This window comes from Taudactylus pleione, unplaced genomic scaffold (assembly GCF_031769625.1).
Source record: "Taudactylus pleione unplaced genomic scaffold, aTauple2 ptg000587l, whole genome shotgun sequence".
Classification (NCBI taxonomy): Eukaryota; Metazoa; Chordata; class Amphibia; order Anura; family Myobatrachidae; genus Taudactylus; species Taudactylus pleione.
In genome coordinates, this window is record NW_028284989.1 from 635832 (window position 1) to 745576 (window position 109745).

The following is a 109745-nucleotide window of genomic DNA, read 5'->3' on the forward strand; positions in this document are numbered from 1 at the left end:
ACAGAATCCATAGACTTCCAAAATCCAAATAAGCTCCAGCGCAAGCACCTAAAGACACCCTCCTTAGAGTTCATTTCTTCCATATTAAGGAGCGTATACTTAAGGCTACTCTCCCTTCCTCCCCCACAGTTGAATGTCTGGACAATCTCCAACTTTTCCCTGACATTTCCCCAGCGACTCTGGCAAAACGGCGTCTTTTCCTCCCAATTACACTGGCCTTGCGTAAAGAAAATATTCAGTACAGATGGGGATTCCCGACTAAACTGATTGTAACAAGAAATGGCTCGTATACAGTCATACAGTCTCCAGAAGATGGGCCGGCTATTCTTCAAAAATGGGGTGTTGCTCTTACTAACCCTACCAATATGCCTCCTAAACCTATACCCCAAGAATGGTCCACAGTGCCGAGGTGATCCCTTGGGGTGAAGTATCTTTACAGTTACTGGCTGTAGTTCTACCATTCCAAGCTATATTTAGTATTTTGTTATTCAATATGCTCTTTCTGTTTTTATTTTTTTTTTACCTGTACTTTCTATGTGTAACAGGTCTACGGCTTTATGATGTACTTTATCTAAGATTTTTCATTCAGTCCTTTCACAGCTAAGGGCATATATTATATTTGCGTGGTTATTTAGTGGATTGGGTTGATGAAGAATATACTCAATGTTATTGGTGGACCGATAGATAGCTTAATGGATAACTGGTAGTATATGAGTCTTCCATATAATTTGGGAACTGCTTTCTACAGTCTTTCTGTCTTTTGTAGTGGTTACATTGCATTTAATTTCTCCTTTTTTTTTTTTTTTCTCCTTTCTTTATATACATAAATGATATTTGATAGGTTGTATCAAATATGGCTGTGTTTGAATGCTAACTATGTTGTTAATATTACAATTGAAGGAATTATTTGAAACGAGGGGTATTAGGTGGTCTTCTCTTTGAGCCTCCCCCCCATACTTTCAATTTTTCTGTCATGTTCTGTTTCAATGACAGAAACTCTAGCTCCTTTATGGATGCTATTTCGGTTTGTTCTGTTTTTTTGTTTTATATGTTTGTTATTTTATTTATTAATTTTTTATGCATACAATCTCTGTATTTGTCATTTTTGTGCAGGTCTATTTGTAAAAAATCCACACCACATTTATCTGATTCCTCCCCATGGTCAATTTTTTAAGCATAAATGTTAAGGGCCTTAATTCACCTCATAAGCGACGTCTTGCATTAAAATACTTCTTAGATCAAAGAGCTGACATAGTAGCAATCCAAGAATCGCATTTCCCATTACATTCTACTCCTCAGTTTATTAATAAAGCCTATCCGACTTGCTATACCTCCTGTGGCCCATTTAAGAGGAATGGAGTAGCCATACTTTTGAGCAGATCATGCCCATTTAAAATAGAAAGTAAATGGGTGGATTGCAATGGTAGATATATTATCTTGGGGAAGATAGGTACTAAATACATCACTCTAGTGTCAATATATGTCCCTAATACAAGACAACCTAGTTTTCTTAAAAAGTTTTAACTTAAATTACAGGAGACTAGAAAGGGTGCTTTATTCATTATGGGCGACTTTAATCTTGCACCAGATCCTAAATTGGACAAATCTTCTTCTCTCAATAAACAATCATTGAATGTGGCTTCCTCCCTAGCTCGTTCCTTCTCGCACTTGTTGGCTGAACATGACCTCTATGATGTTTGGAGAATCAAACACTCAAGAACACGTGATTATACCTTCTATTCAGCAGTTCACAAATCATACTCTAGAATAGATCTTCTCTTGACTGATAAATGGTCTCTCCAGTCCATTCCCCGGATTGATATTTTACCAATTACTTGGTCTGACCATGCTCCCTTACTATGGTCTTGGACCCCCTTTCCCACATCTCCCACCTGTAGACCTTGGCGTTTACAAGAATATATTCTATTAGATGATGTTGGCTCACGTGTCATGACTGACACATTGACTGCATATGTAGAACTAAATTCTCCCAAAGACACTTCAGCCACGAATCATTGGTGTGCACTCAAGGCGGTAATGAGGGGGGCTGCTATACAAGCCGCAGTTAAGATTCGGAAATCGAATCAAGAAATATATCTCGCATATCAAGCTGATCTTTTAAAATTAGAAACACAACATAAACAAAATCCAAAGGATTCTATTGTCCTCTCTGCCCTATTAGAAGCCAGGAAGAAGTTAAATAATCTACACCTCTCCCAAATTCAACGTGCTATCACTAAATTAAATCAGAAGTTTTACTCTCTTGGAAATAGAGCCAATAAACTGCTAGCCCACAAGCTTAGAGGAAAAAATGCTATCAATAGAATTAAAAGTCTCTCTAACCCCAATGGATCCTCAATATCAAATCCTAAAGATATTGCTCAACAATTCGCCTTATACTATGAAAAACTTTATAACCTTTCTCAAGATACCCATATACCTCAGCCCTCTGAATCTGTGATAAATTCATTCTTAGATTCTATTAATCTTCCATGTCTTTCCCCTTTAGAAGCAGAAGCTCTATGTGTCCCTTGGAGTGATAGCGAAGTATTAAGAGCGGTTAAATCTCTTAAAAAAGATAAAGCACCTGGCCCAGACGGATTCATTAACAGTTTCTATACGCATTTTCAAACCATTTTGACCCCTATTTTAGTAAATTTATTCAACGATGTCTCTACTCAATCATTTCCTAAAGAAATGTTAGAAGCCCAAATCATCACTATTTTGAAGCCTGGCAAGGACCCGACATTTTGCCCAAACTATAGGCCAATAGCTCTATTAAATTCAGATATCAAATTATATGCAAAAATAATCGCTAATAGATTGAATCCTATTCTCCCTAATTTAGTTTCTTTTGATCAGGTGGGCTTTATCTTAGGGAGACAAGCGCCAGACAATACCAGAAGAGTTTTTTCCCTTCTGGAAGCCCAAGCAGCTTGTTCCGTGCCTATGGTTTTATTGTCCTTAGACGCGGAAAAAGCCTTTGATAGGCTACACTGGCTTTTCATGTCCCGGGTCCTGGTTAAGTTTGGCTTTTCTGGCTTGTTTTTGAAGGCTATCTTGAATCTCTACACTGTCCCTTCGGCTAGAGTATACAGTAATGGGTTTTTGTCCAACGGTTTTAATATCTCTAACGGGACTAGACAGGGGTGCCCCCTTTCACCTTTAATTTTTGCACTAGCTATGGAACCCCTCGCAGAAAAAATTAGATCCTCCTCCTCCTTTGTGGGCTTCAATATTGGCCATAAGCAGCATAGGATATGTCTTTTTGCTGATGACGTCCTGCTATTCGTCACGAAACCAGACATTTCCTTACCTGCTCTTCACAATATACTTCAAGAATATACTGCATCTATAAACTAAATACCTCAAAATCAGAAGCACTAGCATTCAATATTGATCAGGCTTCCCTAGATAGTCTCCAGAATCAATACCCTTATGCCTGGCAGACATCATCTCTTAAATATCTGGGGATCAATATCCCTTTAAATCCTCAAAATATTATTAAATATAATTATCAGCCTTTGTTAGAACAATTCTCAGCACTTACCAAAGCATGGGTTAATTATGAAATCTCCTGGATGGGCCGTCTCTCTTCTGCAAAAATGATGCTTCTTCCAAAAATTCTGTACTTATTTAGAGCCATTCCATATTTAGTTCCATTGACCCTGCTAAACAAATTCTATGCAGTTCTATCTACGTATATTTGGAAGGGTAAACGTCCTCGTATAGCTAGGACTCGACTATTTCGGTCCAAATCTAGAGGGGGACTAGCGGCTCCTAATCTCGAATTCTACCAACACGCTTGTCTTTTGGATCAGATGAAAGACTGGTTAGCCCCTCTACCGATTAAGCCATGGGTATCTATTGAAATCTCTGTATCTCAAACTCTCCCCTTACAGGACATCTTGTGGACTAAAACTGCTGATAGACCCCATAAATCCCTTATTCCAAAGAGCGTCTCTGATACCCTTATAGCTTGGGACAAATTGATTTCCACACATGGAGAATTTTCTCTTCCCTCGTCACACATTTCTATATTAGCCCTTTCTCGACTGATCCAGGATCTAGTATTAACACCCTGGCATGAGAAAGGTATTATAACAGTTAGAGATCTTTATACTAACCATCAATTTAAATCCTTTCAACAATTACAGGATCAATATGGTATTCCCAAAACTGAATTTTTTTAATTTTTGCAGGTGAGACACTGGGTATTTTCTAACTCTGGCCCAAATCATCTCCTTCCCACCCCACCTCCCTATATACTTTCTAAACTGTCTACTACTGGCCATAAGAGTGGTATTTCTATGTGGTATAATACGCTTATGACTCCGATAGAGGAGTCTAAACTTTCTATACAATTCAATTGGGAGTCGGATCTTAATATATCTCTAACTGAAGAAGATTGGTCTATTCTATTTATGAACATTTTCAAAATGTCCAAATGTTTGAACCATTCTGAAATGCTTTATAAACTAATTCACGGCTTATATTACACCCCGGTCAAGTTGCATAGAATCTGGCCAGACTCCTCTAAATTATGTTGGAGGAATTGCGGGTTAGACGGTACTCTGATACATATCTTTTGGTCTTGTCCTAATATATTTTCCTTATGGTCAGAGGTATTTCAATTAATAGCTCAGGTCACTATGGAGCCTCTTCCCCAGTCTCCAGAAATCGCACTCCTACATTATTTTCCTCCTACAATACAATCACATAATAAGTATGTTGTTGGACACATTTTGATAGCTACAAGGACAGTTCTAGCACAATATTGGAAGAGACCTGACCCCCCATCTCTCTCGATAATAATATCCAAAATTCAGAGAAGTTTTGAAATGGAAACCTCTGGATTTAAATATTCTTCATCATCCTCGTCCCCACTGCTAAAATGGCGACCCTGGTCAGCCTTTATTGAATCATCTTCTCACACGACATCCATAATTGGCTAGCTTTAACACTGCCCCAACTCGATATGGAAAAGGTTAATATGACAGACCACACATGTTTTCCCACAATTAATGGTTGTATGTATTGTACTGTTCTGTTTTGTCTATTATAATTTATAGTAATGTTTTGTATTACTTGGTTTTTCTATGTAATACTTGCTATATTTTTATTTTCTTTTTTTTAGATTATATAATTTGTCTAGTTTATATGTTTTTCTGTATTATATATTTTTTTTTTTTTATTTTATTTTATTTGTATAAAATTTCAAAAATATAAAGTTTATATTATGATGATTGTAAATTACTGTTTACTATTGTCTTATCTGATGTATATTGGATTTTTTTGTTCTACTAATAAAAATTATTTGAGTAAAAAAAGTAATTACTGTTTGCATGTATATTTATTTAAATAACAGATTATCTTAATTATTGGACATATGGGACATAGAACATATGGGGATGCAGTAGGGTAGCCGAAAGAGGGAATCCCAAACGCCGCCTTCCCGACCATCTAATCCCGGCAAGGCAGTATTCTCCTTGGGTTGTTTTCTGCGGATGCCTCGCCTGGCAGAAACAGCCTACCACCTGCCACTTTCCCCCGCCGACCACCGCTGTAGAAGTTTGGGCTCTGAAGTGACCAGAGGCTAAAGAAGCCTCCTATCGTTTCAGAGGCAAGCGTTCCCAGTGATGCACTGCACGGGGGACGTCACCCGTGACATCAGGAGCCTGCCCCTCTCGCTTGCTGGACCTAGTTAGATCCAGTCAGCGCGAGGCAGTGGCAGTGGGAGCGTGAGCGTCGAGCAAGTAAAGGTAAGTCGTGGGCTGGGGCCAGGACCAGTCTGGGGGCACTGTCTAAGGGACACTAATTCAGCCAGGGGGCACTATATAAAGGGCACACATACAGGGGGCACTGCATAATGGGAATTTTTGACATGAGAGCCAGTGGGGGATCAGCCTGAGACCTGTGAGGCTGGATTGGTTCTTGGCGCACGCATAATTGGTAAAGACCCCACTCCATAACTTTCGTTCAGCTGATTGACAACCATGTATATATGATATTTTCTTTAAATTTTATATGCAGGTTAATTATAATCATTTACTACAGTGAAATTATCTTAATAGGAGTTAAATTAGGGTTTATGAGGTTTGAAATCAATGTAAAAAGTTTGACATGTTTACAAATAAAAAATTAAACTAAAATACAATTAGTATACAATTGGCCAAGAAATTATTGTTAAAAAAACTTTCCTGGTATAAAAGATTTCTATTTAAACACATTGTTGAAAAAAAAAAATAATGTTCTTATATTGGTTTTGTTTTAGTTTTTTGAAAAACATTTTTATTGTTAGGAAAGCGACATATTGTAATACAAATATATCTTAAATAATCCTCAGCATGATAAACACATTGCCGAGAATCATCCAACAAAATAATTATAATATTTGCAGTAAATAAATCCAAATATAAATTGCAGTTGTGCACACAAGAAGTAGTTATAGACACTGTTACACATTTAGTTACAGTCATAATTACCATTATCATTACCATTAACATTAACGGGCCATCTTATAGTTGTAGTATGAGTCAAAATCATAATCAGGATCAAAATCAAAAGGGAGGACCATTATCAAGTACTTCCAAATTAAACCATGACGTTAGTTGGAAACATCTCCATAAAGAATCCTTAAGTGATGGGGATAATGTATGAATATAAGGTAACCATGTACCAAAAAACTTTTCAGTAAGGTTTTCTTTATTGGTGGACATCTCTGTCCAGTCCATTGTAAACAGAAATATTATTCTAGGATGTAATAATGTAAGAGTAGGTGGGTTAGGTTCAATCCATTGTGAGAGAATGGTCTTTTTGGCATCTGCAGTCAATTTGGTCAGAGGTAACTTATTTCCTTTTGTCCTGTGAATATGTGTTTGTGATTATAATCCAGAAAGCCCAATCTTTAGAGATCACTAAAGCAATTTTTAGAATCTCTTTTATATAGCTATTAAGTTCATCCCAGAAAACCTGGACACGGGGACAATCCCACAGGCAATGTACTACATCGGCGTCAGGTGCTGAACATTTATAACAATTGGCATTAGGTGCATCTCCAATAATATATTTCAATTTGGGGGTGTAATATGCTCTGTGTAAAATTCTGAGATGCATTTCATTATAAGAGACTGTTCCCAATCGTTTATTCATTTTAAGACATGAAAGAGCAATAGTGTCTATGGGGATTTGTGGGAAGACCTCCTTCCATTTTGCAAGTCCTGTGGTGCTTAACTCTAAACTAATAAGAGGTCGGGCACAGGAATATATAAAGGAAGTAGAAAAAGGTCCCTGTGGTTTGCGACGTAACGCATCATCCAGACGCCAGTTTAAATCAGCTGCCAAAAATCCACGCAACACGGTCCAAATATAACTCATTGCCTGCAAATAAGGAAATAAAAGAAAGATAATGGAGGGGAATTTCTCCTGCATTTGGGAGCGAGTGAGAGGTTGGAGTGTTTGGTCGTGTAAAAATTGATAAACATATCTAATGCCACTGGTAAGCCAGCGTTGAAATTGGGTTGAATTGCCAGGTGGAAAAGATGGGTTACCCCATAATGGCAAAAATAGTGAGGACTGTTTGGATAAGTGAAATTGTGATCTAATAACTCGCCATGCTATGCATGTCATATTTATTAACATGTTTTCTTTAGCTGCGGGAGGTAAACTAAGAGGATGGGTATGTAAAAGAGACACAAAATTATGGCGTAAATGCCTGCTCCATAGAGTACGTGGTATAAATGTTATGACCTCCAATCCAGTCCATTGCTATTCGATAATTAGCAGCCAGGGCATATTGTCTGAGACATGGTAGATTTACCCCTCCCATATGTGCCTGTTGTTGCAACGTAAACAGTGAAATCCTGGGGCGTTTCCCAGCCCATATGAAATTTTGTAAAGCCTGGTTAAAAAGTCTAAGGTCTCTCTTATCTGGGATAAGTGGTAGCATTTGGAGAATGTAAAGAAATTTAGGAAAACTAATCATTTTATAAAGATGACATCTACCCATATAGGACAATGGAAGATGGGCCCATTTATTAAAATCTTTGTATGTTTTTAACAACAGTGGGGTGTAGTTAACAGCATACAATTGAGAAGGATGTGAAGGAACATTGACACCTAAATAAGTGATGTATTTATCTGCCCATTTAAAGGGAAAGGAGTCTCCCCATCTTGCCCTAGTCTCCCCAAAAAAGGCCAAGGCCTCAGTTTTAGCATAATTAATTTTAAAACCCGCTATCTCCTCAAATACTTGCAGGATCTGCAGGAGGAGCGGTATAGCCTCCCTGGGGTTAGCAAAATACAATAAAAGATCATCGGCAAAGACCGAAAATGTAATCTCATGTCCTGCCAAGAAAATGCCTCGCCAGCCCCCTGCCTTTTCAAAATGGCGTAGTAGGGGATCTAGGGCCAAATCAAAAAGTAGTGGTGAGAGCGGGCAGCCTTGTCTCGTACCTCGAGTCAGACAAAATGGTCGGGTATTTAAAGAGTTTATTGTCAGAAAGGCTTTCGGATCCTGATATAGTGTTTTGAATATATGAATGAAATCAGGCCCAAACCCTTGGTAATTAAATATACGTATTAAATGAGACCAAGACACTCTATCGAATGCCTTGTCAGCGTCACAACTCACCACAATTTGTCTTTTTCTTTTCTCCACATGTGACTGGTACATTGCCGCTAAAACAGTGCGGATATTGTGAGTAGAGTGACCTCCTTTAATAAAGCCTGTTTGAGCCGGATGTAGTAATTTTGGGAGCAGTAACTGTAGATGCTGGGCCCTAATTTTGGAAAGCAATTTCAGGTCCTGATTGAGTAGAGAAATTGGGCGATATGAGGAGACCAGGGTAGGATCTTTATTAGGTTTCGGAAGAACTATAATACGTGCAGTGTTGAATGTAGGTGGTGCCGGATTCCCCTTAAGTATTGAATTATATAAAACTGAAAGTTGGGGAGTGACTTGTGATATGAGTATTTTAGAATACGCTGCTGACAGCCCATCAGGGCCCGGGGTTTTACCAGTGGGTAACGATTTTATAATAGAGGCAATCTCTTGCTCTGTTATAGGTAATAAAAGACTCTCCCTATCTAATAATGTGAGTTTAGTTAATCCTGCCTGATTTAAGAATTCCATTCCCTTATCTGAGTCGTCCATAGGTGCCCGATACAATGTTTCATAGTACTGTAAGGATGCTTCTACTATTTTATCAGGTATTCTAGTGGACTCCGAGGGGTTTAATTTAATTAAAGAAATAGGTTTAGATGATGTATAAGATTTTACCATTCTTGCTAAGAGCTTCCCAGGATGGTTCCCCCAACAAAAGTATTTGTTCTTTTGAAAGTTAAGGTTAGTTTGGACTTGTTCCAAACACAACAGGTCATATAAAGCCTTAGCTTCTCGATATCTCTCGGAATGGGAGTCAGAGGGATCCTGCACCAGTTTAGCATAAGCTGTGGCTACCGTGGCACTAGCCTGTTGGAACCTTTGCTTGAGAGATTTCCTTTTATATGAGACATAGGCTATCACATGGCCCCTCATGACTGGTTTAGAGGCTTGCCAGAGAAGATTGATATCTTGTTTATGAATTATATTGTCATCCATGTAATTTTGAAAATTACCTATTAATTGCTGTTTAAAGTCCTCCGAGGAGGAAAGATAGTCTGGAAAACGCCAATTATGTGAAAAGAGAGTAGGGGATTGTAAACTGAGAGAAAACCACACTGGAGTGTGGTCAGAAATCAGGATATCCGCTATCTCAGAGTCTAACACTCTGTGTAGCAGGGGCTCAGAGATCAACCAATAGTCCAACCTAGAAAACGAGTTGTGCAGATGGGAAAAGAAAGTATATTCTCTGGACACAGGATGTAAGTGACGCCAGGGGTCTATCAACTGGAATGTGTCTATAAGTAACGATAGAGTGGGTGAGCTACCTGAAGAATCTACAGCGGGTTCCATAGTCACATTAAGATCGCCCCCTAATATTAGAGTTCCTTCTGCCCAAACTTGTAAATTAGAGTATATGTCAGAAAAGAAGGATGTATTAGGACCAGGGGGAGCATAGATACATGCAAAAGTAAATATGTCACCCTCTATCCGTATTTTCAGAAATAAAAATCTACCATTTGGGTCAGCCTTTTCATCTAATATATTTCATCTAATATCGTAATACATTTGCTAAATAAAATAATCACCCCTTTGGTTTTAGTAGTGAAAGATGCGCTTTTAAATTCCTTTACCCAATTGTCCCTAAGAGTATTTGAATCTCCTTGCTTCCAATGGGAGTCCTGCAAAAATACCACGTCTGGTGAGAAACGTTTTAAATGACGTAATATTTTCTTCCTTTTTATAGGGGTATTCAGCCCTTCAACATTCCATGTAAGGAATTTCAAGGTATTTTTAGTTAATGGCCTTTGTGAATCTGATGTATACATCAACCAATGCCGGCCCTAGGTGGAAAGTGTACATATTTATACCTATCAGTTCCTCTCGTCTAGTCCCAGCAAGCTGGACAAGGGAGGAAAATCTTGTAACACAATATATATTCCATGGTGCGCAACTTATAAACAAGAACTGCATTTAGATAACAATTATTAGCAATTATCCAAAAAATCCTAACATAATTTTTAATTTTAAGAACCCAGGCAAGCAACCACAAAAGTTGCCTATAATTGCATTTATATAAATGTGAATTACGGTTCCAATAAAACAATCCTAAAGATTGTAGTATGTAATACATATAATAAAACTGAAAAATTAAATCAGAACTAAAAGGAGTAATACTCCTTGAAACATTTGAGGCAGTGCACAGCATAAATTGCCCGTAGGACAATAGAAAATACACTATCCACAACATATTGATAACAACAATATACTTATCAAGAAATGTATCATTTTCATAGATCAGTCATCGTCGTTCCGGGTGGGACGAGGCGAAGCAGAACTAGTGTCCAGAGATTTCAGGAAATTCTGAGCAGGTTTAGGTGAATCAAAATAAACAGGCTTGCCCTCATACATAGTACGCAATTTCGCTGGATACATTAATGCAAAGCGTATTCCTTTGTTAAAGAGTTCCTTGCAGATGGGAGAAAACTCTCGTCGTTGTGATGAAACCTGGAATGAGAAGTCCTGGAATAGGAGCAACTTGTGGCCCTCGAAGGACAACGAGTTAGTTTTGCGATACGCCTCCATAATGCACACCTTATCGGCATAATTCAGAATCTTGAAGATTACAGGTCTTGTGGTTTTTGTCGGAGTGGGCCGATTCTGTGTGCCCTCTCCACCAGGATAGATTTTGTCGGCATCTCAATACCTAGAGCAGTAGGCAGCCATGAGGAGACAAGCGGCAGTAATTCTCTTGGTTTGATCGACTCGGGGAGTCCTATCAATCTGAGGTTATTTCGTCTGCTTCGGTTCTCTAGGTCCTCTATTTTATCATGTAGTGCCGTTATAGTAGATTCATGGGTATGCACTAGTGTTTTGGTTTCATGCAGCTCGTCCTCCAGCACCGACACCCTCTCCTCTACTTTCATCAACCGTTGGGAGTGTTGCGATAGTTGAGTGACAGCTGAGTTGATGGCTTCTGTCAGTGGGGCTAATTTTTGGTCTAGTAAAGGTGAAATTATGTCAGCAATTTCCTTAGCTTTTTGAACAGATACCGTGCTGTATTTGTTTGAGTCAAACAGGTTATCAAAAGGATCTTCAGGAGACGGAGAGGTCGGAGAGGAAGAGGCTCCCGAGACTGTCGTTTTATGCTTGTTTTTTGCTGCTTGAGAGCCTCTGGGACCTCTCTGGGATTTTACAAACTTCTCCATGACAAATTGAGATTGATAGCACTATCTGTGACTCAGTAAAACAACTGCCCCTGTGAGAAATGTAGAGGTTGAGGGAAGAGCTTGGACCTTTCCCTGAGAACTTGAAAGCCGCTTAGAGCGCGGGGGAGATATAAAGGTGTATGCTCAGCCGCAATTCCTAGATTGCGGCCATGAGCAGCGCTGCTTCTGTGTGCAGCTAGATTCCGGCGGTATGATGCACAGGGAGCCGGGGCAATAGCCACACTTTCATGGCGGTATCATGAGACCTTCTGTCAATATTGGGGATAGAAGTATCGGCACTCACAGCAGGTGAAAACCACATCTTATATGTCGAGTAGGGAGCTCTAAATAAAAGCGGCCAAGTTGTCTGACCGTCCACCGGAAGTCTTCTTGAACTTCTTGTTTAAGAAATGTTCAGAACTATTTCAAGTATCTATGCGGCAGTTGAGATATGTCCAGGGTTATATAGTTGGAGTTTGTTATTTGTTACTTCACTAGTGGCCACAAGGGGGAGCTCCAAGCCAATTTTGCAATGATGTAAGAGTTTAGTACCAGTAGTGTGTGATTTCAATTGCCTTAGATTTCCATGTAAATTATCTTTATAGGTTATATAATAGTAGTAGATCTTTCATCAACTGCACGGATATAGGAGAGTGTAACTAGAGTCTTCCCAATTAGTACAGTAGGTATATATACCCAGAAAGTTCTGACAGAACTGAGACACACTTTTGTTTATCACTCAAATCTGCACATAATATATCTGCTGGTTCAGCATAGGGAAAATGGTATCAGGGACACTGGCATAGGGATGGACTGCACGTTAAGGGAAGTCCTCTTCTGTTTACCACCCAATTGTCCCAGCCATTCAGCGGGAGTGCAGAGACCCCTTCATATGTGGGGGCAGTACAGAGATGAAAGGAAGCCTTTGCAAGCAGCGGTCCCAGTGGCCAGGGATGAGTGTGTTGGTTGCGGGCGGTGGGGGTTGGAAGGTGAAGGATCGGCGCTGTACTGTGCTGTGACAGTGCTCCCGCCGGCAGACACCGCCGGACCCGCTGACAGGTTATGATGAGTAGCGGTGGGCTCCCTGGGTCTCTTATGGGCTGCGGGTTTAGCGGGAGGTATTACCTTTGGCTTCCAACTGGCGTCCGCAACGATGCAGAGGTGAAGGTAAGTGATGCCAGAAATCAAGGCCGCGGCTTCTGGCGTGAAAAAGGCCTCTAGTCGCTAGGAGCCAAATGCAGTCCTCCGGAGTCTACGTCAACCCTGCAGGTGAATCCGTGGGGGACAATGAGCTGGCGGCTATTATTCAAAAGTCACCAGTGTCTCTTTTGGGTGACAAAAGTGGGTCTAGGTTTGTTGTCTTGCTGGAGCTCTCGGGAAGCACGTCTATCCAGCTCTGTAGTCAGGCCACGCCCCCCATTTGTTTTATTTTAAATCATTTCAAAATTGATTACTTACAATTAACTTACATGGTTTTTTGGGGATGGCTAGCTCATCGCCCCGCTGCTCAGCTGTCCATTGGAGATCCAGGAGGATGGGGCTGATCTGCATCTTGGGTGTCCAAAAAAGGTCCGGTCCACTTCCCTATGAGGGAGAGAAGAAGAAAGGTGATTAGCATGTGCAGGTTTTCAAGCTGTCAGCTCTGCTCCAGGGAAAAGTTTATACTCAGGAGGGGAGGGAAAGACACAGGTTACATTACACCAGCAATGAGGTTTGTTGATACTTACATGGTTTTTGGGGGATGACTAGCACATCGCCCCACTGTCCATTGGAGATCCAGGAGGTTAAGGGATTTGATTATGCAGGAACAACTACTAATGTTTACACTGAAAAATAAAAACTAGACAACTAATACTATAAAAAACAAACATATAACAATGAAAAAGTGATCCAACTTGACCAAAACACTTGCAACACATGTAACACTTATCTAAAACGGTGTTTAAACTTTAGGAATACTTAAACTGTTCCAGTAGAGGCCAAAACTTCAAGGATTGGTGATTCAAGGTTGATGTTCTATTGAAAGGAAAATAAAAAAAACATGAAAAACAAATCTGAGAAATGGGTTTAACATCAATCAATAATTGTTCTAAAAACTTACATTGAAAAAATGATGCTATCAGATCACGGCGAGTGCTTTGCCCAAGGCCAGCATCATCAACCACTGCAGGAGACAGGTCAGAATCAAGACTGATCAATGGATCAATCTCGGCCTCCAAATGGTTTGCAATACAAATATTATGTAAAATTGTACAAGCAATAATTACATTGCAAACCTTTGTTGGCGAATACAGCAACATACCCCCTGACCTGTCAAGACAACGAAAGCGGGTTTTAAGCAGACCAAAGGAGTGTTCTATCACTCCCCTAGTCCTAATGTGAACTGCCTGAAACCTGTGTTCTGCGGGGGCATCAGGACTAGCCAGTGGAGTTAGCAGCCAGGGAAAACTTCCATATCGCCTAAAATAAAAAATATATATATTTTAAACATTGAAAAGAAAATTTAAAAATATTAAAAGATAAATTAATTATTTACTTACCAATCAGCCATCCATGAGGCATCTGTTGTTGTTGAAACATCTCAAAGAGGCTAGATTGCTGCAAAATAAAGGAATCATGAGAAGCCCCCTGGCATGCCTGCAAACACCTGCATGAAACGCATTTTTGAATCACAAATCATTTGTACATTTAGAGAATGGAAAGATTTTCGATTCCGAAAAATCTCTTCCATTTGGCAGGGGGCCATGAGAGCAATATGGGTGCAATCTATTGCACCCAAAACATTGGGGATTCGTCCCACGGCAAAAAAACCCACCTTCACAGCATTCCATTCATGTTCTGTCTGAGGAAAATGTACAAACTCAGAAACATGTTTCCGCATTGCCAGAAGGACCTGTGACAAACAGCGAGAAAAAGTGTGAAAAGCCAGCAATTATCGCCAGGGTCGGTTGGAATGTTCCCGACGCCAAAAAATGGAGTGTGGCTAGTAGTTTTGCCAAGCCTGGAACTGCTCCTTCTCCAGCAGATCATACAGCTGGTATATGGCAGCAGAGGAGAGGCGATAACATTTTATCACCTCATCCTCACGAATCCCATCCAACAACCATCTTTGTCTATATAGACGTGGCCTTGGGATTATCGCAACACCCGAGGAAGATGGAGTACTTTCAGGTACACCTGCAGAAATACCCACATTCACAGCTGATTCATCAGGAGTGGCTGCAAAACTCATCTGCGCCCTAAACTGCAGCCTACTCGCTTGAACACATGCTGCAAACATGAACTCCCACACCTGAGCCGGAAAGCGCTCCATTTTAAAAAACGGAAATTTCTATATGATAATAATCAATCAAATTATAAGGATACTATTATGTGTCAAATGTCTTCTTCCTTTCTCTTCAGATTCAGGTGCGTAGTTCCTTGACAGGTAATAATATTCTCTCTCCTGCTCCTCCACCTGCTGCTGCGATGCTGATGCTGGAAAGAGTGATTACAAAATACAACCTGGTCTATTTCTAACTTTGGAATGAACCAACTGTAATGGACTGAACCATTATTGTAACAAGCCAGTAGATCATTTTAAAAATATATAATCAACACCATTTAAAACAAATAATGCTTGGGAAAGCATATTTGCTGTAACACACTTATTTTACCTGAAAAATATGTAATTTTAAACCATTTCAATTAAAACTCTCACCCCCAAGAGGTGCGGACAGTTTTTTGCGAATTCACGGCACAATTCCCTTTTATTTTGGCGAATGATATACGCATATTTGTAATTGAATAGCAACGTTCGACTTTCACAATTCAAAAGTGGATAGATTAGTATTTTAGGCGAATTGTAGATAAAATTACATTCGACAGTCATTCGCACCTAATTGAATACCCCTCTTTGTCTGTCTGTTAATGCCAATCTTGTCTTTTTACTGTTTATTTTTGTCCCCAATTGTAAATGGATGTGAAGTGTGCTGCCACTATATATATTAATAAATTATAAAATACTGTTGCCAAGGAGAGAGACCCTACATGTGTTGTAGGGTCTTTATTTTACTATGTTGTTGACAACCAATAGACCAGAAATGTATGAGCCAATGAAGAAAATGATTAGACAAATGATATTAGCAAAAAGGATTTAAGAATAATGTCCTTATACTGTGGTACTCATTAAGAAAAAGACATTCAGAAGAACCGATTCTATGTTTGAGATATAGATTTGCATGGACCCAGGGTCGGACTGGCCAACAAGGGCACAGGGGAAATCCCCGGGGGGGGCAAAGTTTGAGGGCCCCACCACCTCTTCTAATGTCAGGTTCCAGACCATGCACTTGAATTATACCTTATTACTCTATTAGAGGGTCAGTTACCAGGTAGAACAGGAACATGGAAGAACATGGGTGTCATGGTGTACTGGCTGGCCAAGCCTCTTTGGCGGTTGGCAACACCCTCTGCGGTGACTAGCCACACCACTTAAGCATGGGCCTCTACCACTGCATTTCCCCTGGTAGTCCTTTCATGCCCCAGTCTGACACTGCATGGACCTCTGTTTTTGATTTTAGTTTTGGCAAAACCATCAAGTGTTTTTGTTCGGATTTGGTTTTGGTTTTGGATAGCTTTTAAATTGTTAAAAAAAAACTTGTCATTTGGATCTGTTTACTTGTAATCCAAAACTGAGATTCTGCTTTAAAAATCCAAGTTCTGAGTTTATAGCAGACCCAAGTCAGGAACCCAAAAGTGGTCCGAGCTGGTGCTCAATTCGAATGAGAACCCCTAAGTTCGGGTGTGTTCGTTTTACAGGAAAAGCTCACTCATGGAGGGCCTATTATCAAATAATATTTGCGGATGTTTTTGGGGGATACCTGCAAATATTAAGTATCACCATGGGGGTACCGCAGCAGATATTTCCATATCTAGCACGGCCCCTCCATTCTCCATAGGCCGCTGAAATGTTTTTGGCTTCTGTGGATGATAAAGCAACCAACAAATTTGCTTTTTACTGGTCCATAAGGTTGGACTGTTCCCAAGTGTGTACACGTAGCCACTTGTTGGCATGTAACCTCCTGCCCAATCTGCATCTACTACATATCCTTATATCAGGTACAAGTCCTGGGTGTGTTTACGGTATTTCATCACTCTCTTAATTGCATTCCAACCTATTGACGATGTTTACTAGCACGTCTAGAAAGATGAGACATGGCTACTGAAATATCAGGCCCTGTAGTAAATGCTACATATAAAAGTGCCCCCACTGCTTGTGTGTACTGTTCATTATTTTGTAAGAGATTATCTTCCTCTGATTTCAGATATGATGCATCCATTGGTGTTGTTATACCTTTTGGTCCTGATATTCCAAACTGAGGGATCTTGGAGAGAGATAAAGTGGATGAAGATAAAGTATCAACCAACCAGCTCCTAACTGTAATTTTTCAAAAACAGGGAGAGATGTACTAAGCTCTGAAAAGTGATAAAGTGCAGAGTGATAAACCAGCAGCCACTCAGCTCCCAACTGCCATGTTGCAGGCTGTGTTTGAAAAATGACAGTTGGGAGCTGAGTGGCTGCTGGTTTATCACTCTCCAGTTTATCACTTTTCAGAGCTTAGTACATCTGGCCCACAGTCTGTAAAGTGACAGTTAGGAGCTGATTGGTTGGTTCTTTATCGCCATCCACTTTTGCTCTCCTCAAGGCTTAGTACATAGAACCCCGAATGTGAATTGTACCAATTTTAGCAGACTGAATGAGTGGAAAACGTCTTTCTTCTTCTCACTGTATATGGATTCCTAGGTAGGAAAACCTGTCACCGCTCCCAGGTTTTTACTGTCCAGGTGTCTAGAACTTCATTTAGTTTTGTGATCTCTTCTTCTTCATGGGCAATAATTAAATGATCCACATATAAGAGCAGGTACATCCATTTCCCTGCTTCAAACTTTGGGCCTGATTCACCACCGATCGCAACTGCGAATACAATAGCGATTATGTGCGCAGTCTTACTGCGATAGTATGCTAATACATTGTGATCGCTATGCCGTTGCAGCACAACATAAGAACACCCACTTTACCTTACACACATCCCTGATGTTTAGCTAGACTGCGAAACCAACGGCCTTCAAACGCCCTGACACCTCTGCGTTTGACACCCACCCCCTTGTCACCACCCACAAACAGCATTTCCTGTCAATCACTCGGCGATGGGTCTGCGTAGTCTCTGCGATCGCAGTCGGCATCGCAGTGGCCGATTCGGTAATGTATCAGGCCCTTTGAGTATAGGCATGGATCAGCTTTACTTCCTGCGAACTCTTGTTCTAATAACACTTTGTTAATTTTACAATGCTATGCTCTTGCTGATTGCTTAGGGACCATGGAGCCATTGTTTAGAATTTGCAAACAAGTTGTTCTTGGCCCTCTTTGTCCTCCTAACCTTTCGGCCGTGTCCTGTACAATTATTCTTCTATATTACCAATAAGAAAAGCAGTTTGGATGTCATAATGTCTCATCTTCATATTTCCTAAGGCAGCCATGACAATCAAGGTTCTGCAATTGGTGTAAAAGTGGCATCATAATAATCCTCATATTTTTGAGAATAGCCCTTATTATACTTTTAGAGCTATTACACACATAATGGTTTTGTCCGGACGGAAAAAAAAACTTAATTTTTTTTTTTTTTTCGTAGAGTGTTTGTAGTCAAACACAGAAATACATGCATGCTTTCAGACGACTCAAATACGGCACGGTCGCCGTGTTACAGCCGTGAATAACCACTGACAAGGGCGGCTGCCGTCCACAGTCTTCAGTTTTAAAGATTGAAAAGAGATTGAAAACACGCGGCATTAACATTACACACGGCACAAAACCGTTGCTTGTGAATGTGTCTGATCCACGGAAAAAAAGAAAACCAGACAGTTTTTTTCTGGACGGACAAAACCATTGTGTGTTTAATAACCCTCAAAGTCACATTTGGCCTTAAAAACTCATTTACATACAATTGCACGTCTTCCTGGAGGTAACCCTGTAAGATCCATGTCTGGAGCTAAGATTAGAAGATAATGGCTATGGTGGTTGTCAGGGGCGTATCTACCCGTTGGGCAGGATGGCACTCGCCAGAGGTGCCGACCAAAGGGGGGGGCGCCATCTGGCAGTGCCACCAGCAGCTAATGGGTGGACTAGTCTCCCGGCCCACAAGTGTAGGGATGACCGCAGTGAGAGCGGTCTGCCCTACACAGTTTACAAACACACAGCCGCCATAACACTGTATGCTCTCTCCTGTGCCCAGATGGTTGTCTAGAGCCAGTCTAGCAGGCTTAGCACATAGGTTTTTAGACTAACCACATAGGCGTGCACAGTAGTCGGCACAGGGGGTGCCGCAACAGGACCTCCCCCCACCGCCGGGTCATGGACTAGCCCATCCTCCCCTCCCTCAGGGATATAGACTGCTCACCTGAGCATCAAGGTGGGTAGTCTATGCCCTGAAGGAAGGGGGGGACGGAGTAGTCCAAACCCAGTTGAGGGGTGGGCACCGTTGCAGCACCCACTGTCTTGGCTTCTGCGCACACGCCTATGACTACCCTAATCTATCCAATACTTATTTAGTTTGTACCTAAGTTCATTAGAAAGCCCCTAACCCAGGAACTAGGGATGGGCGCCAACCCCCGTGTTTTGTTTTTGCTTTTGGGTCTGTATCTCCTTCGTGTTTTAGATCTGGATTTGGTTTTGCCATAACCGCCCCTTGTGTGTTTTGGTTTAGGATCTGTATTTTTTTTTTTCATTTATAAAAACTGCTAAAATCACATACTATATTTTGGGCTTTTTTTTTGTTCCTCGTTTCCAGTCAATATTGACCACCTCACAGCTCACAATATTGTTTTCATCCTGTTTAGGCCCAAATTTTGCACCAAGCTAGCTGGCTGACTAATGACGTTGTTCACAGACATATCGTCTGTACACACTGACCGACGGGCAGCAGATACATCGGTTGATCAATTGATTGGCCAATATATCGGTCAGTGTGTACCCAGCTTAAGATTTTACTACATCCATACAGGCCTCTTGTGAATCACTCATGGTTCTTATTTTTTGGAAACCTGCTCTCAGAAGTTTTTGAATATTATCAGTATTATGTATTGTTTGGTACCTTAGCAATTATTCTGCCATTGTTATATTAATATGAATTTGATATTTTTTTATTATTAAGGCAATAAGCAATTACATCCTTTGTTTGTCTTTGTAGATTTGGACATTTGAAAAGGAATATTTCAAAAGTTGACTTGAACAATCTTTATAAATGTTATTATAATATGCCTTACTGCACGCTCCAGATAATATTACATAAGAAATATATTTACTGATATATTTAAAGCAATGGAAAAGTTGCAGATATATAAAATGCACCGATCTACATATTATGAAAGGATTACAGTTCTGCAGACATTTAACAAACTGCAGATTTTTTTTTAAACTTTCGTGTTATATGCAAACTTCAATTGCTGACTTATGAAATGTTATGTGTTATGTGTATCACTGTCATAGCACTGTGCATAGGAGATGTAGCTCTTATCCCAAAGCTTGCACTGCAATTGGGGCAGAATAGCAACTCTCCCTTTAGTCTCGTACCGCAGGGCTCTCCATCCGATGACGGTCCCACTGACACCCCTATCAAACACAGCCTTCCGCATGTTTTCTTCGGACAGAACAAAGTCCCACATATTGACGTTACCTATTTCCCCTACAAATGATTGCGTGTCCTGAAATCCTCCACCAAATGCGTCTTGGTCCTGCCCCAATATTATACTTGTTTCTGGCTTGAAGATAAATCCTTTGTTGGACAACCTTCTAGGATACAATTTGCTGTTGACCCAAAGCTGAATCTCCCCAGTACCGGAGTCCCAGCTCACACAGATGTGCGTCCAGTCTAGAGCTTGTTCATCTATAGTAAATTTGATTTCTTCCTGGTTTACGTAAACATATAATAGGTTTGGTGGAGTTGGGAAAATGAGAAAGGCGTTGTCAGCATCACGCGTAGCCAGTGATAAAAGAGCGTAGTTTCGCGCTAGAGATGTGTAATATTGTAGGCAAACGGTGAGTTTGTTTAATGTATTTTTCAGCTCTGGCTTCAGGATGACATATGAGCTGGTACTTTCTTCGGGATGAAGGAAAACTTTTCCGGTGAGATCTAGGAAAAAGTGGCATATAAAAAAAACCATTAGTTAGTAGATAATAAAGGCTACGGATGCACTTGTGTTAAAACTCTGCTTTTATGATGCACATTGCGGGTTGCCATGACAACACCCGCGCACTGCATCACTGGGAATGCTGGCCTCTGCACCGATAAGAGACTTCTTTTAGCCTCTGATGACTTTGGAGGCCAGCGTTCACAGTTGTAGTGGCATACAGGGGCGCCGAGAGGGGGGAGGAGCGGGTACTGTTTACCCGGGCCCGGGCTTCCTGAGGGGACCGGTGGGGGCCCGGGTCTGGTTTCACCCCCCTCCCTTCTCTCTCTCACACAGCAGCCCAGCACACAACATGTTCTGAGCTGCAGTTGGAGACTGCTCGTGACTGCTGAGCAGTAGCCACAGCAGTCTCCTATGCCTGTGGGGGGGGAGCGATCATACTGATCGTGCCCCCCCTGGCTTTGCACCGGGCTGAGGGGCTCACAGCACCCCCCTCCCCGGCGGGCAGTGCCGCAAAAAAGTGTTTGTTTTTATTTTTTTGTTCAAGGGGCGTGGCCACACCTCCCGCGATTAGGCCACGCCCCCCTCTGTACCTGGGCCCGGCAGAGCTCTCTACGGCCCTGGTGGCGTAGCAACAGCCCCCAAAGCCACCGCAGGGTCTGCGGGGGCCATTGTTACGAGCCGCAGCACAACAAAGAAAGAGCCGCATGTGGCTGGAGAGCCGCGGGTTGGCCACCCCTGCCGTTTGCATTGACAATGGCTCCAACGTCTCAGTACCCGCCGCTGTTCTGGCCAATCATAGGGTTAATCAGAAGTCCAATAATCGACTGATCTGTGACCGACCTGCGTCTTTTAATGCAGTCACTTGGATTTGCAAAGCCGTTGGTGGGTCATTGGTGAGACCCCCTTTTCAGGTCTCACTTTATGCCCACACCCTATTTCTGCAAAACCATGCCAAGCCATGCAGTAGCTATACATACCTCCTAACATATGGATGTTTAAAGCCGGACCCCCTTGCAGTGCAACAAGACTTCTCCATGTGCAAAGTTAATTTATTTTTTTTGCTTTCATAGAAACTCTCAGTCAACCCCATTATGTGTATAGTGGTTCATTTAAATGTCGACATGCAAGAAGTTCGACCGGTACAAATGGTCGACATGATCAAAGGGGCGACACAAAAATGGTCAGCACATGGTTTTTGTTTTTCTAGCTCTAAACTTCACCCTAACCCTCCCTACTGGTGCCTGACCCATACTTCCCTTCTAGTGCCTAACCTAACCCTCCCTACTGGTGCCTGACCCTAAGCATCCCTTCTAGTGCCTAACCTAACCCTCCCTACTGGTGCCTGACCCTAAGCATCCCTTCTAGTGCCTAACCTAACCCTCCGATCAGTGCCTAACCCTAAATATTTTTTTAAATGTGTCGACCATTTTTGTGTCAACCTTTTAATCATGTTGACCATTTGTACCTATCAATCTTCTTACATGTCGACATTTAGTGTGTCGACCTTTTGTCCCTGTCGACCTATTGACTGTCTAACATCTGCTGTCGACCTTTTTACTGTCCATCTATAGTCCAGAACCCATGCAGAATGATCCATCTGCACTAATTATTCCACCGTGTGCACTACAAGGTGTCTGCGCACTTTCTGCTTTGATAAGTGGCGCTGTGCAAATGCCGTATGAAGCCATTGTGATCCCAGATGGGAGGAGCTTACTATATATGATATGAACATTTACATACTGTACTATACATTACCCCTTACCTTCTTGTGCCAGAGATACGGAGAGAAATACACAGCATAGGGCAAAACCGCCCATCTCTTTCACAGACATGATGGCCTTTGTTAATAAACCTTAGGATCAGCCGCTGTAAGTACACAATACATGGGCAATCAGTCTAGTACGCAATACGTTCTCAATGCTGCATCACAATATATAACTTACTTTTACGTTATTATATATTGTTAATATAACATACATAAAATCATACAGAAATGTATTTAGAGTATCTCACTATTAGAACAGATACGTGCATCATTATCATTATCACAAAGTCTGGGCGGGATACATCAATGTCAGAAATGTGGTCAAACTCCCGAAAATGCAGTTTTCGGGGATTTGACTGCAACCGCATTTCTTATATGCACCAAGCCCCAGAATACGATATATTCCGGGGCTTGGATGTGGTGGGCAACGCCATCTTTAGATGGCATTGCCCAATAGAAGCCTATTGGCTTCTCTTTGTGACGCCCAACTGGGAAGGATCCAACCGGATCCCTCCCAGCACCCCCCGAGGTGCGCGTCCTTTTGCGCATGTGCAGAAGGATGACAGAGGGACTTCTGGGTCATAGATCCGGAAGTCAATCATTTGCAAAGAACAGCCCTTACCGAGAGATCTAGCCTTTGCATTTTTCTTCATGCATCCCGCCCTTTCTGTGTTTAGACCAGTGGTTTCCAAACTGGGTGCCGTGGTACCCTGGCGAGCCTTGGGGTACTTGCAAGGGAGTCTCAGGTTGGTGGTCCAGAATCAAATCAAAATATTTATGGTAAATGTGATAGGAAAAACCTGTGTTGGTGGCGCCAATCATAAGATATGTGGACAACTAGAGCACAGCCCTGTCCACCACCACATAACTAAGCCTAAAGGTGCGTACACACTGTACGATATTTATGAATGATATGAACGATAACGATATCGTTTATGTAGTAAACGACCAAGGAACGACCAACGATGCTCGTTCCCGCATGGACGATAACGATATCTATGGTCATCCGTACATGCAGGCCAACTTGGACGATTTCATCATGATTTGCATGTTCAGAGATGTGGCAGGATGACTTCACTGAATGATATCTATATCTCTCAGTGTGTACACCCAATATCGTTTGTCCTGCACTTCAGAAAAGTTCAAGGGAAATCGTTCAGCGATATGGTTGGTTGTGCAGATCGTACCATGTGTACCCAGCTTTAGAATAATACACACAATTGACTTAATTGAATCATTTTTTCTAAATTTCTCAATAAGAAACTTCTGGCCTAGGGGTGCCATGGAAAAAATGCTGATACTCACTGGCGCCATGATTCAAAAAAGTTTGGGAACCACTGGTTTAGACCATTTCTATACCTTAACAGAACTTGGGGATTGCTATGTATCATTCTGTGGGCTACTGCTCTCTGTTATCCACACATTTGGAACTGATATAACCAATTATCTGCAACAATCGATAGACAGAAAGCTTTCTGCACACAGGACAAAAACCATTCCTCTACATATTAATGATTGTTATGTAGTAGCTTTTCTATATAAAGTGATTTAATAAAGCAAACAGGTAAAACTCCAAAAGTATACAAAGAGATTGTAGTATTCCGATTGCTGGTTTTCATGAAAGATTTACAGAATAAAAGCTCCTTATATAAGACATTTATGGACTACAAGCCGAGATAAGAGTCTTTAATAATGACACATCAGTATTGTAATATATTTGTTTGGAGTGTATTTTTAGTTTATGTCAGTGATGTTAGCTCAGTATATACAAGGATCCACTGCTTATTGGTAATATTTCCTTATATTGTATACCATGGCAGTGGTTATCCAATCTCTTGTGTAATATTTTTTGATCACTCACTCTATTCAAATACATGTACAAAAAAACAAAGAAAGCAAGTACAGTACAGTGTTACATGTAGTGCACTACTAAGATCATAGGTCACACTTGTAATTCTTACAAATAATGTAACTAGAAGACTACTAGGTTATTAAATAAAAAAGGCCTAACAGAAGTGTATTGCCTGATGCAATTGCTACACTTGCCGTAAATACTGTATATACTTGTCAGAAAAGAAAAACTCTCTTGAAAGGGTAACTATTATACTTCTCTTTACAACTTATGCGCTATACCTGCGACTAGGCAGCCTAATTATTGCTGAACATGATTGCTGGAAATCACAGTTTTGGTCATCATTTTGAGATAACAAATAAGATGTAGAGTGTTATACTGAAAGGACCAAATAAACGATCAGACACCGAACGGTTAAGCGGGAATCTGTGTACACACACATACTAGACCAGCGGCAAAAGGAACAATTTTAATGCAAATTCTATCATTTCTCTTGCACATCTATTATACTAATCTATCCTATATTTTGACATATTTTGCCTTAAATCTACGAGACCCTGAACATATGATTTCAAAGAAATAAGATTTATGTAATTTTAACCTACATTATTTGTAATAATTACAAGTATGGTGGTATGATCTTAATAGTGCACCACATTTAACACTCTACTTGCAACAGGGGCAGGGTATGGGAGCCCTAACCCTCTCCCTAAACCCCCTCCCCCGCAGCTTAACCCTTACCCTCCCACCAGGCAGCCAACCCTAACATCTCCTGCAGCCTAACCCTAATCCTCCCCTAGAGTCTAACCCTAAACCTAACCCTCCCCCTAACCCTAATACTTAGCGTTGGGATTCCAGCACCGAGCCAACCGCTGGGATGGTAACTACATACCACCACCAGCACATTTAGAGGCGTAGAGCAGGGTATGCATACGAACAACACAGAACATACAGGAATGGGGGAATATAGGGACTGATTCAGAGCCGGACGCTATTTGCGCTCGCTCGTCCAGAAAAAGGGGTGGCTATTTAAATTAACCGTTCGCTCTATGCGGTCTGTTCACGCCTCTATGTCTGAACGAGCGAACAAAACATGCGAACGTAATTTTGAAAAAAACGCCCCCTGGACGCTCGCATCATACGTCATGTCCGCTATATATTAGATTAATCGAGTGCATCGGACGGCGTATGAAATGCTCGCTATTCTTGTGGTTGGTTTTTCCTACCGCAATCATGAGAGCAGTTCTGACTATAAAACAACCAAGTGACGTGGTCGATGACGCTGCTTTAGTAATTATGCACACCCTTAAAACACCCGTTTTGACCTTTAGGCACGCCTGCGTTCTGATCTCCACTCCCCGTTTTCAAGCACCTTCCACTGTTACCACCCACAAACGCCTAATTCTGTCACTCAAAATAGCAGGCATTCGCTATTTAGCGAGCACACGATTTTCGGCCCCACTGACTGGTTCGCGCATGCGTATTAAAATCCGTACGCATGCGCAGTTGTGCGAACATCGGTCGGAACGAACGAGCGGCTGCTTACGAGCGGCTCTGAATCAGGCCCATACATTTTAGTTATATTGACTTAGGTCTTACTAAGCTTTAAACATTTGCAAAGAAAAATACATACAGTACTGTACGAATATAGGTACAAAGTGGTCTCCAGTACGGGTAATGCGTCCTGTACTAGGACCATCTCTACATATTAGATTTCTAAATACGTCACTTGTACACATCCAGGTGTTCTCCTTACTGTCTCTGTCACTACCATTCTGTGTATCATTGTGTAGGACTAGGGTCTATTTACTAAGCCTTGGATGGAGATAAAGTACCAGCCTATCGGCTCCCAACTGCCATGTCACAGGCTGTGTATGAAAAATGACAGTCAGGAGCTGGTTGGCTTGTACTTTATCTCCATCCAGGGCTTAGTAAATAGACCCCTTATTAGTGAGCGAAGTGAGTGCAGATTATGTTCTATAGGAATTATTTCATTAAGGGGAGAATCGTTACCTCTGATATATTGTCTTCAGCCGTCTTTTCTGTCCCCTCCTGTACACACTCCCTTGTATCTGTTCATGTATAGTCTTACATAATGCGTATATAGACACAGTGACAGCCCATTTCCTGAACGCCAGAAGAGATGTTGGCCAGTGCACATTCCTGCCCTATCACTGCAGATTACAATGCAATTTTGATACTTGAGATGGAACCGAACGTGACAGCCTACTGTGAGACATTCTTCACAGATCTTCCTGTTTGGCAGGAGGGGACTTTTTTGGAATTCAAATAAGCAATCTCTTTGTTTTCCTTCATCCTGTCCCATGCTTCTGGTTTATAGGTGCAAATTATATAGAGAAACACAAACTGGCTGTAAAAAGCATCTGGTTCTGAAATTAAAAGAATAATATCCCCTGGACCCGGGAGAGGGTTAGAAGCAGATACAATATACCCTTAACCTTGGCAGCCTGGCTGAGAACCCAGCTTGCCCCTGATATTCAAGACCATGCCCCATTCAGCAAATGGTACAGCGGGTAAGGAGGGCCATGGTATTCCCCACAGGGTATGCCCACATCTCCAAACATTTGGCCATGCCCCCTATTCCAGTGATTCCCAAACTGGGTGCCGTGGCACCCTGGGGTGCATCAGGACACTTGCAGGGATGCCTCAGGTTGGTGGTTTAGTATCATATAAAATTATATTTAGTCAGTGTGATAGACAAAACCAGTGCTAATAGCTGCAAATCAAACAATATGTGGACAATAAGAAACGCAGCCCTGTCATCCACCATATAACTGAACCTCCTTAATTAATTAATTAATCCTTAATACCAAAATAGCATATGTTTAACTAGGTAAACACTCTAATACCTCTTTTCCACCAAAAACCCGGGTCCGACCCGGGTTTTCAGACATAGGACCTGATTCAGACCCGCTCGCGAGCTCGCATCGCTCGCAAGCGGGCTGATTTTCCCCCACTGCGCATGTGCCGCCTCCGGCCTGCACATGCGTGAGACCTGCGAGCGACGGCAGCTCCGTCGCTCCGGGGGCTCACTACAAGATGGGGCGGCTGTCGATGTTGATTGACAGTTCGCCCCGTTTTGTAGGCGGGGAGGGGGGGTGGCTGCACAAACGCAGGCGTTCCCTTAGGAACGCCTGCCGTTTGTGGGCGGCCCTACTGACATCACTCGTGATGTCAGTAGTGGACTTCCTGCTCTATTAGAGCAGGAAGTCCACTCGGGCTTGCGGGAGCCGAGACCCTCCCGCAGGGTCTTGACGCAAGCCCGATGGTCGCGATAATCGTGACCATCGCCAGGCCGCTTGCACTAGCTGTGGATGGTCAGCCACAGCTTTGCGAGCGGCCTGGAGGCCGAAACTAAAAAAAAACAAAAACGTCCTGATTCAGAGCAAGCGCTCGCAAACAGCGAGCACCTCTGAATCAGGCCCATTGTTCCAACCCAGGTCAGACCCAGGTCAGACATCGTTTACACAGCACCAACCATCTGGGTTATTCTCAGGTCAGCCCCGTTCACACTGAACCTGGGTCAGCCCTGCTAAACTTGTGAGGTCATAAAAAGTGGGATGTGACTGCTCCACAACCACCAATCAGCTCATTTTAGGCATGACCCAGGTCGGATAACCCGGGTTGCGCCTTTTACACTGCACCATTACCCAGTACCATCCTGGGTCCGACCCTGGTAGCTACCTGGGTTGGATTGCCGGGTCACTTGACCCGGGTTATTTTTCAGGGACTCTTTTACACTGAGCTGCGACCCGGGTAGACCCAACAATAACCCAGGTTTTTGCTCTGGTGTAAAAGGGGTATAAGAAACATTATGAATGGTTACTGTGTTCACTTATCTCATTGATACAATGATTCATGCAGGGCCGTAGCTAGGGTAGTGCGGCCGGTGCCATCGCACAGGGCACCACAGGTCAGGGGGCGCTGTTTGGGCCTGTCAAATTTCTGTTTATTATTCTTGTTTGTAGCTTCCTCTTATTTCATCCCCAGCATCTCTTGGCCTCTCCTATCTCTTCCCTGGCCCTTCCCCATGAAGCCATGGCCCTTTTTTGGGTGCATTATGTCCCTTTGAAAAATGAGGGGGGCGCCAATGCTCTTTCTGGCACAGGGCACCAAAAAGTCTAGTTACGGCTCTGGACTCATGCATATGCTATTTTGGGATGTTAGAGGCTGGATTGCATTATTAAGATGATTTAAAGCCATTACTATTTTTATATTAGTAGGGACAGCTGTTGGTTTTCTCCTTTTATTTTTTATAGATGTGATAAGTATTTTTCTCTGCATGCAGATTATGCCTTATATGGTACTTTTATGATTAACATATTGATTGTAATATTAGAACAATTCTTGTGATATTATAATAAATACATTGTTATTTTTCAACATTTGTGTGTCTCACTGGTCCATTACAGGCAATTGGCGCTTTCATTGTTTATTGTCATTCATCATTACTGTAATGCAGGAGATATCACTTGTATCTCCCAATTATAATTCACTCCCGATAATTTCCACAGTCCCCATACTAAAGTATGAGGAGGTAGAAATTATGAAATTCATCAAGTTCCAGAAAAGCATTTTTTTCAGAACTTATGAGTAATACTGTACGCCATCCTGAGATGGCGTGCATTATCCGATACCCATCAGAAGATGCCTTTTACACTGCAACTCGGGAATGGGGGTGGAGACACAGGAGCAGTGAAGCTGGCAGCTGAAGATCGGGGGGACACCAGTGAAGACAAGCGAGGGGCAGGGGGAGACAGAGGAGCCAGCAGTGGGGTAGAAGGGATGGGGGACGGGGCTTGGGAGCAGAGGAGCCGGCAGCGGGGAAGGTGGCATCGTCACAGAGTAGCCAGCGGGCGGGACTGACAGACAGGACCTAGCAGCATGGATGGAAGGATGCAGGACTTGTGCACCACAGAAGAATAGCTGGAGACAGCAGATGCAGCAGCAGGAGGTGAGGGGGCCTGGGATACCGGAGCAGAGGAGCCAGCAGCTAGGACAAAGAGCAGTGGAGCCGGCAACCGAAGGTCGGGGGGCAGCGTTGAAGAAGGGGGCAGGGCGGAGACAGAGGAGCCAGCAGCGGGGGGCACAGAAGCAGAGCAGCCGGCAGCGGTGAAGGAGGGGGTAGGTGGTAGCTGGGATCTGGCACCAGCGGAAAGTAGCCAGCGGGAAGAGGGGGGATTGACAGACCGGACCAGGCAGCACGGAAGAGAGGACGCGGGCACCACAGAAGAATACCTGGAGAGAGGGGACGCTGGACAACGGATGCAGCAGGAGGTAGGTAAGGGGGCCTTGGACCCTGGAGCAGAGGAGGCGGTAGCAGGGGGGAGACACAGGAGCAGGGGAGCCGGCAGCCTAATGGGGACGACGACACACTAGTTAAGATGAGCCATGGGCAGGGTGGAGACAGAGGAGCCAGCAGCGGGGTATGGGGGGTGGGGATTGTGGGGCACAGGAGCATCGGAGCTGGCAGTGGGGAAGGAGGGGGAGACACCAGAGCAGAGGAACCGGCTGCAGGGAGGGGGTAATTGGATGTGTGACACCGGAGGAGGATTGAGAGACAGGAGCCAGCTGCAGGAGTGGGCAGATTGGACAGAGGTTGCTGGCAGGGAGCGGGCACACTGGGGAGAGAATGTGCGGGTGGAGAGCAATGGACATTGGGGAGAGAGTGCTGGCAGGGAGTGCAGAGAGCAGGGACAATCGCCCAGCTGAGTGGGAAAAGTATCACATTTTCAAAAAACTTTCTACGCAGAAATAGCAGTTATTCGGAAGTGATACTTTAGTAATCAAGGAATGATGAGTAGGTCTTGATTACTAATTTCACAATTAACTCATAGCGAGTTCAAAACTAAAGTATCACCACTTACATTTTTATCATGATGAATATGGCCCTAAATCACACATTTACTAACAGATGATCAATCTAAATCTAGATCAGCTTTGTGCCCTACCTGCCACATTTATATAGCATCAGTACATGTTTGTGTGACCCCATCAGTAGCTCCACAGATAGGACATTCACTGAGGATAAAGCTGCTGGCCTGTAATAACACACTGTCACCTCCATCTGCTACAACTGTCATTGTTAGAAATAAGTGTCAATAATACTATTTCCCTTCTTTATGTATCAGGTGTTTCCCAAAACTCTAAGACTGTAAGCTCAATGGGGCAGGGCCAGCTTTACCTTTTGTTTCATGTCACTGTATGTGTGGTAACCTTGGCTTTACTTGGTAAGTAAAGAGTTTACCTTGTGTGTTGTGGTTCAATCTTCACTCGACTTACGGAGAGGTGAGAGTAATGGAAGCACATGAAGGGGTGACGAGGCAGCTTGTGGTTTTTATTTTGTGAACACAGGTTTATGAGAGAGTCGGCAGGGCACTTGCATAAATAACACACCTCACTCAATGAGGCAGCCTTTGTATTGCATCAGTGGGAAAAAACATCAATAATGAGATTACACATAAAAACAATGGCATTTGCACGGCACCATACGGATTGGTGTAATAATACTTCGGCAGTATGACCATACAATGTAAGGCAACTTTTACGTTACTATTCACAGTTGAATTCAGTATTGAGCATACATTCTTATCTCAAACGGTTGCACACTACAAGAAAACAATTCAGCAATGATGACAGTACTAAACTAACTAACAGTTTCAATGTCCAGATGACCTTAAACACAAAACACTGTATTCCTACCCATCTTCGCTGCTGCAGCTGGTGGAGCTCTTATAGATCAGTTTAAGTTGACCACGGTACTAGTCCCACTTAGTGTAGCATTTGTTAGTATTAAATCTGGGAGGGAGGAATCGCCAATGTGTATATGGAAGTCCTGTACACAGTATAGCAATTCAGTCACTGAATGTTAATTCCACTTTTCTCTCTATAAGCACATTCAATTCTCAGGCAATCAGGTTATTCAATATTCCTAAACAACTGTTACTGTAAAGTGTCCCGCAGTTCTAGCCCAGGTTGAAGGGCTATATTATCTCCTTTCAGTAGTGTATTCCAGCTTTCAATTATCAAAGAATCACTGTGCAGTGAAATAGGACAGTCTTGGTGTGATCCGGAAAACATGCAGGGTAAATATTGGTGAGCTTGGTCAGTGAAGCAGATAACTCCTATATACTGAAAGTGAAAGTAACACTGAGGTTCTGCTATTTGCAACAAGGTATGAGAAAGTCCACTAATACTGAGTGTCAGTGCAGCTCTGCCTGTGGTGCAATCAGTCTTCCACTCACCACTCCTGTAGCTACCTCTGGTGCAAGGCTATGTAACTTTTCCACTACTGGAGCTGTATGTCTATACTGCAGTTAATCGGTGGCCATCTTGTGGTTGGCAGCATGGCAACTCAAAGCAATTGTTGCTGTTGGCCTGCGGCCATCTTGTGGTTGGCAGAAAAAGTTATAAATCACAATAGGACAGCGACTTCTCTTATAAGTAGTATAACTGAAATGAGGGTGCTTTGAAGTTACCCTATGATGGCTGCTGCTGTGGTATGGGGCAGGGGGGATGATTACCCTGTACTGCGTGTTGCCACTGTGGCTGTGTACATCCACGAGCGGCTCTTGCTGCTGCGCTGGACGCCTTAATGGTGTGCTGCTCTTCGTTGCTGTGGCTCACCTGACCCGGTCTATCTTCCGCGGGTCGCCGGCGTCCACGCTCCCGGCTCGGCTGCTCCACATTCCACTAGAGCTTTGCAGCTTGGCGGTCTCTGCCCGCTGTCCTCGTGCTGCACGCCACACTTCTCCTCAGCTCCTGGCACGCCCTCTATATTTCACCCTCTTCTTCGCGGGCACCTGACCACACCCCCCGCTTGAGAGACAGGACAGGCTCATCCAATCAGCACCAGCTGTCCCCAGGGCCGGATTAAGGGGGGGCATTGGGGGCATGTACCCCCGGGCCCCCCTCTCGGAGAGGGCCCCCTGCCACCAGGCCCGGCGACGGGGGGACTAGGGGCACATCTGTGCTGGGCCCCGAAGTTCAGAGGGGCCCCGAGTGCTCAGGGCACCAAGCACCTTTCTGCCGCGTTTCCGCGGCAGAAAGCCAGGCTCCAAGTGGAGACTCTGCATCGCCTCCACCGCCGGCCCTGGCCCCCGTCTTTCTTACTTGAATGGGCTGTGGGCGCCACCGGCAGAGGTCAGATGCTTGCACTGCGCATACTCTCTATTGGCAATGTGATGCGCGGCGCCGCGTCAGCGTCATGAACTCAATCCCATCTCATGACGCTGCGCGACTGCCTGCGCCGGTCCTCCACTCTGGCCTCCTTTCTTATTCACCACTGAGGAGCGGGCACTGGGCTCAACAACGACAGCAGGGAGCCTGGTCTGTGCACTGTCTGTCCCAGTGTTCGGGTAAGTCAGTGACATACCTTATTCGTTTAGGCAGCTCAATTTTTGTTATATAGATTTATATATATATCTATCTATGTATATATATATCTATGTGTATATATATATATATATATATATATACACACACACACATAGATATATATATATATATATATAGATCTATATCATATACATATAAATCTATATATAAATCTCTCTCTCCATATATATATATATATATATATCTAAATATTATACATATATATCTATATATAGAGCTATAGAGAGAGATAGATAGGTGTGTGTGTGTGTGTGTATATATATATATATATATATATCTGGTATAGCTAGAAGTGATATGCTTGTACTTTAACACAATAATTGGAGATTGGTTTGTGTGTCCCTATGGCCAAGTCCCTATATTATTTTACTCCCTGGACAAGATAGTCTGCCTGGATTATACAGGTTTTTTTTTGAGTGCTTATCCCTGCTTCTTTATACCGAGATTGTGTATTTATCATGTTGCATAGCAACTCTCTTTTGAAGCGCCCATTGGCTAACACACACTGGTCACGTGCGCAGGGGTTTGCGTGCCGCGGGTGGAACGCATCGCTGTTCAGCACGCAGCAAACGCGCTGTGTTATACAATGCCTATGATGCCACAAAAGTGACATGGCTTCAGTTGGCTAAATGAGTTGGAGATGTAGGTTATCGGTAAGTCACTTTTTTTTAAATGTGAAGTTTGGCACTCTAGAAAAGAAACAGTATGCCGGAGTGCACTCCTACTTTAGTAGACGCAAATAGGTACAGTATCCTGTAGAAAGAAAGAAGCATCACTCCACATACTTTTAAATTAGTGTAAATATGTACCCTGAGGAAAAGATTCATAGAGGTCTTGAAATATCGGTAACTATTTAAACAAATTTGAACTATTTTAAAAGTCTGTGGAGTGCAGCTTTTTCCTTTCTACAGGATACCTATATGCTATATATAATATTAATATTTACCACCGAATTGTACCGTAATTCTCTCTCTAGTGATTGATGATGAATGATTTTAATTTTAGACTTTAGGGCCCCCCTGTCTTAAGTGCCCCGGGCCCCCCAAAGCCTTAATCCAGCTCTGGCTGTCCCCTTGCTTCACACGTGCTGGGGAGACATGTATTAACTCCTTCCTTGCCCAAAGTGGTATTAACCCCTCACAGTCCTAGGGGTGTCCGTTTCATGGGTGTCACATATGTCATTTGTTTATGTCATGATCCCATAAATGTACAGTGCTGTGTAGGACGTTAGCACATTATATATAAGAGATAATAATAATATCTTATTTATCGGATGAATGGACATATAAATGTAAGGACTCTTATGTAGTATAAGGGACTCTGTAACCTGATAGCAGAACCTTTGCAGCACACCCAGAAACTGACCCCTCCTGAGAACTGCTAGTACTACTGAGCTTCCCCAGGCACCTAAGTGCGGGCGTTACTGCGCTGCACATACACAACTTGAAAAGGTGCATGCACAGTACCATAAAGGGGCCCATAGGTAGAAGTAAAATAATCACGGATCCAATCACAGCCCATCCAGGAGACCTAAATGAATGCGTATGCCACCAATAAGGATTCTTAATATTCGCATTTTATAACAAATATGCCCAAAGACACAAACAAAGAAGAAAGGGGGGACTGAGTACATGAGTAACATGGAATCTATATGAAATATATATATGTTTGCAAGAAAGCGCCTCTCCAAACGTCAGGTCCTACCAGAGTGTTTTCAGCATACAGTAATATAAAGCAGCAGCGTCAGGGCAGTAATGGCCCTTTCTCATACTGGATCGAGCTTGAGAAAACATTGTAATTTGCCCTAACTATATATTTATATAAAAGATAGAGTTAGGGGGTGCACAATGGTGACTTATCTCTGGGGCTTGGTGTAGTCTCGCCGCATCGGTCACAGCGACAAACTTGCATCACAGAAAGCAGCGATATCGCCAATGTCTCCTGCCTTACTCTGTGGTACATATAAGGTAGACTTAATTCTGCCCTTACATATGCGGTAAAGCAGTTATCACATATTTTAAGTGCAGGATTCATTAAGAAATATGCCCTTTAGTATTAATGAGTATAAACGTTATATAATTAGTTATTAATTATGATAAGTATAACCTGCTGATGACACGACCGGAATAAGGGCCATATGACCCTGAGGCGCAAAATATTTAAGGGCCTATATTGAGAAGGGGAGGAGCTGCAGCCAGTACTGTGCAGGTGTGGCCAATGCCATGTGGGTGGGACCAGTGCTGAATGGGCGTGGCCAGAGCCATGTGGGCGTGTACACCTCCTACACTTTCAGCCCCAATGTCTCCCTACATACAATAAATAGAAACAAATTGGATAATGTTATTACCTATGAGTTATGTCTGACTACCTGGTCATCTAGGCAGCTGGTCATTATCATGCTGATATAACGTTGGGCCTATTTTTATGTAGAGGCCTTAGAGATACATTATAAGCTCCCAATCTCTACGTATATGGTAAACTGTATTAGTGCCCTTTTGTTGTTAGATCAGCAGCAGCATTGTTTGTTTCATCAATATTTTTCTTTTTGTTTGTTCTTTTATATCTAGATAATCAAAGCAGCTCATATCCCATCAGGAAGATAGAGAAGAGATAATGGGGATATGCAGTGCTTATAGTGGTCCTAGAGATGTGATGGAACTCACCGCCCCTCCCAGTCCTCGTCGCTTTTTTTATAAAGCTGTAAAAAGGAGGTGTGGTCTAAAAAGGGGCGTGGTCACACAGTAGCATCCTCAATTCAAATTACACGACATGGTAGCACAATCTTATTCACATTACACCACACATAGGGCCTGAGTCATTATGGATCGCAGCTGCAACAGCGCACGCAGTTGGCCGATGATTGCGTACTGCGCATGAGTATGCATCGCAATGCGCATTCATGATGGCTACACTGCGATCACGCAGAGCACGCTAAGCCATCGCAGAGTGATTGACAGCTAGTCAGCATTTGGGGGTGGTGGCGGGGTAGTAGTCGGAGAAAGGCGGGCGTGCCTGTCCTTTTGAACGCTGTTGCGTGGGTGTGCATAAATTAGCCACTGCGACGGCATACGCAGCTTGTCGCGCTGAGGTTAGCAATTTCTGAAGGTCAGATCTGCTGTGATTGTGTGTGAGGGGCCGATGTTACTAAATATTACTGATGTATATGCAGAACTGCAAGGTGTTACAAATGTGCAAAAGTGGTAATGGGCATCTCTGTGCTAGCTTTGGGCGTGCCGCCATTAGTAGGGCCCCCAGTGGTAATGCCCGATCCGCTGGATCAGGCGACATATCATCTAGTGTGTACTCGGCATTAGAGTGCCGCACTTCTGCTCCGTAGATTATTCTGACTGTGAGGACACTGGCTGTAGGCTCTTTAACTGTTGGGAGTGACAGACCATGGAATTTTATATATATATATATATATATATATATACACACATACATAAATGCCTGGCATTACACCGTCCTGTGGGTTTCTTTCCCCTCACGGCTTTTCCTCCTGTGCAAGGCAGCTCACACTCCGCACTCCACCTCATAATTCCTATGCCAGCTGTCGACTCAATCAAGGGAGGTGGGTAGGATGAAAGGACCGGGCATAAGATGACAGGGGACATAACTGCAGGCAGGACCCCTAGCAAAATCCAGGCGGCGGAGCTTCGGCCAGTATGGGGACAGAGCTACGGGCGGCATGGGGGCGGAACTTAGGAGTGCAAGGATAAAAATACTCAGATAGCCCAAGGGCGGAGCTTCAGCCGGTCTGGGGGCGGGGCTTCAGTTTCCCGATATGGGGAGGATAGAGGGGGTGAATGGTCGGGGCTTTGGATCCTTCCACTGCAGTGCAGACAGACAGCTTTGACAATTTTCCCCCAGACTTCATGATAACGATGATAATAGTCTCCACATGTGCCTGGTTGTGTGGTGGCTCAGCTGAATGGCTGCCGGGATTGCTGCTGAACATGACCAGGGAGCTACTGCTTTGAATCCCAGGACCAGTGTTATTTATAATACATTTAATTTCCCCCCAGACTCCATGATAACATTAGTAAAAGTCTCCTCATATACTTGGTCATGAGGTGGCTCAGCTGAATGGCTGCCAGGATTACTGCGGGTGATGATGGAGATCCTGCTTCGAATCTCGGGCAGTCTGGTTGAATTCCACATGACACAGAGCACCCTGGGCTAGTGGATGATGGTCGGTGTCCTCAGTCAGGTGTCCTAAGTTGGATGTTGCACCGTGTGTTTGTTATTTATTTAAGGTGCAACATCAACAGTAAAGGACAGCCTTCTGCAGGATCATCTACCACAATCTACTATCTCTCACAGGTGATCTCGATGCTGACTGGGGCATTTTGTCAGAGTCATCTATCTTCCATATAAGACAGTAATAATTAAGTCACCATGCCTGGAAATAAGCTGTATGGGGAAATGTGCTGGGCGCTCCTGGCGGTGACTGGGAGGTGGCCATTCAGATGCACCAAGCTGATCCATCTTGTGGCCATTTTAGGGGAGTGTTGCGGGCTTGTTGCTGAAGTGTGTGCGGACACAGGGCCAGATTTAGACATGGACGCAAATGCCGTAAAAAGACGCAGAATCGGTCGCAGATCAGACGAGTTCTGAGTAACCCTGTGGTCGTGCTCCTATTGGCGGTTCCAAATTAAATCATCTTCTCCATTAATTAGTGTTTATAGTAAATTTTCAATACATGTTACTTAGTTAGGAGTAACTAATTTACTAATTTATTACAATTCAATGCTATTCTAATTTCTGCCATAGTGTATTTATCTTTTAGTGTTGTCGCATGGACTTGGCTCACTTTAGCTCTGAACCCTCCAATTATAACAACAGTGTAGTAGATCTATAAATAGGCTGCTATGCTCATGAAAACTATATATAACTTATAGTGCATGGTTACCATGTTTACATTTTATCCTGCACATTTTGTGGTCTATAGGAAGATGTGACAAAATACATTGATACACAGCATTTCTGATTCATATTTTGTATAAAGGAACACTGTCTTTTTGGAGTTAACTTTTTTCTCTATAGCCTGCTGCAAAACTTCCTTTTAATCAATTAATTAATTGATTAAACAGGGGTAATTATTGTTGTTGGCTATTAATAAATAACATTGACTGGTTTGTACGTTACTAGTCTGGGAGGGAATCGATATGTAATGCCGGCAGCTGTTTAGCCGCCGGATCAAATACCGACAGCGGCAGCCCGATGGGTCAGAATCCGGTCAGCATCAGGCAAGTAGTCTAACCCTCCCCTCTCCCCCCCTCTCCTTAACGCTCCCTTAGGGGAGCCTAACCCTAACCTCCTCCTTAGTGCCTAACCCTAACCTCCCCCCGTTACTGCCTTGGAATAAGGAAGTAACCCACCATCTGATCTGTCTCAGCGCAGTGGAAAGACCGCTCATTTATTTGTCAGACCATCACAAAGAGTGGGGCAGTAAGACTCCCATATGGATCATTTTTTGGAGGGGCGGACTGGATGGGGGAGTCAGTGCTCGCTCTTGCTCAGGGTGGCAACATTTCTACCTATGATATTTTCTGTATTTCCTAATGCTATTCTCTATGTCATTCTTATTGGATACTAGTAAATTGGTCCGCCCTCCTCCACCTTCTGGTACGCCCCTTCCCACCTTCTGGTATGCCCCTCCCCACCTTCTCCCATCTTGTTATACTACAGTCTGTTCCCTGTCCTTTTCTTTGGGTTGTTTGTCCAGTCTCTGCAGCTGGAGCTATGATGACATCATCCTTATCAGCAGTCAATTTTATTATATACATGACTCACCACCTGCCGCCACCTATATACACTTAGATTGGCTATATTTTTCCCTCTGGATTTTACCAGCATACAAGCGCTTTGCCCTGGAGATTTATGCTCTATGATGGACCCAGTCTAGAAACATTATGTAATCCTATTAATAACATCTCAAACTCTGGAACCACTTTGCTTCATAAGCTTGTAATAGAATGGTTAAATGTTTTACAGCTGCTTAATCCATTGATTGTTGTATGCTTCTATTGTATACCAGCCGACAACCCCTGACCGAATACAAATAACATTTCCAAGACCAGTTTTTCAAATAATACTACCCCTTCCTCCCCCAAAAATGCCTTCTATGTAACAACCATGTAATGGAAAGACTCATGACTATAGTAAAAGGATTAAAGTAATGATTACAAGTCCTGTACACTTGTAGGCATTACAGTGCAACTTTTAAAAGCAAGAAGAAGATTCAGTCTGTAACCAGGAGGCACTGCCAGTTTCACAGGAAAAGGAAGACTTGGGGTCTTCACTATTCATGGACTTGCCCTATGTTAGGTCTGAGAATAGAAACTATGAATAAACGATGTATATTGAATGTGCCAGGACAAAACAACAATAATATATAAGTTAATATGTAACAGAGGATGTAGAAAGCAAACAATATGCTAGGAAATGTGTAAAACATAAAAGATCAACTGCCACAAGTTCAGTATACACAAGGAGTACAGTAGTGACGTGTGCTGAGGTAAATGGTGGGGAGGCACTGGCTAGTACTCAAGCCAGATTTACAAATACATATATGAACCCGAGTATTCATGAGGGCATTATTCAAAGGTGCAGCAATATATAGTGTTGGAAATTTGGTGTGTTTTGATCAATGATGTGCGGAAAAGGCAGACAGAGGAGGCAGTGCCTCACCTGCCATACACTTTTTACTCCAGATGGTTAGAATAATACAAAGAAGATATTTATAATATTTTCTTTTTTATTATTTTTATAGTAAAATCTGTGGAGTATACCTAAGTATGACAGGAAGGCTCTGCAGGGCCGTAGGGAGGGTGATGCGGCCGGTGCCTCCGCACAGGGCGAAATCCTGCAAGGTCACCGGCCGCTACCTGCCCGGCTCCGGATTTCTGCATGAAGGGACCTCCTGGAGTGCAAAGAGGCTCTCACAGAGCAACGCTAAAGGAATCCCCGTCCTACACGTGACGGGCGGGTGAAAAGGTAAGCACCCACGGGGAGGGGGAGCAAGAGGGGTGGCAGTGCAGCACAGAGCGCACTGCCATCTTGCTACAACGCTGGGGCTCTGCCTCACCTTACTGCACATCCCTGGAGGTATCCTAACATCCTAACTTACATTACCGGGAATGTGTACCTCTCAATTCCCCTAGACACAGTCCCCTTCGCTACAGTAAATACAGGCTGACTGCAGATACCACAATCATAGCTAACACTACAATAGCAATGTAATGCTGTATAAAATCCACCCTGGAATGGATCTGTAGGAGCTCAATGATTAGAGATGAGAGGGTTCAGTTTCTGCACTGCTCCAGGTACTATTGGCGCACTTGGAGCAGTGCAGACCCAACAGACTTTGAATGCTTTAATATTAATATACAGATAGATTTTATCTGCCGCAGGTTCATGTTTTAAATGGATAAATGTTAACTTGTATGATCAACTCTGTAGTTCTCTTAACAACTCATCCAGGCTTATTTAGACCATCCCTTTCCTGCTGCTCACCCGCGTTTCACTGATATCCAGAGTCAACCTCTCGGATCAGAGGCTTGTTTGAAATATGTTGAAATCTGGGCTGTTGGGCTTCTTCTGTCCAGGATCTCCTCCCCTAGACACAGCTGCCTCTTCTCTCTCTGGTGTCTATGTGCTCCAGCACTGGCTGGTGACCTCCAGTTGTCATCCAGCAGTGAGTAATACTAACCTCTAACCCCAACCCTCTATTAAAGTAAAATAATTGTGAAGTCCGCTCAGCTTACTTGGAGTTCCAAAGGCCAAAAGATTTATTTGCACAAAGAGATAAATAGAGTACCGCCCCTTACAATGCGCATGTACGGTTGGCGCCAACACAAGGCTTCAATTCTGAATGCCCTGACCTTCAATGGTCACTACAGTACAATTTATAGGTTCACATTCAAATAGTCCTCAGGGAATAAAATCATTGGGTACAGGCAGGGATCTGTGTGTACACGACGTTGGATAGGTCAGGACCTTCTCCTTTGTGTGTGCAGCCGGATCTTCATAAAGCCTGAGGGCCCCGCCGATGACTCTCCCATGCTGGATTTCCTTTGTATTACAGTATCATGGGTGAGGGGCAATATAAAGTTTCAGGGGCAGCACATTACATTGCTTAACTAGAAATAAGATGGATCTAGAACATTACATCAATAATATTACATTTATATTTACAGCAGAGATGCAGTATTTATCTATAAAACAATACATATCAAATGCTGATTAAATTAAGAGTAAACACCAATATACAGTTATACAAATTGAATAGAAAATAGGAAATTACAGTTATAATGAAAATAATATTTACAATAATTTACAGAAAGTGTTGTATTTTATTGTACTTCGTTCAGTTTCAATACTTTAGCTTGGACACATCCTGACCCTCCCCCTAGTGCCTAATCCTAAACCCACCCCTCCTGCTAAATTCAAACTTGCTCCTGTGAGAAGTCGGGGCGGGTCGCTAGTACTGTATATAATATAAAAATTTAAAAATAAATGGCAGTCTTTTACGTACATGTGTAACAGCTAAAATCACAGGATTCCTAAGAAGATAGGGAATGTTACAAATATGTTGCATTATAGCCAAACCTCCAAATTAGTTCAAATGACAAAAATAGTAGGTGATGACCAGCTATATTAAGCAGAGCCAACTGGTAAAGCTCAATGCTTGTAAAGAAAAATAACAATAGACTGTTGTGTCTGGAGTAGATTAGCGGCTACTACCAGGTAGTGTGCACTCCAGGTAGTGTGCAACTAAACCGTGGCAGTCAGACTGAGTGGAGTACAAAGGCCGGCACGTTCGTCTGCAGTGCAGGTCACATGGGTTGTTTTCTAGCTGCTGCTTGGTTCATGGGACTGAATGACAGCACTGCTGAATCGGGGGCGCACCTCAGTGCTGGACAAGAGGGCCAGCGTGTACAGCCGTGGTACATGCGGCATGGGTGGTGGTCTAGTCGCTGCTTGGATCACTGCGTCTACAAGTAATTTTCTATGGGTAGATAAATTTGCCGTTTTGTTAAGCAGCCACCTTTAACGTGGTATGAAGTGTGGTTAGTAAACCGTTCACTGTACTAGAGCCACATACGTACTAGAGCCACATACGCACATAAAAGTGAGGTCATTAAAACCACGCCAGCTTTGACACCTTAGAAAAATAAAAAATGCAATGTATCTAGTTATGGTTTGAGAAGGTGCTTTGCTACGAAACAGCTGTTGGGTCACCCATTTGTAAATAGTACCCAACTTGAAATAACAGGCCACTAGCGGTCACGGCCATTGAATTTGCCACGCTCTTGGCCAATCAGCAGTGACCTGTCATTTCAGGTTAGGCACTTTAAACTGAACAGCGCATGTACGGTGGGCTCCGGTTTTCTGTTTGTTATTTTTAGAAGACCATTGGATGCCTACATAGAATGAAGAGGCGGCCATCCATGTATTTAGTAGGTATGTAATTAATGTATTTGGGATGTGCAAGCTTTTATTTTTTTTTTATAAAATACTACCACATGCAGTGTGTGTACTGTGTTTATTTTAATATTTTGTTTTCAGGCAGATTACAGGTGCCAGTGAGAATATTGCTGAACTGTTGATAACATGAAGGGCACCCATACCGGATTTTATTTCAATTTACCCTTGTAGAATTTGTTTGTGATAAAATGCGTTGGGTGAAAAGGGTGATATTTACTGGGCGCACTACCACAACAACACGCACATCCAATAAGAGCTCTCCCCCTGGTTAGGGTTACCATGGACTTGTTGTTAGCATTTGTTGAAACTGGTGGTCGGTTACAATCTCACAAGAATTAAATTTTATGCAGTTAAGCTGTTTCAATAAGTTAATTAAACTACCATTATACTACACAATGAATGGCCTAGGGTCTTGTTTTTATGGGTGCATTTGGTGGAAGGGTTCTCCCTTAGGATCTTGGTAGTTTAGTAATGACTTACCTGGTATGGCTGGTCAGGCGGCTCCAGTAGTATCCTCCATGTCCGGTGGTGACGTCATGATGCCTTCCAGTGGATCCTGTGGTTATTCCGGCAGTTAGTATTGCTGGCCTCTAACTCATACCCCCCTAGTGCCTAACCCTAACCTTCCCCTCCCACAGGCTAACCCTAACCATCCCAGTAGTGCCTTACACTAACCCTCCCCCTAGTGCTTAACTCTAACCTTTCCCTCCCACAATCTTACCCTCCCCCTAGTACCTAACACTAACCTTCCCCTCCCACAGCCTAACCCTAACCCTCCCCCTAGTGCCTTACCCAAACCCTCTCCTATAACTTAACTCTAACCATCCTCTCCCACAGCCTAACCCTCCCCCTAGTGCCCAATCCTAAAATTCCCTTCTCATACTCTAACCCTCCCCCTAGTGCCCACTCCTAACATTCCCTTCCCACAGCCTAACCCTAGCCTTCCTCTCCCACAACCTAACCCTAACCCTCCCTCTAGTGCCTAACTCTAACCTTTCCCTCCCACAACCTAACCCTCCCCTTAGTGCCTAACCCGAACTTCCCCTCCAATAGCCTAGCCCTAACCCTCCTTTCCCACATCCTAATCCTCCCCCAGTGCCTAATCCCAAACTTCTCCTCCCACAGCCTAACCCTAACATTGCCCTCCAACAGCCTAACCCTCCCCTTAGTGCCCAACCCTAACATTCCCTTCCGACAGGCTAACCCTAACCCTCCCCCTAGTGCCTGACCCTAATCTTCCCACCCACATCCTAACCCTAGCTCTCCCGCAATGCCTAACCTTAACATTCCCCTCCCACAGCCTAGTCATTCTGCATATGCCGACATGTTCAATGTTAACATTTCAACAATGTTGACATAATAGCTGTAAACATTGTGGTGTTGACATTAAGAATTTCGACATTTTAAAAGCCGACATTATGGCTACAACCCTGTGAAATAATAGTAACTCAGGAGAAACATAAAAGCACATACTTCATGGAGACCATTGACCTCATGATAGAAGTGAGAACCAGATGTGAAGGGCACAAATAAAAGACCATGCAGATAAGCTTTATTTCAAGAAACTCTGATGTACTCCTCATATAAACTTACTTTAAGATCTATAAACAGATCAAAAATGACTACACTATAAGGGCCCTTTTTGGTGCTTGCGTGATATGTATATTATCCCCGAGGCCGGTGTGGCAGGGACCTGTCCAGGAGCAGCAGCATTTCTTCACGATAAAAAGAAGTTTCAATTGTATTTGAAGCTTACAACATTTCCCATTTAACTAATAGTGCAGGAAAAATAAGGTATTGGGTATATGTGTGTGTGTTTGCTTAATACTTTTAATAACAAATATAGTAAATTTAGATACTACCAGCCTGAGTTAGGTCATACTACCTATTAAACTTAAAGAAAAGCAGGTATAAGACTTGGGAGAAAGAAGTTAAATAAAACAAGATAAATATGGTATATATATTACCATTTATTAAATAACAAAAGTATTAACAAATAAAAATACATATAAAACCGTAAATGATATATTCCTTGTCTGGGTGTAGTAAATCTGATACCTAATTACAGAAGCAGTATAATACAGAAAAGGAGCTCCTATAGATGGATATCTACAGAGAGCATTTCTTCTTTATTTGTGCACACTCCCCACCCTGCTTGAGTAAGATATTTACTTCCACACAGCTGGCTTGTGGGTCACTGTTTTGCACGTTGCCACGTCTGTGCAGTAGGGATGTAGTCAGCATCCCGGCGTGCGGGATGCCAATGGTCTAAATACTGGCATCAGAATCCTGACCACCGGCATCCTGAAGGTTAGTATTGGGGTTAGGGAAGGGTTAGCGTTAGGGGTTAGGCACTAGGGTGAGGGTTAGGTTAAGGGTGCGGGGAGGGAGAATTAGGGTTAGGAGAGGGGTAGAGGTTAGCGTTAGGAGTACTTACCTACGGGTGTCAGGATTCTGACTGTCCGGGTGTTGCTGTCGGTATTCTGCCGCTGGGATCCCATAGCCCATACCTACCCATGCAGTATGGGGATGTACAAAAGGTGAGTCTGTTTTGTATATTTTTAAACCTTGATGAAAGAATCTAAATAAAACATAAGCTTTTATACCAACATTTCAGAATTTAACGTCATCCTCATTCCTTCAATGACCATATCACTTACTAATACTGCAAACATTTTAAGAGACCCCACTGAACAATTATAAAACTTTTTAAAGGTCTGCATGTATGTGCAGTGCAATTTTATATACAGAAAGCGCCACCTGCCATCTGCAATCAGTACTGCATGCTCAACACAGATTACTACACTGTGATACCCAACTGCAAGAATGCTTTTCCCTACATGCCACTCTAGAAGCAATTAAGCAGCTCATTTCTTGCACATAGTAATTTAGACGGACGGTAATGCCAACGCAGCTACGAAATTGTACATATCGGTTGTGTGAAGATATGCAAATAGGGATTTGTATTGAGAGACGCACACCTGCGGTTTCCCAAATTCAGGCAACTGTGCACAAAGGCCCTGATTCAGAGCCACTCGTAAGCAGTTGCTCGTTCGTTATGAGCGATGTTCGCTCATCTGCGCATGCGTACGGATTTTAATACGCATGCGCGAACCAGTCAGTGCGGCCGAAAATCGTTTGTTCGCTAAATAGCGAATGCCTGCTATTTTGAGTGACAAGATGAGGCGTATGTGGGTGGTAACAGGGGAAGGTGCTTGAAAACGGGGAGTGGAGATCCGATCGCAGGCGTGCTTAAAGGTCAAAACGGGCGTTTTATGGGTGTGCATAATTAATACTGGAGCGTCATTAACCACGTCACTTGGTTGTTTTAAAGTCAGAACTGCTCGCAATATAGCGGTAGGAAAAACCAGCCACAAGAATAGCGAGCAGTTCATACGCTGTTCGATGTACTCGATTAATCTAATAAATAGCGGACATGAAGTATGATGCGAGCGGCCAGGGGGCTTTTTTGTTTTTAAATTACGACCGCATGTTTTGTTCGCTCGTTCAGACATAGAGGCGTCAACAGACCGCAAAGAGCGAACGGTTCATTTGAATAGCCACCCCCTTTTTCTGAACGAGCGACCGCAAATAGCGTCCGGCTCTGAATCAGGCCCAAAGACCCAACATCGGGCTCAGATCAGTTGATAATCAGCTTTCTGAATAACCCTGCGGTCGTGCAGAATGGCGGCGGGAACTGTGACGCCGGAGACATTTTTACTGCATACAGGATCGCAGTCACAGGCTGAGACCAGCCCTGAAAATGGTCGCGACATACCTGCGTTTGAGTCGCCACCCCCCACCCCTCCTTGTTGCCGTCCCCACAAATGATCCCTGGACCCTGCCTGTCAATCACTTTGGGAATACATCCTCACATTGGTAATAAAACTGGAAGCATGCACAGTGCAACTCAGATGCATGCACAGAACGCCGATACTGCCGGCTCTAATGTATTTGCTCCCTGAAGGGGGACCCCCTCCAGATGTGGTGTGTATAGGGATCATTGTGTAGTATTGTGTGTCCTGTGTATAGTGATCTGTGTGTATCAGGTGTGCAATATTGGTGTGTGCTGTGTGTATCAGGTGTGCGATATTGGTGTGTGCTGTGTGTATCAGGTGTGTGATATTGGTGTGTGCTGTGTGTATCAGGTGTGCGATATTGGTGTGTGCTGTGTGTATCAGGTGTGTGATATTGGTGTGTGCTGTGTGTATCAGGTGTGCGATATTGGTGTGTGCTGTGTGTATCAGGTGTGTGATATTGGTGTGTGCTGTGTGTATCAAGAGTGTGCTATTGGTGTGTGCTGTGTGTATCAGGTATGTGATATTGGTGTGTGCTTTGTGTAGTGATCAGTGTGTATCAGGTGTGTGTCCTGTGCATAGGGATCAGTGTGTATCAGGTGTGTGATATCAGTGTGTGTCCTGTGCATAGGGATCAGTGTGTATCAGGTGTGTGTCCTGTGCATAGGGATCAGTGTGTATCAGGTGTGTGATATCAGTGTGTGTCCTGTGTATAGGGATCAGTGTGTATCAGGTGTGTGTCCTGTGCATAGGGATCAGTGTGTATCAGGTGTGTGTCCTGTGCATAGGGATCAGTGTGTATCAGGTGTGTGATAGTGTGTCCTGTGTGTAGGGTTCAGTGTGTATCAGGTGTGTGATAGTGTGTCATGTTTATAGGATCAGTGTGTATAAGGTGTGTGATAGTGTGTCCTGTGTGTAGGGATCAGTGTGTATCAGGTGTGTGATAGTGTGTCCTGTGTGTAGGGATCAGTGTGTATCAGGTGTGTGATAGTGTGTCCTGTGTGTAGGGATCAGTGTGTATCAGGTGTGTGATAGTGTGTCCTGTGTGTAGGGATCAGTGTGTATCAGGTGTGTGATAGTGTGTCCTGTGTGTAGGGATCAGTGTGTATCAGGTGTGTGATAGTGTGTCCTGTGTGTAGGGATCAGTGTGTATCAGGTGTGTGTCCTGTGTATAGGGATCAGTGTGTATCAGGTGTGTGTCCTGTGTATAGGGATCAGTGTGTATCAGGTGTGTGATAGTGTGTCCTGTGTGTAGGGATCAGTGTGTATCAGGTGTGTGTCCTGTGTGTAGGGATCAGTGTGTATCAGGTGTGTGATAGTGTGCCCTGTGTGTAGGGATCAGTGTGTATCAGGTGTGTGGCTGTGTTCATTGATGTCAGTGGTCAGTGAGTCATAGAACCACTCAGCCAATCAGAGTGGCAGGGGGTGTGGCATGCGACACATCTGCATGAATGGCAGTTTAATGCTGGGAAGCCTCCATTGTCGCCGCCTGCCAGACTAAGGTGAACTCCCTCTCCCTTCCTATAGGGGCATCATCACAGACAGCTGCACTGTATCCTATCCCCAGTGTAATAAGGATGCAGGTAGCACTGCGGGTTATTGGGAAAGCATCAAATTGTGCAGAGCGGGTCATAGAATGGATAAAGGGGTCAGCCCCTAAGGATCAGTAAACTTGCAGGAAAAGTCATTAGTAGGCAGGATAAACTGTGACCGCCGTCTAGGTGAGAACTTTGTACTGGATTTGACTTTTTGAAATTTAAATTAACGAATATTAAAGTCTGTAGCAGAGAACATTACTGAAAACGTAGAGAAAGGGCTCAGAAGACCATCCCCTGTTATTATTCTATGTTTTTATATTAATGGAGGCAACAAAGAAAATAAGCATTGGAATAAAAATACAATTTGTGCCATCAATGAATAATTTAATCTGTAATAAATTTGGACACATACAATAGGCCCAAATGTACAACAGTGGCGGGATTACGGAGATTTAGCTGATAGATTAAACACGGCAATTTGTTTGGTTGGGGTGGTAACTGTGCGACTGTTGTCGTTTCTGTTTACCAAAAATGAAGTTATCTTCAGGTTTGTCCTGCGCACATTTTCTTCTTGCAAATGCTTTTTTGTTCTTTCTTAGAGCCCCGCTCATTTGCTATCACAATGTGCAGTAACAGCATTAGCAGACATACGAGGCCGGGAAGCTGCACTGCCCATTGACTGTTCTTGTAAGTTGTACGACAAAGGAACAGAGGAAGCGAATGATCGCGGCCTGCGGACGGTATAAAACGTTAGCGGCAGTCTCGCTGCACATACCAGATATTATAGCGCATACCATAGCCAGTAACACAGTGACTAGAGATTTAAAAACACTCCCAATAAAATGAGATTAGGCTGTCAACGAAATCTGGAAAAAAAAAACTAGGTTAACGACTATGAAAAATTTAGATTTTTAAAATAACCAATTCAATGTATCTATCATTCTAACAGCTATTGCACTAATTGGTAGTTATGAATAATAATAATAATAATAATAATAATAATAATAATAATAATAATAATAATAATAATGATAATATTTAATAATGTATAAATATTTTTTATAGTCAAATAAACAATGAAACTGGGGTTAGCCAACCCCAGAAACACTGACAAAAAATAACATAGGATTGGAAGTCTTTGTATATTGGGATGGGTTTGGGATCCTGGAGGATAAAATTCAGATGCCGGCATCTTGACAGGGTTAGGGTACTGACACCTGTCGGGAGGTATCCTAACCCTCCCCCTCTCCCTACCCCGTAACCCTCCCTCCCCAGTGTTTGAACATAACCTCCCCCTAGTGCCTAAACCTAACCTCCCCCTCCCCGCACCCTAAAAGTAACCCTACCCCCTTAGTGCCTAACCCTAACCCTCCCCCTCTTCCTACCCTTAACCTTCCCTTCCCAGTGCCTGAACCTAGCCTGCCTCCCTAGATCCTAAACCTAACCTCCCCCTCCCCGCACCCTAAACCTAACCCTACCCCTTAGTGCCTAACTCTAACTCTCCCCCTAGTGCCTAACTCTAACTCTCCCCCTAGTGCCTAACCCTAACTCTCCCCCTAGTGCCTAACCCTAACTCTCCCCCTCTTCCTACCCTTAACCTTCCCTTCCCAGTGCCTGAACCTAGCCTGCCTCCCTAGAGCCTAAACCTAACCTCCCCCTCCCCGCACCCTAAACCTAACCCTACCCCTTAGTGCCTAACCCTAACTCTCCCCCTAGTGCCTAACCCCTAACTTCTGGATGCCACAATTCTTATGACGATAACCTTATATTTCTTTATTTTGCTCTAGTGCCTTCTGATGAGCTACAGGTAGCCTCCTGGAATTGGAGCTGACAATGGTAACATCACAAGAGTCCTCATGTTTGATTACAGATGTGATTTTATGTCACTGGTCAGAAGATATTATCCTTTGTGTAGTAGGGAATTGGGACTTATCAAATATGTTATTACTTGCTCACTGTTTCTATACACTTTCCTAGATAGTCTTTCCAATGACTTAAGGCCTGATTCAGCAAGGAACGCAGTTGCTAATACGCACGCCATTGGCTGATTGTTGCGTACTGCGCACGTGTATGCGTCGTAATGTGCGTGTGTGACCTAACCACTGCGATTGGGACTCTGGGCCTGATTCAAAGCCGCTCGTAAGCGGCTGCTCGTACTCTCCGAGCGATGTTCGCACAACTGCGCATGCGTACGGGTTTTAGTACGCATGCGTGAACCAGTCAGTGCAGCCGAAAATCGTGTGCTCGCAAAATAGCGAATGCCTGCTAATTTGAGTGACAGAATGAGGCGTTTGTGGGTGGTAACAGGGGAAGGTGCTTGAAAACGGGGAGTGGAGATCCAAACGCAGGCGTGCCTAAAGGTCAAAACGGGCGTTTTATGGGTGTGCATAATTAACAAAGCAGCATCATCGACCATGTCAGTTGGGTGTCTGTTAGCCAGAACTGCTCGCATGATTGCGGTAGGAAAATGCTACGACAAGAATAGCGAGCAGTTCAGACGCCGTTCGATGTACTCGATTAATCAAATAAATAGCGGAGATGACGTATGATGCGAGCGGCATGGGGGCGTTTTTTTCAAAAAAACGTCCGCATGTTTTTGTTCGCTCGTTCAGACATAGAGGCGTCAACAGACCACAAAGAGCTAACGGTCAATTTAAATAGCCAGCCCTTTTTTCTAAACAAGCGAGCGCAAATAGCATCCGGCTCTGAATCAGACCCTGTGATCGCAGTGACTACGCAGACCCATCACAGAGTGATTGACAGGAAGTGTCGTTTGTGGGTGGTAACAGGGGGGTGGTCGGCTGAACGCAGACGTGTCAGTGCGTCCGCATGCCGTTGCAGGGGCGTGCATAAATTAGCCACTGCGACGGCATACGCAGCTTCAGCTCCCATAGCGTGCGTTCATGTTAGCAACTTCTGAGTAAGGTCTGACCTCTGACCTTGTGCAAGTGTTCGTGAGGGGTCGATGGTACGCGATGTGTCCGATGGTTTCGCTATTCTGCTAAGCATTACGGATGCGTGTTAGGTAAAGTGGACGTTCTTGTGTAGTGCTGAGACGGCATTGCCATCGTAATGGATTAGCATACTATCGCAGTGAGACTGCGTGCGTAATCGCTGTTGCATACGCATCTGTGTTCCACTTAGACACTATTCACATTTATCTTTTAAACTAGGCATGTGCAGGCTCGGATTAGTTCGGATTTTCCAGCCAAATTTGGATTTTTCCCGCCAAAAAATCGGGTTTCAGAAAGAGACAAAAGGTCATCTTTCATGGACAAACATCATCATTCCTGCACAAAAGTCCATGAAAAATGATGTTTGTCCATGAAAGACGAGGTTTTTGCCTCTTTCTGAGACCCGATTTTTGGCGGGAAAAATCTGAACTTGGCGTGAAAATCTGAACTAATCCGAGCCTGCACATCCCTACTTTAAACCATGTCTACTCCTGTCCTATCCACCACTGCAATAACATCCCTCCTGCCTACTCTCCCGGAACATCCGGAGGACTCACGAAATTTGGGGAGCCCCCACAGACACCTGAGTGAGCAGGTTACCCTTCTGCTTTCCAGTAACTTCCTACTATACCAAAACTGTTTTATACAGTATACCTGTTATATACTGTATAGCCCATAACCACCAGGTTTATAGCTATATAAAGCATTTTACTCACAGTGCATATATACATCTTCAACTATACATAAACACATGTAAAAATTTAAACTAACAATGGTAAAAAATAAATATATATCTATGTGTATATACAGACACATCCATATAAAATCTATATATAAATCATTTGTCCAGGGTAGATGGGTGGGGGCGTCGTACCGTTGATCCTGTAATTGTGACTATGCTCCCTTGACATAATGCTGCGAATCACAAACCTATGTTATGGGGGCAGGCTCATGATGGAGCTATCCATAGTGATTTGCCTCATCACGCCCCCCCCCATGCCCTGCCCACTTCACGACAGTAGTGGGAAGCATAACTAGAGGTATTAAAAAAAACTGCTTTGTTTTACTGAGCATGTGCAGTTTTACAGCGTAGAATTCATAGTACTATGCAAGATGCACTTGCATTAACAGCACACACTAAGCGTGGCATGTCCCTGGATGTCCGCCATATTTGAGAAGACCTCATCTCTACGTATGCATGTTCACAGTAAATAAATAAAACACACACATCTCTCCATAGTGATCACTCATAACTGGGGCTCGTTAAAGATAATGTGAGGTTACAAACTACGTAAGGTTTCCCATTGAGTTGGTGCCAGCACCAGGCTATGACAGGCGTGCAGACACATGCGGTATGAATGAGCTACAGTGCATCAGTAAAGTCGATCAGAAAATGTATGAGTAAAATTTATTGATGAAGTTTTATGTAGGGTACACACTATGCGATATATCGTTCGTACAGCCGATGAACGATATATCGTTAAGTGCATTGGCTCGTGTGTACACATGATATAAACTCCACATTGCCAGATGAATGTCCTCCTCCTCCCAGTGTAACGTAAAACCAATAAACCATAACAATATTGAAATAACGACACTGAGACTTGCGTAAGGTGAGAGAGGAAAAGTCAGCTTTATTTATCTAGTTAAACTATTATTCATTCAATCTAATTAAACTAAAAGAGAATGAATCACTAAATAATCTAAGAAGAAGGAAAGACAAAGTATGGTGGCACCGAAAGAACGGCCCCACAATGCAAGATCCACCAACTGCCACTCCATACACCACCCCTTCAAAATGGGAGGTGACCAGCCAGCCCACTACCACGCCCAAGGTACCCACCTTCCACCGCAATGACACAACATAAGGCCCACCTGGACCGATGGTGGCGCTGACCCCAGTAGGGAAGAATCAGCCTAAGCCATGTACAGTATTGGTGGGGAGAGCACCTTAAGCTCCATAGAGAGACTGCTACCGTTCTTTCCACCCACAAATAAAGCTGACGACAAGCAATTAATCAAAACAGGGAGGGAGGGCGGGGGAACAAACCGACCAGGAAGGTACCCATAAAAATTGCTGCTACAGCACACTCTAAAATAGCCCTAAAATCCCACCCCCTCGCATTCCTCCTATAGGCTAACCCAACTCACCCCATCCCATAACACAACCTCTTGCTTGAGTGCAATTCGAAAGCTTACGTGCACTAATTCCCACCAGCCGCACCTTACCCTATCACTCACCCCGAGGTCATGCTGTTAGGTCTTTTGTTAATACTTACCCCCACGTTACTGGTAACATCACATTATTGAGGTCTGTGTCATGTATGGATACCATACTGTGGGCCTGATAAAGGGACGGAAGCAATGGCAATATTTACGCAGATCGTGCGATTGTTTGCCATTGCGCAGGTGTGTAAGTCGCACTGCGCACGTGCAGCGATTGTGTTGAAATTACGTTCCCGCAGAGGATTCACTCGCAAAGTGAGTGAGTTAGTCAGCATTTGGGGGTGGTAACGGGGGAGTGGCTAGGCAAACGCAGGCGTGTCTGACAGTTCAAACACCGTTTCATGGGCGTGTATAAATTAGCTATCTCCTTCGCAGCATGAGAGCTATCTGCGTGTCAGGGGAGCTGCGATGTTTGCGGTGGTCAGACCTGACTTACAGGCTGCGTGGCTGCCCGATGTACGTCGATGTTAACGATGTTTACGCTGCTGCACGTCATCGGTCAGATATGAGAAGGCAGCAGTTGGCGTCCTTATGTTTGTAGATGTAGAATTACACAGATAGCTACAGAGAGAGAAAGGATTAATATCCTTAGTAGTAATTGTAATTTTTGCTACATTGAGAAAATGAACATGTGTCTAATGGATCATTAGTAGAAGTATATAAAGTGTATACAATTGGTCACTATGGTTATAAGAAAAAATGTCTCCCCTCTAGGAAAGTGATATCTTGGATTCTTCGCTCATCTACACGGTATCCAACAGCTCCGAATTTACCTGTCAGTTTCTGCCCATGGTAAGTTACAGTGAGGAAATATGTCAATAGGAAGAAATTTGCAGCATATAATATGTTTGTCCACCAGGGGGCAGGAATCATGCATTTTACTACTGTGGTTAGTAAATCCAATGTCATACTTATATATTAACATTTAAAACCATATTCTCCGTTGTATGATTGATCATACTGTAGTCACCTCTTTTCAAACATCCAGCAAGGTTACATTTTTCCCTCACATATGAGAGTCTAATTGTATTCCAGACAATCATCTGAAAACAACACTGTGGCAATTTAGGGTATCAGGCTACTTAGAGACATATTTATTAATTAAGCATGGTACATAATTTTTCAATCCACGGCTGATCGGGTGAAAATCTCCTGATCAGCCGAGTACTGTGTCCCCAGCGTGACCCACTGTGAGCCCCTTGCGAGCTCCGGGCCTGATTCACCTTAGAACGGAATTGCAAAGCTGCACGATATGGGGTGATCGGGCCATGGACTGTATAGGTGTGTACCCAGCTTTAGACCTGACAATTATAATTTCTTGTCGTCGCTATTCACAGCAATAACAAAGTATGACTTGTTCAAATGTACTGAAATACACTTGCAGGCCCAGGGCTCCTACCCACAGATGTAGCAGGTGAGGCAGCCATCTTGGGGCATTACATAGGTTACACTGGGCAGAATAGGCAATGCCTGGAAGAGATTACACATACTGTAATGGGGGAGCTACAGAATACTAAAGTGAGATACATGATCCTTACAAAATCATCAGAGCCATGCACTGTTCTCCTACACGCCAGATTACCAGGTGAGGCAGCCTTATAGAGGGCACACTGTATAGGTTACAGCGTGTGAAATAAGCCCATACTTGCCGACTTCTGACACTTCCTTCCCGAGAGAATGCCGGGGAGGAGAAGCAGATGGACTTTTTCGGAAATCGGAGCCAGACGATCCGTGTAATTAAGCCCCACCCACTCGCTGTAAATTTCCCAGATTCCTGCATATTTGAATATGGGGCGGGGCAAAATGATGCAATTATCAAAGAATCACGTCAATAGGCTCTGCCCCCTACTCGCGGACCCGCCGTATGTTCCCCATACTGCCCACTTCACTAGGATGTGGGTAGAATGTGGGAGAAGTGTCTACTTTCCTGGGTGTGCAGGGTGGTTACCCGAAAAATCGGGAGCCTCCCGCGACTTCCGGGAGAGTAGGCATGTATGGATAAGCCATACATGGAAGTGAAACATTTAAGGATAAAATTAAAAATGACTAACAATATACCCACTAAAATAATTGATCCACGTGTTGCTCATCTTGCCCATGAAATTACCAGGTGAGTCAGCTATCATGGGCGTGTCTATAAATGAGTACAGGGTGTGCAATGCACATGGGCCCCTGGGTCCAGGGGGGCCCATCCTGCGCATCATACCACATTCATAGATGATACTTACCTGTCTGCCAGTGCTGCAGAAATCACCGGGAAAATGGTGGAGGTGCCATTTTCCTGAAGATCTGAGCGTGCTCAGTAGAGCGATCACTGGGAAAATGACGTGGTCACCATGCGCACGGTGCCATAGTCTACACTGCACATGCACCGGTGAGAGAGGAGGCAGCCTGCATACTGGCCACCTCCTTTTTTTAATCCGCCCCTGTCTGGTACGCGTTACAGAGGGCAGGATGAGCAGATTGTAGAAGTGTATTATAAAGTGGGGAATTATAGAACATAAAGAAAAAATACATCAGAACACAGGGAAGCACCCAGAACAGGGGAGGTATGGTAGAGGGAAGTATGATGGGGTAGTATGGGGTAAAAGAGCAAAATAACCCCAACAACCATCTAGTCCTACTTATCCCTCCTATTTTAGTGCTGTTGCTTCTTGTGTGTAGTTTCCTATTTATGCAAAACCAGTGCCGGTACTCCCCTAAATACGATACAGGATGTATAGTAGTCTCCGTACTCTGGATCAGTGAGCAGATGCTTATTTTATTCATCTATGAAATGATTTCCCTGAGGTCTTCCCGTTTCTGGAACTAGTTAGAAGAATTAATGATTGCGCCAAATACAGTTTCCCGTGCCGCGTACCACTGAGTGCCCCACAGAATACGCACGGGGCAAAACAATACAGTTCTGTTTTTTGGGGGGGTATTTTTTTTAATTAGTGAGATGTTTTAATAATATAATGTAACTAGTTTGTATAAAGAGAGGTTTGTTCTTTACCCTGCAGGAGAGTGACTTTTCCTGTTTATGGGAAAACGATACAGGCGGCTGCACAGACATCAATTGCGCCTATTTACACACAAAGGCCCGCTATATCAACAACCTGTTCTTGCCACCCTCTATTGGTAAGTATGCGGCTTACCACAATATTTTGCTTAGTCACAATAAAAGATGACTACCATTGTAGCATCTGGACCAATTCTACATTACAGGTGTCATCTACGAGCTTAGTGGGCCTGTGTGCTTGTTACCCAGTCCTCCATATGTGACAAGGGGAGAAAGGAAGAGGAACATGGAGTCTATGTACTAAAGCCTTGGAGAGAGATAAAGTACCAACCATTCAGCTCCTAACTGTCATGTTGCAGGCTATGGGCGGGAAGCACTAGGCATTGCATCTGCAATGCGGTACATCCCCCCTGTCTTCGGGAACATACCGCAGTTCACTACCAACTGCATTTTCGGGGGTTTTACCGCATGTTTGCTTTTTGTACATCCCGCCCTGTGTTTGACAGGAGCTGATTGGTTGGTACTTTTTCTCCGTCCACTTTATCTTTCTCCAAGGTTTAGTGCAAAGACCCCAATCACATATGCCCTCCGCTCTATTCCCTTGTCACATATGCCCTCCGCTCTATTCCCTTGTCACATATGCTGCCCTGCAGAGGTGACATAGTGTGGGCGGAGCCAGTGGAGCAGGTGGGTTGGGAGGACGGGGCCATGTCTATTACATCAGGGACTGAGGCAACACCAGCATACAGACAGCAGCCTTGCTAATAACACAGGGGGTGGGGCCTGACCTCACCTCTGCTCCTCCCCCTGACCTCTGCTCCTCCCCCTGACCTCTGCTCCTCATCCATTCCCTGGGAGACAGGCACAGTGTCAGGCGCAGAGCCCAGGAGAAGGAAGGGAAGAGCGACCATCACAGCCAGCTGCTCAAAGCCTGTGGGGTGGCGCTAGGTGAGACCACTGGTGCGGGGTCATGGGGTGGGGCCAGCGTGTGTGTGTGTGTGACAATGGTGACGTGTGTGTGTGTGACAATGGTGACTGGTGTGTGTGTGTGTGTGACAATGGTGACTGCTGTGTGTGTGTGTGTGTGTGTGTGTGTGTGTGTGTGTGTGTGTGTGTGTGTGTGTGTGTGTGTGTGTTGTGTGTGTGTGACAATGGTGACTGCTGTGTGTGTGTGTGAGACAATGGGTGACTGGTGTGTTGCGTGTGTGTGTGACAATGGTGACGTGTGTGTGTGTGACAATGGTGACTGGTGTGTTGTGTGTGTGTGTGTTGTGTGTGTGTGTGACAATGGTGACGTGTGTGTGTGTGTGTGTGTGTGTGTGTGTGTGTGTGTGTATGTGTGTGTGTGTGTGTGTGTGTGTGACAATGGTGACTGGTGTGTGTGTGTGTGTGTGTGTGTGTGTGTGTGTGTGTGTGTGTGTGTGTGTGTGTGTGTGTGTGTGTGTGTGTGTGTGTGTGACAATGGTGACATGTGTGTGTGTGTGTGTGTATGTGTGTGTGTGTGTGTGTGTGTGTGTGTGTGACAATGGTGACTGGTGTGTTGTGTGTGTGTGTGACAATGGTGACTGCTGTGTGTGTGACAATGGTGACTGGTGTGTTGTGTGTGTGTGACAATGGTGACTGGTGTGTGTGTGTGTGACAATGGTGACTGCTGTGTGTGTGTGTGTGTGTGTGTGTGTGTGTGTGTGTGTGTGTGTGACAATGGTGACTGGTGTGTTGTGTGTGTGTGTGTGTGTGTGTGACAATGGTGACATGTGTGTGTGTGTGTATGTGTGTGTGTGTGTGTGTGTGTGTGTGTGTGTGTGTGTGTGTGTGTGTGTGTGTGACAATGGTGACTGGTGTGTTGTGTGTGTGTGTGACAATGGTGACTGCTGTGTGTGTGACAATGGTGACTGCTGTGTGTGTGTGTGTGACAATGGGTGACTGCTGTGTGTGTGTGTGTGTGTGTGTGACAATGGTGACTAGTGTGTGTGTGTGTGTGTGAAAATGGTGACTAGTGTGTGTGTGTGTGTGTGTGTGTGTGTGTGTGACAATGGGGACTGGTGTGTTGTATGTGTGTGACAATGGTGACTGGTGTGTTGTGTGTGTGTGACAATGGGTGACTGGTGTGTTGTGTGTGTGTGTTTGACAATGGGTGACTGGTGTGTTGTGTGTGTGTGTGACAATGGGTGACTGGTGTGTTGCGTGTGTGTGTGACAATGGTAACTGGTGTGTTGTGTGTGTGACAATGGGTGACTGGTGTGTTGTGTGTGTGTACCATTGAAGGTGGGTTGCAAACATTTCTGTCGATGCCAAGTGCCTTAGAAAGGAAGAGTAGAAAAACCTGTTAGTAAAAGCCTAATGCTGGGTACACACTAAACGATGTGTACCCAGCCGATGTCTCGTGCAAGTGCGATGCCGGCAGTGACGGAATGATGACGGGCCATGCTGCGATGTTGCTGACGACGCACGGGCATCGCCAGCGACATAGCGGGTACACACTGCCCGATGCGGACGATATGTCATCTGTTCCACCGGATCAGATGACATATCGTCTAGTGCAGTGTTTCCCAACCTCGGTCCTGAAGGCACACTAAGAGGTAAATTTACTAAAGTGAGAGTTTTTAGAAGTGAGTTTTAGAAGATTCTACTTAACGTTTAACTAGCACCTTCTAGAAGATAATAGCTAGAATCTGATTGGTTGCTATGGGTAACATCTCCACTTCTAAAAACTCTCACTTTAGTAAATTTACCCCTAAAGCTGCATACACACACAACAAGTTTTTTAACGATTATCGTTAAACGATAATCGTTTGAAAAAATCGTTCACCTTCTGAGTCAAATGATGAACGATCATAGTTCATGCGCGTTCACGTTTGTAGTTTGTAGTTCAGTCAGACTTGTCAACTCAACGATTATCATTAAGGGAATATGCAAAAATCGCTTGTAGTTCATAAAAATCGTTCATTACACTTTAAAAAATCTGACAGATAATCTGACAGAAAATCGTTCAGAAAATCGTTGGTAACAAAATCGTTGTGTGTGTATGCACCTTAACAGTCCAGGTTTTAGTGATATCCAAGATTAACCACAGATGGTTAAATCAAACTAAATTCTGTACTAATTAAGACACCTGTGCTCAAGTATGGTTAGCCTTAAAACCTGGACTTTTAAACTGGCCACACACTAGACCAACTTCCATCCAACCGGCCAACTAGTTGATTGGTTGGAATGAAAATCTGGTAAGGTATGAAAGCAAATGACAATCAACAATTTGTTCCCAAACGCTGGAAAATGGACAAAAACTGTTGTTTGAACAAATTATTTAGATCAAACATTTAACAAACTTGTCTGACCGACCATTTTCATCTGTTTTCTGGCATTTAGGAGCAAATTGCTGATCATCAGTTACTCCCATATGTTACCAGATTTTCATTCAAACCAATCAACTAGTTGGCTGGTTGGTTGTAAGTTGGTCTAGTGTGTGGCCAGCTTTAGTGTGGCTTGAGGACCGTGGTTGGGAACCCCTGGGCTAGTGTGAACCCGGCTCAAGCAAGCCATCATCTAGTAGGAGGGCGTCACCCTTGATTTTGCCCTCGCCTGATTGGGCAGCTAGGGCAGGCGGTGTCTGAATGCCGTCAGGCGCTGTGCTCACCGCTTCCATACAGGATCCTGTATAAATTAGAGATTTGCTAAAATATTAATTTTTTTCTCTTATATTATAAAGGAAATGAATAGTTTCGGTGTTGTTTGTATTAATTATATATCTGTATTGAGGGTAAATAAATACATACAATGTCAATTCTGCAATGATAGATGTCATGACAGAGGAGATAGAAGAGACAGAGTACAATTTTTGGGGACCCCTCCTACCTCCACTTATTATACATCTAATTAACGAGGAGGATGAAGAAGAGGAAGAAGTGGAAGAACAGAATGACTGTAAATATAATTTAGCATTTTCACAATTGTGTATTCGCTGGACAGAACAGAAATGATAAGTGTCAGGTACTGGGCACGGCTGGAGCTAGGTTACTCGGCACCCAGCGCCGTCATGTGCTCCCTCTCCGCTCCTTTCCTCACCCCCTCAGCTTACAATAATAATGGAAGCGAGTAGGTGGAGGGCGGGGTCTTCTACAGCCTGAGCATGCATGGAGCTGGTAATGGGATTGGTAAATGTGTAATGTATTATTGATTAATAATTGAGAAAACTGGTGTTTTCGGAGGACTTTCTGCTAATTTTTGTTGATAAATAGGCCCCAAAATCTTGTACTTAGGGCCTGATTCAGAGACGGACGCTCTGAATCAGGGCTTTTTTTTGTTTTTTTTTTACTGCGGCCTCCTAGCCGCTCGCATAGCTGTGGGTGACCACCCACAGCTATTGCGAGCGGCCAGGATGATGGTCGCGATGGTCAGGATGGTCAAATTGACTGAGGTGCTAATTAAATCACCTGTGCTCAAGCACGGATATCCATAAAGCCTGGACTGTACTGTAATGGCGGAGTTTGAGAAACTCTACTCCAGACTAGATACACCAGAGGTTCCCAAACGTGGTCCTCAATGCTCCCCAACAGTTCAGGTTTTAGAGATATCCATGGTTGAGCACAGGTGGTTAAATCAAATTGACCGAGGTACTAATTAAGTCGCCTGTGGTCGAGCATGGCTATCCTTAAAACTTGGACTGTTAGGGTGCCTTGAGGACCGAGTTTGGGAACCTCTATAGTATACACAACTCCAGCCCTCAGTAATCCCCTAGCAGAGCATGTTTACAGAACTCCTCAGTATCACAAGTTATATAATTAGCTCCACCTGTGGATCTTGTAAAATGTTTCATCCAGTAATAAATACACCTGTGCTCCCACTAGGCTAGTGGTTCTCAAACTCTGTCCTAAGGACCCCACACTGGTCACGTTTTCCAGGTCACTCAGCAGGTGCACAGGTGTAGTCATTACTCACTGACACATTTTAAAAGGTCCGCAGGTGGTTGTAATTATTTCACTTTTGATTCTGTGAAGAGACCTGGAAAACATGCACTGTGTGGGATCCTGAGGACTGAGTTTGAGAACCTGTGCACTAGGCGATCTGTAAAACATGCACTGTGTTAGGGGTTCCTGAGTACTGGAGTTGGGAAACACTGATCTGATGAGTTTTCCCCCTGAATGGCTAAACTGAGAAAGTGCTGTTCAGTGTAACCCTGTACAATTAATGTTTTCTAAACATTTCAGTTTTTAAAACTATAATTTCCAGTGTAGGTTACTATACCATAAGGATTGCCATTCCGACATAGAGTTCTGTGTATTCAAGAGCAATTCTCTATATTAAGCCATAAATATATGCTATATTAGCTATTTGGCTTTAGAATAATCCAGACATTTGAAGGCTGTGGACAACAAGTGAGAGAAATGTTTTATTTGTATATTACTCCACCTCTTCATACCATGTTATGTTACCACAGGAATGAGAACCTGGACTGGTCCAATGCTTGAAAACTGCAAATCACCGAGCCACATTAAGGGGCCTATTCATCATCGAGGGCAGGACGGCCCCCAATGAATAAGTATAATCCTTACAGCTGCTGTGGATACATAATTCCCGGAGCAATTCATCATTGCTCCGGTGGGGGGACAGCTTGTCTGAAAAGCAGCTGTGTCCTTGATCAGTAACACAGCATTGATACATACCGGTCGCCGGGACTTCCCAGTGTGCTTGCCTGACCTGAGGTCATGCATGCGCACGGCCGCAGTTTACTCACTGCGGAGGTGACGGACGGATCCGCTTGCACCCTCTTCGCAACCCGGACCTCCATCCCATAGGAATGAGCGGGGGGGGTGTTGGGAATCAGCGCCATCTGAAGATGCTGTGGATTCCAACAGGCAGATATCTAAAGATTTCAGTTTTCAGAGTTTGCTGATTATAAGGGGCCGTATCGGGCCCCTAATAATGAGAAGGACAGTTACTGAAACATTCGGAAACTAGCATTTCCTCTGTTGAAAGAGGTGTGCGCTACTGAGCAGACACCAGTCTTCCTGTTCTCCAGGGAGGTTCATGCCCTGTCCCAAGATGGTCACTGTGATCACTACTGAGCATGTGCAGGGGCCATCTTGTCTTTACTATGTAGAGTGACATTATGGGATACCGAAGTCTCCTACTTAGCTCCTATGCAGGGCCGGTTCTCCCGTTACGCATGATATGCAGCTGCGTAAGGCGCCCCATAGTGAAGGGCGCCTCAGCTGCGTACCATGCGGGCCGCGGTCAGACTGTGTCTCTGTGACACAGCTGCACCGCGTGTGTAGCGCTGACCGGACGGAGTTCGGTCAGCGCTACACAGCACAAACACACAGCCGCCGGCCCGGCAGCTGTGTGTTTGCTTTAGCAGCTGATGAGAGTCAGACAGACTGTCATCGGTTGCTGTTCCCACTGCCAGAGCCGGACATCTTCATGACATCACTCCCATAATGCAAAGCGGCGGAAGGAGGAGCTGATATCGGCAGCGGGACCAGGAGCAAAATCAGGTTTCAGGTAAGTGGGTTTTTTTTTTTTTTTTTATTACGTCTCTACTGCGGGCGGGGGGAGGTGGATTACTACAGGGGGCACCACAAGGGGGGATTACTACTGGGGGCACCACAAGGGGGGGCTACTACTGGGGGCACTACAAGGGGGGGACTACTACTGGGGGCACTACAAGGGGGGGCTACTACTGGGAGCACTACAGGGGGCTACTACTGGGGGCACAAGGGGGGATTACTACTGGGGGCACCACAAGGGGGGGCTACTACTGGGGGCACTACAAGGGGGGGGGACTACTACTGGGGGCACTACAAGGGGGGGCTACTACTGGGAGCACTACAGGGAGCTACTACTGGGGGCACTACAAGGGGGGATTACTACTGGGGGCACTACAAGGGGGGGAATACTACTGGGGGCACTACAAGGGGGCTAGTACTGGGGGCACTACAAGAGGGGGGACTACTACTAGGTGCACTATATAAAGGGCACTGCATAGTGGGCACCACTACTGGGGGCACTGCATAAGGGGGGGAGTACTACTGGGGCACTATATAAGGGGCTTACTACTGGGGGCACAAGGGGGATTGCACAGGGGGGACCACTACCGGGGGCACTGTAAAAGGGGCACTGCATAGGGGGCACCACTACTGGGGGCACTGCATAGGGGGACTACTACTGGGGGCACTATATAAAAGGAATAATAGTGGGGGCACAAGGGGCACTGCACAGCAGGGACCACTCCCGGTGGCACTGCATAGGAGGTACCACTACTGGGGGCACTGCATAGGGGGAGTACTACTGGGGGCACTATATACGGGGAATAGTACTGGGGGCACAAGGGGCACTGCATAGGGGGACTACTACTGGGGGGCACTATATAAGGGCAATACTACTGGGCGCACAAGGGGCACTGCACAGGGGGGATCACTGCCGGTGCCACTGTAAAAGGGGCACTGCATAGGGGGGCGCCAAAAAATATACTCGCTTATCAAAAAATTTGGGCTAGGGCCGGCCCTGCTCCTATGAGAGTCTTGATGAATACCTGCATTTAACGCTGCTCCAAATCCTTGCACCGCTACCCGTCTGCAGGATACACTCACCAGTTGGTAAGCTGTATAGAAACCCGCTCCGCTCCATTACCAGTGTGCATGTAACAGTGAGTACAGCTGTACCTACTATACAATATATCAATAAACCAACACCACTTGTTAAGTAACTGGGCTGTTCATAGTTCATAGTCATCCGCTGGTGTGCGCCTACATAACTCTGCAATATCAACACATTTCCAACATTCACATGTGTAACAGGCACATTAGTAAAAATGAATAGGCCCCTAAAAAACTTAGTATTATAAAACTAGCTATCTTCACACTTATAGTATGGTGTCTTCAAAATATTACCGATAAATTCATCATCTATACAGCATATGCGATGCTGAAAACATGTACCTGTTTGCAGACTGTATGTTGTGTCCTTCTCAATGCATGCTTCGGAAGCAAACGAAAGCAAGCCTGGGCAATGCAGTGATGTAAGCCTATCAGTCACCTCTCTACTAGTGTGCTCTAACGGGGCATTCTCACCTAGGCATAGTTCAGTCAGTGGACCTCATTCAGAGGCGGTCGGTAGAAGCGATCGCTCTCTCTGAATGAGGGCGGGCGCTTCTGGTTATTTGGTGCGGCCTCCTGGTCGCAAGCTAAGCTGTGGGTTACCACCCACAGCTTAGCTTGCGACCAGGGTGATGGTCGCGATGGTGGTCACCATCGCAACCATCGGGGCTTGCGACGAGACCCTAAGGTTGGGTCTCGGCAACCGCAAGCCCCAGGGAGCTTCCTGCTCTGATCGAGTAGGAAGCTCCCCACTGACATCACTGATGATGTCAGTGCGGCCGCCCACAAAACGGTAGGCGCTCCGTTTTGGAAACCACCCCCCCGGCCCGCCTTCAAAAACGGGCTAGCTGTCAATCAACATAGACAGCCGCCCCTTTTGTAGCGAGCTCTGGAGCGAGAGAGTTCCCATCGACCCGGTTGCGAGCACATCGGTGCTTGCGGCCGGGTCTGAATGACCCCCAGAGAGTGATGACAGAATTATCGGCTGCGCAGAGTTGGCCGCAAGTGCAAATACGCCTATTTCCACATGCATATTTTGCACATTCACAAAGATAATTACACTTCCTCTTCCCTCCCTCTCTCAGACCGAAGCCCAAGTACTTTGTACCCGCACACCTCCCTCTAGGCCAGTGGTTCTCAAACTCGGTCCTCAGGACCCCACACAGGTCACGTTTTCCAGGTCACCCAGCAGGAGCACAGGTGTATTCATTACTCACTGACACATTTTAAAAGATCCACAGGTGGAGCTAATTATCTCACTTGTGATTCTGTGGGGAGACCTGGAAAACATGCACTGTCTAGGGTCCTGAGGACCAAGTTTGAGAACCTGTGCTCTATGCAACCCATTCTCATAAGTTATACTTCAGTGTACTTATTATGGAGCTCTATTAAATACACCCATTCCTCATAAAAGCCCCCCCCCCCCAAAGAAAGCAGTACACAGTCTTATTGTTAATAAAAATTTACACATTTTCACAAAATTTTAAACAGCCCCATTATCTCCCTATTTTATATACTCATTTCCCTATCCCGACATTTTGGTTACTGACGGGATATGAAGTCATCTTTACAAATTGTGTCTACTTTGTTTAACCCCCTTAAAACGATGTCTGCAAGACTGGATTTCGCCTTTAAATGTTCAGGTATCAGATGACTTCTATGTATCTAAATTTACAGGCTAGTGCTCATAAGTTTAGGTCACGAGGGAGACGTATCAAATCTTCTAAAGTGGACAGAGAAGTAGCAACCAATCAGGTTCTAGCTGTCATTTTACAGAACGTACTTGATATATGGTAGCGAGAAGCCGATTGGTTGCTATGGGTAACTTCTGCCCTTGTCCTCTTTAGAAGGTTTGATTCGTTTCCCCCTTATGTGTGTAGAAATCTAGTATAATATTTTAATTGTACTTATCAGATAAAGCAGGAGAGAGAGAGAAAACGCCTGAGGAAGAGGAGGAAGAGCGGGCTATCATGGCAGTGTGTTATGGAGCAGGTAGTGATATAGATGCTATTTATTCAGGATTTCCAAGCAGTCAATGGCCGTCTGTGCAAAGGTCATGACCCTATGCATTTCTCCATCCAAGACTTTGGGCCTGATTCAGACCTCCACGCGAGCGCATATTGCTCGCAAGCGGATCGATGGTCGGGCAGTGCGCATGCTCGGCGTGCGCGAGCCCCGTAGTGAGTGAATTTTCGCTCGCTGCGGTACTCACTACAAGACGGGGTGGCTGTCGATTGTGATTGACAGCTCGCCCCATTTTGTAGGCGTGCAGGGGGGGGTGGCTGGACAAACGGAGGCGTTCCTGAAGGAATGCCTGCCGTTTGTGGGCGGCCCTACTGACATCATCAGTGATGTCAGTAGTGAACTTCCTGCTCTGTTAGAGCAGGAAGTTCACTGGGGCTTGCGGTGGACGAGACCCTACCACAAGGGTCTTGTCGCAAGCCCAATGGTCGCGATAATCGCGACCATCACCAGGCCATCCGCTAAAGCTGTGGGTGGTCACCCACAGCTTAGCGAGCGGCCTGGAGGCCGGTGAAAAAAAAAACCGGGCCACCCTGATTCAGTGCGAGCACCTTTGTGTTAATATAGATATATATTTACCACTAGAACAGCAGATTGCACTACATCACTATGCAGACATAGGGCACTACTACATCCCCAAGTATGACATGATCATGCTATATTATATTAAATATAGTCATTAAGTCTTGTACAATATTACTGTTACTTAAGCGTGCTGATCAGTCCCGTGCCGAGGGATGAGTCATTAGCAGCCTCTGAGTGAGTCATTGATTCTGACATGCAGCCCCTGGCCCCAGTGTGGTACTTCGGGCAGGGAGAGAGAAGACTGACTGCTTCTGCAAACCTCTCTCTCCCTGCGTGATGTGCCGGGGAGAGCGATCACAGTCGCCTGCCGCCCAATCACCGGCGCCCACCTGTGCGACTGCGAATATATTATATATTTTTGCTTTTTTTTTTGGAGGAGGAGGTCTGGCCACACCTCCCTGAGATGGCCATCCCTCGTCCCAGTACCGGGGATCCGACAGAGCAGTCTGCAGCCCTGGACATCAGTCTGTAGCCGCTCAGGAAATACCTTCCCTTTGTAATTCGCATTCACTGCTTTATATAATGTATAATGTTTGACTAATTAATAATCTGATTTTCTTATAGAAAAGACCATTAAGCCTCTGTATGAGGAAAATGACACATCCTATAACAAGACTGAGGAGGAAGAATCTAATATATCTAATGGAAAAGGTAAATTAATGTCTAAATAGTATTAAAAAAAAACCCCAAAAACTAGAAATGAATATACCCGGATATTACTTTGTGTGCAGCGTTAGGAATGGTGGCGATCAAGGCCCTCATTCAGACCCACTCGCGAACGGCTGTCCGCTCGCAAGTGGGTCGATGGTCCCCACTGCGCATGCGCACGACGGAGGGAGCTCCGTCGTGCGCATGCGTGAGACCCGACGAGCGAAGGACTTTCCTTCGCTCGGAGTGTCTCATCAAAGGGGGCATGCTGTCGATGGTGACTGACAGCACGCCCCCTTTGGTGGGCGTGCCAGGGGCGTGCCTGCCAGACGTAGGCGTTCCCAAGGGAACGCCTACCGTCTGAAGCCGGCTACACTGACATCACTAGTGATGTCAGTGGGAGTGATTTTGGCTCTGATAGAGCCAAAATCACTCCTGGCCTTGCGGTTGAAAAACCCAACCGCAGGCTTTTGCTCGCAGTTTCGATGGTCGCGATGGTCAAGACCATCGCGACCATCATCCTGCACGCTCGTATATGCTGTGGGTGGTGACCCACAGCTATACGAGCGTCCAGGAGGACGCTCCATATTAATGGAGGTGGGCCCTGATTCAGAGCGAGCGCTCTGGTCAGAGCGTCCGGCTCTGAATCAGGGCCCAAGTGCGATTTCTGCCGAGTAAAAGCCCCCGTCATCTTTCATGGACAAATATCATCATTCCTGGACAAAAGTTCATTGAAGATGATGTTTGTGCATGAAAGTTGACGTTTTGCCTCTTTCTGAGACCCGATTTTTGGCGTGGAAAAATCCGAACTTGGCGGGAAAATTCAAACCTATCCGAGCCTGCACATCTCTACGTAAGATACACATATATGTTTTAGTATTTAGATTACTGCATTAAATCTATGTGATTTTTTTTTTTTTACTATTAGCGCTCCTAGTTTTCTTGCTTGTGGTACATGGTTTCTAGGGGCTCGCTACCACTTCTGGTGATCAGCTTATAGGCAACACGTCTATAACACTAACTATCGAAGCGCCCTTATATTTCCTTCTGCGTGCATAAATTATCCACTGCGACGCCGTACGCCTACTCACAGTGTGCGATGAGGTTAGCAATTCCTGAGTAAGGTCAGACCTTGTGCAAGTGTGCGTGAGGCTGCGATGGTACTCCATGTTACCGATGGTTTTGGACTACGTGCAACGAAGTTAGCAATTTCTGAGTAAGGCCAGGGCTGCTGTAATTCTGCGTGAAAGACCGATGGTACTCCATGTTACCGATGTTTGTGGAGGTTTGCAAAGTATTACGGATGCTGGCAGTACGACGGCATTTTGATAGCAGTCATTAGCATATTTTCGCAGCAGAACTGTGTGCGATTACGGAGCTGCGATCGCAATAGCAATCCTTACTGAATCCGGCCCAGAGTATGCATACCAATTGCATTGAGAAGGTACAAATATAAATATCCCTATATATTGTATCCAAGCTCTAATCAATTGTATGCAGTATAACCAATAAAAACATTTTTGATAAAACAAATAACAAAGACAAGACAGTTTCTCATTGAGGACAGCTGGCTAAATAGTATTCAGCATGTACTGTATATGGGCCTGATTCAGAGCCGGACGCTATTTGCAGACGCTCGTTCAGAAAAAGGGGCTGGCTATTTAAATTAAACGCTCGCTCTTTGCGGTCCGTTGACGCCTCTATGTCTGAACGAGCGAACGAAACATGCGCTCACTATTTTGGAAAAAACGCCCCCTGGCCGCTCGCATCATACGTCATCTCCGCTATTTATTTGATTAATCGAGTACATCGAAAGGTGTATGAACTGCTCGCAGTGCTTGTAGTTGGATTTTCCTACCGCAATCATGCGAGCAGTTCAGGCTAAAAGACAACCAAGTGTCGTGGTCGATGACGCTGCTTTGTTAATTATGCACACCCTTAAAACGCCCGTTTTGACCGTTTGGCACGCCTGCGTTCGGATCTCCACTCCCCGTTTTCAAGCACCTTCCCCTGTTACCACCCACAAACGCCTCACTCTGTCACTCAAATTAGCAGGCATTCGCTATTTTGCGAGCACACGATTTTCGACCGCACTGACTGGTTCGCGTATACAACCCATATGCATGCGCAGATGTGCGAACATCGCTCGGAGCGAACGAGCGGCTCTGAATCAGGCCCTATATTCACAGGGCACTCCCTCTGCAGTGGTAATTTGTGCCTTTCACCCCCTCTTCCAAGAGGGAGAAGATGATCCAATGGCCAAAATACTAAATCTTTCATGTTATGGCCCTTTCAGCAAAATGCTTAGCCCCTGGTGGTCTCATCAATTGCTGAGGGTGCCTTCCTAATGGAATATTTATGCATAGCTACCATCTCCTTCACCACGTGTGTCATTTTGCTGACGTAAATCAATTTACATGGACAGGGTATTAAATATATAACAAATTTGCAGTCACGTGTCAGATGTTTGATCCAATATATTAGGCCGATGTGGTAGGATGACAGAAAATGTCACCTTTTTAGAGTTACTTCATCATCCTTGTGGACGGACGTGTGCAAATAATCGACCCACGAGACAAAAAAAAAAAGCGTGTGCTGCCGATATCGGGGCTTCCATCTGGCAGAAAATCAGCGCAGATTGTCAGGGACGATGGAAAAAATCGTAGAGTGTGTTCCTAGCTTTGGGCGGCCACGCAACAAAATTGCTAAAAAGGACAAGTGGCGTTATTGCCATCCAATCAGCTTCTAGCTATCATTTAACTACTACATTCTGTAAAATCATAGGTATATTTTAATTGGTTACTATAGGCACTTTTCCAAATTGTCCTGCTTAGAAGGTACGATACATCACTCCCTTAGACATTATTTTATTACAGTCTAGAATCAGTTGAAACCTCTAATAAAGAACACGTACCTGTATACACATGAAAAGGTGCGCAATACATTTAGGGGCATGTTCATCATCACTTAATTTCTACAAAAGCATGTGAAAATTAACATTTTCACCTGCAATTGTAAAAATTAAGTTATCGGGCCATTCATCACGAAGGTAAAGCAGGAGATATCAGAGATATCTCCTGCTTACCTTCCTCTCCCGGAATGGCCCGCTGTCCCCATACACTAGTATCACAGAAATCTCCTGCTTACCTTCCTCTTGCGGAATGGCTAGCTGTCCCCATACACTAGTATCACAGAAATCTCCTGCTTACCTTCCTCTTGCGGAATGGCCCGCTGTCCCCATACACTAGTATCACAGATATCTCCTGCTTACCTTCCTCTTGCGGAATGGCTCGCTGTCCCCATACACTAGTATCACAGATATCTCCTGCTTACCTTCCTCTTGCGGAATGGCTCGCTGTCCCCATACACTAGTATCACAGATATCTCCTGCTTACCTTCCTCTCCCGGAATGGCCCGCTGTCCCCATACACTAGTATCACAGAAATCTCCTGCTTTACCTTCCTCTTGCGGAATGGCCCGCTGTCCCCATACACTTGTATCACAGAAATCTCCTGCTTACCTTCCTCTTGCGGAATGGCTCGCTGTCCCCATACACTAGTATCACAGATATCTCCTGCTTACCTTCCTCTCCCGGAATGGCCCGCTGTCCCCATACACTAGTATCACAGATATCTCCTGCTTACCTTCCTCTTGCGGAATGGCTAGCTGTCCCCATACACTAGTATCACAGAAATCTCCTGCTTACCTTCCTCTTGCGGAATGGCCCGCTGTCCCCATACACTAGTATCACAGATATCTCCTGCTTACCTTCCTCTTGCGGAATGGCTCGCTGTCCCCATACACTAGTATCACAGATATCTCCTGCTTACCTTCCTCTTGCGGAATGGCTCGCTGTCCCCATACACTAGTATCACAGACATATCTCCTGCTTACCTTCCTCTTGCGGAATGGCTCGCTGTCCCCATACACTAGTATCACAGATATATCTCCTGCTTACCTTCCTCTCCCGGAATGGCCCGCTGTCCCCATACACTAGTATCACAGAAATCTCCTGCTTACCTTCCTCTCGCGGAATGGCCCGCTGTCCCCATACACTTGCATCACAGAAATCTCCTGCTTACCTTCCTCTCCCGGAATGGCTCGCTGTCCCCATACACTAGTATCACAGATATCTCCTGCTTACCTTCCTCTCCCGGAATGGCCCGCTGTCCCCATACACTAGTATCACAGAAATCTCCTGCTTACCTTCCTCTTGCGGAATGGCCCGCTGTCCCCATACACTTGTATCACAGAAATCTCCTGCTTACCTTCCTCTCCCGGAATGGCTCGCTGTCCCCATACACTAGTATCACAGATATCTCCTGCTTACCTTCCTCTCCCGGAATGGCCCGCTGTCCCCATACACTAGTATCACAGAAATCTCCTGCTTACCTTCCTCTTGCGGAATGGCCCGCTGTCCCCATACAGTTGTATCACAGAAATCTCCTGCTTACCTTCCTCTTGCGGAATGGCTCGCTGTCCCCATACACTAGTATCACAGATATCTCCTGCTTACCTTCCTCTCCCGGAATGGCCCGCTGTCCCCATACACTAGTATCACAGATATCTCCTGCTTACCTTCCTCTTGCGGAATGGCTAGCTGTCCCCATACACTAGTATCACAGAAATCTCCTGCTTACCTTCCTCTTGCGGAATGGCCCGCTGTCCCCATACACTAGTATCACAGATATCTCCTGCTTACCTTCCTCTTGCGGAATGGCTCGCTGTCCCCATACACTAGTATCACAGATATCTCCTGCTTACCTTCCTCTTGCGGAATGGCTCGCTGTCCCCATACACTAGTATCACAGACATATCTCCTGCTTACCTTCCTCTTGCGGAATGGCTCGCTGTCCACATACACTAGTATCACAGATATATCTCCTGCTTACCTTCCTCTCCCGGAATGGCCCGCTGTCCCCATACACTAGTATCACAGAAATCTCCTGCTTACCTTCCTCTCGCGGAATGGCCCGCTGTCCCCATACACTTGCATCACAGAAATCTCCTGCTTACCTTCCTCTCCCGGAATGGCCCGCTGTCCCCATACACTAGTATCACAGATATCTCCTGCTTACCTTCCTCTTGCGGAATGGCTTGCTGTCCCCATACACTAGTATCACAGAAATCTCCTGCTTACCTTCCTCTTGCGGAATGGCCCGCTGTCCCCATACACTTGTATCACAGAAATCTCCTGCTTACCTTCCTCTTGCGGAATGGCTCGCTGTCCCCATACACTAGTATCACAGATATCTCCTGCTTACCTTCCTCTCCCGGAATGGCCCGCTGTCCCCATACACTAGTATCACAGATATCTCCTGCTTACCTTCCTCTTGCGGAATGGCTTGCTGTCCCCATACACTAGTATCACAGAAATCTCCTGCTTACCTTCCTCTTGCTGAATGGCCCGCTGTCCCCATACACTAGTATCACAGATATCTCCTGCTTACCTTCCTCTTGCGGAATGGCTAGCTGTCCCCATACACTAGTATCACAGATATCTCCTGCTTACCTTCCTCTTGCGGAATGGCTCGCTGTCCCCATACACTAGTATCACAGATATATCTCCTGCTTACCTTCCTCTTGCGGAATGGCTCGCTGTCCACATACACTAGTATCACAGATATATCTCCTGCTTACCTTCCTCTCCCGGAATGGCCTGCTGTCCCCATACACTTGTATCACAGAAATCTCCTGCTTACCTTCCTCTCCCGGAATGGCTCGCTTTCCCCATACACTAGTATCACAGATATCTCCTGCTTACCTTCCTCTCCCGGAATGGCCCGCTGTCCCCATACACTAGTATCACAGAAATCTCCTGCTTACCTTCCTCTTGCGGAATGGCCCGCTGTCCCCATACACTTGTATCACAGAAATCTCCTGCTTACCTTCCTCTCCCGGAATGGCTCGCTGTCCCCATACACTAGTATCACAGATATCTCCTGCTTACCTTCCTCTCCCGGAATGGCCCGCTGTCCCCATACACTAGTATCACAGAAATCTCCTGCTTACCTTCCTCTTGCGGAATGGCTCGCTGTCCCCATACACTAGTATCACAGATATCTCCTGCTTACCTTCCTCTCCCGGAATGGCCCGCTGTCCCCATACACTAGTATCACAGATATCTCCTGCTTACCTTCCTCTTGCGGAAAGGCTAGCTGTCCCCATACACTAGTATCACAGAAATCTCCTGCTTACCTTCCTCTTGCGGAATGGCCCGCTGTCCCCATACACTAGTATCACAGATATCTCCTGCTTACCTTCCTCTTGCGGAATGGCTCGCTGTCCCCATACACTAGTATCACAGATATCTCCTGCTTACCTTCCTCTTGCAGAATGGCTCGCTGTCCCCATACACTAGTATCACAGATATCTCCTGCTTACCTTCCTCTTGCAGAATGGCTCGCTGTCCCCATACACTAGTATCACAGATATATCTCCTGCTTACCTTCCTCTTGCGGAATGGCTCGCTGTCCACATACACTAGTATCACAGATATATCTCCTGCTTACCTTCCTCTCCCGGAATGGCCCGCTGTCCCCATACACTTGTATCACAGAAATCTCCTGCTTACCTTCCTCTTGCGGAATGGCCAGCTGTCCCCATACACTAGTATCACAGATATCTCCTACTTACCTTCCTCTTGCGGAATGGCTCGCTGTCCCCATACACTAGTATCACAGATATCTCCAGCTTACCTTCCTCTCCCGGAATGGCCCGCTGTCCCCATACACTAGTATCACAGAAATCTCCTGCTTACCTTCCTCTTGCGGAATGGCCCGCTGTCCCCATACACTTGTATCACAGAAATCTCCTGCTTACCTTCCTCTCCCGGAATGGCTCGCTGTCCCCATACACTAGTATCACAGATATCTCCTGCTTACCTTCCTCTCCCGGAATGGCCCGCTGTCCCCATACACTAGTATCACAGAAATCTCCTGCTTACCTTCCTCTTGCGGAATGGCCCGCTGTCCCCATACACTTGTATCACAGAAATCTCCTGCTTACCTTCCTCTTGCGGAATGGCTCGCTGTCCCCATACACTAGTATCACAGATATCTCCTGCTTACCTTCCTCTCCCGGAATGGCCCGCTGTCCCCATACACTAGTATCACAGATATCTCCTGCTTACCTTCCTCTTGCGGAATGGCTAGCTGTCCCCATACACTAGTATCACAGAAATCTCCTGCTTACCTTCCTCTTGCGGAATGGCCCGCTGTCCCCATACACTAGTATCACAGATATCTCCTGCTTACTACCTTCCTCTTGCGGAATGGCTCGCTGTCCCCATACACTAGTATCACAGATATCTCCTGCTTACCTTCCTCTTGCGGAATGGCTCGCTGTCTCCATACACTAGTATCACAGATATATCTCCTGCTAACCTTCCTCTTGCGGAATGGCTCGCTGTCCACATACACTAGTATCACAGATATATCTCCTGCTTACCTTCCTCTCCCGGAATGGCCTGCTGTCCCCATACACTTGTATCACAGAAATCTCCTGCTTACCTACCTCTTGCGGAATGGCCCGTTGTCCCCATACACTAGTATCACAGATATCTCCTACTTACCTTCCTCTTGCGGAATGGCTCGCTGTCCCCATACACTAGTATCACAGATATATCTCCTGCTTACCTTCCTCTCCTGGATTGGCCCGCTGTCCCCATACACTTGTATCACAGATATCCCCTGCTTACCTTCCTCTCCCGGAATGGCCCGCTGTCCCCAAACACTTGTATCACAGAAATCTCCTGCTTACCTTCCTCTTACGGAATGGCCCGCTGTCCCCATACACTAGTATCACAGATATCTCCTACTTACCTTCCTCTTGCGGAATGGCTCGCTGTCCCCATACACTAGTATCACAGATATCTTCTACTTACCTTTCTCTCCCGGAATGGCCCGATGTCCCCATACACTAGTATCACAGATATCTCCTGCTTACCTTCCTCTTGCGGAATGGCCCGCTGTCCCCATACACTAGTATCACAGATATCTCCTACTTACCTTCCTCTCCCGATGTGGCACGCTTTCACCATACACTAGTATCACAGAAATCTCCTGCTTACCTTCCTCTTGAGGAATGGCCCACTGTCCCCATACACTAGTATCACAGATATCTCCTACTTACCTTCCTCTTGCGGAATGGCCCGCTGTCCCCATACACTAGTATCACAGATATCTCCTGCTTACCTTCCTCTTGCGGAATGGCTCGCTGTCCCCATACACTAGTATCACAGATATCTTCTACTTACCTTTCTCTCCCGGAATGGCCCAATGTCCCCATACACTAGTATCACAGATATCTCCTGCTTACCTTCCTCTTGCGGAATGGCCCGCTGTCCCCATACACTAGTATCACAGATATCTCCTACTTACCTTCCTCTCCCGATGTGGCCTGCGGTCCCCATACACTAGTATCACAGATATCATCTGCTTACCTTCCTCTGGCGGAATGGCCCGCTGTCCCCATACACTTGTATCACAGATATCTCCTGCTTACCTTCCTCTTGCGGAATTGCCCACTGTCCCCAAACACTAGTATCACAGATATCTCCTGCTTACCTTCCTCTCCCGGAATGGCCCGCTGTCCCCATACACTAGTATCACAGAAATCTCCTGCTTACCTTCCTCTTGCGGAATGGCCCGCTTTCCCCATACACTTGTATCACAGAAATCTCCTGCTTACCTTCCTCTTGCGGAATGGCTCGCTGTCCCCATACACTAGTATCACAGATATCTCCTGCTTACCGTCCTCTCCCGGAATGGCCCGCTGTCCCCATACACTAGTATCACAGATATCTCCTGCTTACCTTCCTCTTGCGGAATGGCTAGCTGTCCCCATACACTAGTATCACAGACATCTCCTGCTTACCTTCCTCTTGCGGAATGGCCCGCTGTCCCCATACACTAGTATCACAGATATCTCCTGCTTACCTTCCTCTTGCGGATTGGCCCGCTGTCCCCATACACTAGTATCACAGATATCTCCTGCTTACCTTCCTCTTGCGGAATGGCTCGCTGTCCCCATACACTAGTATCACAGATATATCTCCTGCTTACCTTCCTCTTGCGGAATGGCTCGCTGTCCACATACACTAGTATCACAGATATATCTCCTGCTTACCTTCCTCTCCCGGAATGGCCTGCTGTCCCCATACACTTGTATCACAGAAATCTCCTGCTTACCTTCCTCTTGCGGAATGGCCAGCTGTCCCCATACACTAGTATCACAGATATCTCCTACTTACCTTCCTCTTGCGGAATGGCCCGCTGTCCCCATACACTAGTATCGCAGATATCTCCTGCTTACCTTCCTCTCCCGGAATGGCCCGCTGTCCCCATACACTAGTATCACAGAAATCTCCTGCTTACCTTCCTCTCGCGGAATGGCCCGCTGTCCCCATACACTTGTATCACAGAAATCTCCTGCTTACCTTCCTCTCCCGGAATGGCTCGCTGTCCCCATACACTAGTATCACAGATATCTCCTGCTTACCTTCCTCTCCCGGAATGGCCCGCTGTCCCCATACACTAGTATCACAGAAATCTCCTGCTTAACTTCCTCTTGCGGAATGGCCCGCTGTCCCCATACACTTGTATCACAGAAATCTCCTGCTTACCTTCCTCTTGCGGAATGGCTCGCTGTCCCCATACACTAGTATCACAGATATCTCCTGCTTACCTTCCTCTCCCGGAATGGCCCGCTGTCCCCATACACTAGTATCACAGATATCTCCTGCTTACCTTCCTCTTGCGGAATGGCTAGCTGTCCCCATACACTAGTATCACAGAAATCTCCTGCTTACCTTCCTCTTGCTGAATGGCCCGCTGTCCCCATACACTAGTATCACAGATATCTCCTGCTTACCTTCCTCTTGCGGAATGGCTAGCTGTCCCCATACACTAGTATCACAGATATCTCCTGCTTACCTTCCTCTTGCGGAATGGCTCGCTGTCCCCATGCACTAGTATCACAGATATATCTCCTGCTTACCTTCCTCTTGCGGAATGGCTCGCTGTCCACGTACACTAGTATCACAGATATATCTCCTGCTTACCTTCCTCTCCCGGAATGGCCTGCTGTCCCCATACACTTGTATCACAGAAATCTCCTGCTTACCTTCCTCTTGCGGAATGGCCAGCTGTCCCCATACACTAGTATCACAGATATCTCCTACTTACCTTCCTCTTGCGGAATGGCTCGCTGTCCCCATACACTAGTATCACAGATATCTCCTGCTTACCTTCCTCTCCCGGAAAGGCCCGCTGTCCCCATACACTAGTATCACAGAAATCTCCTGCTTACCTTCCTCTTGCGGAATGGCCCGCTGTCCCCATACACTTGTATCACAGAAATCTCCTGCTTACCTTCCTCTCCCGGAATGGCTCGCTGTCCCCATACACTAGTATCACAGATATCTCCTGCTTACCTTCCTCTCCCGGAATGGCCCGCTGTCCCCATACACTAGTATCACAGAAATCTCCTGCTTACCTTCCTCTTGCGGAATGGCCCGCTGTCCCCATACACTAGTATCACAGATATCTCCTGCTTACCTTCCTCTTGCGGAATGGCTCGCTGTTCCCATACACTAGTATCACAGATATCTCCTGCTTACCTTCCTCTTGCAGAATGGCTCGCTGTCCCCATACACTAGTATCACAGATATATCTCCTGCTTACCGTCCTCTTGCGGAATGGCTCGCTGTCCACATACACTAGTATCACAGATATATCTCCTGCTTACCTTCCTCTCCCGGAATGGCCTGCTGTCCCCATACACTTGTATCACAGAAATCTCCTGCTTACCTTCCTCTTGCGGAATGGCCAGCTGTCCCCATACACTAGTATCACAGATATCTCCTACTTACCTTCCTCTTGCGGAATGGCTCGCTGTCCCCATACACTAGTATCACAGATATCTCCTGCTTACCTTCCTCTCCCGGAATGGCCCGCTGTCCCCATACACTAGTATCACAGAAATCTCCTGCTTACCTTCCTCTTGCGGAATGGCCCGCTGTCCCCATACACTTGTATCACAGAAATCTCCTGCTTACCTTCCTCTTGCGGAATGGCTCGCTGTCCCCATACACTAGTATCACAGATATCTCCTGCTTACCTTCCTCTCCCGGAATGGCCCGCTGTCCCCATACACTAGTATCACAGATATCTCCTGCTTACCTTCCTCTTGCGGAATGGCTAGCTGTCCCCATACACTAGTATCACAGAAATCTCCTGCTTACCTTCCTCTTGCGGAATGGCCCGCTGTCCCCATACACTAGTATCACAGATATCTCCTGCTTACTGCCTTCCTCTTGCGGAATGGCTCGCTGTCCCCATACACTAGTATCACAGATATCTCCTGCTTACCTTCCTCTTGCGGAATGGCTCGCTGTCCCCATACACTAGTATCACAGATATATCTCCTGCTAACCTTCCTCTTGCGGAATGGCTCGCTGTCCACATACACTAGTATCACAGATATATCTCCTGCTTACCTTCCTCTCCCGGAATGGCCCGCTGTCCCCATACACTTGTATCACAGAAATCTCCTGCTTACCTTCCTCTTGCGGAATGGCCAGCTGTCCCCATACACTAGTATCACAGATATCTCCTACTTACCTTCCTCTTGCGGAATGGCTCGCTGTCCCCATACACTAGTATCACAGATATCTCCAGCTTACCTTCCTCTCCCGGAATGGCCCGCTGTCCCCATACACTAGTATCACAGAAATCTCCTGCTTACCTTCCTCTCCCGGAATGGCCCGCTGTCCCCATACACTTGTATCACAGAAATCTCCTGCTTACCTTCCTCTTGCGGAATGGCTCGCTGTCCCCATACACTAGTATCACAGATATCTTCTGCTTACCTTCCTCTCCCGGAATGGCCCGCTGTCCCCATACACTAGTATCACAGATATCTCCTGCTTACCTTCCTCTTGCGGAATGGCTAGCTGTCCCCATACACTAGTATCACAGAAATATCCTGCTTACCTTCCTCTTGCGGAATGGCCCGCTGTCCCCATACACTAGTATCACAGATATCTCCTGCTTACTACCTTCCTCTTGCGGAATGGCTCGCTGTCCCCATACACTAGTATCACAGATATCTCCTGCTTACCTTCCTCTTGCGGAATGGCTCGCTGTCCCCATACACTAGTATCACAGATATATCTCCTGCTAACCTTCCTCTTGCGGAATGGCTCGCTGTCCACATACACTAGTATCACAGATATATCTCCTGCTTACCTTCCTCTCCCGGAATGGCCTGCTGTCCCCATACACTTGTATCACAGAAATCTCCTGCTTACCTTCCTCTTGCGGAATGGCCCGCTGTCCCCATACACTAGTATCACAGATATCTCCTACTTACCTTCCTCTTGCGGAATGGCCCGCTGTCCCCATACACTAGTATCACAGATATCTCCTGCTTACCTTCCTCTTGCGGAATGGCTCGCTGTCCCCATACACTAGTATCACAGATATATCTCCTGCTTACCTTCCTCTCCCGGATTGGCCCGCTGTCCCCATACACTTGTATCACAGATATCCCCTGCTTACCTTCCTCTCCCGGAATGGCCCGCTGTCCCCATACACTTGTATCACAGAAATCTCCTGCTTACCTTCCTCTTACGGAATGGCCCGCTGTCCCCATACACTAGTATCACAGATATCTCCTACTTACCTTCCTCTTGCGGAATGGCTCGCTGTCCCCATACACTAGTATCACAGATATCTCCTGCTTACCTTCCTCTTGCGGAATGGCTCGCTGTCCCCATACACTAGTATCACAGATATCTTCTACTTACCTTTCTCTCCCGGAATGGCCCGATGTCCCCATACACTAGTATCACAGATATCTCCTGCTTACCTTCCTCTTGCGGAATGGCCCGCTGTCCCCATACACTAGTATCACAGATATCTCCAACTTACCTTCCTCTCCCGATGTGGCACGCTTTCACCATACACTAGTATCACAGAAATCTCCTGCTTACCTTCCTCTTGCGGAATGGCCAGCTGTCCCCATACACTAGTATCACAGATATCTCCTACTTACCTTCCTCTTGCGGAATGGCTCGCTGTCCCCATACACTAGTATCACAGATATCTCCAGCTTACCTTCCTCTCCCGGAATGGCCCGCTGTCCCCATACACTAGTATCACAGAAATCTCCTGCTTACCTTCCTCTCCCGGAATGGCCCGCTGTCCCCATACACTTGTATCACAGAAATCTCCTGCTTACCTTCCTCTTGCGGAATGGCTCGCTGTCCCCATACACTAGTATCACAGATATCTTCTGCTTACCTTCCTCTCCCGGAATGGCCCGCTGTCCCCATACACTAGTATCACAGATATCTCCTGCTTACCTTCCTCTTGCGGAATGGCTAGCTGTCCCCATACACTAGTATCACAGAAATATCCTGCTTACCTTCCTCTTGCGGAATGGCCCGCTGTCCCCATACACTAGTATCACAGATATCTCCTGCTTACTACCTTCCTCTTGCGGAATGGCTCGCTGTCCCCATACACTAGTATCACAGATATCTCCTGCTTACCTTCCTCTTGCGGAATGGCTCGCTGTCCCCATACACTAGTATCACAGATATATCTCCTGCTAACCTTCCTCTTGCGGAATGGCTCGCTGTCCACATACACTAGTATCACAGATATATCTCCTGCTTACCTTCCTCTCCCGGAATGGCCTGCTGTCCCCATACACTTGTATCACAGAAATCTCCTGCTTACCTTCCTCTTGCGGAATGGCCCGCTGTCCCCATACACTAGTATCACAGATATCTCCTACTTACCTTCCTCTTGCGGAATGGCCCGCTGTCCCCATACACTAGTATCACAGATATCTCCTGCTTACCTTCCTCTTGCGGAATGGCTCGCTGTCCCCATACACTAGTATCACAGATATATCTCCTGCTTACCTTCCTCTCCCGGATTGGCCCGCTGTCCCCATACACTTGTATCACAGATATCCCCTGCTTACCTTCCTCTCCCGGAATGGCCCGCTGTCCCCATACACTTGTATCACAGAAATCTCCTGCTTACCTTCCTCTTACGGAATGGCCCGCTGTCCCCATACACTAGTATCACAGATATCTCCTACTTACCTTCCTCTTGCGGAATGGCTCGCTGTCCCCATACACTAGTATCACAGATATCTCCTGCTTACCTTCCTCTTGCGGAATGGCTCGCTGTCCCCATACACTAGTATCACAGATATCTTCTACTTACCTTTCTCTCCCGGAATGGCCCGATGTCCCCATACACTAGTATCACAGATATCTCCTGCTTACCTTCCTCTTGCGGAATGGCCCGCTGTCCCCATACACTAGTATCACAGATATCTCCAACTTACCTTCCTCTCCCGATGTGGCACGCTTTCACCATACACTAGTATCACAGAAATCTCCTGCTTACCTTCCTCTTGCGGAATGGCCCACTGTCCCCATACACTAGTATCACAGATATCTCCTACTTACCTTCCTCTTGCGGAATGGCCCACTGTCCCCATACACTAGTATCACAGATATCTCCTGCTTACCTTCCTCTTGCGGAATGGCTCGCTATCCCCATACACTAGTATCACAGATATCTTCTACTTACCTTTCTCTCCCGGAATGGCCCAATGTCCCCATACACTAGTATCACAGATATCTCCTGCTTACCTTCCTCTTGCGGAATGGCCCGCTGTCCCCATACTCTAGTATCACAGATATCTCCTACTTACCTTCCTCTCCCGATGTGGCCTGCGGTCCCCATACACTAGTATCACAGATATCATCTGCTTACCTTCCTCTGGCGGAATGGCCCGCTGTCCCCATACACTTGTATCACAGATATCTCCTGCTTACCTTCCTCTTGCGGAATTGCCCACTGTCCCCAAACACTAGTATCACAGATATCTCCTGCTTACCTTCCTCTCCCGGAATGGCCCGCTGTCCCCATACACTAGTATCACAGAAATCTCCTGCTTACCTTCCTCTTGCGGAATGGCCCGCTTTCCCCATACACTTGTATCACAGAAATCTCCTGCTTACCTTCCTCTTGCGGAATGGCTCGCTGTCCCCATACACTAGTATCACAGATATCTCCTGCTTACCTTCCTCTCCCGGAATGGCCCGCTGTCCCCATACACTAGTATCACAGATATCTCCTGCTTACCTTCCTCTTGCGGAATGGCTAGCTGTCCCCATACACTAGTATCACAGAAATCTCCTGCTTACCTTCCTCTTGCGGAATGGCCCGCTGTCCCCATACACTAGTATCACAGATATATCTCCTGCTTACCTTCCTCTCCCGGAATGGCCCGCTGTCCCCATACACTTGTATCACAGAAATCTCCTGCTTACCTTCCTCTTGCGGAATGGCCAGCTGTCCCCATACACTAGTATCACAGATATCTCCTACTTACCTTCCTCTTGCGGAATGGCTCGCTGTCCCCATACACTAGTATCACAGATATCTCCTGCTTACCTTCCTCTCCCGGAAAGGCCCGCTGTCCCCATACACTAGTATCACAGAAATCTCCTGCTTACCTTCCTCTTGCGGAATGGCCCGCTGTCCCCATACACTTGTATCACAGAAATCTCCTGCTTACCTTCCTCTCCCGGAATGGCTCGCTGTCCCCATACACTAGTATCACAGATATCTCCTGCTTACCTTCCTCTCCCGGAATGGCCCGCTGTCCCCATACACTAGTATCACAGAAATCTCCTGCTTACCTTCCTCTTGCGGAATGGCCCGCTGTCCCCATACACTAGTATCACAGATATCTCCTGCTTACCTTCCTCTTGCGGAATGGCTCGCTGTTCCCATACACTAGTATCACAGATATCTCCTGCTTACCTTCCTCTTGCAGAATGGCTCGCTGTCCCCATACACTAGTATCACAGATATATCTCCTGCTTACCTTCCTCTTGCGGAATGGCTCGCTGTCCACATACACTAGTATCACAGATATATCTCCTGCTTACCTTCCTCTCCCGGAATGGCCTGCTGTCCCCATACACTTGTATCACTGAAATCTCCTGCTTACCTTCCTCTTGCAGAATGGCCAGCTGTCCCCATACACTAGTATCACAGATATCTCCTACTTACCTTCCTCTTGCGGAATGGCTCGCTGTCCCCATACACTAGTATCACAGATATCTCCTGCTTACCTTCCTCTCCCGGAATGGCCCGCTGTCCCCATACTCTAGTATCACAGAAATCTCCTGCTTACCTTCCTCTTGCGGAATGGCCCGCTGTCCCCATACACTTGTATCACAGAAATCTCCTGCTTACCTTCCTCTCCCGGAATGGCTCGCTGTTCCCATACACTAGTATCACAGATATCTCCTGCTTACTTTCCTCTCCCGGAATGGCCCGCTGTCCCCATACACTAGTATCACAGAAATCTCCTGCTTACCTTCCTCTTGCGGAATGGCCCGCTGTCCCCATACACTTGTATCACAGAAATCTCCTGCTTACCTTCCTCTTGCGGAATGGCTCGCTGTCCCCATACACTAGTATCACAGATATCTCCTGCTTACCTTCCTCTCCCGGAATGGCCCGCTGTCCCCATACACTAGTATCACAGATATCTCCTGCTTACCTTCCTCTTGCGGAATGGCTAGCTGTCCCCATACACTAGTATCACAGAAATCTCCTGCTTACCTTCCTCTTGCGGAATGGCCCGCTGTCCCCATACACTAGTATCACAGATATCTCCTGCTTACTGCCTTCCTCTTGCGGAATGGCTCGCTGTCCCCATACACTAGTATCACAGATATCTCCTGCTTACCTTCCTCTTGCGGAATGGCTCGCTGTCCCCATACACTAGTATCACAGATATATCTCCTGCTAACCTTCCTCTTGCGGAATGGCTCGCTGTCCACATACACTAGTATCACAGATATATCTCCTGCTTACCTTCCTCTCCCGGAATGGCCCGCTGTCCCCATACACTTGTATCACAGAAATCTCCTGCTTACCTTCCTCTTGCGGAATGGCCAGCTGTCCCCATACACTAGTATCACAGATATCTCCTACTTACCTTCCTCTTGCGGAATGGCTCGCTGTCCCCATACACTAGTATCACAGATATCTCCAGCTTACCTTCCTCTCCCGGAATGGCCCGCTGTCCCCATACACTAGTATCACAGAAATCTCCTGCTTACCTTCCTCTTGCGGAATGGCCCGCTGTCCCCATACACTTGTATCACAGAAATCTCCTGCTTACCTTCCTCTCCCGGAATGGCTCGCTGTCCCCATACACTAGTATCACAGATATCTCCTGCTTACCTTCCTCTCCCGGAATGGCCCGCTGTCCCCATACACTAGTATCACAGAAATCTCCTGCTTACCTTCCTCTTGCGGAATGGCCCGCTGTCCCCATACACTTGTATCACAGAAATCTCCTGCTTACCTTCCTCTTGCGGAATGGCTCGCTGTCCCCATACACTAGTATCACAGATATCTCCTGATTACCTTCCTCTCCCGGAATGGCCCGCTGTCCCCATACACTTGTATCACAGATATCTCCTGCTTACCTTCCTCTTGCGGAATGGCTAGCTGTCCCCATACACTAGTATCACAGAAATCTCCTGCTTACCTTCCTCTTGCGGAATGGCCCGCTGTCCCCATACACTAGTATCACAGATATCTCCTGCTTACTACCTTCCTCTTGCGGAATGGCTCGCTGTCCCCATACACTAGTATCACAGATATCTCCTGCTTACCTTCCTCTTGCGGAATGGCTCGCTGTCCCCATACACTAGTATCACAGATATATCTCCTGCTAACCTTCCTCTTGCGGAATGGCTCGCTGTCCACATACACTAGTATCACAGATATATCTCCTGCTTACCTTCCTCTCCCGGAATGGCCTGCTGTCCCCATACACTTGTATCACAGAAATCTCCTGCTTACCTTCCTCTTGCGGAATGGCCCGCTGTCCCCATACACTAGTATCACAGATATCTCCTACTTACCTTCCTCTTGCGGAATGGCCCGCTGTCCCCATACACTAGTATCACAGATATCTCCTGCTTACCTTCCTCTTGCGGAATGGCTCGCTGTCCCCATACACTAGTATCACAGATATATCTCCTGCTTACCTTCCTCTCCCGGATTGGCCCGCTGTCCCCATACACTTGTATCACAGATATCCCCTGCTTACCTTCCTCTCCCGGAATGGCCCGCTGTCCCCATACACTTGTATCACAGAAATCTCCTGCTTACCTTCCTCTTACGGAATGGCCCGCTGTCCCCATACACTAGTATCACAGATATCTCCTACTTACCTTCCTCTTGCGGAATGGCTCGCTGTCCCCATACACTAGTATCACAGATATCTCCTGCTTACCTTCCTCTTGCGGAATGGCTCGCTGTCCCCATACACTAGTATCACAGATATCTTCTACTTACCTTTCTCTCCCGGAATGGCCCGATGTCCCCATACACTAGTATCACAGATATCTCCTGCTTACCTTCCTCTTGCGGAATGGCCCGCTGTCCCCATACACTAGTATCACAGATATCTCCTACTTACCTTCCTCTCCCGATGTGGCACGCTTTCACCATACACTAGTATCACAGAAATCTCCTGCTTACCTTCCTCTTGCGGAATGGCCCACTGTCCCCATACACTAGTATCACAGATATCTCCTACTTACCTTCCTCTTGCGGAATGGCCCACTGTCCCCATACACTAGTATCACAGATATCTCCTGCTTACCTTCCTCTTGCGGAATGGCTCGCTATCCCCATACACTAGTATCACAGATATCTTCTACTTACCTTTCTCTCCCGGAATGGCCCAATGTCCCCATACACTAGTATCACAGATATCTCCTGCTTACCTTCCTCTTGCGGAATGGCCCGCTGTCCCCATACTCTAGTATCACAGATATCTCCAACTTACCTTCCTCTCCCGATGTGGCCTGCGGTCCCCATACACTAGTATCACAGATATCATCTGCTTACCTTCCTCTGGCGGAATGGCCCGCTGTCCCCATACACTTGTATCACAGATATCTCCTGCTTACCTTCCTCTTGCGGAATTGCCCACTGTCCCCAAACACTAGTATCACAGATATCTCCTGCTTACCTTCCTCTCCCGGAATGGCCCGCTGTCCCCATACACTAGTATCACAGAAATCTCCTGCTTACCTTCCTCTTGCGGAATGGCCCGCTTTCCCCATACACTTGTATCATAGAAATCTCCTGCTTACCTTCCTCTTGCGGAATGGCTCGCTGTCCCCATACACTAGTATCACAGATATCTCCAGCTTACCTTCCTCTCCCGGAATGGCCCGCTGTCCCCATACACTAGTATCACAGATATCTCCTGCTTACCTTCCTCTTGCGGAATGGCTAGCTGTCCCCATACACTAGTATCACAGAAATCTCCAGCTTACCTTCCTCTTGCGGAATGGCCCGCTGTCCCCATACACTAGTATCACAGATATCTCCTGCTTACCTTCCTCTTGCGGATTGGCTCGCTGTCCCCATACACTAGTATCACAGATATCTCCTGCTTACCTTCCTCTTGCGGAATGGCTCGCTGTCCCCATACACTAGTATCACAGATATATCTCCTGCTTACCTTCCTCTTGCGGAATGGCTCGCTGTCCACATACACTAGTATCACAGATATATCTCCTGCTTACCTTCCTCTCCCGGAATGGCCTGCTGTCCCCATACACTTGTATCACAGAAATCTCCTGCTTACCTTCCTCTTGCGGAATGGCCAGCTGTCCCCATACACTAGTATCACAGATATCTCCTACTTACCTTCCTCTTGCGGAATGGCCCGCTGTCCCCATACACTAGTATCGCAGATATCTCCTGCTTACCTTCCTCTCCCGGAATGGCCCGCTGTCCCCATACACTAGTATCACAGAAATCTCCTGCTTACCTTCCTCTCGCGGAATGGCCCGCTGTCCCCATACACTTGTATCACAGAAATCTCCTGCTTACCTTCCTCTCCCGGAATGGCTCGCTGTCCCCATACACTAGTATCACAGATATCTCCTGCTTACCTTCCTCTCCCGGAATGGCCCGCTGTCCCCATACACTAGTATCACAGAAATCTCCTGCTTACCTTCCTCTTGCGGAATGGCCCGCTGTCCCCATACACTTGTATCACAGAAATCTCCTGCTTACCTTCCTCTTGCGGAATGGCTCGCTGTCCCCATACACTAGTATCACAGATATCTCCTGCTTACCTTCCTCTCCCGGAATGGCCCGCTGTCCCCATACACTAGTATCACAGAAATCTCCTGCTTACCTTCCTCTTGCGGAATGGCCCGCTGTCCCCATACACTTGTATCACAGAAATCTCCTGCTTACCTTCCTCTCCCGGAATGGCTCGCTGTCCCCATACACTAGTATCACAGATATATCTCCTGCTTACCTTCCTCTTGCGGAATGGCTCGCTGTCCACGTACACTAGTATCACAGATATATCTCCTGCTTACCTTCCTCTCCCTGAATGGCCTGCTGTCCCCATACACTTGTATCACAGAAATCTCCTGCTTACCTTCCTCTTGCGGAATGGCCAGCTGTCCCCATACACTAGTATCACAGATATCTCCTACTTACCTTCCTCTTGCGGAATGGCTCGCTGTCCCCATACACTAGTATCACAGATATCTCCTGCTTACCTTCCTCTCCCGGAATGGCCCGCTGTCCCCATACACTAGTATCACAGAAATCTCCTGCTTACCTTCCTCTTGCGGAATGGCCCGCTGTCCCCATACACTTGTATCACAGAAATCTCCTGCTTACCTTCCTCTCCCGGAATGGCTCGCTGTCCCCATACACTAGTATCACAGATATCTCCTGCTTACCTTCCTCTCCCGGAATGGCCCGCTGTCCCCATACACTTGTATCACAGAAATCTCCTGCTTACCTTCCTCTTGCGGAATGGCCCGCTGTCCCCATACACTTGTATCACAGAAATCTCCTGCTTACCTTCCTCTCCCGGAATGGCCCGCTGTCCCCATACACTAGTATCACAGATATCTCCTGCTTACCTTCCTCTCCCGGAATGGCCCGCTGTCCCCATACACTAGTATCACAGAAATCTCCTGTTTACCTTCCTCTTGTGGAATGGCTCGCTGTCCCCATACACTAGTATCACAGATATCTCCTGCTTACCTTCCTCTCCCGGAATGGCCCGCTGTCCCCATACACTAGTATCACAGATATCTCCTGCTTACCTTCCTCTTGCGGAAAGGCTAGCTGTCTCCATACACTAGTATCACAGAAATCTCCTGCTTACCTTCCTCTTGCGGAATGGCCCGCTGTCCCCATACACTAGTATCACAGATATCTCCTGCTTACCTTCCTCTTGCGGAATGGCCAGCTGTCCCCATACACTAGTATCACAGATATCTCCTACTTACCTTCCTCTTGCGGAATGGCTCGCTGTCCCCATACACTAGTATCACAGATATCTCCAGCTTACCTTCCTCTCCCGGAATGGCCCTCTGTCCCCATACACTAGTATCACAGAAATCTCCTGCTTACCTTCCTCTTGCGGAATGGCCCGCTGTCCCCATACACTTGTATCACAGAAATCTCCTGCTTACCTTCCTCTCCCGGAATGGCTCGCTGTCCCCATACACTAGTATCACAGATATCTCCTGCTTACCTTCCTCTTGCGGAATGGCTCGCTGTCCCCATACACTAGTATCACAGATATATCTCCTGCTTACCTTCCTCTCCCGGATTGGCCCGCTGTCCCCATACACTTGTATCACAGATATCCCCTGCTTACCTTCCTCTCCCGGAATGGCCCGCTGTCCCCATACACTTGTATCACAGAAATCTCCTGCTTACCTTCCTCTTACGGAATGGCCCGCTGTCCCCATACACTAGTATCACAGATATCTCCTACTTACCTTCCTCTTGCGGAATGGCTCGCTGTCCCCATACACTAGTATCACAGATATCTCCTGCTTACCTTCCTCTTGCGGAATGGCTCGCTGTCCCCATACACTAGTATCACAGATATCTTCTACTTACCTTTCTCTCCCGGAATGGCCCGATGTCCCCATACACTAGTATCACAGATATCTCCTGCTTACCTTCCTCTTGCGGAATGGCCCGCTGTCCCCATACACTAGTATCACAGATATCTCCTACTTACCTTCCTCTCCCGATGTGGCACGCTTTCACCATACACTAGTATCACAGAAATCTCCTGCTTACCTTCCTCTTGCGGAATGGCCCACTGTCCCCATACACTAGTATCACAGATATCTCCTACTTACCTTCCTCTTGCGGAATGGCCCACTGTCCCCATACACTAGTATCACAGATATCTCCTGCTTACCTTCCTCTTGCGGAATGGCTCGCTATCCCCATACACTAGTATCACAGATATCTTCTACTTACCTTTCTCTCCCGGAATGGCCCAATGTCCCCATACACTAGTATCACAGATATCTCCTGCTTACCTTCCTCTTGCGGAATGGCCCGCTGTCCCCATACTCTAGTATCACAGATATCTCCTACTTACCTTCCTCTCCCGATGTGGCCTGCGGTCCCCATACACTAGTATCACAGATATCATCTGCTTACCTTCCTCTGGCGGAATGGCCCGCTGTCCCCATACACTTGTATCACAGATATCTCCTGCTTACCTTCCTCTTGCGGAATTGCCCACTGTCCCCAAACACTAGTATCACAGATATCTCCTGCTTACCTTCCTCTCCCGGAATGGCCCGCTGTCCCCATACACTAGTATCACAGAAATCTCCTGCTTACCTTCCTCTTGCGGAATGGCCCGCTTTCCCCATACACTTGTATCACAGAAATCTCCTGCTTACCTTCCTCTTGCGGAATGGCTCGCTGTCCCCATACACTAGTATCACAGATATCTCCTGCTTACCTTCCTCTCCCGGAATGGCCCGCTGTCCCCATACACTAGTATCACAGATATCTCCTGCTTACCTTCCTCTTGCGGAATGGCTAGCTGTCCCCATACACTAGTATCACAGAAATCTCCTGCTTACCTTCCTCTTGCGGAATGGCCCGCTGTCCCCATACACTAGTATCACAGATATATCTCCTGCTTACCTTCCTCTCCCGGAATGGCCCGCTGTCCCCATACACTTGTATCACAGAAATCTCCTGCTTACCTTCCTCTTGCGGAATGGCCAGCTGTCCCCATACACTAGTATCACAGATATCTCCTACTTACCTTCCTCTTGCGGAATGGCTCGCTGTCCCCATACACTAGTATCACAGATATCTCCTGCTTACCTTCCTCTCCCGGAAAGGCCCGCTGTCCCCATACACTAGTATCACAGAAATCTCCTGCTTACCTTCCTCTTGCGGAATGGCCCGCTGTCCCCATACACTTGTATCACAGAAATCTCCTGCTTACCTTCCTCTCCCGGAATGGCTCGCTGTCCCCATACACTAGTATCACAGATATCTCCTGCTTACCTTCCTCTCCCGGAATGGCCCGCTGTCCCCATACACTAGTATCACAGAAATCTCCTGCTTACCTTCCTCTTGCGGAATGGCCCGCTGTCCCCATACACTAGTATCACAGATATCTCCTGCTTACCTTCCTCTTGCGGAATGGCTCGCTGTTCCCATACACTAGTATCACAGATATCTCCTGCTTACCTTCCTCTTGCAGAATGGCTCGCTGTCCCCATACACTAGTATCACAGATATATCTCCTGCTTACCTTCCTCTTGCGGAATGGCTCGCTGTCCACATACACTAGTATCACAGATATATCTCCTGCTTACCTTCCTCTCCCGGAATGGCCTGCTGTCCCCATACACTTGTATCACTGAAATCTCCTGCTTACCTTCCTCTTGCAGAATGGCCAGCTGTCCCCATACACTAGTATCACAGATATCTCCTACTTACCTTCCTCTTGCGGAATGGCTCGCTGTCCCCATACACTAGTATCACAGATATCTCCTGCTTACCTTCCTCTCCCGGAATGGCCCGCTGTCCCCATACTCTAGTATCACAGAAATCTCCTGCTTACCTTCCTCTTGCGGAATGGCCCGCTGTCCCCATACACTTGTATCACAGAAATCTCCTGCTTACCTTCCTCTCCCGGAATGGCTCGCTGTTCCCATACACTAGTATCACAGATATCTCCTGCTTACTTTCCTCTCCCGGAATGGCCCGCTGTCCCCATACACTAGTATCACAGAAATCTCCTGCTTACCTTCCTCTTGCGGAATGGCCCGCTGTCCCCATACACTTGTATCACAGAAATCTCCTGCTTACCTTCCTCTTGCGGAATGGCTCGCTGTCCCCATACACTAGTATCACAGATATCTCCTGCTTACCTTCCTCTCCCGGAATGGCCCGCTGTCCCCATACACTAGTATCACAGATATCTCCTGCTTACCTTCCTCTTGCGGAATGGCTAGCTGTCCCCATACACTAGTATCACAGAAATCTCCTGCTTACCTTCCTCTTGCGGAATGGCCCGCTGTCCCCATACACTAGTATCACAGATATCTCCTGCTTACTGCCTTCCTCTTGCGGAATGGCTCGCTGTCCCCATACACTAGTATCACAGATATCTCCTGCTTACCTTCCTCTTGCGGAATGGCTCGCTGTCCCCATACACTAGTATCACAGATATATCTCCTGCTAACCTTCCTCTTGCGGAATGGCTCGCTGTCCACATACACTAGTATCACAGATATATCTCCTGCTTACCTTCCTCTCCCGGAATGGCCCGCTGTCCCCATACACTTGTATCACAGAAATCTCCTGCTTACCTTCCTCTTGCGGAATGGCCAGCTGTCCCCATACACTAGTATCACAGATATCTCCTACTTACCTTCCTCTTGCGGAATGGCTCGCTGTCCCCATACACTAGTATCACAGATATCTCCAGCTTACCTTCCTCTCCCGGAATGGCCCGCTGTCCCCATACACTAGTATCACAGAAATCTCCTGCTTACCTTCCTCTTGCGGAATGGCCCGCTGTCCCCATACACTTGTATCACAGAAATCTCCTGCTTACCTTCCTCTCCCGGAATGGCTCGCTGTCCCCATACACTAGTATCACAGATATCTCCTGCTTACCTTCCTCTCCCGGAATGGCCCGCTGTCCCCATACACTAGTATCACAGAAATCTCCTGCTTACCTTCCTCTTGCGGAATGGCCCGCTGTCCCCATACACTTGTATCACAGAAATCTCCTGCTTACCTTCCTCTTGCGGAATGGCTCGCTGTCCCCATACACTAGTATCACAGATATCTCCTGATTACCTTCCTCTCCCGGAATGGCCCGCTGTCCCCATACACTTGTATCACAGATATCTCCTGCTTACCTTCCTCTTGCGGAATGGCTAGCTGTCCCCATACACTAGTATCACAGAAATCTCCTGCTTACCTTCCTCTTGCGGAATGGCCCGCTGTCCCCATACACTAGTATCACAGATATCTCCTGCTTACTACCTTCCTCTTGCGGAATGGCTCGCTGTCCCCATACACTAGTATCACAGATATCTCCTGCTTACCTTCCTCTTGCGGAATGGCTCGCTGTCCCCATACACTAGTATCACAGATATATCTCCTGCTAACCTTCCTCTTGCGGAATGGCTCGCTGTCCACATACACTAGTATCACAGATATATCTCCTGCTTACCTTCCTCTCCCGGAATGGCCTGCTGTCCCCATACACTTGTATCACAGAAATCTCCTGCTTACCTTCCTCTTGCGGAATGGCCCGCTGTCCCCATACACTAGTATCACAGATATCTCCTACTTACCTTCCTCTTGCGGAATGGCCCGCTGTCCCCATACACTAGTATCACAGATATCTCCTGCTTACCTTCCTCTTGCGGAATGGCTCGCTGTCCCCATACACTAGTATCACAGATATATCTCCTGCTTACCTTCCTCTCCCGGATTGGCCCGCTGTCCCCATACACTTGTATCACAGATATCCCCTGCTTACCTTCCTCTCCCGGAATGGCCCGCTGTCCCCATACACTTGTATCACAGATATCTCCTACTTACCTTCCTCTTGCGGAATGGCTCGCTGTCCCCATACACTAGTATCACAGATATCTCCTGCTTACCTTCCTCTTGCGGAATGGCTCGCTGTCCCCATACACTAGTATCACAGATATCTTCTACTTACCTTTCTCTCCCGGAATGGCCCGATGTCCCCATACACTAGTATCACAGATATCTCCTGCTTACCTTCCTCTTGCGGAATGGCCCGCTGTCCCCATACACTAGTATCACAGATATCTCCTACTTACCTTCCTCTCCCGATGTGGCACGCTTTCACCATACACTAGTATCACAGAAATCTCCTGCTTACCTTCCTCTTGCGGAATGGCCCACTGTCCCCATACACTAGTATCACAGATATCTCCTACTTACCTTCCTCTTGCGGAATGGCCCACTGTCCCCATACACTAGTATCACAGATATCTCCTGCTTACCTTCCTCTTGCGGAATGGCTCGCTATCCCCATACACTAGTATCACAGATATCTTCTACTTACCTTTCTCTCCCGGAATGGCCCAATGTCCCCATACACTAGTATCACAGATATCTCCTGCTTACCTTCCTCTTGCGGAATGGCCCGCTGTCCCCATACTCTAGTATCACAGATATCTCCTACTTACCTTCCTCTCCCGATGTGGCCTGCGGTCCCCATACACTAGTATCACAGATATCATCTGCTTACCTTCCTCTGGCGGAATGGCCCGCTGTCCCCATACACTTGTATCACAGATATCTCCTGCTTACCTTCCTCTTGCGGAATTGCCCACTGTCCCCAAACACTAGTATCACAGATATCTCCTGCTTACCTTCCTCTCCCGGAATGGCCCGCTGTCCCCATACACTAGTATCACAGAAATCTCCTGCTTACCTTCCTCTTGCGGAATGGCCCGCTTTCCCCATACACTTGTATCATAGAAATCTCCTGCTTACCTTCCTCTTGCGGAATGGCTCGCTGTCCCCATACACTAGTATCACAGATATCTCCAGCTTACCTTCCTCTCCCGGAATGGCCCGCTGTCCCCATACACTAGTATCACAGATATCTCCTGCTTACGTTCCTCTTGCGGAATGGCTAGCTGTCCCCATACACTAGTATCACAGAAATCTCCAGCTTACCTTCCTCTTGCGGAATGGCCCGCTGTCCCCATACACTAGTATCACAGATATCTCCTGCTTACCTTCCTCTTGCGGATTGGCTCGCTGTCCCCATACACTAGTATCACAGATATCTCCTGCTTACCTTCCTCTTGCGGAATGGCTCGCTGTCCCCATACACTAGTATCACAGATATATCTCCTGCTTACCTTCCTCTTGCGGAATGGCTCGCTGTCCACATACACTAGTATCACAGATATATCTCCTGCTTACCTTCCTCTCCCGGAATGGCCTGCTGTCCCCATACACTTGTATCACAGAAATCTCCTGCTTACCTTCCTCTTGCGGAATGGCCAGCTGTCCCCATACACTAGTATCACAGATATCTCCTACTTACCTTCCTCTTGCGGAATGGCCCGCTGTCCCCATACACTAGTATCGCAGATATCTCCTGCTTACCTTCCTCTCCCGGAATGGCCCGCTGTCCCCATACACTAGTATCACAGAAATCTCCTGCTTACCTTCCTCTCGCGGAATGGCCCGCTGTCCCCATACACTTGTATCACAGAAATCTCCTGCTTACCTTCCTCTCCCGGAATGGCTCGCTGTCCCCATACACTAGTATCACAGATATCTCCTGCTTACCTTCCTCTCCCGGAATGGCCCGCTGTCCCCATACACTAGTATCACAGAAATCTCCTGCTTACCTTCCTCTTGCGGAATGGCCCGCTGTCCCCATACACTTGTATCACAGAAATCTCCTGCTTACCTTCCTCTTGCGGAATGGCTCGCTGTCCCCATACACTAGTATCACAGATATCTCCTGCTTACCTTCCTCTCCCGGAATGGCCCGCTGTCCCCATACACTAGTATCACAGAAATCTCCTGCTTACCTTCCTCTTGCGGAATGGCCCGCTGTCCCCATACACTTGTATCACAGAAATCTCCTGCTTACCTTCCTCTCCCGGAATGGCTCGCTGTCCCCATACACTAGTATCACAGATATATCTCCTGCTTACCTTCCTCTTGCGGAATGGCTCGCTGTCCACGTACACTAGTATCACAGATATATCTCCTGCTTACCTTCCTCTCCCTGAATGGCCTGCTGTCCCCATACACTTGTATCACAGAAATCTCCTGCTTACCTTCCTCTTGCGGAATGGCCAGCTGTCCCCATACACTAGTATCACAGATATCTCCTACTTACCTTCCTCTTGCGGAATGGCTCGCTGTCCCCATACACTAGTATCACAGATATCTCCTGCTTACCTTCCTCTCCCGGAATGGCCCGCTGTCCCCATACACTAGTATCACAGAAATCTCCTGCTTACCTTCCTCTTGCGGAATGGCCCGCTGTCCCCATACACTTGTATCACAGAAATCTCCTGCTTACCTTCCTCTCCCGGAATGGCTCGCTGTCCCCATACACTAGTATCACAGATATCTCCTGCTTACCTTCCTCTCCCGGAATGGCCCGCTGTCCCCATACACTTGTATCACAGAAATCTCCTGCTTACCTTCCTCTTGCGGAATGGCCCGCTGTCCCCATACACTTGTATCACAGAAATCTCCTGCTTACCTTCCTCTCCCGGAATGGCCCGCTGTCCCCATACACTAGTATCACAGATATCTCCTGCTTACCTTCCTCTCCCGGAATGGCCCGCTGTCCCCATACACTAGTATCACAGAAATCTCCTGTTTACCTTCCTCTTGTGGAATGGCTCGCTGTCCCCATACACTAGTATCACAGATATCTCCTGCTTACCTTCCTCTCCCGGAATGGCCCGCTGTCCCCATACACTAGTATCACAGATATCTCCTGCTTACCTTCCTCTTGCGGAAAGGCTAGCTGTCTCCATACACTAGTATCACAGAAATCTCCTGCTTACCTTCCTCTTGCGGAATGGCCCGCTGTCCCCATACACTAGTATCACAGATATCTCCTGCTTACCTTCCTCTTGCGGAATGGCCAGCTGTCCCCATACACTAGTATCACAGATATCTCCTACTTACCTTCCTCTTGCGGAATGGCTCGCTGTCCCCATACACTAGTATCACAGATATCTCCAGCTTACCTTCCTCTCCCGGAATGGCCCGCTGTCCCCATACACTAGTATCACAGAAATCTCCTGCTTACCTTCCTCTTGCGGAATGGCCCGCTGTCCCCATACACTTGTATCACAGAAATCTCCTGCTTACCTTCCTCTCCCGGAATGGCTCGCTGTCCCCATACACTAGTATCACAGATATCTCCTGCTTACCTTCCTCTCCCGGAATGGCCCGCTGTCCCCATACACTAGTATCACAGAAATCTCCTGCTTACCTTCCTCTTGCGGAATGGCCCGCTGTCCCCATATACTTGTATCACAGAAATCTCCTGCTTACCTTCCTCTTGCGGAATGGCTCGCTGTCCCCATACACTAGTATCACAGATATCTCCTGCTTACCTTCCTCTCCCGGAATGGCCCGCTGTCCCCATACACTAGTATCACAGATATCTCCTGCTTACCTTCCTCTTGCGGAATGGCTAGCTGTCCCCATACACTAGTATCACAGAAATCTCCTGCTTACCTTCCTCTTGCGGAATGGCCCGCTGTCCCCATACACTAGTATCACAGATATCTCCTGCTTACTACCTTCCTCTTGCGGAATGGCTCGCTGTCCCCATACACTAGTATCACAGATATCTCCTGCTTACCTTCCTCTTGCGGAATGGCTCGCTGTCCCCATACACTAGTATCACAGATATATCTCCTGCTAACCTTCCTCTTGCGGAATGGCTCGCTGTCCACATACACTAGTATCACAGATATATCTCCTGCTTACCTTCCTCTCCCGGAATGGCCTGCTGTCCCCATACACTTGTATCACTGAAATCTCCTGCTTACCTTCCTCTTGCGGAATGGCCCGCTGTCCCCATACACTAGTATCACAGATATCTCCTACTTACCTTCCTCTTGCGGAATGGCCCGCTGTCCCCATACACTAGTATCACAGATATCTCCTGCTTACCTTCCTCTTGCGGAATGGCTCGCTGTCCCCATACACTAGTATCACAGATATATCTCCTGCTTACCTTCCTCTCCCGGATTGGCCCGCTGTCCCCATACACTTGTATCACAGATATCCCCTGCTTACCTTCCTCTCCCGGAATGGCCCGCTGTCCCCATACACTTGTATCACAGAAATCTCCTGATTACCTTCCTCTTACGGAATGGCCCGCTGTCCCCATACACTAGTATCACAGATATCTCCTACTTACCTTCCTCTTGCGGAATGGCTCGCTGTCCCCATACACTAGTATCACAGATATCTCCTGCTTACCTTCCTCTTGCGGAATGGCTCGCTGTCCCCATACACTAGTATCACAGATATCTTCTACTTACCTTTCTCTCCCGGAATGGCCCGATGTCCCCATACACTAGTATCACAGATATCTCCTGCTTACCTTCCTCTTGCGGAATGGCCCGCTGTCCCCATACACTAGTATCACAGATATCTCCTACTTACCTTCCTCTCCCGATGTGGCACGCTTTCACCATACACTAGTATCACAGAAATCTCCTGCTTACCTTCCTCTTGCGGAATGGCCCACTGTCCCCATACACTAGTATCACAGATATCTCCTACTTACCTTCCTCTTGCGGAATGGCCCACTGTCCCCATACACTAGTATCACAGATATCTCCTGCTTACCTTCCTCTTGCGGAATGGCTCGCTGTCCCCATACACTAGTATCACAGATATCTTCTACTTACCTTTCTCTCCCGGAATGGCCCAATGTCCCCATACACTAGTATCACAGATATCTCCTGCTTACCTTCCTCTTGCGGAATGGCCCGCTGTCCCCATACTCTAGTATCACAGATATCTCCTACTTACCTTCCTTTCCCGATGTGGCCTGCGGTCCCCATACACTAGTATCACAGATATCATCTGCTTACCTTCCTCGGGCAGAATGGCCCGCTGTCCCCATACACTTGTATCACAGATATCTCCTGCTTACCTTCCTCTTGCGGAATTGCCCACTGTCCCCAAACACTAGTATCACAGATATCTCCTGCTTACCTTCCTCTCCCGGAATGGCCCGCTGTCCCCATACACTAGTATCACAGAAATCTCCTGCTTACCTTCCTCTTGCGGAATGGCCCGCTTTCCCCATACACTTGTATCACAGAAATCTCCTGCTTACCTTCCTCTTGCGGAATGGCTCGCTGTCCCCATACACTAGTATCACAGATATCTCCTGCTTACCTTCCTCTCCCGGAATGGCCCGCTGTCCCCATACACTAGTATCACAGATATCTCCTGCTTACCTTCCTCTTGCGGAATGGCTAGCTGTCCCCATACACTAGTATCACAGAAATCTCCAGCTTACCTTCCTCTTGCGGAATGGCCCGCTGTCCCCATACACTAGTATCACAGATATCTCCTGCTTACCTTCCTCTTGCGGATTGGCTCGCTGTCCCCATACACTAGTATCACAGATATCTCCTGCTTACCTTCCTCTTGCGGAATGGCTCGCTGTCCCCATACACTAGTATCACAGATATATCTCCTGCTTACCTTCCTCTTGCGGAATGGCTCGCTGTCCACATACACTAGTATCACAGATATATCTCCTGCTTACCTTCCTCTCCCGGAATGGCCTGCTGTCCCCATACACTTGTATCACAGAAATCTTCTGCTTACCTTCCTCTTGCGGAATGGCCAGCTGTCCCCATACACTAGTATCACAGATATCTCCTACTTACCTTCCTCTTGCGGAATGGCCCGCTGTCCCCATACACTAGTATCGCAGATATCTCCTGCTTACCTTCCTCTCCCGGAATGGCCCGCTGTCCCCATACACTAGTATCACAGAAATCTCCTGCTTACCTTCCTCTCGCGGAATGGCCCGCTGTCCCCATACACTTGTATCACAGAAATCTCCTGCTTACCTTCCTCTCCCGGAATGGCTCGCTGTCCCCATACACTAGTATCACAGATATCTCCTGCTTACCTTCCTCTCCCGGAATGGCCCGCTGTCCCCATACACTAGTATCACAGAAATCTCCTGCTTACCTTCCTCTTGCGGAATGGCCCGCTGTCCCCATACACTTGTATCACAGAAATCTCCTGCTTACCTTCCTCTTGCGGAATGGCTCGCTGTCCCCATACACTAGTATCACAGATATCTCCTGCTTACCTTCCTCTCCCGGAATGGCCCGCTGTCCCCATACACTAGTATCACAGATATCTCCTGCTTACCTTCCTCTTGCGGAATGGCTCGCTGTCCCCATACACTAGTATCACAGAAATCTCCTGCTTACCTTCCTCTTGCTGTATGGCCCGCTGTCCCCATACACTAGTATCACAGATATCTCCTGCTTACCTTCCTCTTGCGGAATGGCTAGCTGTCCCCATACACTAGTATCACAGATATCTCCTGCTTACCTTCCTCTTGCGAAATGGCTCGCTGTCCCCATACACTAGTATCACAGATATATCTCCTGCTTACCTTCCTCTTGCGGAATGGCTCGCTGTCCACGTACACTAGTATCACAGATATATCTCCTGCTTACCTTCCTCTCCCTGAATGGCCTGCTGTCCCCATACACTTGTATCACAGAAATCTCCTGCTTACCTTCCTCTTGCGGAATGGCCAGCTGTCCCCATACACTAGTATCACAGATATCTCCTACTTACCTTCCTCTTGCGGAATGGCTCGCTGTCCCCATACACTAGTATCACAGATATCTCCTGCTTACCTTCCTCTCCCGGAATGGCCCGCTGTCCCCATACACTAGTATCACAGAAATCTCCTGCTTACCTTCCTCTTGCGGAATGGCCCGCTGTCCCCATACACTTGTATCACAGAAATCTCCTGCTTACCTTCCTCTCCCGGAATGGCTCGCTGTCCCCATACACTAGTATCACAGATATCTCCTGCTTACCTTCCTCTCCTGGAATGGCCCGCTGTCCCCATACACTTGTATCACAGAAATCTCCTGCTTACCTTCCTCTTGCGGAATGGCCCGCTGTCCCCATACACTTGTATCACAGAAATCTCCTGCTTACCTTCCTCTCCCGGAATGGCCCGCTGTCCCCATACACTAGTATCACAGATATCTCCTGCTTACCTTCCTCTCCCGGAATGGCCCGCTGTCCCCATACACTAGTATCACAGAAATCTCCTGCTTACCTTCCTCTTGTGGAATGGCTCGCTGTCCCCATACACTAGTATCACAGATATCTCCTGCTTACCTTCCTCTCCCGGAATGGCCCGCTGTCCCCATACACTAGTATCACAGATATCTCCTGCTTACCTTCCTCTTGCGGAAAGGCTAGCTGTCCCCATACACTAGTATCACAGAAATCTCCTGCTTACCTTCCTCTTGCGGAATGGCCCGCTGTCCCCATACACTAGTATCACAGATATCTCCTGCTTACCTTCCTCTTGCGGAATGGCTCGCTGTTCCCATACACTAGTATCACAGATATCTCCTGCTTACCTTCCTCTTGCAGAATGGCTCGCTGTCCCCATACACTAGTATCACAGATATATCTCCTGCTTACCTTCCTCTTGCGGAATGGCTCGCTGTCCACATACACTAGTATCACAGATATATCTCCTGCTTACCTTCCTCTCCCGGAATGGCCTGCTGTCCCCATACACTTGTATCACAGAAATCTCCTGCTTACCTTCCTCTTGCGGAATGGCCAGCTGTCCCCATACTCTAGTATCACAGATATCTCCTACTTACCTTCCTCTTGCGGAATGGCTCGCTGTCCCCATACACTAGTATCACAGATATCTCCTGCTTACCTTCCTCTCCCGGAATGGCCCGCTGTCCCCATACACTAGTATCACAGAAATCTCCTGCTTACCTTCCTCTTGCGGAATGGCCCGCTGTCCCCATACACTTGTATCACAGAAATCTCCTGCTTACCTTCCTCTCCCGGAATGGCTCGCTGTCCCCATACACTAGTATCATAGATATCTCCTGCTTACCTTCCTCTCCCGGAATGGCCCGCTGTCCCCATACACTAGTATCACAGAAATCTCCTGCTTACCTTCCTCTTGCGGAATGGCCCGCTGTCCCCATACACTTGTATCACAGAAATCTCCTGCTTACCTTCCTCTTGCGGAATGGCTCGCTGTCCCCATACACTAGTATCACAGATATCTCCTGCTTACCTTCCTCTTGCGGAATGGCTAGCTGTCCCCATACACTAGTATCACAGAAATCTCCTGCTTACCTTCCTCTTGCGGAATGGCCCACTGTCCCCATACACTAGTATCACAGATATCTCCTGCTTACCTTCCTCTTGCGGAATGGCTCGCTGTCCACATACACTAGTATCACAGATATATCTCCTGCTTACCTTCCTCTCCCGGAATGGCCTGCTGTCCCCATACACTTGTATCACAGAAATCTCCTGCTTACCTTCCTCTTGCGGAATGGCCAGCTGTCCCCATACACTAGTATCACAGATATCTCCTACTTACCTTCCTCTTGCGGAATGGCTCGCTGTCCCCATACACTAGTATCACAGATATCTCCTGCTTACCTTCCTCTCCCGGAATGGCCCGCTGTCCCCATACACTAGTATCACAGAAATCTCCTGCTTACCTTCCTCTTGCGGAATGGCCCGCTGTCCCCATACACTTGTATCACAGAAATCTCCTGCTTACCTTCCTCTCCCGGAATGGCTCGCTGTCCTTATACACTAGTATCACAGATATCTCCTGCTTACCTTCCTCTCCCGGAATGGCCCGCTGTCCCCATACACTAGTATCACAGAAATCTCCTGCTTACCTTCCTCTTGCGGAATGGCCCGCTGTCCCCATACACTTGTATCACAGAAATCTCCTGCTTACCTTCCTCTTGCGGAATGGCTCGCTGTCCCCATACACTAGTATCACAGATATCTCCTGCTTACCTTCCTCTCCCGGAATGGCCCGCTGTCCCCATACACTAGTATCACAGATATCTCCTGCTTACCTTCCTCTTGCGGAATGGCTAGCTGTCCCCATACACTAGTATCACAGAAATCTCCTGCTTACCTTCCTCTTGCGGAATGGCCCGCTGTCCCCATACACTAGTATCACAGATATCTCCTGCTTACTACCTTCCTCTTGCGGAATGGCTCGCTGTCCCCATACACTAGTATCACAGATATCTCCTGCTTACCTTCCTCTTGCGGAATGGCTCGCTGTCCCCATACACTAGTATCACAGATATATCTCCTGCTAACCTTCCTCTTGCGGAATGGCTCGCTGTCCACATACACTAGTATCACAGATATATCTCATGCTTACCTTCCTCTCCCGGGAATGGCCTGCTGTCCCCATACACTTGTATCACAGAAATCTCCTGCTTACCTTCCTCTTGCGGAATGGCCAGCTGTCCCCATACACTAGTATCACAGATATCTCCTACTTACCTTCCTCTTACGGAATGGCCCGCTGTCCCCATACAGTAGTATCACAGATATCTCCTTACCTTCCTCTTGCGGAATGGCTCGCTGTCCCCATACACTAGTATCACAGATATATCTCCTGCTTACCTTCCTCTCCCGGATTGGCCCGCTGTCCCCATACACTTGTATCACAGATATCCCCTGCTTACCTTCCTCTCCCGGAATGGCCCGCTGTCCCCATACACTTGTATCACAGAAATCTCCTGCTTACCTTCCTCTTACGGAATGGCCCGCTGTCCCCATACACTAGTATCACAGATATCTCCTACTTACCTTCCTCTTGCGGAATGGCTCGCTGTCCCCATACACTAGTATCACAGATATCTCCTGCTTACCTTCCTCTCCCGGAATGGCCGGTGTCCCCATACACTAGTATCACAGATATCTCCTGCTTACCTTCCTCTTGTGGAATGGCTAGCTGTCCCCATACACTAGTATCACAGAAATCTCCTGCTTACCTTCCTCTTGCGGAATGGCCCGCTGTCCCCATACACTAGTATCACAGATATCTCCTGCTTACTACCTTCCTCTTGCGGAATGGCTCGCTGTCCCCATACACTAGTATCACAGATATCTCCTGCTTACCTTCCTCTTGCGGAATGGCTCGCTGTCCCCATACACTAGTATCACAGATATTTCTCCTGCTAACCTTCCTATTGCGGAATGGCTCGCTGTCCACATACACTAGTATCACAGATATATCTCCTGCTTACCTTCCTCTCCCGGAATGGCCTGCTGTCCCCATACACTTGTATCACAGAAATCTCCTGCTTACCTTCCTCTTGCGGAATGGCCAGCTGTCCCCATACACTAGTATCACAGATATCTCCTACTTACCTTCCTCTTACGGAATGGCCCGCTGTCCCCATACAGTAGTATCACAGATATCTCCTGCTTACCTTCCTCTTGCAGAATGGCTCGCTGTCCCCATACACTAGTATCACAGATATATCTCCTGCTTACCTTCCTCTCCCGGATTGGCCCGCTGTCCCCATACACTTGTATCACAGATATCCCCTGCTTACCTTCCTCTCCCGGAATGGCCCGCTGTCCCCATACACTTGTATCACAGAAATCTCCTGCTTACCTTCCTCTTACGGAATGGCCCGCTGTCCCCATACACTAGTATCACAGATATCTCCTACTTACCTTCCTCTTGCGGAATGGCTCGCTGTCCCCATACACTAGTATCACAGATATCTCCTGCTTACCTTCCTCTTGCGGAATGGCTCGCTGTCCCCATACACTAGTATCACAGATATATCTCCTGCTTACCTTCCTCTCCCGGATTGGCCCGCTGTCCCCATACACTTGTATCACAGATATCCCCTGCTTACCTTCCTCTCCCGGAATGGCTCGCTGTCCCCATACACTAGTATCACAGATATCTCCTGTTTACCTTCCTCTTGCGGAATGGCTCGCTGTCCCCATACACTAGTATCACAGATATATCTCCTGCTTACCTTCCTCTCCCGGATTGGCCCGCTGTCCCCATACACTTGTATCACAGAAATCTCCTGCTTACCTTCCTCTCCCGGAATAGCCCGCTGTCCCCATACACTAGTATCACAGATATCTCCTGCTTACCTTCCTCTTGCGGAATGGCCCGCTGTCCCCATACACTAGTATCACAGATATCTCCTACTTACCTTCCTCTCCCGATGTGGCCCGCTGTCCCCATACACTAGTATCACAGATATCTCCTGCTTACCTTCCTCTTGCGGAATGGCTCGCTGTCCCCATACACTAGTATCACAGATATCTTCTACTTACCTTTCTCTCCCGGAATGGCCCAATGTCCCCATACACTAGTATCACAGATATCTCCTACTTACCTTCCTCTCCCGATGTGGCCCGCTGTCCCCATACACTAGTATCACAGATATCTCCTGCTTACCTTCCTCTTGCGGAATGGCCCGCTGTCCCCATACACTAATATCACAGATATCATCTGCTTACCTTCCTCTTGTGGAATGGCCCGCTGTCCCCATACACTAGTATCACAGATACGTCCTGCCTACCTTCCTCTCCCAGAATGGCCCGCTGTCCCTATACACTAGTATCACAGATATCTCCTGCTTACCTTTCTCTTACGGAATGGCCCGCTGTCCCCATGTATCACAGATATCTACTGCTAACCTTCCTCTGGCGGAATGGCCCGCTGTCCCCATACACTAATATGGGGACAGAATTAATCAAGCACCGAAAAATCTATATTTTCGGAGCTTGATTGTGGGAGCATACGCCATCCTCTGATAGCGAGTGCTCCCGCTACCTGGGAAGGAGTCCCGGGTCGCGACAAAGGATCCTTTCGGGTCCATCCACCCCTCTCTGGCTCCTTCCGATGGACGTCGGGGCTCTTGTGCGCATGCATGACCTATAGGTCACGCATGGGCACTAGTTTCACTGCTCCGAAAAAAGCAATGAAAGCATCGATAAGACCCCGATGTGTCCGCCTTTTGCTGCAGTTGCACCTGCGACTTTATGCTAAGTACTAATATAAGCCCGCCCCTAGTGTACAGGCGTGCGTCTGAATGTGCAACGACTGAGACATCCACTTTGTGCATCTTTAGATGCTGAAATCCCGATTGCCGCGTCTTTACACACACCTATCGGTCGTACCTATTGAAGCTTGCACCAGCCCTATGCTAGTCGCAAAATCTCTATCACAGTATGGCGTCCAATGTAGGCGATTAAGCTCCTGTGTTCGCAACCAAATCTGCGACTCGCCTGTGACACTCCCATTATGCACCCTAGGTACATCTCCGTTACCCTGAACAGCTGCCTATCAGTCACCATGCAGGAATACCCAGTACAATTTTGGGACAGTGGGCCTGATTCAGAGACGGACGCTCTGAATCAGGGCCCTTTTTTTTTTTTTTGAGCGGCCTCCTGGCCGCTCGCATAGCTGTGGTTTACCACCCACAGCTATAGCGAGCGGCCAGGTTGATGGTCGCGATGGTCAAGACCATTGCGACCATCGGGCTTGCGACGAGACCCTTGTGGTAGGGTCTCATGGCCGCAAGCCCCAGAGAGCTTCTGGCTCTAATAGAGCCGGAAGCTCTCCCACTGACAGCACTGGTGATGTCAGTGGGGCCGCCCACAAATGGCAGGCGTTCGCTTGGGAGCGCCTCCAATTTTTGAAGCCACGCTTACCAAATGGGGCGAGCTGTCAATCACCATCAACAGCTCGCCCCCTTTGGTGCGCGACCCGGAGTGACGGAGCACCCATCGCTAGCCGGGTCTCGCGCATGCGCACGACGGAGCTGGCTCCGTCGTGCGCATGCCCAGTGAGCAAACATTAACCCGGTTGCGAGCGCTCAGCGCTTGCGACCGGTTCTGAATCAGGCCCAGTGCTTCTTAGTTTCTCCTGTGACTCTGTATAGGGATGGCCATCAACCAATCATCGATGGATTATGGCCGATGTCAAATGTTTTTCACATCGATGGAAGAGAACCAGATAGTTTCCCTCCATCGATGGAAGAACATAACCAAATAGTTTTTTTCCTTTTTGCATGGTGTTGGGACACGGAGCATAGCTCCGCCCCCCACACCCACGAATCCACGCCCAAAGGTTCTGATTGGCCCACGGGCCAGTCAGTCATAGAACAGGGATGACCGTCGGTTGGTGAAACCATCAATGGTCATCCATTGCATAGTTGGTTACCATTGATGGCCACTTGCTATTTTGCCATCGATGGTAACCATACCGATGGCCATCCCTAACTCTGGGCCTGATTCTGACCCGCTCGCGAGCGCAGGACGCTCGCAAGCCGGTCGATGGTGCCCGAATGCGCATGACGGAGGGAGCTCCGTCGTGCGCATGCGCGAGACCCGGCGAGCGACGAGGAAGCCGTCGTTCAGGGTCTCGCACCAAAGGGGGCCTGCTGTCAATGGTGACTGACTGCACGCCCCCTTTGGTGGGCGTGGCTGCCAGACAGAGGCGTTCCCATGGGAACGCCTACCGTCTGGGGCCGGCCCCACTGACATCAGTAGTGATGTCAGTGGGAGTGATTTTGGCTCTGATAGAGCCAAAATCACTCCAGGGCTTGCGGCAGCGAGACCTTACCGCAGGGTCTCGTCGCAAGCCTGATGGTCGCGATGGTCTTGACCATCGCGACCATCATCATGGACGCTCGCTATAGCTGTGTGTGGTAACCCACAGCTATGCGAGCGTCCAAGAGGCCGCTCCAAGAACAGGTAGGAGGGCCCTGATTCAGAGCGAGCGCTCTGGTCAGAGCGTTCGGCTCTGAATCAGGCCCTCTGTAAGCTCACTCCATGGGACACATGCACTGTGCAGCTTTTTACCAAAAAAACATCAACCATTTTTATTAATACCAGCATTGCCAAAGAATCAGCCCCATTATCTAGACAGTGACACAGAGGTAGTAGGCTTTATTAAATACATTGCATGCAATTTTTTAATATGGCTCACAAATATTCTGGTTGCAGGAACAGACGATCCCGGCAAGACGGCAGGAGAGTGAGCAGCAGGCGAGCATAATAAGGCAAACGGCAGAAATACACTGAGAGGTGTCAGATTATGTTCAGAGGTTGAGAATGTACCCACAGTATTTCTCCTACAGTGCAACATGTAAATTCTGATCTAAATAAATATCTCTGTATAAAAAGTGATTGGATGTGTAAATGGTCTTTTATCATGGACTGAAGAAGCTCAGCTGCTCCCCACTAATATAACCAAAGCACCAAAAAATACATTCTATTTAATATAAAATCACAAATTAGTGCGTTTAGCTGTATAAAATTATTAATTAGCTAGTTGCAAAAAATTAATCCTGGTTTGATTAACAGCGCTCCAATTATATATTTTTTTTATATTTATTGCTTCCAGCTAAAAGGGGTACAGGTATATGCTTAAATAGACCTTCTGCTCTCTTTGTATCTCATTGTCCTGTAAAACACAATCTGATTACTGTCTGCGGGTATTTAGGGCCTGATTCAGACCCGCTCGCCAGCGCTGAGCGCTGGCAAGCGGGTCAATGTTTGGCAAGTGCGCATGCGCACGACGGAGGCTGCTCCGTCGTGCGCATGCGCAGGACCCGAATAACGACGGCCATGCCGTCGTTATGGGTCTCGCACCGGAGGGGGCGTGATGTCGATGGTGAGTGACAGCACGCCCCTTTTGGTGGGCGTGCCGGGGGCGTTGCTGCCCAGACGGAGGTGTTCCCATGGCTGATACAGCCAAAAGCACTCCTGGGCTTGCGGCAGATGAGACCCTACCGCAAGCCCGATGGGCGCGATGGTCAAGACCATCGCGACCATCATCATGGACGCTCGCATAAGCTGTGGGTGGTAACCCACAGCTATGCGAGCGTCCAAGAGGCCGCACAAAAAAAAAACAAAAACGCCCTGATTCAGAGCGGGCGCTCGTTCAGAACGTCCGGCTCTGAATCAGGTCCTTAGGTGGAGTCATGCCTCTACCCCACACCTATTCTGCATTGAGAATTAACACCCGTGACCCTCCCAGGAGATAGACAGGTCTCACAGAGCCAGCTCCAGGCTGCATTGAGAAGACCCCTGACCCGCCCAGGAGATAGACAGGTCTCACGGGGCCAGCTCCAAGGTCCAGATCGATGGCTCTGCACGCAGACTTTATGTTAGGTATAAGGTGATCAATTAGATGCAGAAATGTACTGTACTCCGGCATACTTCCTGGTTCATAAATGACCTTTAGGGGTCACCATTAGTCGTAAGGGGGGCAAATCGCTTTTGCATCGCCGTGGAACTCTGGCAAAGACGTCTCAACCTGTCCCGCTCATGGCCCTATCTTGCCCCATACCCACAGAACTTTTTCAACATGGTGACTACATATCCCGGGGACTTCTGCCCTCTTTACCAGCGGGGTTACATACAGATGGAGCACACTTAAGTGTAATGTAGAACATCTGTCACTAGGTGGTTGGGTATGAAATACCGGCAGTCGGGATGCCTTCTGTCAAATGCAGTCAGCGGCATCCCGACAGGGGTCAGGTAAGTATACTAACCCTCCCCCCCTTCTACCCCTAACCCTCCCATCTTGCACACTAACCCTCCCCCCTTCTCCCCCCTAACCCTACCCCATGGTGCCTAAACCTAACCATCTCCTCTTAGTGCCCAACCCCCCTCCCCCCATGAAGCCTAAACCTATCTCCCTCTCCCCCCGTGGCTAACAGCTAAGATGCCCCAGTGTACCTTCGATCGGGGATGGCGGATGTCGAGATTCCGGCGTTGGGATCTAGACTGGCGTCAGGATTTCGATGCCTATCTTTAGTCCCGGGTCGGGATTCCGACGCCATAATTTCAATAGCCAGCATCCCGTCCGCCGGCATACTAACTACGTCCAGTTACTAGGTGCAGTGATCGTCCACCTCTAACCGCACCGAAAACATATAGAAATACTATAGAGTGAGTGTGATCCGATGCAAGTACCATTACAGTGAGTGATTAGACAAAAGACTGAGATAAGGACATTGGGGCAGTTTGTAATATACCAATTACAATCTCAAGAACCCATACAATCTCCAGGTAGCGGATTATGCTGTTCGGAATCAGAGAGCCACTTATGGAGAAGGATTTGATTCTTATCCGAGGTGTAAGTCAAGTTGTTCATACAGATAGCTTTAGTGCAATAGATGACACAGTTGTGGGATTCGCCCATTTGCAGTTTAAGTGGACTTATTGTCAGTTTTTCAGCATTTCAGTAGTTTATGGGTCTAAATAGCCGTAAATTCGGACTCAAAAGAGCTGCCTAAATGCAGATTTTCATGTTACACCAACATCAATTAAATTATAAACTATTGTTATGCGTATTTGTCATTCATATGTTCTAAACCTATATATACAGTCAGGTGCATAAATATTGGGACATTGACAGAATTTTCATATTTTGGCCTCTATTCACCACCACAATCGCTTTGAAATGAAACAAACAAGATGTGCTTTAACTGCAGACTTTCAGATTTAATTTGAGGGTAATTACATCCAAATCAGGTCAACGGTGTAGGAATTACAACGGTTTCTATATGTGCCTCCCACTTTTTAAGGGGCAAAAAGTAATGGGACTATCAACTCAAAAGCTATTTCATGGACAGGTGTGGGCTATTCCCTCGTTATTTCATTCTCAATTAAGCAGGTAAAAGGTCTGGAGTTGATTCTAGGTGTGACGTTTGAATTTGGAATCAGTTGCTGTCGACTCTCAATATGAGATCCAAAGAGCTGTCACTATCAGTGAAGCAAGCCATCATTAGGCTGAAAAATCAAAACAAACCCATCAGAGAGATAGCAAAAACATTAGGTGTGG

At 46.5% G+C, this 109745-nt stretch overlaps 2 protein-coding genes across 5 annotated transcripts; one reads left to right on the top strand and one right to left on the bottom strand.

Annotated features, from left to right (window-relative positions):
- Positions 1–20002: 20002 nt before the first annotated feature.
- On the bottom strand, positions 20003–32024 carry LOC148481236 (C-reactive protein-like). 4 transcript variants are annotated; one of them, XM_088453779.1, is made up of 3 exons: positions 31874–32024; positions 22739–22842; positions 20003–20975 (listed from the first exon to the last, which is right to left on the bottom strand). In XM_088453779.1, the coding sequence occupies exons 2-3, from the start codon at positions 22806–22808 to the stop codon at positions 20305–20307; spliced, it is 741 nt and encodes a 246-aa protein (XP_088309905.1). In that variant the 5' UTR covers positions 22809–22842; positions 31874–32024; the 3' UTR covers positions 20003–20304. The 4 variants fall into 4 exon arrangements, with proteins under 4 accessions (XP_088309905.1, XP_088309904.1, XP_088309906.1 ...); XM_088453778.1 differs by having other exon boundaries at positions 31859–32024; XM_088453780.1 differs by lacking the exon at positions 31874–32024 and adding an exon at positions 30862–30934.
- A 12995-nt stretch (positions 32025–45019) lies between these two features.
- Positions 45020–106942, top strand: LOC148481237 (uncharacterized). The gene is made up of 8 exons (XM_088453797.1): positions 45020–45043; positions 48438–48578; positions 53733–53810; positions 56021–56138; positions 59815–59940; positions 65526–65606; positions 66783–66869; positions 106898–106942. The coding sequence occupies exons 1-8, from the start codon at positions 45020–45022 to the stop codon at positions 106930–106932; spliced, it is 690 nt and encodes a 229-aa protein (XP_088309923.1). The 3' UTR covers positions 106933–106942.
- Positions 106943–109745: the final 2803 nt, after the last annotated feature.

What these genes read in the sequence shown, in the direction of transcription:
- LOC148481236 (XM_088453779.1), bottom strand. Translation starts at nt 22,808, where the DNA reads ATGTCTGTGAAAGAGATGGGCGGTTTTGCCCTATGCTGTGTATTTCTC. An exon ending in CGTATCTCTGGCACAAGAAG is followed by an intron (nt 20,976 to 22,738) that starts GTAAGGGGTAAT and finishes ACTTTTTCCTAG; the next exon opens with ATCTCACCGGAAAAGTTTTC.
- LOC148481237 (XM_088453797.1), top strand. Translation starts at nt 45,020, where the DNA reads ATGCAGTATGGGGATGTACAAAAG. An exon ending in CCTGTCAGTTTCTGCCCATG is followed by an intron (nt 53,811 to 56,020) that starts GTAAGTTACAGT and finishes TTTACCCTGCAG; the next exon opens with GAGAGTGACTTTTCCTGTTT. An exon ending in GTTCTTGCCACCCTCTATTG is followed by an intron (nt 56,139 to 59,814) that starts GTAAGTATGCGG and finishes CTGCAATGATAG; the next exon opens with ATGTCATGACAGAGGAGATA.